This window comes from Oreochromis niloticus, linkage group LG9 (genome assembly GCF_001858045.2).
Source record: "Oreochromis niloticus isolate F11D_XX linkage group LG9, O_niloticus_UMD_NMBU, whole genome shotgun sequence".
Taxonomy (NCBI): Eukaryota; Metazoa; Chordata; class Actinopteri; order Cichliformes; family Cichlidae; genus Oreochromis; species Oreochromis niloticus.
Genome location: NC_031974.2, coordinates 7,702,395 through 7,824,894, shown reverse-complemented (window position 1 = coordinate 7,824,894; position 122,500 = coordinate 7,702,395). Strand labels below are relative to the sequence as shown.

The window sequence follows — 122,500 nt, the reverse complement described above, 5'->3', positions numbered from 1 at the left end:
AGCACTAGGTGCGGTGACTCCCAAGCTAGGCGAGTGGCTCCAGCAGATCCCGGGAACAACATCGGAGATCTCTGTCCAGAAGAGCGCAGTCCTGGGAACAGCTAAGATACTGCGCAGGACCCTCAAGCTCCCAGGCCTCTGGTAGAGGACCCGAGCTTGAAGGATAAACCGCCCGCAGGGGCGTGCTGGGTGTTTTTTTTTTATGTGTATATATATATATATATATATATGTGTATATATGTATATATATATATATATATGTGTATATATGTGTATATATATATATGTGTATATATGTGTATATATATATGTGTATATATGTGTATATATATATATATATATATATGTGTGTGTGTATGTGTATGTGTGTGTGTGTGTGTGTATGTATGTGTATATAATGTGTGTATAATGTGTATATATATATAGAGAGAGAAATCCTACCAGTGGCTGGACAAAGCTGGACTGAAAGACAGCACAGGGGCACTAATCATGGCAGCACAAGAACAAGCTCTGAATACAAGATCCATAGAGGCTGGGGTCTATCACACCAGGCAAGACCCCAGGTGCAGGCTGTGTAAAGATGCCCCAGAGACAATCCAGCACATAACAGCAAGGTGCAAGATGCTAGCAGGCAAGGCATACATGGAACGCCATAACCAAGTGGCCGGCATAGTGTACAGGAACATCTGTGCCGAGTATAACCTGGAAGTCCCGAGGTCAAAATGGGAGATGCCCCCAAGGGTGATGGAGAATGACCGAGCTAAGATCCTGTGGGACTTCCAGATGCAGACGGACAAAATGGTGGTGGCTAACCAACCGGACATAGTGGTGGTAGACAAACAGAAGAAGACGGCTGTAGTGATCGATGTAGCGGTTCCGAATGACAGCAATATCAGAAAGAAGGAACACGAGAAGCTGGAGAAATACCAAGGGCTCAGAGAAGAGCTCGAGAGGATGTGGAGGGTGAAGGTAACGGTGGTCCCCGTGGTAATTGGAGCACTAGGTGCGGTGACTCCCAAGCTAGGCGAGTGGCTCCAGCAGATCCCGGGAACAACATAGGAGAGATCTCTGTCCAGAAGAGCGCAGTCCTGGGAACAGCTAAGATACTGCGCAGGACCCTCAAGCTCCCAGGCCTCTGGTAGAGGACCCGAGCTTGAAGGATAAACCGCCCGCAGGTCATGTATTGACCCATGTGCCTGTTCATCTTAGCCGATATGATGCCTGACAGGAGCTTCCATGTAGTACTGAGGCAGGTAATTGGTCGGTAGTTGGATGGGACCGGTCCCTTCTTGGGGTCCTTGGGGATCAGGACCGTCCGACCTTCGGTTAGCCATTCCGGGTGTCTCTCGTTAACTAGCAGCTGGTTCATTTGTGCTGCCAGACGCTCGTGGAGTGCAGTCAGCTTCTTCAGCCAGTAGGCGTGAACCATGTCGGGCCCTGGTGCTGTCCAACTCTTCATACTGGAGACCCTTTCTTGGATATCTGCCACTGTGATGGTTACTGGACCCTGTTCAGGGAGGTCGCTATGGTCTGCCCTCAGATCCACTAGCCACTGAGCATTGCCTTCTGGTAGTTCAATCCCCTCAGTTCTGACTACCTTTCCTCTACTTACTTACTTACTTACTTACTTACTTACTATCTGACTGTCTGTCTGTCACAACAATAGGAAATATAAAAAAAACTATAGACCTGCTACATATTTATATATGTATACATTTTTATATATCTGTGTACAATCAGGAGGGATGGGCATGATTTTAGTGTTTGAACAGTCATACAATTATTTTTAACACCAGGTTGGATGTAATGTGTTAGAACTACCAGCAGGTGGGGATAAGAGACCTTTAAGGTGATTGGTCCCACACTCCACCTTCAGGTTTAAAACTAGTGTTAATGGAGGGAGTTTGAAGGTTGAGTTTGTTCCACGACTGCATTTCACTCACTGCCTCTGTTTGTATCTCTGTCACTGCAGGACCAACATGGACCGAGAAGTCAGCGCTCTCAGGAGGCCGACAAACCTCACAGAAGAAAGAGAGAGAAAACATACACCTGTGACGAGTGTGGGAAGGGTTTTACTGGGAACGCTTCACTAAAACATCATCAGGTCATCCACACTGGAGAGAGACCGTTCAGCTGTGACTTGTGTGGAAAGACTTTTTCCAGGAAGAGTTCCCTAAAACAACACCAACTCATCCACAGTGGAGTTAAACCGTACAGCTGTGATCAGTGTGGCAGAGCTTTTACTCACAGTAGCTACTTACAGAATCATCTAGTTACCCACTCTGGAATTAAGGCATACAGCTGTGACATTTTTGGAAAAACTTTCAGCCGGCAAGAGAACCGAAATACACACCAACGCATTCACACCAGACATTATGTGTACTGCTGTGAACAGTGTGGCAAATACTTTTCTACAGTTGCACATTTACAACAACACGTGTTTACCCACACTGAGGAGAGACCTTATAAATGTGACCTGTGTGAGAAGACTTTTAAATCTCCACGCAACCTGAGAGAACACCAACAGATCCACACCAGAAAGAGACTCTACAAGTGCAGTTACTGTGAGGTATGTATTTATATTGTTATCTTGTCATTTTAGCCTGACTGTTTGGAACAACTCTGCTCATTAAACTGTGTTAGCATGTTAGCAATTCTACTGCATGGAAAAGCAGCTCTGAGTGATTATTCAGATTTTCATGTCAGTTATGATTTTAGTATTACTGTAGTATTATGGTGGTAGTATTGTAGTTATTGCAGCCCAGTAAACTGAGTGTGTTAACTGAAACAGTAAAATGTAATTGGACGTCTGCAGAGATGCTCTTTATTTCAGGCGACGTTCAGGATAAAAGTGTTGAAGGACTGACTTACACTGTCTTTGTGTCTTTGTTTAGAAGCAGAGCGACACAGATGGATCCAGTTCTCAACCCTGTCATCACTGTGGTGGTGGGAAAGACTTTCGTTGTGACCTCTGTGGAAAAACTTTCAGTCAGCAAAAGACCCTAAAAAGACATCAACGTAGACACACTGGAGAAGAACTGAAATACTGCAAAGAATGTGGGAGAAGCTTCACCACACCAACTGAGTTAAAACGACATGAACTGATTCACAGTGGGGTCAAAAAGCACCTCTGTGATCAGTGTGGGTCAGCCTTCACCTCTGCAAGTAAGCTTAAATCACACAAACGAGTCCACACAGGAGAGAAACCATACAAGTGCAGAAACTGTGACAAAAGCTTCTCACATTCAGGTAATCGTAACAAGCATGAACATACACACATGGAAGGAAACTACAGCTGTGACCAGTGTGACAAGAGCTTCAGGAATCTCAGTTCATACTCCGAACACAAACGATCCCACGTTACTAATAAACTGTTTCACTGTTACCAATGTGCCGAAACATTCACTTCATTGTCTGCTCTGTGCAAACATCAGCGTGATCACTCAGGGCTGAAATCACTCCCATCGCAGTGAATCTGAAGAGACAGAAAGATCCTCTGGTTTCAGTGTCAGACTCAAAAAGCTTGAGATCAGGCTCCACAGAGTTCAGATAGAATCATTTAAACTTGTGTTGAACTGAACTGGTTGCTGGGCTGAACTTCTACATAATACAGATTTACATGGGATCTTATTTTCTGTCGTTTTACTGAGTCAGTTTTCTCCTTTTTTCTCTGTCCTGGTTTTGCTCGTCTGTAAATAATTGAAACTCAGTCAAATAGTTCATTGTTCTCCAGCAAAACGTTTTGGAAACTCATGTTTAACCTTTAAAACTCTGACATGTTTTAGCACACAAGGCTTCATCGGGGAGTTCACTCATGATTGGACCATGAGAATAAAGGTTTTAGTTCTTTCAAAGAGAGTCTTGGAGCTGTTTGATATTTTTGTTTTTTCTGAAACCACCTGAAAGAAAAACTATTTTTCTTGCTTTATGTAGTGTGGAAGTTTTTAATGTTTCTTTCATCTGTGATGTTCTTGAATGTGTTGACATGAAGATGGTACAAATACACTGGCCTTTTCGCTCTTATTTTATTCATTATTTATGGATGTCGCACAGAAGCAGTTTCTTGATTAACACATGGAGGGCTCGGGATCTGATGGTAAATAATGTTTTGTGTCCTTGTACACATCATACAGCTCAGCTGTTCCACAGATGTCAGGTTTACACAGTGGGATGGTTTGTAAGAACTAGGACAGCCACAAACAATTATTTTGATAGTCGATTAGTCACGGATTATTTTTGCAATTAATCGACTAATCAGATCATGCATCCATTGGATGTAAAACGTACAGTTTATTGCACCAGCATGCATCTGTTCTTATTTAACTATCATTAGCTTACAACTTGAAGTGTTTAAGGAAGCTCACAAGGAATATATTTACACAGTTCACCGGGTGTATATAAAAAGGTGCAGAGATAGTGCTATGTACAAAAGTGGGGGACAGGGCTCCAGGGAAATCCAGGGAAAAGGCACTCGCTCATCAAACAATCCACACACAAGGTCAGACTCTCTCTCTCTGACACTCACCACAGGGAAAGATTTGTTAGTTCAAAGCTCAGGAACATGAGGGAAAACTTGCAGGTAACTTGATGGCACTGACACGAGTCATACACAACGATCCAGCAAAGAACAGCAGTCACTCCCTGGCTTAAATGCTGGCCACACTAATGAGGCTCAGGCGTTTGCTCCTCTGAGGGGTGTGGGCCGAGGGCGTGAACCCCGCGCGAGAAAGAGTACGAGAGCGAGAGAAAGGCAGAAACAGCTGAACAGCACCCTGCTGATACTCCTGGCCGTGACAGGTCCTCTGGTGATGTCACCATGAAAGGCAGAGAGCCCCGCCTACCTCAGGACCTCCCCTGTCATGTATTGATCAGGATCATCCTGACAGGATGATTATGAAGATGACAGCGAGTGCTTTCTTTTCTTTCCTGACGTTTGTTACTAACAAAGACAGTTTACGCTCTGTATTTGTTTCCATCTTTACCAGCCACACTCTAACTGCAATTAAGAAAACAAACTTTAGAAATTGTCGACTCAGTGACTTCATAAAATATTTAAGTGCTTCAGGTAGAGCCAGTTTTTAAATGACCATGAACACTTACCTTATTGTGTCTGTACAGCATGTTTTCTATTAGATTTGTAACAGAGGCCTTGCGCTCAGTAAGTTTTTCAGTGTGTAGTTATTTTTTTTTATAGCCGTTTGAATTCTCTGTATGTTTGATCCTGTAGACTGTTTAATGGACTGCTTGTCTTCCTGTTTGTAACCACTGCCTGTTTAGGACTAAAGATTTGGATTTTTGACTTTAATACAGCCTCTGTGTGTCGTCCCTCTGTTACCTCGTCCTCTGTGAATGTGTCACAGATGTTTTCATTATAATAACACAGCTTTCCCACACTGGCTTGCAGCAGCAAAGCTTCAGATGAACTCAATGATTTTATATTCAGAATTATTCTGACAGTGGGCCACTGTGAATTATGATCTTTCATGAGGTCAATTTTAAAGTTCAGTATTTCAAAGCAGAAGCTATGAACAGTCATCATGTCGGCATTAGAATTATTGTTATTATTAATAATGCTGTTACTCATGTATAACTTTTATTGTGTTTTGTATGTTAATTATATTTAAATAGAGATGTTGACCCTAACTGTACAGCAGCATACTAAAACAAGCATCAATGTAACATACATTAATGCAGTGGTTCCCAAACTTTTTTTGCCAGGCCCCCTTTATTTTACAAGAAAAATGTTCGTGCCCCCAACCACCTAACACCCCCCCCCCCCCCCCCCCCCCAAACACACACACCCATATTTTGTTTACAAACTCCATTGCGGTTATTTCACACCTCAAACATTTAGTAAACGATTAAGCAAATACAAGTAAACGGCAATAAATTACAGGTAGTAATAAAATATACTACTAACTCTTTTACGCTACGTCCACACCTACATTGGTATTTTTGAAAACTCAGCTGTTTCTATGCGTTTGGGCTTTTCGTCAACACATAAACGGCGTTGCGATTCACCGAAAACGGAGATTATTTAAAACTCCTTTATTGCGTTTACGTGTGGACGAGGAATACAGAGTTCGTCACGCAACGTCAAAGGTATGTGCCTCTTTTCACGTCACGCTGTGCGCCACGTTATTGTTTACATGAGATGAATTGCAGAGTGGCAGATAGAGACAAAATACTGTTAATCTGACTATCTTCAGGTTTTACACGCTTACATACACATGCAGTTACTGTCCCTCCATTCAGAAAGGCAGAGGCTTCACGGTGTAATTATTTTACCTGTAGTTGTTTTTTTTTCCTGTGTAATAATATTCAACATTGCTGTCAATACATTTTTCAAAAAATGTCTCTCTGTGCAAAATGGGTTTAAACACATAAACAGCTGTGGGATACTGTTTGTCCGTGATTTGAACAGGGGGAACAAATTACGGCAGGATCAGCCTGATATTATTTGTATCCCACTGTAACTTTACTGCATAAAGAGCTAACATGTCCAAAATGTCAGGAGTAGTTAGGCATTACAAGAAGTGTTTGAGAACTAAAAATCAAGAATGTGGGATACTGTTTGTCCGTGATTTGGAGAGCCCAGCGCTGCTCCCGACGCAGGGAAACTAATTCTGCAGGGGAGACCTACCTTGGCACTTGTGCAGGTGAAGCCAAAGGGAAGATATGCTTCACCATATTTTCCTGTCTTTGGCTTGGAAGGAAGTTGGTTTGGAAACATATTTGGCGATGCTTCATCTCCTGCTTTGCGTTTATGTGGGAGCCCAGTCAAAAACCTGTCCACAGTGTCCAAGCGCTATTTTTTTTTTTTCTTTTCATACCGCCCCCCCCCGCAATGGCTCTGCCCCCCCAGGCGGCGGGCCCCACACTTTGGGAACCTCTGCATTAATGGTCCAAGTTGTCATAAATGGGGAGCCTGATCCTTTATTATGAAAATATGACGAGTATTTTTCTTATCAATTGGGAAGAAGTTGGTCTTTTTTTCCCCCTTCTTTGCTTCTTTTTGCTCAGTTTGTCTTTTCCTTTTCTTTTATAATTGAAACTCTGATCAAACCTCATGTTCACAGCATGTAAAAGCAATTGACAGTCCATGGCATTGTTGTCTGTAGATGTGCAGTGTAGTGGGAGCATAAATCAAAATAAAATAAAACCGTAACATTTATGTAATAAATAATTTTAATGAAAATGAACAGGCCCTTTATAAACTTTAAAAGGATCTGAAAACAACTTGATGCATTCTCAATCATCGAGGTAAGTAAATCTCCAAAAGTTGAATCTGTTCATCTGGATGTAGCGTTTTCTCCCACAAAACGCTACGTCCAGATGAACAGATTCAACTTTTGGAGATCTGAAAACAACTTTTTAAAACAGTATCTTGGGGTGTAGGTGGTCAAAATAGAAAACTGAGCTGAACATTTAAGTTCAATCCATTCATTCATTTAACTTAGGAGGAAGAAATGTCAGGCTGGTGCAGGCTGGTTAGGTGCATGTGCTCCCCTGTTATCTTTACCTAAATGAGTTCACTTTGTGGCTGTCAGGTTGGGCAGCAGTACCTGTCCACTGTTAGGCGTAGTAAGGTTCTCCAAGAGTTTCTCCATGAGTAGAGCTTCTAGCTCTTCCAGCACATCTGTGGCCATGTAGGCTGCAAGTTTCTTGGTTGCTCTTTTTTACCCCACTGGTTGTGAGTGTCTAAATACCCCCACTAGCTCGCTTTGGCTGCAGTTAACTTGGGAGGAAGGGTGGGTGTCCCATGACTAGATGAAAAACAATTATCTGGGATACATAAATATAATGTATGTATATATCTTATCAATTAAATCTGGCATGAGGTCTGATATTTTTAATTCACTACTAAGTTTTAAAATTACTCTTACTAATCTTTATGGGTCACAAAATAAACTTTTAACATATTTTCAGGTGAGAAAGTAGCTGTGTAAACATCAAATATCTGCTCGGTTTATCAAGATATTGCATATTTGCAACAGTGCTTCGACGTTTTCGGAGACGTCTGCTACCCACCAGTTCGATAGCTAGCCGGGAGCTCGAGGGTCACTGAAGCTGCTGAGAACGGCACATCATTTTCAGATCACAGCAGACTTTCTCTACTCAGGTTAAACGTAATATATAAGTCACTTAGACAACCTAAAAATGTTATTGTTGGGCTTTTTTCAGTGTTTTATTTGTTTGTGAGTAAATTGGTTTGGCTGAGATTAAAGTATTTAGATTAGATTAGATAAAATAAAACTTTAATAATCCCCCAGGTGGGTTCCTCCTTGGTTTTTACACAGCTGAATAAACGTCAAACAGAAAACTGATTAAACAGAAGTGTTAGATGGTCGAAAATTTACTCCAGTGTCCTGTTATATTTTAGATAGCAAGGAGCAGACGGCCGAGTTTATTAAACTCCACCGAGACAGCGGTGATGCTAATCAGAAGGCTAGACCATCCAATTTCCCCAACCATTTACTTCCGGCCTACCCGACCTTCTGAGGACCTGGCCCACGTAGACCGCGAAGGCTGGGTCCTCAGGAGGATGCAGCCCATGAATTTGGACACGACCCTATGAACCATCCTAGACTTATGTAAAGTAAGGAGTAGGTGATCACTTGATCGAAAGGCTCTAGAGGGCATATACAGCTGCACAAGGTCAGACAAATAGTCCGGTGCCTGGCCATTTAGCACTTTATAAGTTAAAAGTAAGATTTTGAATTTAATTCTAAAATGCACTGGAAGCCAATGAAGGGAAGCAAGCACCGGAGTAATATGTTGGTGTTTCTTCACACGAGTCAAAAGGCGAGCTGCAGCATTCTGTACAAGTTGGAGCCGGGCCAAGCTGGACTGACTAACACCCACATAAAGTGAATTGCAGTAATCCAGTTGAGATAAAACAAACGTATGACTTGCTCGTTCCATGTTTCTAAAGGATAGAAAAGATCTCACTTTGGATAGGAGCCTTAATTTAAAAAAGGACCACTGGACAACTGAATTAATTTGTTTCTCAAATGTAAGTTTGCTATCCAAGAAAACCCCCAGGTTTTTTACATGCGTTTTAACAGCACATGTTAGGTTACATAAGTCCAAATCTGGGGCATTGAAATTACAACTTGGTCCAAAAATAATTACCTCTGTTTTATCGTCGTTGAAGGTAAGAAAATTTGAGGCCATCCAGGTTTTAACTTTGTCGAGACATTTGACTAGAGATTCCAAGGGCGTAGAGGTGTTTTTATTAAACCGAAGATAAATCTGGGTGTCATCTGCATATGAGTGAAAGCAGATGTTATGCTTCCTAAAGATTAGGCCTAGAGGCAACATATAGATTGAAAAAAAGAATTGCGCCTAATACGGAGCCCTGCGGGACACCACAAGTAAAAGGAGCTGGGGAAGAAATACGATCATCAAGGCTCACGGAGAAAGTCCTCTTGGAGAGGTACGACCTAAACCATTCCAAAGGGATGCCTTTGATACCACATTGCTCCAATCGGGAGATCAGAATGCTGTGGTCAACAGTATCAAAAGTTCCAGCAGGATTCACGTCTCAAACAAGATAATCTTAAATCTAAAAGCGTTTGGAGATCATAAACACACAGAGAGTTAGCATCTTTTGCAGCGAGTAAAACAAAGACAAACAATAACACTGGGAGGGACAGACGGCTGGCCGTGAACACTGGCGCCATCTTGGCCAAAAGTTCAATCAGAGACATTCGATGTTAGTCGAAGAGGAAATGGATGAGTTCCTACTAGGGATGCACCGATACCGATACAGGTATCTGGTATCAGCCTCGATACCACATTTTCTAAAGTACTCGTACTCGTTAAAAGTCCCCCGATACCGGGGACCAATACCACGGCCTGAGACCTGTGTATGTTTGAGTCGCATGTAAGGGGTTAATCACAGGCGCCGAGTGCCCATCCCCAGGCTGCAGCTCGGAGCTGGGAGAAGACAGGCGAGACATGTCAGCTGTGTGGAACTATTTCAAAGTGAACAAAGACGCGAAAACAAAGTCGGACTGAAAATTGTGCTCAGTGAAATTGTCCAGAGGAGGCTCAAAAGGTAGCGCATTTAACACAAGTAATTTAATCAAGCACCTAAAATCCCAACACGACAATGAGTACAAAGAGTTTACCCACGCTTATTTACCCATGCTTATTAGCACAGAGGAGCATAGCTGATGCTATAGCAGTTGGGCATTTTAAACATTCCGCCTTAGCCTACTCCCGCCTCGAGGACATTCAGGGACAGCTCAACCAGCCAATAAAAAGACTGCAGCAGGACGTACAGACCTGCTGGAACAGCACAAATTACATGCTCCAGTCCCTCATTGAGCAAAAGCGAGTGGTGGATGTTGTTAGTTTATTCAAATATTGTGCACTAAATAGCAAAGATGTTTATTAATGCCCCTTGTGTTGTTCAAAGCGGCAGAGTTTACAATAAACTGAAAAAAATACTTAAGTTGCACTAACATTGTTTAAATTTTTTTTTCATAATTATTTATTCTGTAATTTGTTGCATACAACATGCTTCTCATTTTAAATAAATGTTCTTAATTCCAAACCAGTCCCTTGTTGTTGTTGGGGTTTTTTTGTTAAATTATAGGACTAAAGCTGTTACCTGTAAATTTAAATCATGTTTTTATTAAGTACTCGGTATCGGCGAGTACGGAAATGCAAGTACTCGTACTCGTACTCGTTTTCCAAAAAAGTGGTATCGGTGCATCCCTAGTTCCCACCTCTCCCTGTTACACCTCTTAAATCACCAGCTCCGAAGAAGATGATGTACGAACGCAGCTCTGACCCAGTTGATGTAAACCAGATAATTTCTAGTTTATCGGCACGAATAAACACCAGGTCTGATAACATCGAGAGCATGGTGAGAGAGAACTCGAACATGGTGAGAGAGAATACGCTCAAAATTGAGGGTCTCAAACAGACGATTGATTTTGTGTGCGCGGAAATGAAAGACATGAAGGGGAAAGTTTGCGACCTGGAAAAAAAACGTAACTAAGGAGGAAGGCCGGGTGGACAACGGCCATCAGAGAATATCTGAGCTGGAAAGATATTCCAGGAGGTAGAATCTCAGACTACATGGAGTCAAGGAGACTGAGAAAGAAGACATAAGGGGAAAGGTGATAGAGATATGCCGATCTGTTCTGGCAGAACAAAATCACAGGCTGCCTGACGCCATCGACAATGTTCCCTCTAATTTTTCATGTGTCTGACCGAACACACAAACTCCCTGAGCGATCCCTTGGACCACTGTGAGCGACATCAGACGTGTGCACTGTGGTCACGCCAGCATCTAATCCATCCAAGTTACATGGTTTATTAAAATAATCAAATTACAGCATTTACATTTATGTTAGACTACTTTTAATTAACTGCTTTAGCCCACTTACAATGAAAATGTAAAAAAATCTTGTTCATGACTTGTGTAGTATGTTAACACTATTGGAAGTAAAAATAACTTGAACTCCAATTTTAAAAACACAACTTTCTTTCTTTCTTTTTCATAAAGCTCTGACTTGTACTATGAGTATGAGTCTGTGGTCTGGGAGAGAGTCTGTAACTCTCTGTCTGCAAAATACAGTATATAATGACCAATGCTGGGCAATTAATTATATAGTTACTTCTTCAAAAAAAGTAACTCAGTTTGGCAAACAAAGTTTTTTGCAGCTTTTTTTTAATGCAGCCAAGGCGTTTTTAAATAAACATTTCAAACTATTTACAGAACAATCAGCTGTTCTGCATCAAATCTGATGCCACACAAATTATTTGTGCCACTCCAAAAAATCATTTCTGTCCACTATGAGATAAAGGAGAACAACAGCCTGATACCTGCAGGCCTGACAACAGGAGATGTATCACTCCTGTAACACTTGTAACATTCAGCAGCCGCCTCATTGTTCTGACACACACAACAAAACTATTGACTACACTACAGAGGAAAATACCGCCGAGTAATCCATTTTTTTCAACAAAGTAACTGTATTTTAAATACCACCTATATATATATATATATATATATATATATATATATATATATATATATACATATATACATATATATATATATATAGGTGATGCAAACCGATATCATGACCAGCAGCTTTACAGCTGTGGCTCCAGCAAACATCAGCTGATACTAGAAATTAATATCCAATAAATTCTAACAACAGCTGATCAAGCTTAAACATACTGCTGTTGTTTAGCGCGACATCCGCTGGTTTCTTCTTTCTGGCACAAAGTGGGCGATGAACAAACGAGAGAAAAGACGATCAGCTGATCACTGATCAGTTTCATGATTGAAGTAGAAACAGGAGAGGGAAGGGAGAGAATGAGAGAAGAAGAGGCAGCTGTGCAGCAAAGACAGAATAACTCCTGCTTGTCCACAACCACGCTCAGTTTTGCAAATAAACAAAAAGCTTGCACCAGCCATAGTGTTCATAGACACAGGAGGGAAAACTGAAAACTTCCCAGAAACTGAAATTGTAATAAATTAATCAAGCTAAAGCCGCCTCTACATCATTTTGAAAGGTCCAGAGACTTTACACACAGCATATGCCAAGCAGACTCAGTGCGAGATAAATAATATGTAGCCTTAGAATTTTACATTTACAGTTTGAAGAGACACACGGTTCAGTACCTTTGCTATTGTCTCTAAAAACATTAAGATCCATAAAAAAATCAGTTTTATCAGTGGAGGACCCATGAAATGAGCAAAGCTGACAGTTCTGAAGAGCGGTGCACGTTCTCATTTCACAAGTTGGACTACCTTTTGCGGAAAAGACAGAAAGACCACACAGTTAAAACCTGTAAAAATGCTGAATTAAGAAAAAAGTTTCACACTATGTTTCACCAAGTGTGAAACTCAATGTGTATTTTGTCTAAATAATATGAAATTTAACTATGAATTTGAAATTTAACTGTGAATTTATGTGAACTAACGAAAATGTGCGTAGGTGTCAGGCTTAACCCCAAGGAAAGAGTTCGCTGGCTTTTATCAGCCTTTATGCCTCTTCCCCCACCCCCCAAAGCGCAGTTGTTAAAACAATTCTGCAATGCAACACAATCTTGGTGGTGTTTGTTTATTTATTTGTTTGGGAAGACCTCAAACTCGACTTAACTATCCCCCTCCCCAAAGCGCAGTTGTTAAAACAAAATTTGCCGTTTCAGTTCGAGTGTCTAAAAACCACCATTAAAAAATGTGATCCTGCATTTACAAAAGTAACTCCTGTTTGTATAAATTCACACTGAAAACCAAAATGCACACAGCGGTTGATAAACAAAATTCAATAATGTATTGCCCACCTGTGTTTTAAAGAAGGCATGGGAAGTCGATGCGTATTTTGTTTTAATAATTTTAAATTTAACTGGAAATTTACGCGAACTAACGACACTGTTGTTAGGTGAAAGGCTTTTTGGGGATGCAAATATTTGATGAAAGGGATATCATGAAGTTTGATATCTAAGCACTCCATCTACCTATTCACCATTTCTTGACATACACGGCATCTTAAAGTCTGAAACAGTCAACAATGCGCAGTTGTCAGAAACAATGTGACAATGCAACACGGTTGGGCAGTCGCTTAACTAACCGTAGAAAATCTGCTTGTAAAACACATACACAAACAATTTGTATAAATTTACCCTGAAAAACCAAAATGCACACAGCGCACGATGAACCTAATTAAAACGCGCCCCCCGCTAAGAGAAGACAGCGTGCATAGTGGGGGCTGATGTCTGCAGGTGCCACTGTTTCGGATGAGTGAACGCGCATACATGAGTGTACACGTGCTCGTAAGTGCGAAAGGTGACCTTGCTGGCGGTAAATGATGGGGGTGTGGGGGTCATATCCCCCTCCTCCCCCACATAGGTGCCCTATATATTCTTCTATCAAGAAACTGCTGCTGTGCTACATCCATAAATAATGAATAGATTAAGAGCTAAAGATAAAAGGATTTAAAAGATTTAAAAGGGTTTTAATTAAGTAAAGAACAATAACTGACAGGAAATGTGAGTCAGTTTTGTCATATTCATCAACCTAAACATCACATGGCTTCAGGTTCATGTTAGTTTATTTCTACCATCTTCATGTGAACACATTCAAGAACATCACAGATGAAAGAAACATTAAAAACTTCCACACTACATAAAGCAAGAAAAATAGTTTCTTCCTTTATGTAGAAAAAACAAAAACATCAAACAGCTCCAAGACTCTCTTTGAAAGAACTAAAAACCTTTATTCTCATGGTCCAATCATGAGTGAACTCCCCGATGAAGCCTTGTGTGCTAAAACATGTCAGAGTTTTAAAGGTTAAACATGAGTTTCCAAAACGTTTTGCTGGAGAACAATGAACTATTTGACTGAGTTTCAATTATTTACAGACGAGCAAAACCAGGACAGAGAAAAAAGGAGAAAACTGACTCAGTAAAACGACAGAAAATAAGATCCCATGTAAATCTGTATTATGTAGAAGTTCAGCCCAGCAACCAGTTCAGTTCAACACAAGTTTAAATGATTCTATCTGAACTCTGTGGAGCCTGATCTCAAGCTTTTTGAGTCTGACACTGAAACCAGAGGATCTTTCTGTCTCTTCAGATTCACTGTGATCCAGTGATGGGAGTGATTTCAGCCCTGAGTGATCACGCTGATGTTTGCACAGAGCAGACAATGAGGTGAATGTTTGGGCACATTGGTAACAGTGAAACAGTTTATTAGTAACGTGGGATTGTTTGTGTTTGGAGAATGAACTGAGATTCCTGAAGCTCTTGTCACACTGGTCACAGCTGTAGTTTCCTTCCATGTGTGTACGTTCATGCCTGTTACAACTACTTGAATGTGAGAAGCTCCTGTCACAGTGTCTGCACTTGTATGGTTTCTCTCCTGTGTGGACTCGTTTGTGTCTTTTAAGCTGACCTGCAGTGGTGAAGGATGACCCACACTGATCACAGAGGTGCTTTGTAACCCCACTGCGAAACAGTTCGTGTTGTTTTAACTCACTTGATGTGGTGAAGCTTCTCCCACATTCTTTGCAGTATTTCAGTTTGTCTCCAGTGTGTTTACGTTGATGTCTTTGTAGGTTGCCTTGCCAACTGAAAGTTTTTCCACAGAGGTCACAACGAAAGTCTTTCCCACCACCACAGTGATGACAGGGTTGAGAACTGGATCCATCTGTGTCGCTCTGCTTCGAAACAAAGACACAAAGACAGTGTAAGTCAGTCCTTCAACATTTTTATCCTGAACGTTGCCTGAAATAAAGAGCATCTCTGCAGACGTCCAATTACATTTTACTGTTTCAGTTAACACACTCAGTTTACTGCGCTGCAATAACTACAATACTACCACCATAATACTACAGTAATACTAAAATCATAACTGACATGAAAATCTGAATAATCACTCAGAGCTGCTTTTCCATGCAGTAGAATTGCTAACATGCTAACACAGTTTAATGAGCAGAGTTGTTCCAAACAAGATAAAAATATAAATACATACCTCACAGTAACTGCACTTGTAGAGTCTCTTTCTGGTGTGGATCTGTTGGTGTAGTCTCAGGTAATATGGAGATTTAAAAGTCTTCTCACACAGGTCACATTTATAAGGTCGTCCCTCAGCGTGGGTAAACGTGTGTCGTTGTAACTGTGTGTCTGTAGCAAAGTATTTGCCACACTGTTCACAGCAGTACACATCATGTCTGGCGTGAATGCGTTGGTGTGTATTTCGGTTCTCTTGCCGGCTGAAAGTTTTTCCACAAATGTCACAGCTGTATGCCTTAATTCCAGAGTGGGTAACTAGATGACTCTGTAAGTGGCTACTGTGAGTAAAAGCTCTGCCACACTGATCACAGCTGTACGCTTTAACTCCACTGTGGATGAGTTGGTGTCTTTTTAGGGAACCCTTCCTGGAAAAAGACTTTCCACACAAGTCACAGCTGAACGGTCTCTCTCCAGTGTGGATGACCTGATGACGTTTTAGTGAAGTCTTCTCAGTAAACTCCTTCCCACACTCGTCACAGGTGTATGTTTTCTCTCTCTTTCTTCTGTGAGGTTTGTCGGCCTCCTGAGAGCGCTGACTTCTCGGTCCATGTTGGTCCTGCAGTGACAGAAATACAAACAGAGGCAGTGAGTGAAATGCAGTCGTGGAACAAACTGAATCTTCAAACTCCCTCCATTAACACTAGTTTTAAACCTGAAGTTGGAGTGTGGCACCAAACACCTTAAAGGTCTCTTATCCCCACCTACTGGTAGTTCTAACACATTACATCCAACCTGGTGTTAAAAATAATTCATGACTGTTTACATTATATTCTTGTTTCCTATTACATATTTCTATAATTTTTATAGATCTATATATAATCATTTACTGATAATAAATCATAAAGTTTGTTTATTTGTTTATTCAAAAGGAACCCCATTAGCTTCCACATCAGAGATTCCTCGTCTTCCTGGGGCCCAAGCCGTCAAATACAATCACATAAAATATCATACCCTCTCTGTGAATCACTACGTTATCGTGGTGGAGGGGTTTGTGTGTCCCAGGGATCCCAGGGGCTATGTTGTCTGGGGGCTTTTGCCCCTGCTGGTAGGGTTTCCCATGGCAAATTGGTCCTAGGTGAGGGACCAGACAAAGAGTGATTCAGAAGACCCTTATGAAGAGAACATCGAGGGAACAGTTTACTCTAATTGGGATAGGGTTATCGGTGCTTCGCCCTGGACCCAGGCCTGGGGAGGGTGCCTGAGGGCGAGCGTCTGGTGGCCAGGCCTTTGTCCATGGGGCCCAGCCTGGCACAGCCCGAAAAGGGGACATGGGCACATCCTCCCGCAAGCCCACCCGCAGGAGGCGCCATAGGGGTTGGGTGCGTCGTGTGCCGGGCGGCAGCCAGGAGCCGAGGCCCTGGCGGACTGATCCCCGGCTGCCAAGACTGGCAATTGAGACATGGAATGTCACCTCTCTGGTGGGGAAGGAGCCTGAGTTAGTGCATGGGGTTGAGAGGTACCGGCTAGACATAGTTGGGCTCACCTCTATGCATGGCTTGGGCTCTGGAACCAGTCTCCTGGAGAGGGGCTGGACTCTGTCTCAGTCTAGAGTTGCCCCTGGTGAGAGGCGGTGGGCTGGGGTGGGTATTTTAATATCCCCTGGGCTTGCTGCCGGTACGTTGGGGTTTTTCCCGGTGGACGAGACTGTTTGTTCCCTGCGCCTTAGGATCGGGGAACGGGTCCTTACCGGGTCCTGACTTCTTAGAGTCCCTGGGTGGGGTGCTGGAAGATGCTCCACCTGGAGACTCTGTTGTCCTGCTGGGAGACTTCAATGCTCACGTGGTTAACAACAGCGAGACCTGGAGGGCATGACTGGGAGGAACGGCCTCCCTGATCTGAACCTAAGCGGTGTTTTGTTATTGGACGTCTGTGCAAATCACAGTTTGGCCATAACGAACACCTTGTTCGAACATAATGCTGTCCATAAGTGCACGTGGCACCAGCACGCTCTAGGCCGCAGGTCTATGATCAATTTTGTAATTGTATCACCAGACCTGCGACCATATGTTCTGGACACTCGGGTAAAGAGAGTGGCTGAGCTGTCAGCTGATCTCCACCTGGTGGTGAGTTGGATCAGGTGGCGGGGGAGGACGCTGGACAGGCCCGGTGCACCTAAACGCGTAGCGAGGGTGTGCTGGGAATGTCTAGCAAAGGCCCTAGTCTGCGAGATCTTCAACGCACACCTCGGGCAGAGCTTCAACAGCATTCTGAGGGAGACTGGGGACATTGAGTCCGAATGGACCATGTTCAGCGTTGCCGAAGCTGCTGCATTGAGCTGTGGCCACAAGGTGGTTGGTGTCTGCCATGGTGGTAATCCCCGAACCAAATGGTGGACACCAGAGGTGAAGGGAGCCACCAGGCTGAAGAAGGAGTCCTATTGGGCTTGGTTAGCCTGTGGGACTCCGGAGGCAGCCGACAGGTATCGACAGGCCAAGCGGAATGCAGCTCGGGCAGTGGCTGAAGCAAAAACTTGGGTGTGGGAGGAGTTCGGAGAGGCCATGGAAAAAGACTTTCGGCTGAGGATCACACTCCTCAGCCTCCCTGGGAAAGTCTATGCCAGGGTGCTGGAAAGGAGAGTTCGTCCGCTAGTTGAACCTTGGGTACAGGAGGAACAATGCGGTTTTCGTCCTGGTCGCGGAACACTGGACCAGCTCTTTATCCTCTCATGGATACTTGAGGGTGCATGGCACTTTGCCCAACCAGTCTACATGTGTTTTGTGGACGTGTAGAAGGCATTCGACCTTGTCCCTCGGGGGGTCCTGTGGGAGGTGCTGCGGGAGTATGGGGTGTCTGGCCCATTGCTACGGGCCATTTGATCCCTATGCAAACGTTGCAAGAGCTTGGTTCCCATTGCCGGTAATAAGTCGAACTCGTTCCCGGTGGGTGATGGGCTCCGCCAGGGCTGCCCTTTGTCACTGATTCTGTTCATAATTTTTATGGACAGGATTTCTAGGTGTAGCTAAGTGGCGGAGGGCTTTCACTTCGGTGGCCTCAGAATCTCATCTCTGCTTTTCGCAGATGATGTGGTTCTGTTGGCTTCGTCGGGTGATGGCCTCCAGCTCGCACTGGAACGGTTCGCAGCCGAGTGTGAAGCAGCGGGAATGAGGATCAGCACCTCCAAATCTGAGGCCATGGTTCTCAGCCGGAAAAGGGTGGAGTGCCCACTCCGGGTCGGGGATGAGTTCCTGCCCCAAGTGGAGGAGTTTAAGTATCTCGGGGTCTTGTTCGCGAGTGATGGGAGAAGGGAGCCGGAGATCGACAGACGGATTGGTGCTGCGGCTGCAGTGATGCGGACGCTGCACCGGTCCGTCGTGGTGAAGAGGGAGCTGAGTCTAAAAGCGAAGCTCTCAATTTACCGGTCGATCTACGTCCCGACCCTCACCTATGGCCACGAGCTGTGGGTAGTGACCGAAAGAACGAGATCGCGGATACAAGCGGCAGAAATGAGCTTCCTCCGAAGGGTGGCTGGCCTCTCCCTTAGAGATAGGGTGAGAAGTTCGGCCATCCGGGAGGGGCTCAGAGTAGAGCCGCTGCTCCTCCACATCGAAAGGAGCCAGTTGAGGTGGTTCGGGCATCTGACAAGGATGCCCCCTGGGCGCCTCCTGGGTGAGGTGTTCCGGGCATGTCCCACCGGGAGGAGGCCCCGGGGCAGACCCAGGACGCGCTGGAGAGATTATATCTCTCGGCTGGCCTGGGAACGCCTTGGTGTTCCCCCGGATGAGCTGGAGGAGGTGGCTGGGGAGAGGGAGGTCTGGGCTTCTCTGCTTAGGCTGCTGCCCCCGCGACCCGACTTCGGATAAAGCGGATGAGGATGGATGGATGGATGGATGGATGGATGGATGGAGGTGGAGAGTGTTTTGAGCATTTTCCTTATAAAACGCCGTTTTTACCATTTCTTCCCGCAGTGAATATAAACAACGATAGTATTCATTGTATATATTTTTATCATAACTCTGGTTTTACATGGCCTATCAACACAATTTAAAAACTGCTATAAAGTCCACACTTTTTGCGCCAACTGCTCCATCTGTCCTGCTCACATCTCCAATGGTTGTACACGTTGTCATTAACGTGGCTTCACTCCATGTCAGCCACACCGCTTTGCTAGCTAAAACTCCGGTGTCGGCACATAAGGATGCTGTCATTGCCTGTCAACGACATTGATTAGCTGTGTATATACGAATGTGAATCGCATTATTGGCTGGACTATGGGATAAGGTGGCATCGTTCTAATCCCATTCAATTACTGACTAACACTGCAAAACAGAATTGTCAAAGTATTAATTTTAATTTCAATTCAGGTTAATTTTTTTTGTGCACAACGCAGATTTTCTGTGCGCAGAGACCGTGCCAGCAGTGCACAATTGCGCACGCGTGCAGCATAGAGGGAAGATTGCTTCAGTGGTGTGAAACTGGTTTAGCTTTCGTCCGTCAGATACACAACAAAGCACTATTTTTGGTAGAGCATGCTAGCAGGCTGTTGTTATTACTGTGTTTTTTGGAAAATATGGCACACTTAAAATCAATCCTTAGATTTTTCTGAAAATCGATGGTGCCTGTTGGATTTGTATTGTGATTGTTATTTATGCTTAGAAATATATACTTATATATGCTTAGAGTTTTATAATTAGTTGTAGATTGGTAGAGGTTTGATCCTTAGTAGTCTGTGGAGAATCTGTGTGCCTCCGAGAGCACTCTGGCATGCACACACAACTTAAGGTCAGGAGAGAGGTTATACCTGCTCTTACTGATTTATGGTATAGAAGGACACCCACTCTGTATCTGGTTAAGTATAAGAGCCTTTTGTTTAGATGGACCGCTAGACTCCTGGCACCAGCTTTGGGGAGTCTTCACGGGGTCACATCTTGACCACACACACACACACACTTACAAATACAAAATTATTCATGTAACCTCAATAAAAGAGCAGTGTTATGGGGGAGCAGACGAGAGCAACTAGGGTCAAGCGAAGGAACGGCGCTTGTCCGGTTCTCTCCCGTGCACGAGAAACATGAAGAACGTTGCCTACTTGTGTCTTGCTTTGCTGTATAATTACATTGTCTTCAACGTTCCAGCGAATAGGTTTAAGCTACAAACCTATCAGTGCCCCTGATAATCCTGTGTGCCTTAAGTAGGAATTGTTGTTTACCAAACTGTTGTTGGATTGTTGGAAGAAGTTGCTGTTGGAGGGTGTTTTGGTACCATTCTTTATTCATGGCTGTGTTTTTCGGCAAAATTTGTGAGTGAGGCCACTCGGATGAGAAGCAACCCCACACATGAATGGTCTCAGGATGCTTTACTGTTGGCATGGCACAGGACTGATGGCACAGGACCTTTTCTTCTCCGGACAAGCCTTTTTCCAGATGCCCCAAACAATCGGAAAGAGGCTTCATCCGAGGATATGACTTTGCCCCAGTCCTCAGCAATCCATTCACCATTCTTTCTGCAGAAGAGCAATCTGCCCCTGATGGGGGGTTTTTTGAGAGAAGGGGCTTCTTTGCTGCCCTTCTTGACACCAGGCCATCTTCCAAAAGTCTTCGCCTCACTGTGCGTGCAGATGCGCTCACACCTGCCTGCTGCCATTCCTGAGCACGCTCTGCACTGGTGGCACTCCGATCCCACAGCTGAATCCTCTTTAGGACACAATCCTGGCGCTTGTTGGACTTTCTTGGATGCCCTGAAGCCTTCTTAACAAGAATTGAACCTCTTTCCTTGAAGTTCGTGATGATCCTATAAATTGTTGATTTAGGTGCAATCTTAGTAGCCACAATATTCTTGCCTGTGAAGCCATTTTTATGCAACACAATGATGGCTGCACGCGTTTCTTTGCAGGTCACCATGGTTAACAATGGAAGAACAATGGTTTCAAGCACCACCCTCCTTTTAACATGTCAGGTCTACCATTCTAACCCAATCAGCCTGACATAGGCTGTATCCCAATTCAGGGTCTGCAGCCTTAAAGGCTGCATTTTAAGGCCGATTACCTCACAGCGACGTGACGAAGGCTGTCCCAATTCAAAGGCTGCTCGAAATGCAGCCTCAAATGCGTCCTTAATTTCCCTGAATTTTAAGGATGGGTCTGTGTAGCTTTCATGGCCCAACATATCCCAGACTTCATAACGCGGCGGTGGATGTGGATAATTTTGCCGAAAAAAAAAAAAACAGCTGGAGCAGAGCGGCCGAAGAGTAAACTTTTAAAAGTAAGTACTGAATAATATGTCACTTGTGCAAATGTTGAATAATGAAGAACATTAAAACATTACTGTTGGCCACTTGTCGGCAGAGTTATGTGACATTAGCGATGTTTGTACTCAGTGTTTACTTTGTTTTAAAGCCTTTACTTTAAAATATACACTGTTAAATAGTTGACCTTAATCTTACAGAGATGTGATGATTTTATGGATAACTAAAGTCAGTCATATATCCACAAACACAACAAGCTGAAAGTCAGTGATGCTGCTCGGTTTGCAGTCCTGAACATCACGGCACAAGCAGGATTCACTGCACTGTTAATGTTAGCTATGTTATATTGCTGCCTCTGTTCAGTGGTGTCGAGCCAAACGGACTTTAACGTGTGTTTGAACGAGCTGACGGTTCACTCGTTAAGCTGAAAGAAAGATGCTTTAATCACAGGAGTCACACATGTGTCCACTGGACCATCTGGAACTCTTCTTGTTTAGCACTCGTAATAACACAGTCTGATCTTCATTCTATCAGAAACAGTTATCACAGCTTGTACATTTGCTTTTTACACATATATGTAAGCATTGAGCCAAATTTAGTAATGCCAACATATTAAACGAACAATGTTTGACTCATATATGATACATCTATATATACACTGTCAAAGATCCTTGTCGTTGAGTGAAGATTTAAGGTGATAGGACATATAAATAACTGCAATTTGAATCTTTACTGAAGCTCAGTATTTGACACGGAGTTCATGTTCACTGCTGTAATAACTAATAATGATAAATATAATAACTATAATATTGGCCATATTATATTTACATTACCAAAGTTAGATGACTTTAGTCTCATGAACAGCATTAACTAATTGTTATTTACTAGCTAATCTTAAAACTGTTCAGTACAGAAATGAAGCCCAACAATCATGTTTTACAGTCCTGTGGTCTCAGCCTCAGATACTTATTAACTCACACAGAGCTCATGTAGAAACAAATGAACAAAATATGTTCTCCTTCATTTCTGTCAAACAAAGCTGTATGAAACGTTTCCAGCTGTTAGTATCATGGTTGCTAGGCAACCTGGGCAGTGCTACGGTGGCTAGACCGTCCCATTTCACAAGCCTACAAGCCTCGCACTTCTGGCCTTAGTGGTCTTTGAGTACGTGGCCCTTGAGGACCGTTGAGGCTGCGTAGTTTAAAGCTGCAGAACCTGAATTGGGATACAGCCCTGATGATCTCCAGCCTTGTGCTCGTCAACATTCTCACCTGAGTTAAGAAGACGATTACTGAAATGGTCTCAGCAGGTCCTTTAATGACAGCAATGAAATGCAGTGGTAAGGGTTTTTGGGGATTAAGTTTATTTTCATGGCAAAGACGGACGATGCAATTCATCTGATCACTCTTCATAACATTCTGGAGTGTATGCAAATTGCCATTATAAAAACTTAAGCAGCAACTTTTTCAATTTCCAGGATTTATGCAATTCTCAAAACTTTTGGCCACGACTGTATAACCTCTTTTTAAGTTTGTGGATATTATACATGGTTATGCTCAGGATATGTCGGCCAATTTCCACTGGAAATGCCTTTTGGTTAAACTGTCAGCAAGGAATTTGCATTTGCACTGTTAAATTTTTATATAACTTTAATGCACATAAAAAACAGCTGCTTGTTTAAGTGAAAATAGATTGATGGGTTTTTTTGCACTAATAAAGTTGTGGAGTTGTAAAGTATTTTGTCTAGTGTCAATTATATCGTCAGTTATATCGTTATCGCAAATTTTCAAATGTATATCGTGATAAATATTTTTGGTCATATCGCCCTGCTCTGTCTGTCACCTTCTGTGTTGAGCTCATTGTTTTCTCTGTAGTGGCTGAGCTGAGTCCAAGTAGCTGAAAATGTTCCTCTGCTGCTCCGTCAGACTCTTCTCCTCCTGCTGATCAGCTGGGACACAAAACAGATCTTTGTTAGGCTCCACACTGCACTGAAGAGTCAAAGTGTCTCATATGTTCATCTCACAAGACAAAGAACACATTTTTGTTTCCCGAGGTGGGCAACTTATTGGAAACAAACACAAAAGGTTTGACTTTTGAACAGCATCGGCGTGAGAATATCACCAGGTAAACTCGCAACATTTTTAAACATTTTGTTGTTCAAGACGAACAAGACTGACGGAGTGTGTTTGAGGTAACCTCACAAATGTCACAGATGACACATTTGGTGTTTATTTGCTGTTTTGTCGGTAGCGGCTCCTGAAAAGCAAGTCTGCCACACATCTGTTCAACCAACTCCAGTTAATCTGCAACACTAGGCCACACGTATACACACACTCACACACGCACATGCACACACACACACACACACACACACACAGAGCCCTTTAGAATGTTGGCAAGTATGTGTATGTGGTGTTAAATAGGCCTATACTACTGTGCTGTGATGTCGCTCGTAAGGGTGAAACTCATTGTGAAACGTTTGAGAACCACTGCTACAGAACAATGGAGATTTCCGTTATATGGTAACACCTGCAACTCACGTGACGCCCAGAATTGTACAATACTGATGCTTGAGAGCGCGCGTGTGATGCAAGTATGTGTAGAGTGTTTAGCGCGTGATCAGTGGTGAGAAAAACAACTCACGAAACTTGACCTTTCTATACTCGTGGCTCACTTGCACTTCTAATCTACTCGTTTGCACACTCACACACACAGCTGTGGTTTCCTGTTTTGCTACACTCTGGAGAGCCTCGCCTTTAACGGTCTTCTCTCACAGAGAGCAACAGAAAACTTCATTCAGAAAACTTCGAAAAACTCGAGATTGACTGAACTCAGTTCAAAGTTACCTTGGCACTTACCTTTAAATGTGAGAGGTAGTGATGGTCCGCTTGAAGCTGACGCTCCGGTGCGTGTGTCAAAAAGATCAACACGCTGCTTCAGAAGTAGTGATGTGTCGGGCGCGAACAAAACGGTCTTAGAGCCGGTGTTCTGAGAAACCATCCTACTCCGACAAAACGTCCTACCCGTATTATAATTTGACGGTGACATGCGACTAAACCTAACCCAACCCCTAACCATAACCCTAACCATAACCATAACCTTAAGAAGTATTCCGGATGGGTGAGAGAAAAAGAAGTTAATTCGGCGTTGGTTTTGTGCGCATGCGCGGCGTCTGCGCAGAAACATTGGGTAGGATGTTTTGTCGGGTAGGATGGATTCCCAGAACACCTGATCTTTGACGTGAACGACGCGAACCGACTCCTTATTGCAAGCCGTGTTTTTTTTCCCCCCCTTCTCTCACCCCCTCTCTCTGGCACTTTTTTCGCTACACTCCGCATGCGAGCCTTGTGCTTTGCTCTGGGCAGAGGGGGGAGGGGCGGTAGTTACACTCTCAGTAGCACAGGAACAGAGCAGGAGGGAGAGAGAGAGAAAGAGAGCCAGGGACAACAATGTCACATTAGAAAGGTATAGTAATAATCCACAGCTATTTTCAGTTGCGGATGATAAAGGATTCAGAAAGTTTCTTCATGCAGGCGTATATGACAGAGAATGTGCATCTTCTTTTTGTTTTCATATTTTAATTAATATTTAATTGTGTCGTGGTTTGCAGCGTTTTGTGCTGTTTCATTTTAAATTTGTTTAAAAGGAAAAAGCTGAAAATTTCAATAGTTAAAAGTTGAACTGTGACTAGTTGGTTTTTGTATTATATGATTTATTTATTACATTTTATGTGGAGTGAATAAATAAAAGTATATTTACTGTAGAGACAAAGCACGTACAAACCCTGAAGTTCTTACAAACTCCAAAACACGTAAAAACTCTATGATCTAGGTAGCTCTGTTTTGAAGTTCAGTCAATGCTAGAAATGTGTTTTGGAGTTTGTACGTGCTTTTTGGAGTTTGTATGTGTTTTGTCTCTAGGGGCCACTGTATATATTTATATATAAACATATATAAATAAAACCACTTTTTTACATTAATAATTCCTTTTGTGCATAATTTTATATTATTGTTAATAATAAATTAATTAATGCAACAAAACAACCTGAAGAGCTGGTTCGGAGCTGAAAGAGCCGGCTCTTTTTAGTGAGTCGAGCTGAAAGAGCCGGTTCTCTAAAAAGAGCCGGAAATCCCATCACCAGTTGTATACTCATTGTGTGTTCAATAAAGTTCATTTAAAAAAAAGGTACGTTCTAAATGAAGCTTCGGATGTCACTAATCTCATGACTCTGGCCAAACGAATCAAGCCTCGACAAAGTGGCCCTTTCTCAATTCTAAGTACGCAAGTACGTACCCGCGTTCTCGGCGAGACTGGACTTGCCGAGACCTCACGAGAGTACGGGCTTGCCGCGAACGCGAGCACGGACACGCGATTTGTATAATTGGAACACCAGTGTACTTGATGATGTCACAGGTCCGGAGTTTTTACTGCCGTCCCCTCTTAATTTAACTGTGAGTAATATGTTATGAAGCTTAACTTTAATCACAGCCAAACCGATTTACTCAGGAACAAATAAAACACTGAAATAAACCAAAAATTAACATTTAGAAGTGATCTAAGTGACTTATATATCATGTTTAACCTCAGTAGTGAAATCTCTACTAATAAAAATAGTGTACATGTATGTCTTAATAAAAACAAGCAGGTGAGATGTTAGAATGCCTTTATTTTTATTTTAGTGGACACACAATACAATAGACAGCTGCTGGTGTTTGTTTAACCTGAGTAGCGAAAAGACCGCAGGGGGGTTAAAAAGAATGTGCCGCGAGTCTGCTGTTCTCGCCGGCTCTAGTGATCCTCGACCTCCCTGTCTGCTATGGAGCTGGCGGGTCACAGACGTCTCCGAAAACGTCGGAGCACGTTTGGAAATCGATATCTTGATAAATCGAGCAGATATTTGAAGTTCACACAGCTACATTCTCGCTTGAAAATAACTTAAAAGTTTATTTTGTGACCCAGAAATAGAGCTGGGCGATAAAACGATAACGATATGTATTGCGAAATAACTTTTTCTCGATAGAAAAATTAAACTATTGCGATAGGCCTCATCTCTCTTGTCCTCTTAAAAAAACCAAAAACAACAGCCAATCCAAATTAAGTAGCGCAGAGCCGAACCAATCACAGCCGCAGCGTCACGTCACGTGACTTGTTACGTACAGCACAAGCGCCAAGGCGCACATGTGTATTTGTTGTTGCAGCCGTGCAGCCCAGGTAATGAAGGAAATGAGTTTGCCGACTAGAGAAAAATCAACCGAGAGCGTGAGCGAAGGTTACCAAAGAAAAAACAGATGATGGTTCCAATGCCGGAGAGCTTGTCGAACGGAAGGGCCACAGAAGTTCCGTAGTGTGGATCTCTAAATCCCAACAGAAGGTATTTCAGCTATTTCAAGTCTGACAAGAAACAGAGTAGCGCGCACTGTAAATTGTGCCGAAAGAAAGTCTGGAAATACAATAAACCGGTGCATGCTCAATGTCTGACTGAAAGCGCTAATTCGTCATTCGGCTTTTGTCAGACTAAAGTAACTGTTAAAACTGTTTGAAAAGCTAAGCTATACAACAAGGAGAGATTGAGAATTTCCTTTTAGTTCTCAGTTTATTTGATATTGACAAAAGTTAGTCAATTTTGTCTGTTCTTCTGTAAAACGACCTAAGATTTATTTTTAGAATTAATATTTTGTTTCTAAGTGGAATTGACAATTTAGTTTTGTCTGTTTTGTTTGTTCTATTTTGAAACTTAAACGCTTTAGCGGCTGCCTTTTGTGTAGTTTGCAATATTTGCCTTTATTTATCTGAAACTGAAGTCTCATGTTCCTTAAGTACATCTACCCTGTTGAACTTATTATGGGAAATAAATATTTTAATTAAAACAAGCTGCTAATTATTTCACATTTTACTTGCGAGCAACGGCACATTTAAATCTTACAAATATAGTTATTTGGCTTATATCGTGATATATATCGTTATCGCCTGAAATGAAAAAAACATATCGTGATATGAAAAAATCTTATATCGCCCAGCTCTACCCAGAAAGAGTAATATTTAAAAGTTCTTAGTCCCGCTCGTCCGCCATTTCCTGGTTTGAGTTTTGGACGAAATGCATTCTGGGATATTTAGCTGTACCAAGTCCACACAAGTTACCACCAATGCATGCTCGATAAAACAGGCGGAGCGAGAACACATCCAGGACTTTTTCGCATTCTCGGCTTGATGCGTACTCTGACTGATGACGTATCACGAGTACACAAGAACGCAAATATGCACAAGTACGCATATTGAGAAAGGGCCAGAGCTTCTGAAGCAGTGTGTTGATCTTTTTGACACATGCACCGGAGTGTCAGCTTCAAGCGGACCATCACTACCTCTCACATCTAAAGGGAAGTGCCAAGGTAACTTTGAACTGAGTTCAGTCAATCTCGAGTTTTTTGAAGTTTTCTGAATGAAGTTTTCTGTTGCTCTCTGTGAGAGAAGACTGTTAAAGGCGAGGCTCTCTAGCAAGGGCGTAGATTTGGCATGGACGGAAGGAAGGGACATGTCCTCACCAATATCCAGCGATTATTGAATTGTCCCCACCAATAATTTGATCTCTTCGAGCAAAGAAAAACAAACCCAATAGAAAGAAAAAAAAAAGATCTGTCAACGTCTCATTCATCCAGCGGTGCAGAAGGAGTTAAATTACATTCTCTACTGAAGTCCTACGTCATGTGACAAATATGGCCAATGTGATTGGCTGTGCCTTTCAGGGAGCTTTGTTTAGTTTTAGCAGCGGCAACCCTGTGGTGCAAAGACCTGCAAGGAGGAGTGGAGGATGGAAGCAAAAAGGAAGTTAACTCATAAAATGTGTCCATCATAATAACGTTACAGGCTATGCTAGGCTTTGGCCCACATCAGTCTAAAATTGTATGTAACCATGAATAACGTGTTTTGGAAACTAAATGCACAAGATGCAGCACTATTGGGCTACGTTCACACTGCAGGTCTTAATGCTCAATTCCGATTTTTTGATCAAATCCGATTTTTTTTGTGTGCTTGTTCACACTACAAATAAAATGCGACAGCAAACGCGCTCTAGTGTGAACGCTCAAAGCGGACTGCATGCGCAAAAGAAGATGTCACACACAATGCGCTCTGTTTAGACCCAGAGCAAACAATATTGTTTGACTGATGGCCCTTAATATAAAGACTTCGAACTTTACATTTCCCAATTTTTGCTTTAAGTTATTTTGTTATTTACATAATAATGTAAATAACCTAATAATGATCCTTATTGCTGTTTTAGAGGAGTGGTGCTTCAAAGGATAGTTGCAGATTTCTGTCAGAATCTGCAGATTATACAGTACAAATAAAATGTTCACGTTGTCTTCCCAACAGTTTCACTGACATCTACACTGGATGGCCAGGAGGCGTTTGCGATGTCTTCTCCGGCGCTGATAATTGGCGTCTGTCTTGTGTCAGTGCAACACGTTCTCACTCCCAACTCGTCAAATGTGTGACGCATGGTCAGGCTCCCTCTGCTTCACTTATCAACGCGCAGGGTACCCCCCTCGCGTCGAGAATTGATGTGCAGGGTCCTCCTATTGAATACTATAGAGCTCCCTAAACGTTGTTTATTGACGGCAAGAGATTTCCGCGGAAGAGCCTGTTGCATATATTTCCGAAATCACACTGTAGTGACATATAATGAACACAATATACTATATAATGTAAGCAACTACCTGAGAAACAGCAGATAAATTAATTATAGGCCATTGCTTTTGTATCGTTTATTGCATTTACGGAGGGAGAGGTGTATGCTGGGTAATGGCACAGCTAGTGACTGGGTGACTTTATTCAGCCGGTTCGGATGTTATCAGTCCATACAATGGGCGTTATTAGCAGACATCAGTCCCATAGATATGGGCCATCTCCACCTGCTAGATTGTTCAGAAGCTTGTTATCATCCATCCATTTGGAGGATCACTAACAGGAGCGTGGAAGACTCCAGAATCCACTCTGGCAGGAATCCGGTGGATACAGCAGTGTTACAGGTAAGACCATTTAAACCATCAGTCAGCAAGTCAAGGTGGTGAGATGGACTGGTGTCCTTTGTGACCCTGCTGGTTCTTCTGAGAAAACACCACCGTCTCTCCACACCGTCACCATCTGTGAGCACAAACTGCTGCTCTGCTCTGCCAGCATGCAGGAAATCACATATCACACACACATTGTGAAGAAACATTAGAGCTCGAGTTAGGATACTTTAGATCTAAACAGATCAAACTAGCTCTTAGTTTCAGCAATCAGACAAACAATGATACCAAACTGATTCTGTATGAATACAATATGGTATTTTCAATACAGGTGTCAAATTAATTTATTAAAACTAATACAGATATATGTATATTTTTGATGAATTAGTTTGTTAAATTATAAGTGTGTGTGTGTGTGTGTGTGTGTGTGCATATACATATATATATATATATATACACACACACATACACTTATAATTTAACAAACTAATTACTAATTAGGGAAACATATGTTAAAAAAAAATCAATATCATGGACTAATTAGTTTCTATTCTATAATTACAAACTAATTACATATATTACTAATTACATATATACATATATATACATATACACATATACAAATATATATATATATATATATATGTATGTATATTCTTATAATTTAACAAACTAATTCATCAAAAATATACATATTATATATACATATTATTTTATTTTTTTCATTTAACAATTGCAACTGAATGAAATTAAATACTGAACAAAAATATCACATTCTGAGCATGTTCAGCATGCTGACAGACCAGACTTGAAATTGCTATAGATTTTAAAAAGTGATAATTATAGGAAAGAAACTTCTTTTTTTCATCCGTTTAATCAAACATTTGATGCCTCAGCTGTCTCAGTCCTATAGCATTCTGCAACTACAACTAACCTGAGGAGGCTTGGATTTGGCTGCAGGTGCCCCTGTACATCCTTCTCAGCAGCACACATGTGGGCACTATTTAATCACACTTCTTCCTGAGCTTTGCTTCATCACAAGACAAAAGGTGGCATCCCGTGTCACAGTCTTATCATCATCCAACTGGAGAAGAAACATTTACAGGCCTCCTGGTTTTGTTTTCTGATCCTGCAAACAGACTGAGGACAACAAATCCCAGAGAACACGAGATACACAGCATCCAACATTCAGATTCCATAAATGAAGAGTACCACGTTGGTCCAGTTATACTAGATATAAGCATACTTCACATTACTGTGTATGAATAATAATCAAGAGACAAACTTTGAAGATCCAGAGCATGATGTCCCATAATCAGACTGTAAACAAACATCCACCAGGCTTCTTTGTTGCCAGAGGTGATGATTCTCCCATTAGGGATCAGTAGCATGTATTAACCTGTGGTATAAGCAACAGTCACTGAAATATTACTGTTTCAGATAAGAAATCTGCCACATAAAGCCAGGGTGGGAGGGATCTCTACAAACTGACTTACCTCTGCAAGTGTGAGGCTGTTCCTCCAGCCTCAACAAAAATCTGACTGTGCTGTGCTGGTTTTCCAGTGTGTGCGTCTGATGGCCCAAAGCTGACTCAGAGCCGTAACACCATCCATGGCTGCAGTATGGTACAGGTATGGGTGTGTCCTCATCTCCCAGAGGAGTCCAAATCGTCATCAAACAGCCCTACAGACACAAAAACGTGAAAATATAAACAACCAGACTATCAGCAGTGATTTAACAACTTTAAGACCTCTGTGAAAATCATTTACAGTATATGTCACAGAATTTAAGACCTTTACAATCACGGAGCATACAGAGAAAAGTACTAAACTGAATCAATTTCAGCTTTCGTTTTTCATGATGTATATTGTATTAATAATTAAATTTCATTATCTGTGTCTTTACCACACATTTGCCACACAGGTGTAGATACTGTAGGTTCAGTGAATGCTTAGATTGCACTGATTAGAATATACTGGACATTCAAAGCTAATATTCAGCGCACTGTGTTAGTACGGAAGAAATATAGTATCATCAGAATTCAACTATTTTTAGACATTGAATTTATAACACTGAATTTTTATCCTCCAAATTTCCCTGCAAAAATATTCACCTGCAAAAATTCACCTGCAAAATTTCACCTGCAAAAATTGTTGTGATGAACTTAAATGACCCAAGCCAGAGCAATCAGCACTAGATCGAGTGGAGCGGCTCTCAGCCAATTAAATTACGCTGTTTGATCACATGACATCGTTAGCCAGCAGTGTGTCTCCTAGAAGAGAGCTGTTTAGAGGTGAGTGATTAAGTTTTTCTCCTAAATAGAGATCATTACATAACGCCTAGTCCTACTTAAAATCCCATTCATTTTTATTTTATTTTATCATCTAGTCGAACTGAGGAAAACGTTTGACTAACTCAAAGACAATTTCCGTGCCTCCCCTGCCTGTCTGCAGAGGCAGTTTTCAATTTAGGAGCGGCAAGATGGCAGCGGCAAACCCTGGCGGTTCTCCGGTAAGTATATTGTTTTTTATCTTCAAGTTTGTCTTTTGAAACGTTAATTTTATTTAAATCCGTTGCTCACATATAAAGTACACAGACGGGGTATTTGCTTAACTCGTCTGAGGCGCTACATGTTAGCATCCTGCTAACCGAGCTAACCTTTACATGCTATGCTTTAGAAAATAGGATACTCGGTACTAGTGATGGTAAATTTGATTCTTTTTACTGAATCGAGTTTTAATGAGTCACTCACCAAAGTGAATCGGGTTTTTTGAGTCATTTGAGTCACTGAGTCAGTTGACCAGAGAGTGCAAAAAATGTACATTTTCACTCAAACTTAATTTGTTTCTCTTTTAATATAAATCCTACTGCTAAGATGAGTGATTCTTAAAGAAAACAACTATTTTATATAGCAAAAAAGAGCAAAATAATTTCTAAAGGGAACATTTCTTTTGTTTATTTTTATTTTATTAGTATTTTCCTTACATGTTTCAAATATATATTTTCTCATCTAAATGTCCACTGAGCTGTGAGCCAGGGGGCGGTAGTGCGCCTTAACATTGGTTGCCAACGAAGAAGAAGAAGAAGTAGCTGCGAGCCAGGAGGGAGGGGGTGAGTGAGTGAGTGAGTGAGTGATTCGTTTGCTCTATGATTCAGCGCAGGAGGGAGGGGGTGAGCGAGTCATGAGTGATTCGCTCGCTCAATGATTCAGCACAGGAGGGAGGGGGTGAGCGAGTCATGAGTGATTCGCGCGCTCTATGATTCAGCACAGGAGGGAGGGGGTTAGTGAGTCCTGAGTGATTTGCTTACGCTACGATTCAGCACAGGAGGGAGGGGGTTAGTGAGTCATGAGTGATTTGCTTCCCCTACGATTCAGCGCAGGAAGGGAGGGGGTGAGTAGCTCAAATGTGCTGTTAGCATGTTAGCAGAGCGTTGCTACTGTGAACCGAGGAGCTATTGTCTTGATGTGAGCTTCTACTCAGGGTTTTTTCTTCCAGTTCAGAGCAGAAATGTTTTTGTTAAGATACTGGATGTTGTGTTTTTCTTCACAATTTGAATTATAAGCTAGATATATTTCTACTAATGAAATTAGTTTGCTAACAGCAACAGGGATGACTCAGTGAGTCAGTTGCGCTTGTGAATCATGATTCACGAGTCAGTAAAGTGATTCTCGAGTATTGAATGATTCGTTCATGATTCGCGCATCACTACTCGGTACAAAACCATACTCCGCAGATATTGATAGATAGACGAACACTGCAAATATAATGTTGGAAACGAGAACGACATTTGGTGAAGGGGTAAAATACACCATGAGTAAAGCCATAGAGTGAATGGCTGCCATGGTTGCAGAACGGCCTGATTTAATGACAAGAATGGGGATGAGTGAGGTGAAGTGAACCAAAGCCACAAAACACGGTCAGACAAGGCGGGAATAGGGCAGTGATATGTCCGTCAGTATGAAGTTGGTGTGTGCTTTGGTGAACAAAAACTCGAGACCGGTAGCAGGAAGATGGGAGACTTGTGTTTCACTGGAATAGTGGTGAATTAAAACATCCTTTTTTGGGGAAATTTAGGTGTAAATGCATCCATACAGGCGAGACAGGCAGACCAGGCAGTGAAGAAAACAAGGTAAACATTAGAAATATTAAAACGGAAATATAGGATTAATATAACATACAATTAGGGAAAATTGAAGGACCACAATGTAAATTATACTGTAAAGCCATTAAAACAGCATAACCTGATTAAAAGAAACATGTAATTGGGTAGGATGATGATGATGATCATAATAATAATAATGATATTGAAAAACATGTACAAGATGAGTATGTATACTTGTACCCAGAATTTAATAACTATAAAGTTGTGGCATGCCAGTACCTTACCCTATTCTGCCCCTCTGTTGTTGCTTTATTGGGTTTCTTTGGCTGGGGCATTTCTCAGTTTTCCCACCAGTGGGCAGTATTACCCCTTGAGTTTTGTGGCTTCTTCTTTGGTTGTTTGGTGTGCGCTACACTGCCCCCTTTGGTGATGTGTTGTAAGCAGCAGGAGAAGTTCACGCTAGTGATGGTAAATTTGATTCTTTTTACTGAATTGAGTTTTAATGAGTCACTCACCAAAGTGAATCGGGTTTTTTGAGTCATTTGAGTCACTGAGTCAGTTGACCAGAGAGTGCAAAAAATGTACATTTTCACTCAAACTTAATTTGTTTCTCTTTTAATGTAAATCCTACTGCTAAGATGAGTGATTCTTAAAGAAAACAACTATTTTATATAGCAAAAAAGAGCAAAATAATTTCTAAAGGGAACATTTCTTTTGTTTTATTTTATTAGTATTTTCCTTACATGTGTCAAATATATATTTTCTCATCTAAATGTCCACTGGCGCTGTGAGCCAGGGGGTGGTAGTGCTCCTTAACATTGGTTGCCAACGAAGAAGAAGAAGAAGTAGCTGCGAGCCAGGAGGGAGGGGGTGAGTGAGTGATTCGTTTGCTCTATGATTCAGCACAGGAGAGAGGGGGTGAGCGAGTCATGAGTGATTCGCTCGCTCTATGATTCAGCACAGGAGGGAGGGGGTGAGTGAGTCCTAAGTGATTTGCTTACACTACGATTCAGCTCAGGAAGGGAGGGGGTGAGTAGCTCAAATGTGCTGTTAGCATGTTAGCAGAGCGATGCTACTGTGAACCGAGGAGCTATTGTCTTGATGTGAGCTTCTACTCAGGGTTTTTTCTTCCAGTTCAGAGCAGAAATGTTTTTGTTAAGATACTGGATGTTGTGTTTTTCTTCACAATTTGAATTATAAGCTAGATATATTTCTACTAATGAAATTAGTTTGCTAACAGCAACAGGGATGAGTCAGTGAGTCAGTTGCGCTTGTGAATCATGATTCATGAGTCAGTAAAGTGATTCTCGAGTATTGAACGATTCGTTCATGATTCGCACATCACTAGTTCACGCAGGCAGTGTGAGAAAATGCCTGGAGCAGATAACAAGCTGCACAACTTTAAGCCCAGTTTACATCGTTGGGGAGTTTGTTGAACCATAATCTGTAAGTAAGCACTGTCTAGCTTTATTTTCTGTAAGATTTGTTACTTTCATGTTACTTAAAAGCTTATTTGAATGTATAAGGAAAGATATTTATGGTGAATGTAAAGCATAAGAAAAGCTATGTTGCTAACTTGTTTTTGGTTACAAAATATGTAAATACTGATGCTTACATATTATTTTACTGTATGTTCACAGTCTTACAAATTAAAAGAGGAAAAAAACGGTCTTCAGTTAAAGACACAAAGACAAAGTGATGTGTCCTGTCGTTCCTGGAACCATCTCCTCTTATGTTAAGCTCGCTGCATAGGGTGAATAGCCATACATTCACCTGAGGGCAGCAGATACCCCATCCATTATATCCACACTTTCAGAAAAGGATATGGTCAATATCTTTACAAATACTATCTAAACTTAAACAGATAGCACAAGTTAAACGGGATATTCCCTCTGCGTTCTCCTAGAGAGAATACATCAAATTAAACAAATAAGTAGTCTATGGCATTTAAAAGTGGTTACCTACAATTCTGAAATGATAATACTAATTTTTATTGATGATGATATTGTATTTGAAATCCTGGTGTAACACTGAACCCGACATCATAAAATGATTACCCTTGTAATGTCAGGGAGCTACAACCAAGGAGGGAAAATATTATTCTCACACCCCTTGTATCCAATTACATAACAACACTGCTTGGTAAAGGTGTTGAATTAGCTGGGTCGCTCAGTTTGGGGAAAATTGTGGGTAGCCTGCAAGGGCCTCAACTTCTCCATTCCCACAATAAGATAAGATAAGATAAGATAAGATAAGATAACCTTTATTAGTCCCACATGTGGGAAATTTGTTTTGTCACAGCAGGAAGTGGACAGTGCAAAAGTTATGAAGCAAAAATTAGAATAAAATAAAATAAGAATAAATACAGTACACAACTGTACAGAATAGAATAAAATAAAATACTATATACAGTAGAATAAAATAGAATAAAATATACAATAAGATAAAAATAGAATACAAATGCTATATACAACTGAGTAAAAATACAACGATGCCAGGAAGATTATTGCACTTAGTGTTATTGCACATGTGTGTGTTTGATCAGTTAAAGTCTTTGTTGTGGAGTCTGATAGCAGTGGGGAGGAAAGACCTGCGAAATCTCTCCGTCCCACACCGTGGGTGCCGCAGTCTCCCACTGAAGGAGCTGCTCAGTGCTGTCACAGTCTCATGCATGGGGTGGGAGATGTTGTCCAACAGGGATGTGCAACAAATGGGCACAGCTGATCTTCAAGAGTGGAACATCGGCCAATTACTTCCAACTTTAACGTATTTTTGCAAAAATATTCTTAAAATTGTCTCTTTACACAGATCATAATGATACAAGATGGCACTTGTGTAATTTCCTACAAATTCAATAAATCTAAATAATTGTTACGATCCTGTTAAATCCTGAAAAATGTTTTAACAGCTGTGTTAAATTAAACTTCATACTGACACATGCTGGAAAGTGCATTCATGAGACATTTTTTTTTTTATGCCTTCTAGAGCAGTAGCAATCAAAGAATTTAAGGATTCTTTTACATTAAAAAAAAAAACACTTTGATTAAGGCATATGTTGTTCTTTATTATCAGATCTAAGTTTGTGTAAAGCTTTGAATGTTTTGGGGTACTTTTCTTTGTTTTCAGGGTTCGTGGCAACCACGGATGGGAAAATGTGGAGGTTGCACAGCTGATGTTTACTGTTCGTGGCACAGGAAGAGGCAGTTTCATTTCAGGAATGAGTGTGCACAATCAAAGGTTTGTTCTCATAAAATACTGTCAACCTCAAATGTTTCTGACATAAGATGGAAGGTGTTGCAGCTTTATTTCCATTATTTAAAAATACATAAACATTTAAAGGGTATAGTTTTATGAAAAAGTTTTATAGTAAAATGTCTGTAGAGAACAGTGCCCTATCCAGCAGGATATAGTGTCTGATATGTGTCAGGTGTTTTGTTGTTGTTGTTGTTGTTGTTTTTTCTTTCAATTTCCATTATTTACCCCTCAAGGAAGAAAATATTGGACAGGTCCTACAAACCCCAAAGAGCCTTCAGGACTCTGCCCTATTTTTAGTTATTCACACACCTTTTCCAGTCTGTTCCTTCCTTCCCTGAATGTTCATTCTGTGTTAATGGTCTGGTTGTCATCTCATGTGTTGCCACTGATCATTACAACCCTTTTGGCACCTTTTAAGTGATATACCTGGGTCCTTCCTACATGCCCCGATAATGTATTATTACTGTTGTCATGCACACATTTCATGTAGGGTTAGAAACAAGCAGGGAATTTCTCATACACACCAAAAAAAGGCCATACCTAATTAAATATTTTTTATATATTATTTCAGAATAGAGCAACTGTGGAGAGACCTCTGGGTGGCCATTACATGCATTTACTACGATGTTCTTCACAACCTTGAGGAAGAAGGTCTTCTTGACATTTCAAATGCTGCACACCTCTTTTGCTGCCATTACGTCTTTCTTCCTCGACTGGAGGATGATTTTAATACATTTTGCAGTGGATGGGACAACCATCCACTGCGAACAGAAAACAACATGAGTCCCAACCAGCTGTGGGAGTTGGGTCACAGATATCACCCTGTTCCTGTTCCAGAAAACACACAGGTAAAGGTGCACATCTTTAGTACTCATTGATTCTCTTACAGAGAATGTGATGATTTTATGGATAATTAAAGTCAGTCATAAATCCACAAACACAACAAGCTGAAAGCCAGTGATGCTGCTCGGTTTGCAGTCCTGAATATGACGGCACAAGCAGGATTCACTGCACTGTTAATGTTAGCTATGTTATATTGCTGCCTCTGTTCGGTGGTGTCGAGCCAAACGGACTTTAACATTTCTTTGAACGAGCTGACGGTTCACTCGTTAAGCTGAAAGAAAGATGCTTTAATCACAGGAGTCACACATGTGTCCACTGGACCATCTGGGAACTCTTCTTGTTTAGCACTCGTAATAACACAATTCAATTCAATTCAATTCAATTTTATTTATATAGCGCCAAATCACAACAAAAGTCGCCTCAAGGCGCTTTATATTGTACAGTAGATAGCACAATAATAAATACAGAGAAAAACCCAACAATCATATGACCCCCTATGAGCAAGCACTTTGGCGACAGTGGGAAGGAAAAACTCCCTTTTAACAGGAAGAAACCTCCGGCAGAACCAGGCTCAGGGAGGGGCGGCCATCTGCTGCGACCGGTTGGGGTGAAAGAAGGAAAACAGGATGAAAGACATGCTGTGGAAGAGAGACAGAGATTAATAACAGATATGATTCGATGCAGAGAGGTCTATTAGCACATAGTGAGTGAGAAAGGTGACTGGAAGGGAAAAACTCAATGCATCATGGGAATCCCCGGCAGCCTACGTCTATTGCAGCATAACTAAGGGAGGATTCAGGGTCACCTGGTCCAGCCCTAACTATATGCTTTAGCAAAAAGGAAAGTTTTAAGCCTAATCTTGAAAGTAGAGATAGTGTCTGTCTCCCGAATCCAAACTGGAAGTTGGTTCCACAGAAGAGGGGCCTGAAAACTGAAGGCTCTGCCTCCCATTCTACTTTTAAATACTCTAGGAACAACAAGTAGGCCTGCAGTGCAAGAGCGAAGTGCTCTAATAGGGTGATATGGTACTACAAGGTCATTAAGATAAGATGGGGCCTGATTATTTAAGACCTTGTATGTGAGGAGCAGGATTTTGAATTCAATTCTGGATTTAACAGGAAGCCAATGAAGGGAAGCCAAAACAGGAGAAATATGCTCTCTCTTTCTAGTCCCTGTCAGGACTCTTGCTGCAGCATTTTGGATTAGCTGAAGGCTTCTCAGCGAGTTTTTAGGACTTCCTGATAATAGTGAATTACAGTAGTCCAGCCTGGAAGTAATAAATGCATGAACTAGTTTTTCAGCATCACTCTGAGACAGGATATTTCTAATTTTAGAGATGTTGCGCAAATGGAAGAAAGCAGTCTTACATATTTGTTTAATATGTGCATTGAAGGACATGTCCTGGTCAAAAATGACTCCAAGGTTTCTCACAGTGTTACTGGAGGCCAAGGTAATGCCATCCAGAGTAAGAATCTGCTTAGATACCATATTTCTAAGATTTTCAGGGCCGAGTACAATAACCTCAGTTTTATCTGAATTAAGAAGCAGAAAGTTAGCGGCCATCCAGGTCTTTATGTCTTTAAGACATTCCTGCAGTTTAACTAATTGGTGTGTGTTACCTGGCTTCATGGATAGATAGAGCTGCGTGTCATCTGCATAGCAGTGAAAATTTATGCTATGTCTTCTAATGATGTTGCCTAGGGGAAGCATGTATAATGTAAATAGAATTGGTCCTAGCACTGAACCCTGTGGAACACCATAATTGACCTTAGTGTCTGAAGAGGACTCTCCATTTACATGTACAAACTGGAGTCTATTAGATAGATATGATACAAACCACTGCAGTGCAGTACCTGTAATACCTACAGCATGTTCTAATCGCTCTAATAGGATATTATGGTCAACAGTATCGAACGCAGCACTGAGGTCTAGCAGGACAAGCACAGAGATGAGTCCACTGTCAGAGGCCATAAGAAGATCATTTGTAACCTTCACTAAAGCTGTTTCTGTGCTGTGATGAGCTCTGAAACCTGACTGAAACGCTTCAAATAAGCCATTCCTCTGCAGATGATCAGTTAGCTGTTTGACAACTACTCTTTCAAGGATTTTTGATATGAAAGGAAGGTTGGAGATTGGCCTATAATTAGCTAAGACAGCTGGGTCTAGAGATGGCTTTTTAAGTAAAGGTTTAACTACAGCCACCTTGAAGGCCTGTGGTACATAGCCGATTATTAGAGATAGGTTGATCATATTTAAGATCGAAGAATTAATTAATGGCAGGACTTCTTTGAGCAGTTTTGTAGGAATGGGGTCTAAAAGACACGTTGATGGTTTGGAGGAATTAATTATTGAAGTTAACTCAGAAAGATCAATTGGAGAAAAAGAGTCTAACTTAACATTGATGGTACTAAGAGTAGCTGTAGATAATATTACATCTGTGGGATGATTATTGGTAATTTTTTCTCTAATGATAAAAATTTTATTTGTGAAGAAGTTCATGAAGTCATTACTAGTTAACGTTAAAGGGATGGTTGGCTCAGTAGAGCTCTGACTTTTTGTCAGCCTGGCTACAGTGCTGAAGAGAAACCTGGGGTTGTTCTTATTTTCTTCAATCAGTGACGAATAGTAAGATGTTCTGGCTTTGCGGAGGGCTTTCTTATAAAGTAGCAAACTATTTCTCCAGGCTAAATGATGATCCTCTAAATTTGTGACACGCCATTTCCTCTCCAGCTTACGAGTTATCTGCTTTAGGCTACGTGTTTGAGAATTATACCACGGAGTCAGGGACTTTGGATTTGAGGCCTTAGTTTTCACAGGAGCTACAGTATCCAGAGTCGTACGTAGTGAGGAGGTAAAATTATTAACAAGATAATCGACCTCTGTTGGAGTAGCGTTCAGATAGCTGCTCTGCTCTATGTTGGTACAGGGCATTGAAGATGATAACAGTGGGTGGATTATATTCTTAAACTTAGTTACAGCACTTTCAGAAAGACATCTACTTTGATAAAGTCTACTCTCCACTGCTGTGTAATCAATTATTGTAAATGTAAATGTTATCAGGAAATGATCAGACAGCAGAGGGTTTTCAGGAAACACTGTTAAATATTCAGTTTCTATGCCATATGTTAAAACAAGATCTAGAGTGTGATTAAAGTGGTGGGTGGGTTCCTCCTTCTCTGTGCTGTTTTGTAGCAGTGTATACACCTGAGACTGTCACCTGTCTGTCTGTCCTGCACTCTCTCTCTGTTTCTTTCTCTCTGATTGTGGAATAAAAGTATGAACATGTATTTATAAGTTACACTTGTGTTTGAATCCTGCAGCTTATCACACATTTGATTTCCATGTGTGACAACTGCAAGTGTCCAGAGTGAGGACAGACTGAGGGACCCACTGCTACACATCATCTGTGAGGCTTTGCACCCCTGATGATCCACCAGGACAAACTCAGCAGTGTGTGAGGAAGAGGAGGAGGAAGAGTCAGCAGCAGCTGACAGATGGAGAGAATAGACAGACTGTTCCCTGTTTGTGAAGGACTGCTAGGAAAGTTTAACATAACTAATTGTCTGTCCTGAATCAGTCTTATTAGGTAATGTTCAAATAATTTTATCATTCCAGTGTTTTCAGTGTGGGAGAAAGTACTCAGAGCCTTCAAGTTACACACTATGAAAGGCAGCAACAAGTTTAATATTCAGAAACCTAAAGTATGTATCAGCAGCAGAATGGAGCTAAAAATAAATGTTTGTTTCAGTTCTATGAAGCTTTGAGTATTTTGGATTAGTAGTACTGCTGTGTTTGTTGTATCATATTGCTGTAATTGTTTATATGCTTTATATATTCTGAGGTAAGTTGATCTATAGTGTTACATCATATTCTATAAGGATGTTATGTGTTTGTGTACTTTCTGCCCAGTTTGACCCATTTAGCAGAAGTCAGCCTGTTTATGGCTATGTCCACACGTACACGGGTATTTTTGAAAACGGAGATTTTCCGTTTTCGTTTTAAAAAATAATCCCGTCCACACGTAAAGGCAGAAATGAAGGAAAACGCTGCTAGGAACATGCCAAAGCAGCAGGTGGCGATATATTCCTAACCGTGTAGAAATGTTGGCCAATCAGAAGTCTAGAAGCCTCGGTGGGAAATAGTAAACAAAGCTGGGGCATAGAAGCAGAACCGAGTCGTATGTGTGGAGGGACAGTAACTGTGTGTGTATATGTAAGCATTTAAACACTGCAGAGAGTACAATTAACAGTAACAGTATTGTAGAAATTCATTTCACCGAAACAACAACGTGGCGCACACTGTGACGTCAAAAAAGGCGCACACCTTTGACACTGCGTTTTCTCCGTTTTTCTCGTCCACACGTAAATGCAAAAACGGAGTTTTAGAAAATATCCACCCTGGCCGGAGTTTTTAGAAATCTCCGTTTTCAGTGACCGAAAACGCCGTTTACGTGTGGACGAAAGGTGCAAACGCATAGAAAAATCTGCGTTTTCAAAAATACCCGGGTACGTGTGGACATAGCCTAAGGCTCTGATATCTATTCTGTGTGACTTAAAGCAGTTATGACATGGTCTGATTTTCTCACCCAATAAAGGAATATTTAATATATCAGTCTACTCTTCATTCTATCAGAAACAGTTATCACAGCTTGTACATTATGTTTTTACACATACATGTAAGCATTGAGCCAAATGTAATAATGCCAACATATTAAACGAACAATATTTGTCTCTTATGTATAATACATCTATAAATACACTGTCAAAGGTACTTTGAGTGAAGATTTAAGGTGATGGAAAATATAAATAGGTCACTGCTGTTTTTTATATTTACATATATACATATACATATATGTATATATATGTGTATATACATATATACACATATATATATGTGTATATATGCAGGCGGTATATATGCGGCGCCCCTGTGGGGGGTTTATCCTTCAAGCTCGGGTCCTCTACCAGAGGCCTGGGAGCTTGAGGGTCCTGCGCAGTATCTTAGCTGTTCCCAGGACTGCGCTCTTCTGGACAGAGATCTCTCCTATGTTGTTCCCGGGATCTGCTGGAGCCACTCGCCTAGCTTGGGAGTCACCGCACCTAGTGCTCCGATTACCATGGGGACCACCGTTACCTTCACCCTCCACATCCTCTCGAGCTCTTCTCTGAGCCCTTGGTATTTCTCCAGCTTCTCATGTTCCTTCTTCCTGATGTTGCTGTCATTCGGAACCGCTACATCAATCACTACGGCCGTCTTCTCCTGTTTGTCTACCACCACTATGTCCGGTTGGTTAGCCACCACCATTTTGTCTGTCTGTATCTGGAAGTCCCACAGGATCTTAGCTCGGTCATTCTCCACCACCCTTGGGGGCATCTCCCATTTTGACCTTGGGACTTCCAGGTTATACTTGGCACAGATGTTCCTGTACACTATGCCGGCCACTTGGTTATGGCGTTCCATGTATGCCTTGCCTGCTAGCATCTTGCACCCTGCTGTTATGTGCTGGATTGTCTCTGGGGCATCTTTACACAGCCTGCACCTGGGGTCTTGCCTGGTGTGATAGACCCCAGCCTCTATGGATCTTGTACTCAGAGCTTGTTCTTGTGCTGCCATGATTAGTGCCTCTGTGCTGTCTTTCAGTCCAGCTTTGTCCAGCCACTGGTAGGATTTCTGGATATCAGCCACCTCCTCTATCTGCCGGTGGTACATACCGTGCAGGGGCCTGTCCTTCCATGATGGTTCCTCGTCTCCCTCCTCTTTCTTGGGTTTCTGCTGCCTGAGGTATTCACTGAGCACTCGGTCAGTTGGGGCCATCTTCCCAATGTATTCTTGGATGTTCGTTGTCTCATCCTGGACTGTGGTGCTGACACTCACCAGTCCCCGGCCCCCTTCCTTCCGCTTAGCGTACAGCCTCAGGGTGCTGGACTTGGGGTGAAACCCTCCATGCATGGTCAGGAGCTTTCTTGTCTTTATGTCAGTGGCTTCTATCTCCTCCTTTGGCCAGCCTATTACCCCAGCAGGGTACCTGATCACGGGCAGAGCGTAGGTGTTGATAGCCCGGATCTTGTTCTTACCGTTCAGCTGAGTCCTCAGGACTTGCCTGACCCTCTGCAGGTACTTGGTGGTTGCAGCCTTTCTAGCGGCCTCTTCATGGTTCCCATTCGCCTGCGGGATCCCCAGGTACTTGTAACTGTCCTCTATGTCTGCAATGTTGCCTTCTGGTAGTTCAATTCCCTCAGTTCTGACTACCTTCCCTCTCTTTGTTACCATCCGACTACACTTCTCCAGTCCGAACAACATTCCAATGTCATTGCTCTATAGCCTGGTAGTGTGGATCAGTGAATCGATGTCTTGTTCACTCTTGGCATACAGCTTGATGTCATCCATGTACAGGAGGTGGCTGACAACCGCTCTGTTTCGTAGTCGGTATCCGTAGCCAGTCTTGTTAATGATCTCACTGAGGGGGTTCAGGCCTATGCAGAACAGCAGTGGGGGCAGAGCATCTCCTTGGTAGATCCCGCACTTGATGGTGACTTGTGCTATGGGCTTGGAGTTGGCCTCTAGTGTTGTACGCCACATCCCCATTGAGTTCCTGATGAAGACTCTTAGGGTCCTGTTGATCTTGTACAATTCTAGGCATCCCAGTATCCAGCTGTGGGGCATTGAGTCATAGGCCTTCTTGTAATCAATCCAGGCAGTGCACAGGTTGGTCAGTCTGGTCTTGCAGTCTCGGCTGACTGTTCTGTCTACCAGTAGCTGGTGTTTTGCGCCTCTGGTATTCTTGCCAATCCCTTTCTGTGCCCCGCTCATGTATTGACCCATGTGCCTGTTCATCTTAGCCGATATGATGCCTGACAGGAGCTTCCATGTAGTACTGAGGCAGGTAATTGGTCGGTAGTTGGATGGGACCGGTCCCTTCTTGGGGTCCTTGGGGATCAGGTCAGTCTGGTCTTGCAGTCTCGGCTTACTGTTCTGTCTACCAGTAGCTGGTGTTTTGCGCCTCTGGTATTCTTGCCAATCCCTTTCTGTGCCCCGCTCATGTATTGACCCATGTGCCTGTTCATCTTAGCCGATATGATGCCTGACAGGAGCTTCCATGTAGTACTGAGGCAGGTAATTGGTCGGTAGTTGGATGGGACTGGTCCCTTCTTGGGGTCCTTGGGGATCAGGACCGTCCAACCTTCGGTTAGCCATTCCGGGTGTCTCTCGTTAACTAGCAGCTGGTTCATTTGTGCAGCCAGACGCTCGTGGAGTGCAGTCAGCTTCTTCAGCCAGTAGGCGTGAACCATGTCGGGCCCTGGTGCTGTCCAACTCTTCATACTGGAGACCCTTTCTTGGATATCTGCCACTGTGATGGTTACTGGACCCTGTTCAGGGAGGTCGCTATGGTCTGCCCTCAGATCCACTAGCCACTGAGCATTGCCGTTATGGGTTGCGTCCTTCTCCCATATGCTCTTCCAGCCTTGGTGGTGCTGTTCTCTTATTGTTCCCTTGTCACTGAGAGTACACCCTTGCTGGTTCTGTGGAGAACAGCTGGTTTGTTCTCCTGCCTTCTATCTCTCTGGTGTACCTCCTCAAGTGGCTGGCCAAGGCTGTGAGTCTTTGCTTGGCAGTTTCCAAGGCCTCAGGTATGGAAAGCTTGCTGTATTTCTTATGCACCTTCTTTGTCGCGCCTTTCTGCAACTCCGTTAGTTGGCTAACCTCCCTCTGTGCTACTTTGATCTTGCCCTCTAGCCTCCTTCTCCATGGAGGGTACTGCCCCTTGTGGCTGTTCAACTTGTAGCCAAGCATCTCACTGATCACTGCTGCCGTAGTGTAGATCAGCTTGTTAGTGTCGGTAATCGTGGTTGCAGGTATCGTCCATAATGCTGCATTAACATCATCTAGCAGACCTTCTGAGGATACTTCACGTAATCTTGGTAACCGGCTACGGGGGATCCAGGTTTCAAGCTTGGCCATGATCCTATCTTTCAGGTCAGTTCCTCTCGCATTCAACGATCCTTCTCCTATCGCACTTGGGGCTGTGTACCCAAGGTTTTGAAATTTAAGCTCAAGTGTGGATTTGGTGCTTTATTCAAATGCAGCTGAGAACAGGTGAGTCTTCAACCTGGATTTAAATAAACTGAGTGTTTCAGCTGATCTGAGGCTTTCTGGGAGTTTGTTCCAGATATAAGGAGCATAAAAGCTGAATGCAGCTTCTCCGTGTCTGGTTCTGACTCTGGGGACTGATAACAGACCGGATCCAGATGACCTGAGGGATCTGGAAGGTTCATACTGGGTCAGGAGGTCACTGATGTATTTTGGTCCTAAACCATTCAGAGCTTTAAAGACCAGCATCAGAACTTTAAAGTCTATCCTCTGACGGACAGGGAGCCAGTGTAGAGACCTCAGAGCTGGACTGATGTGGTCCACTTTTTTGGTCTTAGTGAGGACTCGAGCAGCAAAGTTCTGAATGAGCTGTAGTTGTCTGACTAATTTTTTAGGTAGACCTGTAAAGATGCTGTTACAGTAGTCAAGCCTGCTAAAGATGAATGCATGGACTAGTTTTTCCAGGTCCTGTTGAGACATCAGATCTTTTATCCTTGAAATATTCTTGAGGTGATAGTAAGCTGATTTTGTTATTGTCTTAATGTGTTTTTCTAAGTTTAGGTCTGCATCCATCACTACACCCAAATTTCTCGCCTGGTTTGTGGTTTTTAGGTATATAGATTGAAGTTGTCTGGTGACCTGTAATCGTTTTTCTTTGGCACCAAAGACTTTTACCTCGGTTTTGTTTTTGTTTAGCTGGAGAAAATTGTGGCACAACCAGTCATTAATTTCCTCAATGCATTTACCAAGAGCCTGTACAGGGCCTCGGTCTCCTGGTGACATTGTGATATAAATGTGTGTGTCATCTGCATAGCTGTGATAGTTTATTTTGTTGTTCTTTATAATCTGTGCCAGTGGGAGCATGTAAATGTTAAACAGAAGGGGTCCCAAGATGGAACCTTGGGGAACTCCACATGTGATACTTGTCTGCTCAGATGTGAAGTTGCCTATTGATACAAAGTATTTCCTGTTTTCTAAATATGTTTTGAACCAGTTTAGTACAGTTCCTGAAAGACCTGCCCAATTCTCCAGTCGTTTGAGTAATATGTTGTGGTCAACTGTATGAAATGCTGCACTGAGATCCAGTATAACTAAGACTGACATTTTTCCACTGTCTGTATTCAGACATATGTCATTAAACACTTTGGTCAGAGCGGTTTCAGTGCTGTGGTTCTGTCTAAAACCTGACTGGAAGGCATCATAGCAGTTATTCTGTTTTAAGAAGTAATTGAGCTGTTGAGAAACTGCTTTTTCAATAATCTTACTTAAAAATGGCAGATTTGAGATTGGCCTGTAGTTGTTCATTTGTGTCTTGTCAAGATTGTCCTTTTTCAGTATAGGTTTTATTACAGCAGTTTTTAGTGATTCTGGAAACACACCTGACATTAAAGAAAAGTTGATGATCTGTAACAGGTGTGACTCCAAAGTCTTTGTGACCTTTTTGAAAAAACTTGTTGGCAGGACATCTAAACAGCAAGAGGAGTTCAGTTGACCTAAGATGTCCTCCAGGTCTTTGCTGTTAATAGGGTGAAACTGTTTGATGGTGTTTAAACAGTTTTTGGTGGACACAGTACATATCCTGGATCTGCTGTTGAAGTACTAATTGCTTGTCTAATCGTTTGGATTTTTTCTGTGAAGAATTTGGCAAAGTCATTGCAGGCCATGGTTGAGTGAAGTTCAGCTGCCACTAACACAGGAGGGTTTGTTAGCCTGTCAACTGTAGAAAATAAGACCCGAGCATTATGACTGTTTTTAGTGATGATGTCAGAGAAGTAGGACCTCCTTGCACTCCTCAGTTGTAAATTATAATTGTGAAGTTTCTCTTTATAGATGTTATAATGAACCTGGAGGTTTGTTTTTCTCCATCTGCGCTCAGCTTTCCTACACTCTCTTTTTTCATTTTTCACCAGTGTGGAGTTTCTCCATGGAGACTTTTTCCTTCCAGGGATAACCTTCACCTTAATGGGAGCAATAGTGTCCATTACATTTGACATTTTAGCATTGAAGCTATTGACGAGCTCATTGACTGAACCTCTGGACAGGTCAGGTGTTAATGGGAAGACCTGGTTAAAGATCTCACTACTGTGTTCAGTTATACACCGTTTTGTGATCACTGCTGTTGATATATTTGTGTGGGCTGAAATTTTACTTTCAAAGAAAACACAGTAATGGTCAGACAGGCCCACATCAGACACAGTAACCTTTGAAATGCTCAGGCCCTTGGAGATCAGTAGGTCAAGAGTGTGTCCTCTATTATGTGTGGCCTCTGTTACATGCTGAGTCAGCCCAAAGTTGCCCAGAGTGTTACTCAGGTCTTTACTCCCTTTGTCCTGAGGGTTGTCTACATGGATGTTAAAATCCCCAACAATAATTACACAGTCGAAATCAACACAGATCACAGACAGCAGTTCACTGAGGTCATTAAAAAAGTCTGTGCAGTATTTGGAAGGCCTGTAAACATTAAGAAACACAGCTTTGGATGGGGCCTTCAGCTGTAAAGCCACATATTCAAAAGACTGAAAACTTCCAAGAGATAGCTGCTTACATTGAAATGATTCATTAAATAAGACAGCAACCCCTCCTCCTCTCCTGCTCACCCTGGCCTCACTGATAAAACTGTAGTTAGGAGGGGTCGTCTCGATGAGAACAGCTCCACTGTTACCTTGGTCCAACCAAGTTTCAGTTAAAAACATAAAATCAAAGCTGTGCTCAGTGATTAAATCATTAATTAAAAATGTTTTCCCAGCTAAAGATCTAACGTTTAATAAGGCCAGCTTAAGTGTTTTAGAGGTATTATTTGCCCCCTCGTGTTTGGGAGCAGTCTGTGGCACACAAGGTATGTTTACTATATTTAAAGATCTTTTAGAGTGCAGCTCTCTGTGTTTTGACCAGGCCACATGTCTCCTTCTGTCACCTAAAAGTACAGAAATTTTAAAACTTTCTAGTAAACAGGGTCCCAGCTTCTCCTGGGAAAAGTCACCACTGCCATAATTCTCGCAGCCCGGACCCTCCACACGTCACACATCAGACTGCGGAGACAGAGCATGAAGGTGGTAAGGAGGAACTAAGGGGGGGCGAGGCTGGGCAGTGGAACTTCGATTGCTCTGAGGGCAGGGCTCGATGGCGAACCTTTGGCTGCTCTGGTGGGGGGTTTATGGGGGACAAAAAGGGATTGGGCCGGGGGGTAGATCTGAGCCCAACATAATAATCCATGAGCGAACAGGAAAGGGAAATGGATTTTGAAATCCAGTTTATTAAAGTGCAATTCGAAAAAGATTTTTGAAATGAAGACTTAAAAACCATTTTAAAAATCTATTTATTAAATTGGAATTCAAAAATGAATTTATAAATGCAGATTTTATTCTACAATTCATTAATTAAGCACAGAATTTTTTATTTCGATGCGCGTGGCTCTTGTGGTCTTCCATATTATATTAGCACTCACTGTATTACTAACATAACCACATTAACATTTTTGAAACTCGCTGACTTTTAATAGTCATTCTGTCCATTTTGTTGGAGCTATTTGTTCTTTATTTTTTATTATTTTGAGATTAGTTAAAGTTTGTTGTTAGTTTACTTATATTTTGGGGTTTATTTACAAGTTTATTTGTCGGTTAATATTTTGTGTCAGTGTTTTGTTTGTTTGTTGTTACTTTGTTAAATTAGTCAGTAAGAGCTGTAGAGCCATTTTGTTTCTATAAATAAAGAGACTGGAATAGGACCAGCATGCACAGGGGTGGGCCTATGGTTTTTTACCAGAGCAGGAGAAGCGGCAGGAAGGATCTTGTTATTTCTTGCCAAACTGGATAAATAAACCATAAAAAACTCAACTTTCAAGTTTGGACAGTGGACTTCTTTTGCCTGCGTACGAAACATTATCTCAGCGCAGCAGTGGCTTGTGGACTTCAAATTGTGGGACGTTTGGTTTGTCAAAAGTAAAGGAATTGCCACTACACGTTTAAATGGTCTTACCTGTAAACACTGCTGTATCCACCGGATTCCAGCCAGAGTGGATTCTGGAGTCTTCCACCCTCCTGTTAGTGATCCTCCAAATGGATGGACGACAAAAAGCTTCTGAACAATCTAGCGGGAGATGGCCCATATCTATGGGACTGATTTCTGCTAATAACGCCTGATGGACTGATAACATCTGAAGCAGGTGAATAAAGTCACCCAGTCGCTAGCTGTGCCATTACCCGGCATACACCTCTCCCTCCGTAAATGCAATAAACGATACAAAAGTAATAGCCTATAATTAATTTATCTGCTGTATCTGCTGTTTCTCAGGTAGTTGCTTACATTATATAGTATATTGTGTTCATTATATGTCACTACAGTGTGATTTCGGAAATATATGCAACAGGCTCTTCCGCGGAAATCTCTTGCCGTCAATAAACAACGTTTAGGGAGCTCTATAGTATTCAATAGGAGGACCCTGCACGTCAGTTCTCGACGCGAGGGGGGTACCCTGCGCGTCGATAAGTGAAGCAGAGGGAGCCTGACCATGCGTCACACATTTGACGAGTTTGGAGTGAGAACGTGTTGCAATAGAACGATCTGTGGTTTGCTATCTCTCACCATCAGAACACTCCACAAATCCTTCGAATTATTCACTTCCTTATAAACAGTATTGGCAAGTCATTTTTAAAAAAGTAATTAATTATAGTTACTAGATACTTCTTCAAATAAGTCACTTAGTAACTGAGTTACAAAATTCTAAAAGTAATTAAATACTTGAAAAGTAACTATTGTGTTACTTTTAAAAAAAAACATTTAACTCTCTGGGCTCGAGGGGATAATTGGCCATTTTTAACTACTTTTGATTTTCCCTTTAAAAATGATTTACTTTGCCTTCTTTGGCATCATTCTTTTCAGCACAACCTAAAGTGGCTGAATTTACAGTCATGTTTTCATTTTGACATTCTGTGCTAACAAAATTGATCTAAAATCAGACAAAAACATAAATTCCGGATAGAAAATGTTATACATTTTACTGTAACAACCACAAACATATTTAATGAATCATACTTCATAATTTTAAATGCAAATATAAAATGACAATTTTAAAATTATATGAAAAAGTTTTGCAAACAACAAAGTTATTTGCAGCAATTTACCTTTTACCCCTTTTTTATAACCATTTCAAACTATTTACAGACCAATCAGCTGTTCTGCATTCAATAAGATGCCACACAAATTATTTGTGTCACTCCAAATATTTCTGTCCACTATAAAGGAGAACATCACAGCCTGATACCTGCAGGTCTGACAGCAGCAGGTGTATCACTCCTGTTTCTACCTGGAGACAGCAGTCGCCTCATTGTTCTGACACACAACACAAAACTATCCACAACACTACACACTAACTACACAAGACAACACATTAACTACACACTCCAAACACGCTAAATGTCACAAATCTCTCACATCTCAAAACTGTCTCTCTCTCGCCGTCATTCCTAAAACTTCACTTTTTCTTTTTTTGCTCATAAGCAGAGAGGTCTCGCTGCGCTGTCGTTAGACAGTAAACGTGACAAAACTATTGAGGAAAAAACGCCGCGTATATCTTGTTTATCACAACTCTGGTTTTACGTGGCCTATCAACACAATTTAAAACTGGTATATATCACTTTGTTGCTTTGTCTTTAAGTGGTCATGTGATTGACTTACCACGACTACTTTATTCTTCCTCAGTCAAACAGCAGCACTCATGCGATTGTTTTGCCCCCTGAGCTCCAGGTGTTGTGCTAGACAGTGATCGTGATTACCGTCCGCGGGAGCGCGCAGCTGCTTAAAGCTGTAGCGTTCAGATTACTTACAGCTACTTCCGTGCAACTGATATAAGATGCGGTAAGCTGAACACAGCTTCAACCATCTGTTTGTTGAAAAATAGTAACGGACCGCATTTTCTTGTTAGTAACTGTAACGGCGTAGTAACGATAGGAATAGTAAGTAGTTAGATTACTCGTTACTTAAAAAAAGTAACGCCGTTAGTAACGCCGTTACTTGTAACCCCGTTATTCCCATCACTGGAGATAATACGATAAAGACTGAGGGTCTCAAAAAGATGATTGATTTCGTGTGCGCGGAAATGAAAGACATGAAGGGGAAAATTTTGTGACCTGGAAAAAAAACTAACTAAAGAGGAAGGCTGGGTGGACAATGGCCATCAGGGAATATCTGAGCTGGAAAGATATTCCAGGAGTTGGAATCTCAGACTACATGGAGTCAAGGAGACTGAGAAAGAAGACGTAAGGGGAAAGGTGATAGAGATATGCCGATCTGTTCTGGCAGAACAAAATCACAGGCTGCCTGACGCCATCGACACCGTACACCGACTCGGAGCCAAGCGCCAAAATAGCACCAGACCCAGAGGCATCGTTGTGCAGTTCACCTCCCAAGTCTACAGGGATGCAAAACATCCCCCTACCTGCAGGACAATCACTACCTTTGTTCAATAATTAGACACAATAACAGTACTTTCATTACAGTTGTTGCGACTCCTCCAACCTACGGCCGTGGCAGGCTAAACATGAGGACACAGATGACGTGCAACAATAAACGCATAAAATACACGTCTGTACCATTTGCTCCTTTTATTCCGCATGCAACTGTCCAATATACAAATCAGCACATGGGATTAACAATTACACAAATGCACAGACTGCACAAACAAATAACTGCAACTCACCACCAATTACCAATTGGCACCAATTAGTATGCCAAATAACAACTTGGCCTATGGCATCAATTAGTGCACAAATATACAAAAAACCATCAAGTTACAGTCAAAATACTTCAAAATAGTGATGGGTCCAGCAACACTGACGCACCGACGCATGTATCAAGCTCACAGAGCGAAACCTGTATCGGTGCGTGCGTCGCTTTAAGAAAAAGTCACGTGATCGATACAGCTGCTGTATCGCTCATTGCCAACGTGCCAAACTGTGTTTAAAAGGTACCGCATCCGCATCTGCCAACAGAATGAGTCGCCACCAAAAAACACAAAGTTACCCTCGCAAAGATAAAAAAAAAAAAAAATACACATCTCTCCATAACAAAATGGAGCCCGAAAGAAAAAGAAATGTTTCTGCTGTGTGGGATCATTTTGATCTTTTAACTGCACATAAGGGAATAGTTTGCCTGTCTTTGTTTCAGTGTAATCTATCAGAATAGGAAAAACAGCAATGTGACTTGCAGTGTAAATTATTTATTTCATTTTATGCAGGTTAAATGTCGCATCTGTTCTGCTTTCTTACACAAACAAAAGCACCTCCTCAGTGTTTAGGCAGCCAAACATGAAAATGAGGAGACAAACACACCGAGAATGAACACAGGTCGGCCCATATTGACACTGAACAGCTTTATCATGACTTTTTTAATAATATGTGTTTTATTATTTATTTATTTATTATTTATTTAGACTGTTCTGGACCAGGTAGTCCTGAATTTTATTATAAGGGACTGCCAACCCCTTAGTATTGTGGAGAGTGTCGGAGAGAAACATTCCAAGATCAGAGGATCCTTTAACGTACTGGGGGAATAGGAAGACATCTTATCTGAACCTTTTCCACCTGGCTTTACAGTTTTTGTGTACCCCAGCTTCATCTGTGCCCTGTGAGCGTGTGTTTTCCAAAGCTGGGGAAATGGTGTCAAAATAACGCAATAGACTGAATGCAAAAACATTGGATAAACTTATTTTTCTGAATAGAAATTTATAATAAACTCTGAGTCAATAACATTTAAATGGGTAATATTACATTCACAATACTTTCATTTTAATTTTCACTTAATGTCATTCACAATATATTATATAAGATGTCTACAATATTTGCAATGTAAAAGATATAAAATGATTCCATGGAAAGTACCTTACAGTGTATACAAGTATGACTAGGTCATTGATTCAGTGTCTGTTGTGAGTCTAAAGTAAGTTGCCTGCAATGATAATTAAGGTCCAGCAGGTGTCAGTATGGAGCAAAACAGCAACACTGTGTCGACACAGTATCGATACAGTTTGGGGAATGTGCTGTTAAGGGTTCAGAAATTGAGGAGGAAGACCAAAAATAATGACCACAGATCCTGCCGTGTGCAATTAGACGACATTTTAATGAATACACATGTGGAGTCCAACACTGTGCAGATTCAGTGTTGAACTGTCTTATAATAGTCAGAACAAAGACTTTATAGGGTTTCTGTTGCCAAGCAGACTCAATACAGCATACGTCAATCCAAAACCACAACCGTTCAGTCAACCCTTGACACAGTTTAAAGAACACCGTCTTCGGCTCGAACCCAGGTGCTTCCTGTCACCATCCTGCCCAGGCTTATCTGTCTGGAACATCAGGTCCACGTTCTGCACAAACTGTCACTCATGCAGGCACAACTTTGCAGTTGCAAGCAAAACATGATTAAACTCTTACCTATATAAATGATATGTGTGTGTGTGTATGTGGGTGTCAGCTTCTGCTGCCCTTTGTTTCACCCTTCACTTCATCAGCTAAACCTTGTAACCTTTCCACCAGACAGAAGGCCAGCCCGTCCACAACTGAAACTATGTGTGTGTATGTCTGTACATGTGTGATCCTCACGCTGCACTTTGATTGACCTCAGCTTAGGCACCCAGGCTAAGGCCATCCTGTGTGTACTGATCTTGACTTATATGTAAAATATATAAAACAAATGTTCCAATCTAATACAACTACTTAAAGCTTAATCAAAGCTTAATCAAAAATATAAATGCATAATAAAATGACAAACCAACTCAGACTGCTTTCAGTTTCACTTCAGCAAGCCTTGCAGAAGTGTTTCCTGTCTCATTTTGGCACAGAGTATATTTCCTGTCCCTGCAGCTCAGTTTCTCACCCACTGAAGACTTCAGTGTAAGAATATAAAAACATTCAAAAGCCTTTAGAATTATAGATTCAACTCAACAGTTTAAAGTGGTTCTTCTTGGACCTGTAATAAAAGCTTAATTGGGTGCCAATATGTTTAAACATCCAAATACAATATCAATATTAATAATTAATGGAATAGTAATAATGATCATAAAAATGGCAGCAGAAATGGCAGCAAAATATCCTTTTAATCTCTACAGTGCTGAAACGCTTCACGATGCCTCATCTACCCATCACTACTTCAAAATCATTCAAGCTGCGCTCAAGCTGCAGTCAACAGAAAGTTTTGCCTCATGCTCACCCTACCTTTCTGCTCATCAACATCAGGTGTGGTGAACAGGTGAGTGCAACCACATTTATCCTCTACCACACCCATGAGACACGCCCCACACCCGTGCACCAATACAGTGAGTCCATTTAAACCAACCCACTTAGTCAAAAAAGAGCAACTCATGGCTCCTACAACAGTAAATATATGTGGTTACATTAATAAAACTGAAAATGGTAAATTACTTGACTCCTTAGAAGAAAGAATTAATTTCTGTCTCAGATGGCACAGATGGTTTAAATGCAGAGTTTTATAAATCATTTTCTAATCTCCTGGCTCCGTTCTTACTGCAGGTTTTCATAGAAAGTATAGAGAATAACACCCTCCCTCCTACTCTTACTCAGGGTCTCATAACACTTATTCTAAAGCCAAACAAAGACTTCCTTCTTATTGATAATTGGAGACCCATCTGTCTGCTCAATAATGACTATGAGATTATGGCTTTAGTACTTGATAACAGAATTAAAGAGTTCTTGGATACAATTATCGATGAGACACAATCAGGCTTTATGAGAAATAGACACATTTCTAATAACATTAGACTGGTTTTAGATCTACTTGATTACTCTGATTTGGTATCTGATAATAGCTTCATTCTCTTCCTGGATTTTTAAAAGGCTTTTGATACAATTGAACATCAATTTATTTTTCACACGAATGGCAATAGCTCAATTAAAATGATTAACGGCTCCACGCCGAGATTTGACCTGTTATACAAGGAATCACCATAGCTGATAAGGAGCTCATCATCAGCCAGCTAGCTGATGACACCACACTCTTCTTGAAGAATGCAAATCAAATCCGTCCAGCCCTTAGTGTTATTAGTGATTTCTCTGAGGCATCTGGTTTATGTCTAAATCTAAAAAAATATGAATTACTAGCAATTAAAGGCTGCACTGCAAATGCTATCTGTAACATTTCTGTTAAACAAGAAGTCACATACCCAGGACTGTTAATATCCAAAGACCAAAAGTCAAGATGCTCGTCAAACTTCACTCTGATTATACAAAAAACATGACAAAACTTCAACCAGTGGCTGCAAAGGGATTTATCTCTGACAGGTACAGTGTTAATTACTAAAGCTGAAGGGATATCCCGACTGGCACATGCTGCTCTCTCCTTACATCTGGATAAGAAGATTAGTAAAGTCATTGACCGCATGCTCTTTAATTTTATATGGAAAAACCATAAGCAACCATAAGCAGGCCCTCTTAGCGTGGACCCTCATTTATAAACACAACTTCTCACCACACAAATACCTCATCTGGAACAACAGAGATATTTTATTTAAAAATAAAAGATTTTCCTGGAAACTTGGGTCCAAAATGGGATCCTATTGGTGGCTCAGCTGGTTAATAAAGAGGGAGTACTGCTTACTTACAATGAATTCCTTACACTATATAATTTTCCCATCAGTGTTTGGGAATTCTCAGTGGTGCTTGGTGCCATACCCTCAGGTACTTTAATGTTATTTAAAAACACTGACAGTTCAATATCTACCTCAGTCACTCTCCCTGATCCAGCTGAGTCAGCAGTGGGAACAATCTGCTTTTTACAAGAACTGGCTAACAGCGATAAGAGAATACGTAGTTTATTCCAAGAAGATATCGTGTCTCTCCCATATATATACTATCTTAGTGGAACCGACATGTTCCAGATATCACCTGGAAGATAGTCTGGATGATCCCATAAATATATAATTATAAACAAGGTGAAGGAAATCTCATATAAAATTCTTCATAAATGTTACCCAGCCAGTCACTATATGGTAACATTTAAAAGAGACATAAATACTAATTGTACTTTCTGTGGGGATCATCCAGAAACTGTGGCACATCTTTTTTGGTACTGTTCCTCTACACAGAGATTCTGGAAGGAATTTAGCAGTTTTGTTATTGTCCATATTTTAAGGGAGTTTTCTTGATGATGGGAAAATGTTTTATTCTGTTTCTTTAAGTTCTCCAGGAAGAATGATAAATGGGTTTTTAGAATAAATTTGTTAATACTTTTAGCTAAAATTTTTATCCATAAATGCAAGTTTATTAATAAAACACCATATTTCTGCGTTTTTATAAGGATTTGGAATTGTACATACAATCAATGTCAGACTCAACCAACAAAAAGCCTCTCAGAACAATATATATATGTTGATTTTTTTCGCGTACTCATATGATAATTTTTTTTACTCCTGGTTTTGTATGTTCATGTTCTGTTCTTTCGTAAACTTCATCTGTTTGTATGTTCTACACTCATTGTGTTTCAATAAAGTTCAATAAAAAAGTACGTTCTAAATGAAGCTTCAGACGTCACTAATCACGTGACTCTTGCCAAACGAATCAAGCCTCGACACAGTGTTTCTGAAGCAGTGTGTTGATCTTTCTGACACACGCACCGGAACGTCAGCTTCAAGCGGACCATCACTACCTCTCACATCTAAAGGTAAGTGTCAAGGTAACTTTGAACTGAGTTCAGTCAATCTTGAGTTTTTCGAAGTTTTCTGAATGAAGTTTTCTGTTGCTCTCTGTGAGAGAAGACCGTTAAAGGCGAGGCTCTCCAGAGTGTAGCAAAACAGGAAACCACAGCTGTGTGTGCGTAAGTGTGCAAACGAATAGATTAGAAGTGCAAGTGAGCCACGAGTATAGAAAGGTCAAGTTTTGTGAGTTGTTTTTCTCACCACTGATCACGCGCTCAACACTCTACACATACTTACATCACGCGCGCGCTCTCAAGCATCAGTATTGTACAATTCTGGGCGTCACGTGATTTGCAGGTGTTACCATATAACGGAAATCTCCATTGTTCTGTAGCAGTGGTTCTCAAACGTTTCACAATGAGTTTCACCCTTACGAGCGACATCAAAGCACAGCAGTAAAGGCAGCACAACTAAAGCGTGCAATTTACTTTGTGTGCACTCAAATGGAGTTGAGTCAACCAGCGCCACCTGTGGTCAAGTGCCATAGCCTACAGCCAGATTAACTTGTGACACACACAGTAGCGGTTTTTGATACGGGCGACACCGGCAGTTGCCCGTATCAAAAATTTACTTCAACTAACCCTGACTTTCTCCGCCTCTTTGTCGGAAACCTGACTGTAGGAAGTGTCAGACATGGCGTGCCCCTGCCTTGAAGAGCCAGTAGATGTTGAAGCCCAAATTCTCCGCAGAGCTCTCCACCGGGAGAGAGTGATTAGAGCGCGTTTGGACATTTTATCATTTCCTGATGATTTTCTGTGTGAACGTTACCGTTTTTCAGCACAATCTATAATTTATTTGAATAACATCCTCAGGCCTTATATTGCTCATGTGACACATCGCGGACATTCTCTCAGTTCTGTACATAATATTTGTATTGCACTTCGTTTTTTTGCAAACGGGAGCTTTCTGTATAATATTGGTGACGCTGAGCACGTTTCCAAGGCTACCGTCTGTCGGGCAGTCAGGAATGTTACAGTTGCACTGAAACGTCTCCTGTACTCGTTTGTGGTGTTCCCCGGTCATAGACCCACAAGATTTATCAAAGAGGGATTCCACAAAATTGCAGGTATCAGGATGAACAAAACCTAATTCATGATGTGGTGATACTTGAACTACTACTTAAATTTTACATTTATTTTCAGGGTTCCCAGGCGTGATTGGCTGTGTAGATGGCACTCACATTCCAATCATTGCTCCTTCAGTAAATGAAGGAGACTATGTGAACAGGAAGTCTTTCCACAGCATTAATGTACAGGTACATAGTTCCCTGTAGCATTTCAAACTAACACATTATTTCATTATAGTAATGGAGTATAGTAATTTACCTCTTATGTAGACACTTGTGTCTTGCGGGGTTATTGACTCAGAAGATGTCCCCGCAGAGATGCCTTCAGCCACAGGGCACCCACTGTTTTGGCTGAGGGCCAACTGCTCAGCCTCTGTGAGTGGTGGTGGTGGAGGACCCCCACCTGTTTTTCGGGCCTCCGCTTTTTCTGTTGGCTCTAACGGGTCACATTTGAGCATAGCAAATATGTACTTGTAATGTGCTCAGATAATTTCAATATGTCTGTGAAGGTTCTCAGTCATCCAGGTCATCGTAGTCAAAGGAGTTTGCAAATAAGTGCTTACAGAAAGAAAATTAATGTAGCCTCTAACTGCAATTGATTTACATAGGACAAACAGACCAAGCACTATGGCTCATACTACAATTCCACCTTACCTGTTTGGACTATATTTTTATATTTCATTTTTACTTGCTGCCAGGAACGTTTGGGGCCTTTTGGGTTGCACCTGCGCTCACATCACATCACAAAATAAAATGTATAAAATATAAAATAAAATTAAATATAATAAAATAACGTGTTAAATGGGTAGAAATCCCTAGATCAATGTTTAAATTAACACTCACGCATTGACTCTGTCGGCTATGTTTTGCCATGCATGCTCCCTTTCTTTTGCAGCTGAGGCTGTGTTACTTTTTTCCCGCAAAATTTGCATGTTATCTGCATATGCTGCCATCAGAATTTCGGCCTCAAGCGCTGTAAAATACATTGACCGCGCCTTCTTTCCCTCCGTCTCCATGGTGACTCGCTTAATCTGTGCTCCACTAATCAGGGCTTTATGTATCCTCGTGCGCGCGCTTAACTTGGGGTTAAAGCAACTCCGCGTTGATTGAACTAATTGTTATCAGCCTTTCTGAAACCGAATATTCCGAGTTGGACAGTTTGGGGTTACTCAACCCTGAGTATCATTTTTAACTCTGAGTTTTCTAAACCCGCTTTCTGAAACAGGGCCCAGGGGTCCATTCTTCGTACCTGGCTAAGTAAGTTAGCCGGATTTGATTGTTGACGATTTCGCGTGATCTTGGATCGTTCGGTTCTCCGAAGCTCATCTGGGACTTGCTGTCATAGCAACAGATCCGTAAGCGTAAACCTGCTCGGGAGCAGGCTTACTTTATGTAAACAGGATTAGATCGCGGCCACTCAGGTATGTCCGCTTCATTTATACAAAAGCAACAGCGATATTTCGCCACTGTTTTTCCATAAATAAATATTATCAATGTAACTAAAGATAATGCAGTATGTGATTCTTTTATTGATTCCATACAGATACATACAGGTCATTTCCTTAAAAAAGGGAAATGTACTAGTAATCATTCTATTACATGTATTTGATTATTTCAGATGTAATTCATATTTTAGAGTAGTAATAGTAAATTACTTCGTGTAATCAAGATGAGAGACCACGGCTATAAAAGCGAAGGTGGATTTGGAAAGTCTGTTGCAGCCATGTCCTGTCCGTTTGTACGCGAGCAAGGAAGGTGCAAGACTGATAAGGAGAGTTTACAGAATTCAGCGTATATTGCGGGATAGACAGGATCCTTTAGCTCAGCACGACGGTGTGCTCATAGAGAGATATCGATTCGCCCGTGAGGGTATTATTTACTTTCTTTCTTTCTCTCTCTCTCTCTATAGATATATAGATATATATATATATATATATCTCCCAATTTACTGTGCATGCTACAGTCACCTCTTGCATGGGAACAGGTAAAAGTGATGGAGTGTTATGTAAACCTATACACAAAAAACCCACAATGTCAATAAATGTCACAGTACAAAAAGGGGTGTGACGAGGGGGTGCAGGACCACCACCTGTCTTTATTTGCTCTGCCCTTTTCTTGGTTGCTGTTATAAACAAACAAACAGATTATTCCAGGGTCTCTTTTCAAGAGACTAAAAGCAATATAAGTGATAAATATTACCATTCTGTGGAATATTCTTATATTTCACTTTTACTTGTTCCCATGTTCTAGTGGGTCCTGTTGTGGCTCTAATGTGAAAGAGGATATGATGTAATATAATATAATGTGGTATGATATAATATCACATGATATAATGTAATATCATGGATCACTTACGAGTTTAATTTGTCAGCAACTTTCTGCCAGCCCTCTCTCCTTGCTTTTGCAGCCTTTGCAGTGTTCCCCTGCGTTTTAATTAAACTCTGAAACTCCTGAAATCCCTCAATCAAGAGTTCTTGGTCTGCTGCCGTGAAATACTGAGCGCGCTCCTTCGACATCTTCGCCGACCAATCACAGGGTTGCCGATCAATGTTTCTACTATCGATGCGTAGCCCCTTTTAAGCCACCCAGTGATCTCAGATTACTTCATCCAGCTATACTAATCGTCAACAACAGGTGTGTTCGGAGAACCGGATTAGCGAGCTCAAAGTTAGCGCGATGATTTGATCTTGGATGTGTCATTTGATCTTGGATGTAGTAAGCGAGGTACGAAGAACGGACCCCAGGGCTGCCCAGGTAATGAAGGAAATGAGTTTGCCGACTAGAGAAAAATCAACCGAGAGCGTGAGCCAAGGTTACCGAAGAAAAAACCGATGATGGTTCCAATTTCGGAGAGATTGTCGAACAGAAGGGCCATAGAAGTTCCGTAGTGTGAAGGTATTTCGGCTATTTCAAGTCTGACAAACAACAGAGTAGCGCGCACTGTAAATTGTGCCGAAAGAAAGTCTGGAAATACAATAAAGCGGTGCATGCTCAATCTCTGACTGAAAGCGCTAATTCGTCATTCGGCTTTTATCAGACTAAAGTAACTGTTAAAACTGTTTGAAAAGCTAAGCTTTACAACAAGGAGAGATTGAGAATTTCCTTTTAGTTCTCAGTTTATTTGATATTGACAAAAGTTAGTCAGTTTTGTCTGTTCTTCTGTTATTTATTTATTTTTAGAATTAATATTTTGTTTCTAAGTGGAATTGACAATTTAGTTTTGTCTGTTTTGTTTGTTCTATTTTGAAACTTAAACGCTTTAGCGGCTGCCTTTTGTGTAGTTTGCAATATTTGCCTTTATTTATCTGAAACTGAAGTCTCATTTTCCTTAAGTACATCTACCCTGTTGAACTTATTATGGGAAATAAATATTTTAATTAAAACAAGCTGCTAATTATTTCACATTTTACTTGTGAGCAACGGCACATTTAAATTATTATTATCATTATTATTATTATTATAGTTATTTGGCTTATATCATGATATATATCGTTATCGCCTGAAATGAAGAAAATATCGTGATATGAAAAAATATTATATCGCCCAGCTCTAGGTGGGGGTTAGTTGTCTTTGCTTAATGATTGGTTTTAGTCTTGACAATCCAAATTGCTGGCATTGCATCTTTCAATGCCAGCAATGCCAGGTTTCAGTGCTCAAACCTTTTGTGTTTGTTTCCAATAAGTTGCCCACCTCGGGAAACAAAAATGTGTTCTTTTACTTGTCAGATGAACATATGAGACACTTTGACTCTTCAGTGCAGTGTGGAGCCTAACAAAGATCTGTTTTGTGTCCCAGCTGATCAGCAGGAGGAGAAGAGTCTGACGGAGCAGCAGAGGAACATTTTCAGCTACTTGGACTCAGCTCAGCCACTACAGAGAAAACAATGAGCTCAACACAGAAGGTGACAGACAGAGCAGGGCGATATGACCAAACACATTTAAAATTTGTGATAACAATATAACTGATGATATAATTGACATTAGACAAAATACTTTACAACTCCACAACTTTATTAAAAAACCCGTCAATGTATTTTCACTTAAACAAGCAGCTGTTTTTTATGTGCATTAAAGTTATATAAAAATTTAACAGTGCAAATGCAAATTCCTTGCTGACAGTTTAACCAAAAGGCATTTTCAGTGGAAATTGGCCGACATATCCTGAGCATAACCATGTATAATATCCACAAAACTTAAAAAGAGGTTATACAGTCGTGGCCAAAAGTTTTGAGAATTGCATAAATCCTGGAAATTGGAAAAGTTGCTGCTTAAGTTTTTATAATAGCAATTTGCATACACTCCAGAATGTTATGAAGAGTGATCAGATGAATTGCATCGTCCGTCTTTGCCATGAAAATGAACTTAATCCCCAAAAACCCTTACCACTGCATTTCATTGCTGTCATTAAAGGACCTGCTGAGACCATTTCAGTAATCGTCTTCTTAACTCAGGTGAGAATGTTGACGAGCACAAGGCTGGAGATCATCATGGCTGTATCCCAATTCAGGTTCTGCAGCTTTAAAGTACGCAGCCTCAATGGTCCTCAAGGGCCACGTACTCAAAGACCGTTAAGGTCAGAAGTGCGAGGCTTGTAGGCTTGTGAAATGGGACGGTCTAGCCTCCATCATGCTACCCAGGTTGCCTAGCAACCATGATACTAACAGCTGGAAACGTTTCATACAGCTTTGTTTGACAGAAATGAAGGAGAACATATTTTGTTCACTTGTTTCTACATGAGCTCTGTGTGATTTAATAAGTATCTGAGGCTGAGACCACAAGACTGTAAAACATGATTGTTGGGCTTCATTTCTGTACTGAACAGTTTTAAGATTAGCTAGTAAATAACAATTAGTTAATGTTGTTCATGAGACTAAAGTCATCTCACTTTGGTAATGTAACTATAATATGGCCAGTATTATAGTTATTATACTAATCACTTCACTTAAAGACAAGTATCTTTGACAGTGTATATACAGATGTATTATATATAAGAGACAAATATTGTTCTTTCAATATGTTGGCATTACTAAATTTGGCTCAGTGCTTACATACATGTGTAAAAAGGAAAATGTACGAGCTGTGATAACTGTTTCTGATAGAATGAAGAGTAGACTGATACATTAAATATCCCTTTTTTGGGTGAGAAAATCAGACCATGTCATAACTGCTTTAAGTCATACAGAATAGATATCAGAGCCTTAAACAGGCTGACTTCTGCTAAATGGGTCAAACTGGGCAGAAAGTCTACAAACACATAACATCCTTATAGAATATGATGTAACACTATAGATCAACGTACCTCAGAATATATAAAGCATATAAACAATTACAGCAATATGATACAACAAACACAGCAGTGCTACTAATCCAAAATACTCAAAGCTTCATAGAACTGAAACAGACATTTATTTTTAGCTCCATTCTGCTGCTGATACATACTTTAGGTTTCTGAACATTAAACTTGTTGCTGCCTTTCATAGTGTGTAACTTGAAGGCCCTGAGTACTTTCTCCCACACTGAAAACACTGGAATGATCACATTATTTGAACATTACCTAATAAGACTGATTCAGGACAGACAATTAGTTATGTTAAACTTTCCTAGCAGTGCTTCACAAACAGGGAACAGTCTGTCTATTCTCTCCATCTGTCAGCTGCTGCTGGCTCTTCCTCCTCCTCTTCCTCACACACTGCTCAGTTTGTCCTGGTGGATCATCAGGGGTGCAAAGCCTCACAGATGATGTGCAGCAGTGGGTCCCTCAGTCTGTCCTCACTCTGGACACTTGCAGTTGTCACACATGGAAATCAAATGTGTGATAAGCTGCAGGATTCAAACACAAGTGTAACTTATAAATACATGTTCATACTTTTATTACACAATCAGAGAGAAAGAAACAGAGAGAGAGTGCAGGACAGACAGACAGGTGACAGTCTCAGGTGTACACACTGCTACAAAACAGCACAAGAGAAGGAGGATTTAGTGTTTGTGTTATTACGAGTGCTAAACAAGAAGAGTTCCCAGATGGTGCAGTGGACACATGTGACTCCTGTGATTAAAGCATCTTTCTTTCAGTTTAACGAGTGAACCGTCAGCTCGTTCAAACACACGTTAAAGTCCGTTTGGCTCGACACCACCGAACAGAGGCAGCAATATAACATAGCTAACATTAACAGTGCAGTGAATCCTGCTTGTGCCGTCATATTCAGGACTGCAAACCGAGCAGCATCACTGACTTTCAGCTTGTTGTGTTTTTGGATATATGACTGACTTTAATCCATAAAATCATCACATCTCTGTAAGATTAAGGTCGACCAGCTGGATCCTGACCAGCTATTCTATGGCTTACTTGTAGTTATAAAGAAAGCAATTCTTCACATTTATTTCTCCTCAGCTGCAGTATCCAGATGAAATACATAATGATATTACACGATTTTCAACAAACTGTAATTTAGTAAATCCTCGAGTTAAAAGTAACTTTTTGTAAAACTGTTATATTTAGAGCAACTTTTAAGTGGAATAAATTGCCTTATAAGATTAGAGAATTAGCAACTATTCAAAACTTCAGTGAACATTTAAAAGCCGATTTACAGAGTTTTTAGTTGTTGTAAATATTGTAAGAGAGGATTTGTTTTTGAAATTTGTATAATGTGTCTCAATGTTATTGATATTATTTTTATTATTATTATTATTATTATTATTATTATTATTATTATTATTATTGATTGCTTATATTTTAACAATTGTGAAACCTCACTGTGGATGTAAGAGCCAAATTATGTGGATATCTTGAATCCACTTTATTGTGTAATATTTTATGTGATTGTATTTGACGGAAGATGAGCAACATCTGTTGTGGAAGCTAATGAGGTTCCTTTTGAATAAACAAACATAGGATTTATTATCAGTAAATGATAATATATAAATCTATAAAAAAATTATAGAAACAGGAAAACACAAAATAATGTAAATTATAAAATAATATAACTGTGTGTGTGTGTGTGTGTGTACAATCAGGAGGGATGGGCATGATTTTATTGTTTGAACAGTCATGAATTATTTTTAACACCAGGTTGGATGTAATGTGTTAGAACTACCAGCAGGTGGGGATAAGAGACCTTTAAGGTGTTTGGTGCCACACTCCACCTTCAGGTTTAAAACTAGTGTTAATGGAGGGAGTTTGAAGGTTCAGTGTGTTCCACGACTGCATTTCACTCACTGCCTCTGTTTGTATCTCTGTCACTGCAGGACCAACATGGAGCGAGAAGTCAGCGCTCTCAGGAGGCCGACAAACCTCACAGAAGAAAGAGAGAGAAAACATACACCTGTGACGAGTGTGGGAAGGAGTTTACTGAGAAGACTTCACTAAAACGTCATCAGGTCATCCACACTGGAGAGAGACCGTTCAGCTGTGACTTGTGTGGAAAGTCTTTTTCCTGGAAGGAATCCCTAAAAAGACACCAACTCATCCACAGTGGAGTTAAACCGTACAGCTGTGATCAGTGTGACAGAGCTTTTACTCGCAGTAGCAGCTTACAGAGGCATCTAGTTACCCACTCTGGAATTAAGGCATACAGCTGTGATCAGTGTGACAGAGCTTTTACTCGCAGTAGCAGCTTACAGAGGCATCTAGTTACCCACTCTGGAATTAAGGCATACAGCTGTGACATCTGTGGAAAAACTTTCAGCCAGAGAGGGCACCGAAATATACACCTACGCATTCACACCAGACATGATGTGTACAGCTGTGAACAGTGTGGCAAATACTTTGCTACAGACACACAGTTACAACAACACATGTTTACCCACGCTGAGGAGAGACCTTATAAATGTGACCTGTGTGAGAAGACTTTTAAATCTCCACGTTACCTGAGACAACACCAACAGATCCACACCAGAAAGAGACTCTACAAGTGCAGTTACTGTGAGGTATGTATTTATATTGTTATCTTGTCATTTTAGCCTGACTGTTTGGAACAACTCTGCTCATTAAACTGTGTTAGCATGTTAGCAATTCTACTGCATGGAAAAGCAGCGCTTAGGCTACGTTCACACTGCAGGTCTTAATGCTCAATTCCGATTTTTCGATCAAATCCGATTTTTTTTTGTCTGCTTGTTCACACTACAAATAAAATGTGACAGCAAACGCACTCTAGTGTGAACGCTCAAAGCGGCCCGCATGCGCAAAAGAAGACGTCACACACAACTCGCTCTGTTTAGACACAGAGCAAACAATATTGTTTGACTGATGGCCCTTAATATAAAGACTTCGGACTTTACGTTTCCCAATTTTTGCTTTAAGTTATTTTGTTATTTACATAATAATGTAAATAACCTAATAATGATCCTTATTGCTGTTTTAGAGGAGCGGTGCTTCAAAGGATAGTTGCAGATTTCTGTCAGAATCTGCAGAAAATACAGTACAAATAAAATGTTCACGTTTCTCCAACGTTGTCTTCCCAACAGTTTCACTGACATCTACACTGGATGGCCAGGAAGCGTTCGCGATGTCGTCTCGGGCGCTGATAATTGGCGTCTGTCTCGTGTCAGTGACGTAAAAGACGGATTTAATGCGACTTGACCTTTCAAACAGCAGTCGCTTTCTAAAACATAGGATATGTATCGGATTCAGTATCACATACGAAAGTGACCCAGATCGGATTTGTGCCGTTCACACTGTCATACCATGATCGGATATGGGTCGCATTGGGTCAAAAATATCGGATTTGATGTGCTTTCGCCTGCAGTGTGAACGTAGCCTTAGTGATTATTCAGATTTTCATGTCAGTTATGATTTTAGTATTACTGTAGTATTATGGTGGTAGTATTGTAGTTATTGCAGCGCAGTAAACTGAGTGTGTTAACTGAAACAGTAAAATGTAATTGGACGTCTGCAGAGATGCTCTTTATTTCAGGCGACGTTCAGGATGAAAGTGTTGAAGGACTGACTTACACTGTCTTTGTGTCTTTGTTTAGAAGCAGAGCGACACAGATGGATCCAGTTCTCAACCCTGTCATCACCGTGGTGGTGGGAAAGAGTTTCATTGTGACCTCTGTGGAAAAACTTTCAGTTGGAAAGTTACCCTAAAAATACATCAACGTAGACACACTGGAGACAAACTGAAATACTGCAAAGAATGTGGGAGAAGCTTCACCACATCAGGTGACTTAAAACAACATGAACTGATTCACAGTGGGGTTAAAAAGCACCTCTGTGATCAGTGTGGGTCATCCTTCACCACTGCAGGTGAGCTTAAATCACACAAACGAGTCCACACAGGAGAGAAACCATACAAGTGCAGACACTGTGACAAAAGTTTCTCATGTTCAAGTCATCGTAACAGGCATGAACGTACACACATGGAAGGAAACTACAGCTGTGACCAGTGTGACAAGAGCTTCAGGAATCTCAGTTCATACTCCAAACACAAACGATCCCACGTTACTAATAAACTGTTTCACTGTTACCAATGTGCCCAAACATTCACCTCATTGTCTGCTCTGTGCAAACATCAGCGTGATCACTCAGGGCTGAAATCACTCCCATCACTGGATCACAGTGAATCTGAAGAGACAGAAAGATCCTCTGGTTTCAGTGTCAGACTCAAAAAGCTTGAGATCAGGCTCCACAGAGTTCAGATAGAATCATTTAAACTTGTGTTGAACTGAACTGGTTGCTGGGCTGAACTTCTACATAATACAGATTTACATGGGATCTTATTTTCTGTCGTTTTACTGAGTCAGTTTTGTCCTTTTTTCTCTGTCCTGGGGCCCGTTCTTCGTACCTCGCTAAGTAAGTTAGCCGGATTTGAATGTTGACGATTTCGCGTGATCTTGGATCGTTCGGTTCCCCGAAGCTCATCTGGGACTTGCTGTCATAGCAACAGATCCGTAAGCGTAAACCTGCTCGGGAGCAGGTTTACTTTATGTAAACAGGATTAGATCGCGGCCACTCAGGTATGTCCGCTGCAGTTATGAAAGCAACAGCGACATTTCTCCACTGTTTAACCATAAATAAATATTATCAATGTAACTAAAGATAATGCAGTATTTGATTCTTTTATTGATTTCATACAGATACATACAGGTCATTTCCCAAAAAAAGGGAAATGTACTATTAATCATTCTATTACATGTAGTAGATCATGTCAGATGTAATTCATATTTTAGAGTAGTAATAGTAAATTACTACGTGCAATCAAGATGAGAGACCACGGCTATAAAAGCGAAGGTGGATTTGGGAAGTCTGTCGCAGCCATGTCCTGTCCGTTTGTACGCGAGCAAGGAAGGTGCAAGATTGATAAGGAGGGTTTACAGAATTTAGCGTATATTGCGGGATAGACAGGATCCTTTAGCTCAGCGCGACGGTGTGCTCATAGAGAGATATCGATTCTCCCGTGAGGGTATTATTTTCTTTCTTTCTTCCTCTCTCTCTCTCTCTCTCTCTCTAGATATATATATATATCTCCCGACTTACTGTGCATGCTTCAGTCACCCCTTGCATGGGAACAGGTAGAAGTGATGGAGTGTTATGTCAAACTACACACAAAAAACCCCACAATGTCAATAAATGTCACAGTACAAAAAGGGGTGTGACGAGGGGGTGCAGGACCACCACCTGTCTTTATTTGCTCTGCCCTTTTCTTGGTTGCTGTTATAAACAAACAAACAGATTGTTCCAGGGTCTCTTGTCATAGACTAAAAGCAATATAAGTGATAAATATTACCATTCTGTGGAATATTCTTATATTTCACTTTTACTTGTTCCCATGTTCTAGTGGGTCCTGTTGTGGCTCTAATGTGAAAGAGGATATGATGTAATATAATATAATGTGGTATAATATAATATCACATGATATAATGTAATATCATGGATCACTTACGAGTTTAATTTGTCAGCAACTTTCTGCCAGCCCTCTCTCCTTGCTTTTGCAGCCTTTGCAGTGTTCCCCTGCGTTTTACTCTGAAACTCCTGATATCCCTCAATCAGGAGTTCTTGGTCTGCTGCCGTGAAATACTGAGCGCGCTCCTTCGACATCTTCGCCGACCAATCACAGGGTTGCCGATCAATGTTTCTACTATCGATGCGTAGCCCCTTTTAAGCCACCCAGTGATCTCAGATTACTTCATCCAGCTATACTGATCGTCAACAACAGGTGTGTTCGGAGAACCGGATTAGCGAGCTCAAAGTTAGCGCGATGATTTGATCTTGGATGTGTCATTTGATCTTGGATGTAGTAAGCGAGGTACGAAGAACGGGCCCCAGGTGGAAACTGAGGGTTTAAATACACTGGCTAATGATAACGATTAGGGACCGGTGAGAACACAGCTGAACATAATAGAACTAATAACACACAGGAAGCAAACATGAAAACGGGAAATGTGAACAGGTGAATAAACTGAACATGAAACAACTGAAAACACTGGGTGAGCACCCAGGAACCCTGACAATACTTTAAAAGAGAAGTTTCAATCCCCAACCAGATAGATTGTGAGTTATTTGTGATATGTTCTAATATTTGGTAAATCTAAACCCCCTACTGAACCTGGGAGCTGTCCTGGTCGTTGTGTCCTTGGGCAAGACACTTTACCCTACCGCCTACTGGTGTTGGCCAGAGGGGCCGATGGCGCGATATGGCAGCCTCGCTTCTGTCAGTCTGCCCCAGGGCAGCTGTGGCTACAACCGTAGCTTGCCTCCACCAGTGTGTGAATGTGAGCGTGAATGAATAATGTCATTGTAAAGCGCTTTGGGTGCCTTGAAAAGCGCTATATAAATCCAATGCATTATTATTATTATTATTATTATTATTATTATAAAAGACCTTAGCCAGCCATTCAAATCCTTCATCACCATATTTGAAAATATAACTGGAATCATTTGAACAGGACATAACAGCGAGGCAAAATATTCATCTTAACCAAAGCTATACATCCTAGCCAGGAAACGGGTAGGGAATTCCATCTCTCCAAATCCTGCTTTACCTTCCCGAACAGAGGGAGAAAATTTGCTTTATACATTTGTTTAAATTTTGGAGTAATAAATATCCCTAAGTATACAAAACCTGTGGGCGACCACTTGAAGGGGAAAGAAAACAGTCCAGTTGGCACTGAATTAAGGCTGCCAATTGGCATAGCCTTCGACTTAGTCAAATTTACTTTATAACCAGAAAATTGACTAAATGGTAAATGGCTTGCATTTGCGCTTTACACTACATTCAGTCATTCACCCATATATTCACACGCTGGTGATGGTAAGCTACATTGTAGCCACAGCTGCCCTGGGGCGCACTGACAGGGTGCGAGGCTGCCGGACACTGGCGCCACCGGGCCCTCTGATCACCACCAGTAGGCAAACATGGGGTTAGTATCTTGCCCAGGGATATTTGGCATGCAGCCAGGAAGCAGCCTGGGATCGAACCACCGACCTTCTGATTGGTGGCGGACCTGCTCTACCACCTGAGCTACAGCCACCCCATATATCAATAATGTTAAGTAAAGCCGGTATTGATGTCTCTGGATCAGAAATAAATATTAAAACATTATCTGCATATAAACTGATCTTATGCTCATTATGTTACGCCCCAGTCTAGGTGTACAGGAACTAAGGAAGTGACCCTGCCCTGGTCCCCAAAACCATACACAGAAAAAACAATTTCGGTGGTTTATTTGTCTACACTGAAAACTAAGCTCCGGGGTGAACAAAGGCAAAAATAACAAACAAAACAAGCTAAGTCAGGAGAAGAGGTGCCATCTAAAACCCTATGTGAAACAAAAAGCAGACAAATGCTACACCTAACTCCCTAACTGAAATAAACAGGAGAAAACAGTAGTGATGTGTCTTATGTGTCAAAGCTTCGAAGCGTGTCGGGTAATCTCGGGGGAGTTTTTGTGAAGTGCGTATCGAGGCTCGCTTTTATTACGTATGCAGTGATGTTCGAGGCCTCGCGGGCAGTCCGTACCATGTGACTGATTCAGGGACTGATTCAGGGACTGGTTCACCGGTTTGCGCCAGATTCAAATAAAATGGGCAGCCAAACACAGCTGATTTCCCATCACACTGTGTTGTAGAATTGGATTACTTACGTGCTACATAGTTACTTCAGCATTTCTTCTTTGATGGAACCGGCAAGGAAGAGATTTTCTTTTTATCTCATCTCTCCTAATATAGTGTGCACACAGTAATAAATATCACAATTGATAAGTACCATAATATAAATAAACAACACTACAGATCCTATACTCTGATTTCTGTCTTTTAGTTCATTAAAAAGTGAAGCGCCACACAGTTCGTGTCATTATCCTGATGTACATGAGCATGATTACACAGTTACACAATCATACCAAAACTTTCAAAAGTTTTTGAAATGACCATTTTTTAATGGTCTGTGTGATTAATTACCATTTGCTGTAGGTGTTATAATTGACAACAAAATACTTGCCTCCACCAGTGTGTGAATGTGAGAGTGAGTGAATAGTGGAATTGTAAAGCGCTTTGGGTGCCTTGAAAAGCGCTATATATTCTGTGTATTTTATACATGTGGTTTTATAACTACAGCATATTTATGGCAGGTTTGAAATAAACTTCTGCATTAAAACAACATAATAGGAAACCACCAGGAATCTCAAATATTTACTAGTAATGGTTATTGGAAGTATGACTAATGTTCTCTGAGTTCCTTCCATTTTTATAATGTTGCTGACTAACAGAGGAGCTAATCATGATGAGTAATCTCATTGCTGACCTCTTCTTTTCTCTCTTTGTGACCAGCTGTGCAGCCTGTTCCTTCACTCATAGTTTGGGTTTGACCTGCTGTCATAAGGTCATCACCCAGGAAATAAAGACAATCAGACGTTACATTCAACAAAAAATATATTATGAGTGCAGGCAGCACGATTTCCTGTGAGCAAGCTGCGATTTAAAGGGAAGTCAAAGATTTTCCATGTGTAATGGTGACTCCCTCTCTTTGTGGCCTTTGCAGTGGAATTATGTCTTCACAGATAATGTATCACCACATCATCTGAAACCATAGAGGTGGTGAATAACTCTTAGCTGTTATTTGATAACAACAAGGGGGGAAACTTAATATCTCAGGATAAGATAAATACCATGTCCTAATATTTAGTATTTATATGATAAAATGTATTGTGTCTCTGCTTTTAGGATAACAAACAGGCGTGATTCGGAATTTTGAATCACTGAAAGATGAAATAGAAAATGTAATTACTGTAATTACCTCCCTGCTAATTAATCTTGCTGTAGTTTTGTCCTTCAGCTGCCTCAAATCTCTCGTCTCTTTGAACGGACTCAAACTCCATCATCTTGACCTAGAGCCACTCTAACCACTGTGCTCATGCAGCTGCAGACTGACACCAACTGTAGTCCAGGACAGTGGATCTGAGACTTATTAGTGAGGCAGCACAGTCTAGAATTATTCTCTTTATACTGATAGAACAAAAATCCATTTTTGTAAACTGTGTAAATGCTCAGAGTCAGAAAGGACCATTATCCACGTGTCACAGTCTTCAGTGCAGAACGAGTGAAGGTGTGTGTGGACCCAGGAGCAGGCACAGGTGAGGAGACGCTTCAGGGTGACAGACTGAAGACGAGCCTTTATTTGGAGCGATTACAAGAGTGCAAAAATAAAAACACTACAAGAATGGTGACGAGGGCTAAACTAAAACCTAAACTGGCAAATACTAGAAGTGACTATGAGAACTGACTATAGGAAAATAACTGTGACGACTATGAACTAAACTTTGTGCTGGTACATGAACTAAAAACATGAACAGCGCAAAATTCTGAAAGGAACTTGACATGTGGGAGGGACCACAGACGTAGCGACGCTGAACACGAGGAGACTGAGGACTTAAATACACACATGAGGTGATCAGGAGAAGTGCAGACACATGAGGACACAGCTGACTCCAATGAACCATAATGACAACACAGGGGAGAGTAACACTCGACACACTAACATGAGACACGGACCTTCAAAGTAAAACAGGAAATATGACAGGCACAGACTAGACAGTAAAGTAAACCTAAGAACAAAACTCTTAACCAGAATAAAACTGAAACTTAGGAATATAATATTCAAAACAGGAAAACTAAAGAATCAGAAAAAACACCAAAATACAAGAAACAGAAAATGCCTGATCAAAATGACCCAGAACCGTGACACCACAATATGCTTACTGGTTAACGACTTCACCCATCGAAACACCGCGATGGCTTAGGGCTGTTCGATATAACGATATATATTGGATGACAATATGAAAACGTCTATCATTTCATTTTACACTATCGTTCGTTTCGTGGTGTCGCAAAATAAAACTTCATGCAAATCGAGTTGCCTGAGATTCACAGAATTTACAGAAAATGTAAAAGAAAATTGTGATATATATCGTTGTCGGGATGATAACTGTCTTATATCGAGACATGAGGTTTTAGTCATATCGCACAGCCCTACGATGGCTGTAATGACATTTGATAATGAAAGTCAAAACCAGCGGATGACATCATGGTCATGGCCTCTATCTTCCTCTCTTTATGACCCTTCCACCTGCTTTTTAAACATACATTTTCCCCTGAGTTCAAACGACCTATTAATAAAGTTTAGAAATGGATCATCATGTATTTTGTACATGATCAGTGGAGTATTAAAGATTACTGAAAAAAACGTAATTGTAAGCATGTAAATTATGGTGTATATTTGTTGAAAATTACAAAGAATAGAGGTGGTTTTTGTGGTGGCCACTCATTAAAAGCTGTTAAAAACAAAAGTCATAGAGGAAAGTACTTTCAGACTTGACCACAGAACTGGGTCACCCATTAATTGCAGATGGCTGTTGAAAGGAAACCCCCATAAAGTTACATGTAGGAGGTGCAAACCACTAATAAAATCAACACCCGCAGGTTAACATGAACGAAACTGATCACGTCACAGAGAGTCCCTGTGCTCGGTCTGTGGAAAGCCCTTCCACAGACCAAGGGAACATCTCTCTCTCTCTCTCTCTATATATATATATATATATGCGGAGTTTTTAATGGGAGTTAGTTTCTAATGCGGAGTTTTTAATGGTCAAATGCAGACCTTATTATCTCCCCAGAGAACTCACTTCGATCATACTCACTGCAGTATATTTCCCCCCCGACGCTAATGCTAGGTTGTCCATGAAAGAACTTTCTGCAGCCATTAACAAACACCAGGATAAACACCCCGAGGCTGCTTTTATTGTTGCTGGCGACTTCAACCACACCAACTTAAAGACAGTCCTCCCCAGATTCCACCAACATGTCTCCTGCCACACCAGAGGAGACAAGACTTTAGACCATGTTTATTCCAACTTGGCTGGAGCCTACAAAGCAACACCCCTCCCCCACATTGGACAATCAGACCATCTCTCCCTGTTCCTCACACCTAGGTATTCACCACTCATCCAACGTGTGAAACCTACTGTGAGGACAATTAAAGTGTGGCCAGAGGGGACAGACGCAGTGCTCCAGGACAGATTTAAAAACACAGACTGGAATATGTTCACCAACACAGACCTGGACCAGTACGCCTCATCTGTACTGGATTACATCTCCGAAACCACAGACAGTGTCACCACCCAGAAACGGATCACCATGTACCCCAACCAGAAGCCTTGGATGAACCGGGATGTTCGTCTCCTCCTGAAGGCCCGCAACACTGCTTTTAGGTCAGGAGATGCACACGCCTACAGTACAGCCAGGGCTAATCTAAAGAAGGGCATCAAAAAAGCCAAACACCACTACAAAAAGAAGGTAGAAGAACACTTCTCCAACTCCAACCCCCGACGCATGTGGCAAGGACTCCAGACCATTACAGACTACAGGACCATCAAACCCTCCCCCGCATCCTCTGATGTCTCCTTCCTCAACGAGCTCAACAACTTTTATGCTCGTTTTGAGCGAGGGAACCCCACGACCACAACCAAAACAGACACGACGCCAGACCACCAACCTCTGACTCTCTCCCCCACCGATGTAGGAGCGGTGCTGAGCAGGATCAATGTCCACAAGGCTGCAGGTCCTGATGGTATCCCCGGGCGTGTTCTCAGAGCGTGTTCTGGGGAGCTTGCAGGAGTGCTCACAGACATATTCAACCTGTCCTTGGCCCACGCTGTGGTACCGGCCTGCTTCAAAACCACCTCCATCGTCCCGATACCCAAAAACTCCAACCCATCTAGCCTCAATGACTACCGCCCAGTAGCACTCACCCCCATCATCACTAAGTGCTTAGAGCAGCTGGTCTTAGCACACTTCAAATCCTGTCTCCCCCCCACCCTGGACCCCCACCAATTTGCATACCGCCAGAACAGGAGCACAGAGGATGCAGTCTCCAACGCACTGCACTCTGTCCTCTCACACCTGGACAACAACAACACCTACGCCAGAATGCTGTTTATAGACTTCAGTTCAGCATTCAACACAATCCACCCCTCACAACTCATCAGGAAACTGACAGTACTGGGCATCAGTTCCCTCATCTGCAAATGGTTACTGGACTTCCTGACCAACCGCCCTCAACATGTCCGACTGGATAACCGCTGCTCATCAACAATCACAATGAACACCGGGGTACCACAAGGCTGTGTGATGAGCCCTTTCCTCTACTCCCTCTTCACCCACGACTGCAGACCTGCTGATGGTTCCAACACCATCATTAAGTTTGCAGATGACACCACGGTGATTGGCCTCATCAGTGACAACGATGAGACCGCCTACAGGGAGGAGGTGGATCATCTGGCTGAGTGGTGCGACACAAACAACCTGCTGCTTAACACCGAGAAGACCAAGGAGCTCATCGTGGACTACAGGAGGAATGCTGACCCACATCCACCCATCCACATTAAGGGGACGGCTGTGGAGCGTGTGAGCAGCTTCAAGTTCCTGGGAGTCCACATCTCCGAGGATCTCACCTGGACAACCAACTGCTCCAAGCTGGTCAAGAAGGCTCACCAGCGCCTCTTCTTCTTGAGGACTCTGAGGAAGAACCACCTGTCCTCAGACATCCTGGTGAACTTCTACCGCTGCACCATCGAGAGCATCCTGACCAACTGTATAACAGTCTGGTACGGGAACTGCTCCGCCTCGGACCGGAAGGCGTTGCAGAGGGTCGTGAAAACTGCCCAGCGCATCGCCGGAGCACCACTTCCTGCCATAAAGGACATCTACAGGAAGCGGTGTCTGAAAAGGGCTGGGAAAATCATCAGAGACCCCAGTCACCCATCACATGGACTCTTCACCCTCCTGCCCTCTGGGAGGCGCTACAGGAGCCTCCGGACTAAGACCACCAGGTACCGGAACAGCTTCTTCCCCACAGCTGTCAGACTCCTGAACTCTGCCTCCTGACATCTGACCCACGTTAACACATGGACTGAACATACACACACCCACAACCACTAGCACTTTATCACTATCACAATTATCCTAACTGCACTACTGTATAGTTCTGTGTGAATATCATTCTGTACATATGATAATTTTTCAATCCTACAACTGTTTATAACTTGCATAGTTCACATTTCTGTATAACTGTATATCTCAGATTTCTGTATAGTTTTTATTTCATATTTATATCCTGTTCATAGCCTGTACATAGCTTGTACTCACTACAGCCTGTACATACTTATAGTTATAGAATATTCATAACATACTTCACACCGTGTACATTATAACATACCATAATAGACCCATTTCTGTAATATACTTACACATCTATATTATTGCTAATATATATTGTAATATATCTATATCGCGGCTAAAGCACTTCTGGATGGATGCAAACTGCATTTCGTTGCCCTGTACCTGTGACATGTGCAATGACAATAAAGTTGAATTCTATTCTATTCTATTCTATTCTATTCTATTCTATTCTATATATATATTATATTAACCAGCTGAATTAAAATGCTTGAACAGTATATCACATGGTTAAGTGTCAATATTTACATGAGGGATTAAAAATATGAATGAAAAATGAATGTGTTGTGCTGGAAAAACAGATGATTAAATTTATTGCATAGATGCTAATTTTCATAATTAATGTGCAGGCTGGACTCAAACACAGGGCTCATGAAGGTCAGTTTAAGTGATTTTACTTACAGTGAACTATTTATCTTAATTTATGAGTTAGTGAAGATCTGAGCTCAAATGCTAACAGGAGCGGGTCAGAAAGCTCCTCCACAGATCCTATTTCAGATCACTGCAACTCAGGGAAAACAAAACAGGACTTCTGCTCAGAGGAGAAAACAAGTAAGCTGCAGGCAACGCTTCATAGACGTGGTTAGGTCAAAGGTCAGCTGGCAACTTAAGAATCATGCATTTAAAAATATTACTAAACATTTAAATACATCATCCAGCCGCTGGACTTGGACTTATTTGACATACAGTTGATGAAAGGGTGTAAAATTCCCTTTAGGGTGCAGAACTTTCCTCTACACCAGTTTCAGTAAATAAATAAATCTTTTAATTCTTACTTTTAGTGCTGCTTGGTATTGCAATAATCATGAATCATGCAGACCAGAGCTTGCTTCACAGCAGCTTAACTCGGCTACAACTGCTAATATTGCTGCTACTGCTATAAAATGTCACTGCTTGTTGGATGACTATTCATATTTGGGTTTATAGTGCATATTATCAGGCTTCAACCCATTACAGAAAATATTAGCTTGGAACAAACTAAACAACAACCCTCAGCACTGGAGGAAGAAAGCTACCAACCACACCAGTCTGTGGTTGTCGTGTTTCCATTGTGTGTAACTACATCACCAAACAGCCCCTAATTCAGTGACAAGCTTCAGTATATAAGATGACTCACTCACACACTCTGACCAGTTCATCAACTGGTAACAAACAAACCTCAGATCCAGACTCAGATTTGGTGCTTTCAGCGTCTGAAGATGTGTTCGAGTCTCTCCACCAGCCGCCTGATCCTTCTGCTCTCCCTCGGTGTGGTGATGCTCATCATCGTATCAGAAGGTAGAGTTTTTGTGTATTTCTGGAGTTTCCTCTGTTGTGACAGTTCAGTATCATCAGCTAAAAATCTGTTCATCAAAGTGGTTATGAATCTATCTGACCTTAATGCAACTCAACAACTGTCATTAGGAACTGAAACTACTGTAGATTGTAACAGAGCAGGTGTTTGTTGACACATTGCAGCTGACTACATTCAGGATGTTTTTTTAGCTACTTGGAGAAACTCTGGACAAATTTAAAGCACAACTTGAAGATTTTCATGATTGATTACAACCACTTATATGTTTTTACACAACTGAATTTCCTATTATACATAATAACTAGTAAAACAAATTAATGAAGCTTTATAAATCATCTGTGAACACAGTTCATTTTATCCCAATGACAGTGTGTGTGATGGTGTGTTGCAGGGGCTGGCCACGTGGAGAGTTCCTGCTATCATGCTGCTGAGTACTCTAAAACTAGGAAAAACAGCCATGTCGCACCTAACTGGACAAAAAACATCATCAGCTGCTTTAAACAAGACCAACAGGGCTGTGCACCTGGCTACCTGTAAGCAGAACTTCATTTGAATGTAAATAAAATGCAGGGCTGTATCCAAATATTAGCCTTTTTACATCTACATACGAGGAGTGAGCCTTTTATTTGCCTTTCTCTCTTCCTCTCTCTATGCTTATTCCTTTCTTTTCTTATTCCAGGGTTAAAACAAGAGGAGGAAAGACATTTTTTCTCAAACCAGACACAAAGTGGATGAAAAAGAAAATAAACGAGGTCAGAAACAAACTATAAATAAAACTGTGGGCACAAAGTCTAGAAAAACCTACATTAACTTTCCAACTGAAGTATTCAGATTATAAATGAATTAACAAAGACTCTGGACTTTTCTAATGTTGCTCCTTCTTCTCTTCTTTTCATGTCACCTTCTCTCTTTCCACACCACAGAAAACTCTGCAGTGTCCTCCAGTGATTTCTAAAAGAAGCTGATGTGGGAACAAACAAAGTTGAAGCAAAGCAGCCACAGAAGCATTTTCCAGTTCAAACCTTGACAGAAACATCTGCTGAGAAACGTTTTATTATTTCTGTAAATTATTTGTAGAGCTTAAAAATCTGATTTTATGGAATTGTTTAGTTAAGATGTTTATAAATATGAACGTTTCAAATGACCTTATTCTGTCTTCAAGATGAGATTCATGTTAAATCATATTAAAATATTTAAAATCTGATTTGTTTTATTAGTTTGTGTGAGATTATTTATTATTTGCTGTCAGGATTTAAAGTGACAACACAACACTAACTGTCATAGTTGATGTGGGGAGGTACCCAAACACAGACATCAGAGGCCTGTACAAAGCAGGATGATTCAGGCTTATTTAGTTAACCCTGCGTTCTCTGTGCAACCAAAGTGGAAGTGTCTTAGTCAGCTGCTCAAACAACCTCAGTTCTTTCTGTTTGATGTGGGCACTATCAGTTTTGCTGTGAACACCTCCTGAAGGATCTGAGGATGAGTCCAGACACTTATTAGACAAAGCTCGTTTCTTCTGCTTTAAACTATGATCTTACTCTTTCTAGTCCTCCTTGTCCTCCAGGTGCTGATCTCTACCATCCCTCTCTATCAAGTGTGTCTGTGTGTGATTAACTCTGCTACCCTTCTGAAAAGTGCTGTCCATTCACATTTAAGCTGGCATACCCGTCCCTCATCATCCTCACCTGCAGAATTTAAGCCTGGCTCTCCTCTTTATTCTGTGTTGGATTGTTGTACTGCACTGCTGTAGTATTGTTCTGGCTTTTTAACTTGTGTTTCCTGCATTTACCTGTAGCTTGCCCTAGGATGTTTCTTTACAAAGGAGCTTTGGATGAGCTTATCTTGGAGACCTGGGAAAAGTATGCAGTTGAATAAATGAACCATCTGTCTGTGAGTCCTTGCATCAGGACACAACAAATCTGTCTCCTGAGGGACAATCCTTTAGGTTCACTTTGCATTATCTCAGTTTCATTAGTTACAATAAGACTAATTGACATTTAACCGTTTTATTTTGTCAGTTCTGAGTCTCTTGGAAACCCCCGAATAACAGATCTCACACTCAATCACTACCCACAACCTGTGGGCAAAAGTGAGGGTAGGAACATAAATCAACCAGTAAATTAATAGCTTTGCTTTCAGACTCTGCTCTGTTCACCACAGAGTAGCACACACAGTCTAACTCAGCACTTCCTTCTTTCTTGCTCTCTCTTCTCTTGCAGAGTCTGATTTGTGATGTTAACACTTTAAGGCTGAAATTGATTTTTAGAAGCTGTGACACACTGTCCTCTCACATGAAGTCAGGAAGACTGCTCTCAGACCCACCTCTTCTACAGTACACATAAACCAAGTAGACCTTAGTGGTTCAGATCAAACAGATGATGTGAGTTAACCTAATTTGTTTTTTCTTCAAATCTTGGTTATGTTCCAGGTGAATGTCTTCAGAAGAAAGAGCCAATTTGGTAAGAATATTTTAGAGGATTTATTTTCCATATTTTGTTTTTCTTACTTTAATATAAGCAGTCAGAGTAAGCGGTCACATGCTGGTGGTTATCAAACTGAAAAGTCAATCCACAGTTTATCAATCTGGCTATGAGTGTGATGACATGTAGGAGGTAATGTTGGCAGCGTGTGAAACACGGCTGAGTTTAAATTTGATGCAACAAACCTGAACATGGTGTAAATGGGACCCAGGGGATTTTAGGGAGGGTATAAAGCAGAGGTGGTAGTGGGCGCTCACTGTTTCTCCCTACAGAAGTGACACACATGTGGTTTGTGGGGACGCTACAAAGTTTTTGGTAACAATATGGAAATTAAAGAATAGAGTTTGTATCATCATGTGAGAAAATAGTGTGAGTATTGCTCACACTGTGTGTACTTATCCCAGGAGTGCTAAAGTAAGGACCATGCTCCCATTCAGCAGAGAAACAATATACAACCAAATGTTTTGGCTCACGCAGCTCTTACTGAAAGAGTACATTAAAATAATTGTGTTGTTTATTGCATTTTGTTTTCCTGTCAGTACTGACAAGAAACTAACCACACTGTGTAGCAGGTGAATCATTCAGCTTCAGCTATGACATTTCAGTCTGAGCTCTAAAAAAACACCTGTTGTAAATACTGGTACAGGTATTTTCTTCCATTTTCTCCCTTTTTGCCTCTCTTGTATTTACTCTCATCAAAAAAGGGACATTTTTTACCAATTGTGTATTTGATTTTCTCTTTTCTGGTGTTCTGTAAACTGGGCATGGTGCACTACGACAGCCGGGCACAGTGCAGTCCCTGAGTGGAAGCTTGAGCCCTGTGTTCATGTCTGCTGGACTCATTTTCAATGTTTACCAAAAGAAAAATGATGTAATTTATCATCATTTCAGCCTCAGACTCCTCGTCTTTGACTCATTTTTATGCAAAGGAGACTTCGCATTGTAACCCCTGCATACATTTATGTTACACCTGTCTGTTGATAGGTTCATGCACATTTAATCTTCTTTCCTGTGGGAGCCAGACTCTATTTGCAAATTAAGGGGGGGATAAATAGCTTTGCCTGTCTGTGTCACTGGGCTGGGTCTGTGACCCAGTGTTTTTGTGTTTCTTCTAGTTATTTTCTTTCATTATTGTAATTCATGGGTTTTGTTTCTGCTTGTGTTATATTCTTAGTTTCTGTTGGTTTGCCTTTCTTGTTTCTTATCTTGTCATGCTTGTCTTTATGTTCCCGCTGTCTTTCCAGTCAGTCGTGTCTCGGTCTCAGTGTCACGTCTGCACCTCTGTGTTATACTTCCTGCTTTATTTTGACAGTCTCTCATTTGTTAATGTATTCTGCTTTGCTTCCTTTGTCTTGTAGGTCTGATTACCGCGTTACTATGTATATTTAAGCCCTGTGTTTCTCTGTCAGTTGTCTTGTTGTGACCACAGCAATTTTTAGACAAGAGAGAAGATTAATTTTATTTCGATGAGGAGCAGATGGAGTGAGTTCCTCCTGAATGATCTCTGAGCCTGAGCCCAGAAAACCTTTAGAGAAATCTCTTTTCAGCTGCTTGAATTCATGATCTTACTCCTTCAGTCAATACTCAATACTATGGCCCTGTTACGTCCCCACAAAGAGGTCTAGGGCTGTGAGTGTGGGGACCAGAAAGGAATAAAAAGGAAAACAGACAGTTGTTCTATAATAATATAGTTTTATTACAAATAATCAGTGTTGGGACTAACGCGTTATTAAGTAACGCGTTACAGTAACTATGTTATTATTGTGGTAACGAGCACGGTAACTAGTTATTATGCCAAAACCAGGAACGCGTTACTCGTTACTGGGATTTAGATAGGCTCGTTACTCGTTACTTCGTGTGGTGGGTATCGCGGAGCTTCCACAGATTCAGTAACATTAGCAAGTGGTGGAGGCCAGCAGGTGGATGAAGGAAAAGGGAGGCAAGAGGAGAGACCCGAAGCAGCCGCCGGTCCGCGTGTCAGGTGAACTGAACTTCAGGTAAGAAGTTATGACCTGCAGTCTATCTGGGTCAGATATAAACCAAGTTTAGGTGGAGTTTATTTTCGGTATGCTGACATTTTCAGACGTACTGCGTGCTAGCTAGCATGACGGAGTTTCTATACAGCTGGGTGGGTGCTATGTTACTGATGTTGAACTTTATTTTGTTCATACGGTTAATTATTAGAGTTGCCAACCGTCCAGTAAAAAACAGAATCGTCTCGTATTCAGAGAAAATATTACACGTTTCGTACTGAGGTGAAAAGGAACACAGTTTGTCCCGGACTTCAGCTACAATGAAAAAGACACAAAGCTGAAGCTGCACAGCTGCCTCTTCTTCTCTCATTCTCTCCTCTCCTGTTTCTACTTCGATCATGAAACTGATCAATGATCAGCTGATCGGCTTTTCTCTCTTGTTTATTTATCGCCCACTTTGCGCCAGAAAGAGGAAACCAGCGGATGTCGCGCTAAACAAGAGCAGCACATTTAAGCTTGATCAGCAGTTGTTAGAATTTATTTAATATTAATTTCTAGTATCAGCTGATGTTAGTTGGAGCCACAGCTGTAAAGCTGCTGGTCATGATATTGGTTTGTATATCCGGTGAGAGGGAAACATGCAGATGAAACCAGGAGATGTCCTTACTGAATCATCAGAGCTGAACAGGTGATGGAGAAACGGGTTTACCTTTTAGGTGACATGAATGAGTTGAAGGGAAGTTATGAGCTGTTTCTGAGAGACAAATAACACCAGGATCCTTTTCTACGTAGCTGACAGCTGGTAACTGTGCAGGGGCGGATCTAGCAAAGTGTTGCCAGGGGTCCATGTAGGGCATTAACAGGGAAAGGGGGGCACAAGGAAATAGTTTTCTTTATTATTCTCATTTAAAATGTCTCGCTTTTAAAAAAAAATAATTATCTGAGTCTTACAACAAACAATTGATAGATTGATACATATATACCATCAGAACAGTGTACATCACTGTCACAACAGTGTTTGTTTTCATTCAAAGGCTTTATGATTTTTCCTATAATGGTGGGCCGGTCTCTAGTCAAAATGCCCGGGACGATTTTTTTGTCCCAGTCCAGCTCTGTATGCAGCTCATCTGCAGTCTGGTGTTACCTACATCTTCCTATTCAGAAGGCAGAATTTCCAAGTTCTGAGTACAATCAAAAGCACCACGACTGCAGTTTTTGTGTTGGATGTAAAAAGCAGGCTAGAATCATGGCGGCGGTCAACGACGGTCCAGGCGTGGGATTTCTCTCGTGGAAATGTGCACATTATTTTTTCCTTTCTATTGGTAGGTGGCACAGTGCACTTGTGGCAAGTAAGCAAGCTAGAAGACTGGCAATCTTGCTGGGTATCCAGTTACGGAAGCAACACATTAACAAGAGAATTGTGAGTAAAACCAAAGCTACTTTCCCTAGTAACTAGTTACTCTGAAAGTAACGAGTAACTTGAAGTAACTGAGTTACTTTTGATAGAAGTAACTAGTAATGTAACTAAGTTACTAATTTAAAGTAACTTACCCAACACTGCAAATAATATATCCTTATTACAAATGACCTTAACTTAAAGAGCCAGCAACGCCGTTCTACCAATAACGCCAAAGGAACAAAGGAACAATCACAGCAACAAAAGAAAAATGACCAAACAAATAAGGGAGCCATTTCCCACTTCTCACACTTCATATTTCACTTCCCACCACGGGGAGACACTTCCAGGGCCCACAAGCCCATCTACTCACTACTCAAATGAGGCTGCGTGTCTAAAACCTAGCAGAAACCCATGTAGAGCCACAGAGGGGAAAAACCACCTCACTCACAGCGCATCCCCAGCTTAAATAGCCTCAGAGGTGATTGCTGACTGGGCCCAGGTGGGAAACGAGGCTAATCAAAAGCATCTATCCTGGGGAGAGAGAGGAGAGTGAGAGAGACAGAGGGGGTAGGAGTGGCAAGAGAGGAGGAGGCAGACAGAGCGGGCAAACACCCCACCCACACACTCCCACAGCCCCAACCTATGGCCCCAACTTGTGGCCATAGGTTAGGGTAGCAACATAGAACTCAGCTCTCTCCTTTGGATCAATTGGATCCCAGCTACACTTCACTTTCTTCTCTCCCTATCTTGCTCTTTTTTTCTCTTGTAGTGTGCACTCTGGTAAATGATTTTATGTTTTAAGGCTTTAATTGGCTTTTAGACGGCATGACACACTGTGCTCTTACATGCCTTATAGATTTTTTAATTCATTTTAAACAGCAGTTTTCATGGCGTCTCTGTGTAGTTAGTGTTGTCTCCAAACTGAAACTGTCTGTAGTCACAAAGTTAAATGTCCATTGGACATATAACTTTAACTGTAGGGTGGTGTACTGAAAGGGACAAACCTAAAAAAAGAATAGACAATAAGAAAATCCCTTTCATTGGAGGTTTTGCTACAACCACACAGTCAAGCTTTGAATTACGCTGTTCAAAGCTAAAAATGTGGATCTGAAAAACCCTTCGATGATAACTCCTATTTGGTGAAGAAATAGGTCAAAGTTCAAGGTCCGGCCTACTTTGAACAACATGTAGTCATTGAGCTAAAATGAGTACATGCATGGATTGCACATCAGCCACAATTTATCAATCTAGCCGAGAGCGTGATAACACGTAAGAGGTGATGATGGCAGCATGTGGCCAGTCCGAAGAAAGGAGAAGAAAACAACAAAGTGAACATATAAAGACATGAAGAACACATCATGGGCGTGTTTGTGTCACTGTACATCATTTCCTCAGAATAGCCTGCTCAATTTCCACATTTCCTCTTTTTGTGACAAACTACAGTATATAAGATCACACAAGTGTCAGACTAACAAACTTGCTTAGAGCACTGATCCAGAGTCAGATTTGGCGCCTTTCAGCTCGTGAAGATGTGTCCGACTCTCTCCATCAGCCGCTGGATTTTCCTGCTCTGTCTGCCTGTCGTGATGCTCGTCGCTGTGCAGAAAGGTACAGCTCTTCTTTTAATGGGGTTTGCAGCGTTTTCGGTATCAAGAAAGAAACACTATCAATATTCTAGTTCAAACTTAAATCCAACCAGAGAGATGTTTAATGTTTTGTTTCGACAGTTTTATTATGAGTGCAAACATCCTCAACAGAGCAATTCAATCTGTAAATGTACTTTTAGAGGTTAAATCTCACGTTTTTCAGCGAGTGAGATCCTCTTAAGAGAAACCTGATGCCTGTTTGCTTAGTTGTAATAATTTTTCATTGGATAACGGAAGCTAGGGGTCATGTAAAGGATCTGGAGCCCACTTTCTTTTTCTTTTAAGCAAATTTCTTGAATGAAGTGAATCATTTAATGTCAAAATTAATAGAAAATTATCAGTGTCTTTCAGTAACATATAACACTTATGTCATGTCATGTTGATTAAGCTCATTGTGGTTCTCTTTTCGTGCAGCCCGTTCCTCACCTGAAAGTTTGGGTTTGCCGTGCTGCCACAAGGTCATCACCCAGGAAGTGAAGACAATCCAAAGCTGCTTTGAACAAAAACCACGCTATGGCTGCAGGCAACACGCCTTCCTGTGAGCAAGCCTAGATTTAAACACAACTCTGAAATGTTCCATGTTAATAATGAGTACATCATGCATGTCGCACTGAGACACTGATGTAACAACATGTTTCCCTTGTTTGTGTTTCTGCTTTTAGGATCATCAACAAGCGGCATAAAAATAACATATGGTGCATTGATCCAAATTCTGAGTGGCTCAAAGACAAAATAGAGAAGGTGAGTCAAACGTGACATCGCTCAAAGTGACTCTACTGCAAACAAGTAAGATTATTGGATTGAGTTCCACTAAATGAAACACCTGACTAATCTAAGTTGCCAAACGTCCATCTTCCATCATAGTCAGCACGATACGTTGACTACAGCGAATTTATCACTGGAAAATCCCCTCCCGTCTAGTTTAGTCACTGCGTCTTTCAGCTGCCTCAAATCTCTTGTCTCGTGGTTGAATGAACTCCAGCTCCATCATCTCAAACTGTGCCTGGTGACAGCAGACTTTCTTTTCTGGAAATCCACTGTGAGCGACTGGTTTGGGCCGCTCTAACCAGAACCTGCAGGAGAGCTGGTGTCACTATGCACACGAGGTTGGCAACTGTCACCAACTGTATCCCAGGATGATGGAGGTGGAGTTCGTCCATGGGATTAGGAACTAACTAACAAGGCAGCTGATTACTGCTGTTACCTCTTGTCACAAAATGTGTACAACATTATTGGTTAATTTATAAGAGGATTTTTAATATTAAAGCACATATTTTCAATTTAAAGCTTTTATTACCCACTTGACTGTGGGTCAGTAAAAGCACTCCACTCATGTAAAAGAGTAAGTAGTGACTGTTGTGCTGAGCAATCATCGGGTGTCATTAGCTGCAGCCATTTCTTAATAAATCTGCACACACACGCTTTCCAACACACTGCTTTTCCCTCTAAGACAAACCAGTTATTTTTAGATTTGGCCACAGCTGCAGAGGCTCATCCAGTGAAGTCAGTGTTTTATAAAGAGACATGGGATGAGAGGAAACCTCCTCTAAAAATGTAGGAGGGGGAAGTCACTCATTAGCCTCTGCTGGTGTGAAACTGATGGATGATAATGTCAGACTCCCTAAAGACAAAGCTATAGATCAGCCTAACAGACAGTAATAATAAAATATTTCTAACTGTGAATATTTTTCTGTTTTCTTCTCCACAGGGAGAACTGAAATGTCCTCCAGTGATAAGTGTATGAAGCAACAATGAGACCACAAAAACATCAGAGCAAAGAAGCTGCTGACAACATTTTGTACTTATTTAATTTTAATTCTTTGTACAGATCTATTTATTTATTATGTAAGTTATTATTTTAACCTTTAAGCCATCAACATCATTACTAATTTGTTGTAGATGACAGTAATAAAAGTTGTTCTTTGTGACTCTAAATAAATATGGATCATGTTTAAAGTAAAATCTAATGCAGTTTGGTGAGTTTGTTTTCACATGTATGATGTCGTGTTCTGGGCGGCAGTGCAGAGAAACTTCTGTTCTGACTCAGTGTCACATTTCTTTCAGATTGTTAACATGTAAAATATAACAGGTAGAAATCAATAAATAACAGAGCTAAAACAATGCATTATTTTTATTAATCCTAACAAAGAATATTAGCAAAAAACTGATAATGAAGGAAAACTTGCACGTAAGAGGAAAATAAGGAAAATTATTGCTTTGGATCATGTATCATGATGTGCATTTAATTCATTATTAAAATTATAGCGCACCATGTGGCCAAACGTATGAGTACCATGAAACCTGTATCTGTATAGGGTGACCTGATGTCCCTCTTTAAGTGCAGCTGCACAACGTTTTATGTCCCCTTGTCCCACATTTTGACCGACTCTGCAGGACATGCACTTTCATAAGGTCTGACTTTAGTCAGTGCAACTGAATGGAAAAGTTTCTTATACTTAAATGAAGTTTAGCCTGTCTAATTCTATACACACAGAGACTCACAGGGAAAGTCATGAAAGTCACACACAGTGCAGATTTAGGTAAATATGATGGAAATGAACACAAAGAAAATGATGCAGCAATATACTCTGAGAAACTGAGGGAATATATGAAGTGATGTGACATAATTTGTAAGTCATACTTGGCTAAAAATTGCTAAAATTGGCAGAAATGGCTAAAAAATGCATGCTGATCTATGGATACATCATTACTGAAACCCAAAGACTGTTACCAGGCAGAACAGCTGAATAAAATACAGCCTATTGTGTGAGATCATATCAGCAAAGTTTAGTGTCCTTTTCTTCCTGTTGTATTGAGTTAGCAAGAGAATTTAAAACATTGCATTCAAATATAAGATATTTGACTGCCTCCCTGCTTTGGTAATGTGTTGCTGTCCCACACAAACACTGTGTTTGTCTCACATTTAGTTCATTCATCATAATCTGAAGGCTGAACATAGAAATCCAACAGAGTCAAAATGAAACCTTATGAAGGATTCATTTTACATGCCTTCATTAAATTGTACATAAAATAAGTCAATAACTAACTTTAAAGAGGTCAGATGGGAACCTGTTGTCAGATTTATCCGGTTTGATGTTGAATGATGGAGGCTTCATGATACCAGAGGTGTCTGTGGCTCTGAAGCTGAGGTAACATCCCGTCTTGCCAAAACGAGTCTAACACATAATGAAAATATGTGATTTTACAGTGACATCACAACAGAAGCTACATTTTCTTGCTGATCCATCAGGTTATGGTTCATGGTTAGTTTTAATCTGTGTTATGCTGCTGACAAAATACACCAACATGTGACGTCCATAACTCGCATTAGAAATTAAATTTGTTTCTCCGCTCGTTTATATGTTTTTCATCACCACTACCGTTGCCATGGCGCTCATTGTTGACTGTGTAAAGTCATTTCTTGTGGAAATTCTGACACATTTGGTCTTGTGTGTATTCAAGCTGTGTCATGAGATGTTTCAGAGGTGAAACATGCAAAGCTTTAAGAGCTCAGATCTGCAATGACTCTATTTACAGCATGTGTATTAGTAAAACGACTGTCAGTCGCACACCTCTGATGTCAGAGCTGACATGGTCTCTGAGGTCAGTGAACTAGCTGATCAGTTATTTATAACTCCGGTGTTTCTGTCACTGCTGCAGACAGTAAGCATAGAAATACAGTGAATCATCAATACAAAGGAAAAAGAGAGTCACCTTTTTAAATTGATCATTTATTCTCAGTAACAACTTTTGACATGAGCCTGTGGAAGCTGTGAGAAGAAAATCAGCATTTTTTATTTTATTGATGCTTCTCTATGGTCACAGTTTGCTATTCATCTTCATCCAGGAATTCATATCTGTGTTTGTAGGAGATGCTTTTAGGACACTGTAGTTCTCCCTGTGGTGTAGAGAGTGAGAGAGGAAAGCAAAAGTGGGGAGAGAAGAGAATTTGCAGTTAGATCAACTGAAGCACTTGGTTCATTTATTCCAAGCAAACACTGTTATCTGCCTGCACTATTTCTTGGTCTGTTTTTCTTACAGACCAAGAAATTTTATATATTTTAATTCTATCACAACTTGTTTTTAACAGTAAAAGAAGAACTTCACTATGTTGGAAAGCGAGGTAACATTTCGCAGATGTGCACAGCTTTTAATAACTACTTCTCTACAGTGCTTGATGTCAGTAAGGGTCTTGCAGTGGCGTGGTGGTTAGTACTGTTGCTTTATAGCAAGAAGGTCCTGGCCTCAGATCCAGGACTGTCTTTCTGTGTGGAGTTTGCATGATCCTGGTACTCCAGCATCCTCCCAACAACATATATATGGTGCATGTTTCTGGTGATTGTAAATTGCCAATAAGTATTGATATCAGTGTGAATAGTTGTTTGTCTCTCCTGTGTTGTTAAATAATAAATCTGCTGCATTGCTGTGGGTTTTTGATCAATTTACCTCTTAAAGCTCACTCTTTTCTTTCTGAACAATAGTTAAACTCTTACTGAACCTGTTACTGAACAACACAGGCAGAATCAACGCTCGACGTCAGTCTTGTAATCAGAGATACGGTGATAATACACTGTGTTGGTCCTCACCGTCTCAGTCAGCTTCTTGAGCCATTTGGTATTTGGGCTGACACAAAGGCTCTTTCTTTCAGTCACAATCCTAGAAGCAAGAAAGAGAGAAGTAAATCAAACAGTCAGACATTTTGGACACAAGCACAGTGACAGTGTCACCCTGATCATTAAAGTCCTGTTATTAAACCACATGCAAAGCATTTTCACCATCATATATGTGTTTTAAAACAGGATGTGTTGAGCAACGAGTCAAAGTTACTGAAAGACCAAAGGGCTTCAGATACTTACACATTAAACATGTAAGACTGAGTGAGCAAAAGATACAAAATAAACCCGACAGGAAGTGTTTACTGAGGTCAGAGAGCAAATAATAAATAGAGTCATTTTCCTCTCAGCCGACCATTAGAAAGAATCCAGACTGAAGGCACGTCTGTGTGGGCTTCACTTTTCAGGCTGGGAAGTGAGTACAAGCACAATTTCAAGAGAAAGTGTGAATGCACTCTCTGCTTTTTTAAATTTTATTTTTGTTTATATTTTTTTTATTTCATTCTCTTTTTCTATGGAATAACAAAGTGACTTGAGCTACATGCCCTGCCAATGAATGTTGGTCACCTGTCCAGTTCATGTCCTCTGGCATTGATCCTGCAATTCACATCAGACCCTGACCAAATGTAGTAATAATAGAAATGTGTCTAAATGTGAAATGACTAAAAACAACAAAAATTGTGCAGCCATGTTGTTGCTAAGGTTGTAGCTTAATTCTAAAAGCAAACATTTCGTGATCTGTGGGCCATATTTCAGGGCAGAAACATGGACAAAAATAGGTGAAAAAACACAAATCAAAGAAACACATGTAAATTTCTTATTTTGTCTGAACGTCAGTAAAAAGTCTTACTTAATTTACCTTGTGGCAATGAAATGCATATTTTGGCTTCTTCTGGCTGAAGATATTATATTATAGAAAGTCTTAAGTAGGACCCTGTTACAGGCATTTATAAAAGATGATGTACTTACACAAAGGCATGGTGATGGCAGCTGTGTCGTTTTATCTGTTCAAAGCACTCCTGGATCCCCTCGGGCTTCTTCAATATGGCTCTCTTATGACAGCAGCGTAGGCCTACTGATGCAGAACCAGCTGTACAAGACACAGAGATAGAGAAACTGTTAGTAAGTCATTGTTTTTATTCATCAGGATAATGAAGCACAAACTGATATTTCAGTCATTTTACTTCATGCAAACATGTTTTCACTTTTCTTTCAGACACCAAAGAAAAAATTAATGCAAGTGGGAATTTAATAAAAATGTGAAATATTGTGTTTTATAGATATAGCAATAATCTCAGATCCATAAATATGTTAAGGAACATCTTAAATTCAATTAAATAAGAGATTTATACCTTCAGGTGCAGATAAGAGCATCACAAGGGCTACAGCGATGACACTAATCCAACAGCAGGTAGAGAGAGCTGTCCGCATCTTGAAATGTAGCGAGGCAACAAACTTATGACTTTGTTTTTTTATTGGTTACTTGGTGCTTTGAAGATGAGCTACTCAGAGAGGGATGGCCTTATATTGCAGTGTCACACTGAAAGAGGAACCTTTTTAATTCATTTGCAATGTATGTGTAGAGAAGGAGAGCCCCAAAGAAAGTAATAAAGTTGCACTGCTCAGTTGTGTAACTTTGTCTGCTAGTGTTGGAAATTCATGAGAAAAATGAAAGTTCCTTTAACTCTTTTTCTGAATTCCAAAGACATGAACTGATGAAATAGTGGTTTCCCCTTTTTTCATTCTTCATGACTTTTTAACAATGTTGATTTGTTGCTTCATTCCAGGTTAAAATGAACAGTTACAGTCATTCTGGAGGTGCAAATATTCCACAGAGACCACACACACACACACACACACACACACACACACACACACACATATATATACTTTTTTATTTTTGAGGTGTGGTTTTGCTTGATTTGATGATGCTGCTCCCCCGTGTTTCCCTGTGTGTACCTGACTCTGTCTCGCCTCTGAGTCATCCTCCTTTGTCTCTTGTGGTTTTACTTCTTGTTTTTAATAATTCCTGGATTCCCTGATGTCTTTTCATGTGCTGTTTATTATTTCTGCTTCTAAGTCAGTCTTCAGGTGAAACTCAAAAAATTTGAATATCTTGCAAAAATTCATTTATTTCAGTAATTCATCTTAAAAGGTGAAACTAATATATGATATAGACTCATTACATGCAAAGCGAGATATTTCAAGCCTTTATTTGTTATAATTTTGATGATCATGGCTTACAGCTTATGGAAGTCCCAAATCCAAGAGCTTAGCAAATTTAGTAAAATTTGGTTTTGGTACATTTGGCAGTGGCAGTGTGGGCAGGTGCCAAGTCCTGCTGGAAGATGAACTCAGCAGCTCCATAAAGCTCATCTGTGGAAGGAAGCATGAAGTGCTCCATAATATCCTGGTAAACTGCTGCGCTGACTCTGGACTTAATAAAGCACAGTGGACCATCACCAGCAGATGACATGGCTCCCCAAATCAACACAGGCTGTGGAAACTTCACACTGGACTTCAAGCGTCTTCGATTGTGTGCCTCTCCATTCTTCCTCCAGACCTCGGGAACATCCAGCTTCCTTTGCAGTTACCTTTTGATGCTTTCCCTCCTTATGGAAGGTGTCAATGATGGTTTCCTGCACAACTGTCAGGTCAGCTTCACAATGATTATGATCATGGGAGACCATTGGGAGACTGAGAGACCATTTAAAGGCTCAGGAACCTTTTGCCCAGTAGACTCTTTTTCTTATTTGACTCTTTTTCTTTGCTTACCCAGCCCCAGAGGAATTTGTCTCCTGGCAGGAGGTAGGTACCTCGTTTCTGCAGAGCAGTTTCACCTTCTGGATTAAGTTTTAAACTAGTCAGTTTTGCCAAATATATCTTTCTACAGTAATCATAAATAACACCTTTGTGGTTAATTTTGTCTCTCACCCATCCGTCAATGATTACAATTAGATAAATAAACCCTTTTCTAGCATTATACAGAAAACTCTTGATTAAAGTCCACCCAGGGCACTACCACAGGAAGTCAGCACAAACTTCCTGTGATGACAGATGTAGCGCATCACTGTGCTTACTAAACTGCCAGCAAAAATACAGAAGGAGTGTGTGAGTGCGCTGAATACCATTTTTGGGTGTTTTATTGTTACTAGTGAAGAGCGAGCATTCAAAGATAGAGGCAGGGCTGAGTGACGTATGTAAAGTAGTTAGATATAAGCAATGATATGACTTGATTTTTTTTTTTGGCACACTGTGCCTCATCACACTCTCTCACGGTAAAGTGACGCAAGAAACATGACAGCAAGACAGAAAGCACAAACCATTGTTCATAGATTTAGCTAAATCAAGCTGAAGCCCACATTTACACTTGAAGGTAAACTTTGAAATTGTTGCTACTTTGGTAACAAAGTACACAAAAAAAAATCACTAGAAATGCTGGATTAAATTGCATAAAATGGTTAATGGAAATACACCTCAATTAAACTTAAAAACATGAAAACATTGTTGAAAAATTGATTGCCACTGGAGGAGCTGAGCTGTAAACAAAGGAACTCCGTGAACACAGTCGAAGACGTACAGTGGCTCTTGGACGTTCTTTGTTGGGAAGAGTCTATCAAGCTCCCCGCCTCTGTCATGACAGCTCTGCTTTCTCCTTGTTTACCCTAACAGCACACTGTCCCACAGACGTCCACAGAACCCTGCAAACTCCAGTACCTTACCATGCTAAGCTTATTAGACCGTCCTTCAGTCAGTAGTACGACCTTGAACGGTGCAGGTGACATTTGTTTTCTCGCTGGGCTCTGGGCACAAAACAAAGAAATCTTATAACTCAGTACACAGAGTACTTAATTTAGGTGGATATTCATATCTGAATATAGTGATCAGTTCTGCTCAGATCACCCTATATGTCGTGAGATAAAATTAAACATTTCCAATATTAGACAATCTACTGATATTTTTGTTTTAACAGCACAACTTGTCACATTTGCTCAAACGTATGAAAGTTGAAAGAAAATAGCAAAGCAAAAACCAAAATCAATTTTAAAAATTAAATGTGTATCAGTGTAGTCACATATTTGGCTACAGCCCTGAAATTAATTTGTATGAAATTGCAGTCAGCCCAGTTGTTTTTGTTTGTCGTAGTTCTTGATGGGCTCTTGTATGTGTGGTGGTGTGAAGGAGGAAAACTGGTAAAGGTAACTAAATGGTGTTGAGGGTGCCACCTGGGGAGGGAGAACACCCCAGGAGAGATTACAACAGCCAGTGCAAATGTAACAGTGTCAAAAGGCACACAGGCTCGTTATTGACAAGCAGAGGTTTGGCAAATCAATTTCATAGAAGACAATTTATTAGAGAAACAACTACCAATATAGAGCCGCAGATAAGAAAACGACTTAAATAGCAGGATTAGCAATACCAAACCTTAGATTAAGACACAAACATCACTTCAATGAACAAGGTTCACTGCCACGTGCTGCCCTAGTTAAAAATAGCAGCTCAATAAAATAGTTAATCACAATGGTGGAGAGCGGCCACTCGTGGAGGCAACCTACAGGTAGGAGTGCCCAAGGGTGCCACCAATTACTCTACCGTGCAGTCTCTCTGTAACTTAAATTGTGCGTTATACTTGTTTCCCAGCGTGTACACTCATATGCATCAGAGGGAATTCCACCACACGTCCCTAACCAGCCTCTGATTAAGAGCTAAGGTGGGGGTGAAGGTTCATGCTGCGATCACAGACACCATGCATGAATCAAACATCTACGAAATCTAATCCACTACATGTATGCATGGCTGGCCTAAGTGTAGCTGCACCTTGCCACAAAGGAACGCCCTGCAGCAGATCATCATGCATGCAGGGAAAGAGGAACTATCATTTCTTTTAAGATCCTTGCAGATGGCACGAAGAGCAAAATTAGTCCGTGATTTATACTTAGTGAATTTTTACAAGCAATAGGAATAGTCAGATGGACTATAATACAGCTCCAGTTTAATAATAAAACATCTGTCATGTTTTGAGATTGTGGAGAGGTTTTCCAACAAACTGACATAGTGCAGCTTTAATTTGTCAAAGCTGAAATATATAAAAGCTTTTCCATGACAATCAACACTAGCTTCAAATAATAGTTTTGCAATTAATAGACAATTAGGAAAAAATTATGCAGAGCTACAGCCATAAACACTTTGAGAACCTTACAGAGCTTTCATAACAATGCAGTCTCCACACATTAGTAACTTCTGATTCAGAGAGCATTGCAACAGCCAGGGTGAGCTGGAAAATCAAGCTGCAGTTCAAAAGCTGTGCAGGACAAACTGTGACTCAGAATCAGGTACAAGTTCTTTACCATCTGCTCAGCTCGCTCAAGTCTCAAGTCAGCTCAAGTCTAAAATGCAATGGTAAACGTGATCGTGTGTAAAGAGGAACCATTGTTTTCATGCAGTTCTTGTATTTAGTAATTCTGAGGTCATGACTGTGCACAAAGAAATGGACACACCATAAACACAAGCCCACAAGGTTACTGAATATATTGCTAATATCCTTTTATGGTTTATATTATTATTTATCTCTACTAGTTATCTCACATACATAAAGACCTGGATGGCCTAATTTTCTGCTATTATTTAGAAATATGGTATCTAACCAGATTCTTACTCTGGATGGCATTACCTTGGCCTCCAGTAACACTTTGAGGAGTCATTTTTGACCAGGATATGTTAAAATAAATATGTAGGACTGCATTCTTCCATTTCCACAACATCTCTAAAATTAGAAATATCCTGTCTCAGAGTGACGCTGAAAAACTAGTTCATGCATTTATTACTTCCAGGCTGGACTACTGTAATTCACTATTATCAGGATGTCCTAAAAACTCACTGAAAAGCCTTCAGCTGATCCAAAATGCTGCAGCAAGAGTACTGACAGGGACTAGAAAGAGAGAGCATATTTCTCCTGTTTTGGCTTCCCTTCATTGGCTTCCTGTTAAATCCAGAATTGAATTCAAAATCCTGCTCCTCACATACAAGGTCTTAAATAATCAGGCCCCATCTTATCTTAATGACCTTGTAGTACCATATCACCCTATTAGAGCACTTCGCTCTCGCTCTGCAGGCTTACTTGTTGTTCCTAGAGTATTTAAAAGTAGAATGGGAGGGAGAGCCTTCAGTTTTCAGGCCCCTCTTCTGTGGAACCAGCTTCCAGTTTGGATTCGGGAGACAGACACTATCTCTACTTTCAAGATTAGGCTTAAAACTTTCCTTTTTGCTAAAGCATATAGTTAGGGCTGGACCAGGTGACCCTGAATCCTCCCTTAGTTATGCTGCAATAGACGTAGGCTGCCGGGGATTCCCATGATGCATTGATTATTACTTCTTTAGTCACCTTTCACACTCACTTTGTGTTAATAGACCTCTCTGCAATGAATTGTACTTTTTATTAATCTCTGTCTCTCTTCCACAGCATGTCTTTAACCACAGCTTGTCTTTTATCCTATGGAGCTCTTGGAAATTAAATACAAGGGCATAATGCATAGACTCAAGGATGTGGTTAGTGCCTGCTGCATGCATCCTTTAACTTTAGGGATAGATTAGCCTGGATTTGATAAATCAATGGGGCAATGTTTGGAGATGTGGTAGGAAATGTGATGTCTGTGGTGCACTCAGTGGTCATCCAACACTGATTCTTGGGAGGAGGAAACAGTTTATCTCCAGAACAGTCCGGGTCTTCTGAGAAGGCCCCACCAGGTCTGGTGATTCAATCCACAAAAGTTTTTCCACTGGAGCAGTCTTCAGACATTAATCCTTGCTCAGTCTTTGATGAACAATGAAGACTGATGGTCAAATAGTGCACCCTGACGTAGCACTGATGTTTCCACACTTTGTAATTATTAAGGACGGACTGTACCAAATGAGTTGTGATGCTCATGTAGTGGAACGACACACCCAAACGCTGGTGGTGCCCAAAATTTGAGGAGAAATGTCCAAATTGTGAACCTGAGAGCAAAGCTATACCTGCAGTTCCTGTAGAATAGAAAGGCTAGACTCAGAAAATTTTCACTGGGAGATAAAGTGCTTGCATTTCTCCCTTTAACCAGTTCAGTTACTCTCCAAGTGGTACGGACCCGTAATGGTCGTACAGTGAGTAGGAGGAGGTTGATTAGGAAGTGGTGTAGTTGGACAGGCGAGGAGCCACACAGAAATCTCACCTCCAAATCTCACCATCCTTCTAAGAGCATGAAGAGATGCTGAAATCACTTCTCCGTTGAGCTTGGTTAAGGATCAAGATGAAATGTGCCAAAAAGTAACCATTCCAACCTCCCACCTTTGCTTGAGCAATGACTCTGAAAGCAATCTTATCACAGACAAACAGATGAAAATGATACTGAGGTGAAAAGGAACACGATTTGTCCCGTACTTCAGCTAGAATGAACAAAGACACAAAGCTGGAGTTATTCTGTGTCTTTACGCTGCGTAGTTGCGTCTTCTTCTCTCTTTTCTCCCCTCCCTCTCCTGTTAATTCAATCATGAAACTGATCAATCATCAGCTGATCGGCTTTTCTCTCTTGTTGGTTTATCATCCACTTTACCCCAGAAAGAGGAAACCAGCGGATGTCGCGCTAAACAACAGCAGCACGTTTAAGCTTGATCAGCTCTTGTTAGAATTGATTTATCATTATTTTCTAGTGTCAGCTGATGTTTGCTGGAGCCACAGCTGTAAAAGCTGCTGGTCATGATATCGTGTCACCTTTTAGGTGACATGAATGAGTTGAAGGGAAGTTATGAACTGTTTCTGAGAGACAAATAACACCAGGATCCTTTTCTAAGTAGCTGCCCAACTTTTTTGTCCCAGGCCAGCCCTGACCACCTTCGCCACCACCTGGTTCGTTCCTGCCTCTATCGTTACATAAAAGAACATAAAACCCAAATAGCTCAAAAGGAATTGGCGGGTGTGCTGGAGGGTGAGAGAAGAATTTCACAGCACATGGTGTAGTTCTTGTTGTGAAGAAAGATGAGTCTATCAGTTCTGTGTGGATTGGTGCAAGATGAATGAAGTGTCACGAGTTGATCTTTAACCTACACCCCGGGTCAACAAGCTCCTGAACCAGTTAGATACTGCTCACTGGGTTTTTTTTTTGCATAAGAAGGACTATAGCAAACATTCATAGCACATCCCCTGATCTGTGTAAAGACGTTATCCTGGAATTTAAAAATAGTTTGACTCAATGGGCAAAAAACTGGGACATCAGATAAACCCACATCAGATACAGGTCTCGTCTTCCTATGTGCTCATACTTTTGCCCACATAGTGTGCTGTGCTGCAAATTTAATTATCATTGGCTGAATTAGATGTAATTATGCCTCATGTTACATGAACTATATAAAAAACTATCCCTAGTTTCTTCTTACATGCAAGTTTCCCTTCATTATCAGCATTCTGTGTTTTGATAAATAATGCTTTTACTTTACAAGAGTTGGGAGTTCGCCTTGTAATCGGAAGGTTGCCGGTTCGAGCCCCAGCTTGGACAGTCTCGATCGTTGTGTCCTTGGGCAAGACACTTCACCCGTTGCCTACTGGTGGTAGTCAGAGGGCCCGGTGGCGCCAGTGTCCGGCAGCCTCGCCTCTGTCAGTGCGCCCCAGGGTGGCTGTGGCTACAATGTAGCTTGCCATCACCAGTGTGTGAATGTGTGTGTGAATGGGTGGATGTCTGGATATGTAAAGCGCTTTGGGGTCCTTAGGGACTAGTAAAGCGCTATATAAATACAGGCCATTTACCATTTTTACCATTTAACTCTTTTATTTATTTATTTCTGCCTGTAATGCTTTGCAATCCTTACAATTTGAAAGAAATGTGACACTGAATCAGAACAAAAATCCCCGCTGCACTGCCACCCATCATGCATGTGAAAGAAATTACAAAAACCACTAGATTTTAACATGCTCCATATTTATTTATTGTCCAATATTATTTATGTTATTTATAGTCACAAAGAACTTTTTATTACTGTAATCACAGAAAATTAAAAATAACATCAATTGCCCAATGGGGAAAAAACATTGTGAATAAATATGTATAAATATATATAAAATTAATTAATTGTTTAAAAAAACATAAGTGTTGTCTGCAGCTTCTTTACGCTGATGTTTTTTGGTCTCATTGTTACTTTATTTACTAATCACCGGAGGACAGTTCAATTCTTCCTGCAAGAGAAGAAAAAGAGAAAGAGTCAAAACAGACGTTCAAAACAGAAGAGGGCTTGTAATGTTTTATTGGTACAGTTTCTTTCAGATAGATCGATTATAGGCGGTCTTTCCACTGAAACAGACTGTCTGTTATCTGAAGGAATTTTGGTTGAAAAGGTTTTTAATACTAATCGTTCCAGTGGTAGCTAGGAGTAAAGATGACAGTAAGAATTCAACAATCTATAACGTGTTATAAAATGATTTAAGAGTGAAGAATGAGGCGGTCTTTGGAAATTTTCATGACTACATTGAGATTTGAGGCAGCTGAAGACTTGGCACTACAGCAAGTAGCTCAACTATGAGGGAAACTATTGTCCATTAATAAATGTTAAATAACAAATGCAAGTAAGAAAGTATGGCTCTTCTGATTAGTCAGATTAGTACAACATGATCCAGTAATATACATTTCATTTGTTTGAAGAAGATTAACTTTGTGTAACGCCATGCTTTACTCACCTTCTCTATTTTGTCTTTGAGCCACTCAGAATTTGGATCAATGCACCATGTTTTATTGTTATTGTCGTTTATCCTAAAAACAGAAATGTGAAAGAGTTAAACATTTTTACATATATGCCTTGAGACACTAAGTCTTAGTTTTCCTCTCTCATTCTTATCAAAATCATGCATCATCTGTTATTTTACAGATTATCTGGTAATACATCATCTATGAATACATGTATTCACCACAAAGCCTTTAAAGAGAGCTAATCATGATTATATATGGAAAATATTTGACTTTGTTTAAATCACATCTTGCTCACAGGAATGCGTGTTGCCTGCAGCCATGACGTGGTTGTTGTTCCAAACAACTTGTGATCATCGTTATTTCCTGGGTGATCACCGTACGGCAGCACGGCAAACCCACACTTTGAAGTGAGAAATGGGCTTTATAGTCTGGGACAAAGAGAAAAAAAAGGACACGTATGAGATTAAACAGCATGATAAAACTTGGAATAAACTTACAGCAAACTAATTAGGCCTATGCTTTAATTTAATGTAAATTAGTCCGTAAAAATATATATTGTAACTAAAATATAATGGGGAAAAAATAACCTCTATCAACTCTACATCCTTTATATGTCCGCTAATTTCTATTAGCCACCTTCAAAAAGAAAAAAACAAACACACAACTGAGCAAACAAGAGCAAGGCTTCTCCTCAGAGAACTTCAACCTTTTCAAAGTTTTAAAACCTTCAGCCCCTTATTTATCTCTTATCTATTTATTTTATTGCTATTTATTGAATTGCTGTGTTGAGGATGTTTTTAGTCACTATAAAATAAAATATTAAACATTTTTCTGGTTGGATTACCATCTGTACTACAATAATGATAGTGTTTTGTTCTCGATACTTAAAACACTGCAAACCCCATTAAAAGAAGAGCTGTACCTTTCTCCACAGGGACGACCATCACGACAGGCAGACAGAACAGAAAAATCCAGCGGCTGATGGAGAGAGTGGGACTCATCTTCACGAGCTGAAAGGCGTCAGATCTGACTCTGGATCAGTGCTCTAAGCGAGTTTGTTAGTCTGACACTTGTGTGATCTTATATACTGTAGTTTGTCACAAAAAGAGGAAATGTTGAAATTAAACAGGCTATTCTGAGGAAATGATGTACTAAGAAACACAACCACAGACAAACACTCCCACATGGTGTCTTTCATGTCTTATATGGAATTTATTTTGGGAAAGTAGTGGTTTAGTAGTTGTGTGTAGTTACTCAAAGAGTAAGATTGTGGATTGTGAGTGAAACAAGGAGCAGGAAGCAGCTTCCTCTGAAGAACGTCTGGGCTCAGCCTTAGAGGTCATTCACAGGGTTTCATAGAGAATATTCATAGCTCTTCACTTGTTTTGTCATCTTGTTTACTTGAAATTTCCAAGAATTTAAAGTACACTTTTCTGCCTCCAATTTGTCATAATGGGGTACTGGATGCTTTTAGAGAACTTTTGGAATGCTCCTTGATGCATGCTGAATCATCCAGGTAAGTAAATCAGTGGTCGTTGATCAATGGTCATGAGAATTTGGGGCTGGTTCCAGTCATTATGCAAATGTACTTTTTATAAGATTGGGGAAACCTGCAGTCAGCTGAGACTGAAGAAGTCACTTGGATGAGTGACTAAATGTTTCTCCTACAAAACACTATGTCCAGATGAACAGAATCAACTTTTGGAGATTTTGGAATGCTCTGTTACAAAGTTACAGTTGTTAGTCTAATGATTGCCTGAACTCGATTTTCAGTGTTCAGAGGGCCATGCCGATTAACTAAAGTGGCATTTATCATGTCAGCCACCCTCGGTGGGTATTTAACTGATTTGTGTTATCCGTCTTCAAATCCCCAACTTTGCAGTTTTTCAGAGCCAAAACTGATAGATTGGACAAATTTAAACAGGGGTGGATTTAGTCCCAGGGCCTTGATTATATATTATATATATATATATGTCTATAGTGTGATATTTTGTGTCTATCTTAGAAACAAACAAACAAAAAAGACGTGGATTAAACTGCCATATCACATGTAGTTGTGCAGGGAAGTAGAAGATACATGCATGGCAGGATCTAACCAGTTTGTGATATTTATATCCATCCTCCACAAATTAAATCCAGCGTCCACAGCAGACAACACAAAGCAGATTATTTTACCAAACACTGTTCTGAATTTAGATGACCTGATCTTGATTTATTTAACCTGTGTTTAAGAATATCCTGCATAATGAAAGAAGTGCAGTTTCCCACTTTGTCCACTTTGTTGTGCTGTATGCAGTCAGTAAAGACAGCTGGTTGATTCAAGGTTTTCTTTTCTCCACTAGATGGCAGAAAAACTGTGAGAAACACTGACCACTGAACACTAACCTCACCATGACTGCTGCAGTGTGTCGTTATCTCAGTCTGATGCCGTATACTGTGTGGACGGCCTTTGTGTGGTCTTACTTTCAAAGATTTTCATCTTCATGGTTTTAGTGCAGAGTTTCAGATTTACTGCCACTTCAGTCTCTGAGAGGCTAAACGGACTGCAACTGAAGAAAACACCAACAATAAGAAAAATGCTTCAAAAGTGCACAAAACACAATGGAAATAGGAAAAACGACAACGGAAATAGGAAAAAACAGATTTCCAAAAGCACAAGGGAAGTGTTTCTGGGGAGACAGTAACCGGACGGACCAGTTGCAGGAACCAAAGGCTGTGTCCCAATCCAGCGACCGCACCCGTCGTAGTACGCGCAGTTCACGTGCTACGTACTGTCTCTCGCGTACCGTCATACAGTTTTATAGTTTTAACCGTATTTAATAAAGTAAAGCTTTTAATTGTTTTAGGTACTACTGGTACATGTTTAATTTTATTTTGTATTAACATGAAACCCTTTTAACTGACTGCTCCGTACTATTGAAATAGGTACCTCCTGCGGGTTACAAACACCTTTTACACCGATTTTCATAATGAAAACTACTTTTGAGGAATCATCACAGTCCTTTGACTGTGTGCGGTTTAGTGTTGTCTCACAAACTGTAGCTGAAGGCCTGATTTTCTCTAAAAATACTTATTGAAAGATCATATCCCACAAACTTAGTTTAGAGAGACCACACTGTCTACACTGTATATAGTGAAGTCTGCAAGTGTTTCAACATTGAAATTTGTTTTGTACCTAAATTATTCTGCAGATCATTAGAATGAAAAAGTTATTGGCCATGATTGCATAGCCCCTTTTAAAACTATGCTTCCATGACATTATTGTGTGTCAGGTGGTGGTCAGGTCTATTCAGACTGACAAGTGGGACATTCAATGTCACCTCTCCGGTGGGGAGGGAGCCTGAAATTGTCTAAATTGGGGTCTGTGCTATAGCAAATGCAGAAAAAAAGGTTTTAAGACAGCAAATAAGTTGGTGCTCTAAAAAAATAAGATTGTTTGCTTGCAGGACAGCAGCAGAGATGAGTCCTCTGTCACAGATGGTTGGTCAGTGAAGATGGTTGATGGGTTTAGATTTTATTATTGTCATTTGTATTAAGAAATATTTAACCATATATGCTTAGAGGTGTATAATCGATTGTGTAGTGATAGGAGGTTTGATCCTTAATAGTCTGCAACGGCATTGTGTGCATTCCAGAGTGTTCTGGTTTTCACACCCACACTCTGGGAGCATGGGAGAGGTCGTACCTTGTCTTATTGTTTTATGGTAGGATAAATGTATCTATATCTGTTTTAGGCTAAGTGCCTTTTGTTTAGACGGACGGCTCTGGGGAGTCTTCCTGGGGTCACAGTTTGACCCCCCACACACATACACACACACACACACACACACAAGGTATTCTTTGTTCACATGTATACCTATGTAAGATGTCATATGCATATGCATATTCATGTAACCACAATAAAAGGAGTGCTATGGGGAACCTGGCTGAGAGTCTGACGGTGGTCAAGTGGGTGGAACGACACTTGGCTCCAGACAGGCCTCCTCATGCATGAGTAACACAAAGAACGTTGCCTACTTGTGTCTTGTTTTTTGCTGTGTAGCAAATTGTCCTGAACGTTCCAGTGAATAGGTTTATGCTACAAACCTATCAATGTTCACCTGCAGGTTCGAGCTCATTGCATCTCCAACCCACATCCACTGTCACTGCACTTAAGGGAAGTTATTGTTGGGTTTATCTAAGTACAAACCCTGCTGGAACAATTAGACAACCAACTGCAGCAGCAAAACAAAACACAGCTCTTTGTGTGATCACACGCGAGGGAGGCCAACTGAGGTCAAGCGCTGTTCCTTCCACTCGAACCACGTCAGACTCTCGGCCGGACTCCCCATAGTGCTCCTTTTATTGCAATTACATGAATATGCATAGTCTCATTAACATGTGACAGTTTCAAACGGGCATGTGTGTGTAAACAGAGTATATGCCTGTATGTGTGGGTCAAAATATGACCCCGTGAAACCTGCTCAGACAGGCCTAACCATATTTTACTATGTTGTCTGCAAAGAAATGCAACTCCCAATATGCCCGGTGCCAGGAGCCTCGCTTGCAGCAGCCCAACTAAGACAAAAGACTGTTGTAACTAGGCAGATATACAGTGGCTTGCAAAAGTATTCGGCCCCCTTGAACTTTTCCACATTTTTTCGCATTACAGCCACAAACATGAATCAATGTTATTGGAATTCCACGTGAAAGACCAATACAAAGTGGTGTACACGTGAGAAGTGGAACGAAAATCATACATGATTCCAAACATTTTTTACAAATAAATAACTGAAAAGTGGGGTGTGCGTAATTATTCAGCCCCCTGAGTCAATACTTTGTAGAACCACCTTTTGTTACAATTACAGCTGCCAGTCTTTTAGGGTATGTCTCTACCAGCTTTGCACATCTACAGACTGAAATCCTTGCCCATTCTTCTTTGCAAAACAGCTCCAGCTCAGTCAGATTAGATGGACAGCGTTTGTGAACAGCAGTTTTCAGATCTTGCCACAGATTCTGGATTGGATTTAGATCTGGACTTTGACTGGGCCATTCTAACACATGGATATGTTTTGTTTTAAACCATTCCATTGTTGCCCTGGCTTTATGTTTAGGGTCGCTGTCCTGCTGGAAGGTGAACCTCCGCCCCAGTCTCAAGTCTTTTGCAGACTCCAAGAGGTTTTCTTCCAAGATTGCCCTGTATTTGGCTCCATCCATCTTCCCATCAACTCTGACCAGCTTCCCTGTCCCTGCTGAAGAGAAGCACCCCCAGAGGATGATGCTGCCACCATCATATTTGACAGTGGGGATGGTGTGTTCAGAGTGATGTGCAGTGTTAGTTTTCCGCCACACATAGCGTTTTGCATTTTGGCCAAAAAGTTCCATTTTGGTCTCATCTGACCAGAGCACCTTCTTCCACATGTTTGCTGTGTCCCCCACATGGCTTGTGGCAAACTGCAAACAGGACTTCTTATGGTTTTCTGTTAACAATGGCTTTCTTCTTGCCACTCTTCCATAAAGGCCAACTTTGTGCAGTGCACGACTAATAGTTGTCCTATAGACAGATTCCGCCACCTGAGCTGTAGATCTCTGCAGCTCGTCCAGAGTCACCATGGGCCTCTTGGCTGCATTTCTGCATTTCAGCGCTCTCCTTGTTCGGCCTGTGAGTTTAGGTGGACGGCCTTGTCTTGGTAGGTTTACAGTTGTGCCATACTCCTTCCATTTCTGAATGATGGCTTGAACAGTGCTCCGTGGGATGTTCAAGGCTTGGGAAATCTTTTTGTAGCCTAAGCCTGCTTTAAATTTCTCAATAACTTTATCCCTGACCTGTCTGGTGTGTTCTTTGGACTTCATGGTGTTGTTGCTCCCAATATTCTCTTAGACAACCTCTGAGGCTGTCACAGGGCAGTTGTGGAGCTGTTTTGCAAAGAAGAATGGGCAAGGATTTCAGTCTCTAGATGTGCAAAGCTGGTAGAGACACACCCTAAAAGACTGGCAGCTGTAATTGCAGCAAAAGGTGGTTCTACAAAGTATTGACTCAGGGGGCTGAATAATTACGCACACCCCACTTTTCAGTTATTTATTTGTAAAAAATGTTTGGAATCATGTATGATTTTCGTTCCACTTCTCACATGTACACCACTTTGTATTGGTCTTTCACGTGGAATTCCAATAAAATTGATTCATGTTTGTGGCTGTAATGTGACAAAATGTGGAAAAGTTCAAGGGGGCCGAATACTTTTGCAAGCCACTGTAGGTCATGTCCAAATTCATGGGCTGCATCCTCCTGAGGACCCGGCCTTCGCGGTCTACGTGGGCCGGCTCCTCAGAAGGTCGGGTAGGCCAGAAGTAAACAGCCGTGGAATTGGACGGTCTAGTCTTCTGATCAGCGTCACCGCTGTCTCGATGGAGGTTAATAAACTCGGCCGTCTGCTCCTTGCTATCTAAAATATAACAGGACACTGGCGTAAATTCTTGACCATCTCACACTTCTGTTTAATCAGTTTTCTGTTTGACGTTTATTCAGCTGTGTGAAAGCCACCCGGGGGATTAATAAAGTTTTATTTTATCTAATCTAATCTAATAACTTTAATCTCAGCCAAAGCGATTTACTTACGAACAAATAAAACACTGAAACAAGGCAAACAATATCATTTTTAGGTTGTCTAAGTGACTTATATATTACGTTTAACCAGAGTAGCGAAAGTCCGCGGTGATCTGAAAATGATGTGCCGGGAGTTGTACCGTTCTCGGCGGCTTCAGTGACCCTCGAGCTCCCGGCTAGCTATCGAGCTGGTGGGTAACAGACGTCTCCGAAAACGTCGAAGCACTTTTGCAAATATGCGATATCTTGATAAACCGAGCAGATATTTGAAGTTTACACACCCACACTCTCGCCTGAAAATATATTAAAAGTTTATTTTGTGACCCAGAAAGATTAATAAGAGTAATTTTAAAACTTAGTAGCGGCCGCCATTGCCGGAAACTGGAGTTTGGCTGGGCCGCGCTATGAATTCTGGGATATGGTGGGCCACGAAGGACACACCCGACCCATCCTTCAAATTCGGGGAAAAGGAGGACGCATTTGTCGGCTGCATTCAGAGGAGTCTACGAATTTGGACAGCCTTCAGCGCGTCGCTGTGACGTAATCGGTCTACAAATGCGGCCTCAGGAGGATGCAGCCCGTGAATTTGGACACGACCAAAGAGTGTTTGTTCCGCCATACCATATATCACAAAACAAGATGCGACCTTCCCGTGAACTTAAGAATGTGTATGAAGTATGGCAGATAAACAGAAGGGAGTGAACGTCCTCCCCCCTCATGGTGCACCCAGACCCTTAGCAGACCTAAATAAGGAAAAGACATTTCATCAACATACAAACGATTATATATCTCTAAGCATAAATGATTATATGTTTCCAAATACAAATGACAATCCTAAATTATCACTCTGACAGTTATGTTCTGTTAAAGACTTTCTTCTGCACTTACATTTGGATCACCTAAATCCATGACAGTCATTTGAGCAGTAATGCCACGACTGGAAACAAGCAATCCCTAAAATATTACAACATACCAAGCTTCTGTGTTTGAATATAAAACAAATGTGTTGTTTGATCTAGAGACTGCACTTGTGGCTGAACCGTAAATACATTTTATTTTGATTTTATCAGTAATGTAACTTGCAAAACAAAGTTGCGTAAAGCCTTAACTTAGTTTCAGGATAATTAAATATGAGCCTTTGTTTCAGATTCTAACAATGATGGCAATACAACTGTTTATTGTTCAGCAGAACAGTGTCCAGCATGTTGGCTGATAGACTTTTTTACATAAAAGTTGGGCTGATTTTAACAACATTACAAGATTTCTTAGTTTTTTGAGGCATAATATAAGTTCTGGTAACTAATGAGGTTGTACAATGTAGTGATCATTTTGAAGCAAATGGTGATACTGATGTTCAAGAGCCGCAGGTCATTTTGACATTTGATGATCTTCTAGCATCTTCTAGTGATCATTTTGAATCAGTTGACAATGCTGATAATGTGATTGAAGTTGACACTGTGCAGAGGGGTGGTTGGGTTAGGACTAAGGATAAACCTGATTTTAATGTCAGAGAACTGCAGCAGCGTGTTGATTTTAGAGAGATTGCTGTAGATAATGTAGACCATGTTCCTGCCAGGGTAAGAGGGAGTTTGTGTAATTTAATTGATGAAGCCTTAGATAATGGATTGCATTTATATAGCGCTTTTCCAGGCACCCAAAGCGCTTTACAATTCCACTATTCATTCACTCTCACATTCACACACTGATGCAAGCAAACCACAGTTGTAGCCACAGCTGCCCTGGGGCAGACTGACAGAAGCGAGGCTGCCATATGGTGCCATCGGCCCCTCTGGCCAACACCAGTAGGCGGTAGGGTAAAGTGTCTTGCCCAAGGACACAACGACCAGGACAGAGAGAGCTGGGGGATCGAACTGGCAACCTTCCGGTTACAGATGAGCTTCCCGATCAAGTGAAAATGATGCTTCACCCGATACTTTGTTGAATGTTGTGTTGAGAGGACCGTCTCTAGCCAGCGATGTACAGAACGTGTTAGAAGCAGATGATGATTATAATACAGATTTATTTCTGGAAGAAATCATGTAAGTGCTTCAGAGTAATGATGCATCAATATCTTGGGATGAGTTGGAATTTATTGTCACTGTTGCCCATAACAGGAGTGGAGGAGGCATTTGTTTGAGACTGGGCAACATGTTGTATGATGACGTTTTGTCGAGAAAAGGGAAACATCTATATAATCTCCAAAGTAACGATAGTAACTTGTGCTTTTGTGCCTCGTACACTCTGTCAATGGTAGCGTGTCTGAGGATGAAAACTACTCTATGCAAAACAGCTACACAGCAATGCAGGACTCGAACTGACCTCATGTCCCATTGTTAATCAGTGGTGCTGGTTTCAGTCATTATGTAAGTGTGCTGTTTATTAGGTTTGGAAATTTTCATCAGCTGAGACTGACAAATTCACTTGGATGAGTGAAAAAATGTTTCTCCCACTGAAAACGCTACATCCAGATGAACAGAATCATTGTTTTGAGATTTTACCAGAAAGGCTTTAGGACCCAGGGGATTGAAGGGAGCGTGTAAAGCAGTGGGTGATCACTCTTTCTCCCCGGTTCTATCACAGATGCGTCCCTATCGTTACAACGCCGTTACCGTTACTAACAAGAAAATGCGGTCCATTACTATTTTTCAACAAACACACGGTTGCAGCTGTGTTCAGTTTACCGCATTTTATATCAGTTGCACGGAAGTAGCTGTAAGTAATCTGGACGCTACAGCTTTAAGCAGCTGCGCGCTCCCGCGGACGGTAATCACGATCACTTTTTGGCACAACAGCTGGAGCTCAGGGGGCAAAACAATCGCATGAGTGCTGCTGTTTGACTGAGGAAGAATAAAGTAGTCGTGGTAAGTTAATCACATGACCACTTAACGGCAAAGCAACAAGGTGACATATACCAGTTTATAAATTGTGTTGATAGGCCACGTAAAACCAGAGTTGTGATAAACAATATATACGCGGCGTTTTTTCCTCAATAGTTTCGCCACGTTGCGAGACCTCTCTGCTTATGAGAGCAAAACAAAAAACGGTTAGTTTTAGGAGTGACGGCGAGAGAGAGAGAGAGAGAGCAGAAAGAGAGAGAGAGAGAGAGAGCGAGTTTTGAGATGTGAGATTTGTGACGTTTAGCGTGTTTGGAGTGTATGTGTCGTCTTGTGTAGTTAGTGTGTAGTGTTGTGGATAGTTTTGTGTTGTGTGTCAGAACAATGAGGCGACTGCTGTCTCCAGGTAGAAACAGGAGTGATACACCTGCTGCTGTCAGGCCTGCAGGTATCAGGCTGTGATGTTCTCCTTTATAGTGGACAGAAATTATTTTTTTGGAGTGGCACAAATAATTTGTGTGGCATCTTATTTAAGAACAGCTGATTGTTCTTTAAATAGTTTGAAATGTTTTTTTAAAGGGTAAAAGGTAAATGGATGCAAATAACTTTGTTGTTTGCAAAACTTGTTCATAGGATTTTAACATTGACAATTTATATTTGCATTTAAAGTTATGAAATATGATTGATTAAACATGTTTGTGGTTGTTGTGGGGGTGATTGTGGCTCAAGAGTTGGGAGTTCGCCTTGTAATTGGAAGGTTGCCGGTTGGACAGTCTCGGTCATTGTGTCCTTGGGGAAGACGCTTCACCCGTTGCCTACTGGTGGTGGTCAGAGGGCCCGGTGGCGCCAGTGTCCGGCAGCCTCGCCTCTGTCAGTGCGCCCCAGGGTGGCTGTGGCTACAATCTAGCTGCCATCACCAGTGTGTAAATGGGTGGATGACTGGATGTGTAAAGTAGTAGTCTACTAGTAAAGCGCTATACAAATACAGGCCATTTACCATTTTGTTACAGTAAAAAATATAACTTTTTCTACTCTGATTTTATGTTTTTTGTATGATTTTAGATCAATTGTGTCAAAAATATATGTCAAAATGAAAACAACTGTAAATTCAGACACATGAGGTTGTGCTGAAAAGGATGATACCAAACAAGGCAAAATGGTGTAATGTGGTTAAAAATGGCCAATTACACCCTGGACCCCAGAGAGTTAAACGTTTTTTTAAAGTAACTCAATAGTTACTTTTCAAGTAATTAATTACTTTTAGAATATTGTAATTCAGTTACTAACTCAGTTTTTGAAGAAGTAACTAGTAACTATAATTAATTATTTTTTCAAAGTAACTTGTCCAACACTGGTTCTGACTAACAAGAAACGACCCATGCTGTGTAGCAGGTGAGTCATTCAGCTTAAGGTGTGAAATGTCCTGTAAAACCTGTGAAGTGTAAATATATACTGGTACAGGTGTGCAGCCTAAACTGTAGGATGGTCTCTGTGTGATATTGTCATTGTTTTTCCACTTTTCTCCCTTCTTACTTCTTTCCATTCTACTTATTTGAGTCAGGTCAATGGTCTCGGGTTTACAGTCGTGTTTTCAGTTATTTTGTTTGGCATGGTGCAATACGACAGCCGGGCAAAGTACAATCCCTGAGTGGAGGCTTAATACCTCATTGAAGTTTGCCCCTGTGTTCATGAAATGATGACAGGATGCTCTGAGTTTCATTTTAACTCTAATTTTATTACAAATGATTTAATAAATAAAGTTCTGTATATATTTTCTGATATTGACCTCTTGTCTCCTTTATTCTGAATTTATTCCTGCATGATTTGAGATTGGATCCTGTATGAATAACATAAAGGGCTTAATGAGTACAATATGAAAGGACACACTAAATAACCCTGTGGATGTGGAAATGATGGGTGTTTGTTGGTCTCTTAGTAAATGATGACCTCAGAGTAGTCTACTTAAATGATACAGTTCTTCTTTCTGTGACAAACTACAGGTCAGAATATCATAAAGTGTCACACTTTGACAGGTTCATCAGCTGGTAACAAACCTGTTCACAGCTCAGATCCAGACTCAGATTTGGTGCCTTTCAGCGTCTGAAGATGTGTTCGAGTCTCTCCACCAGCCGCCTGATTCTTCTGATCTCCCTGAGTGTGGTGATGCTCATCTCTGTATCAGGTACAGTTTTTATTTCTGGAGTTTGCTCTGTTGTTAAAGTTCAATAACACCAGCTAAAAGTCTGTTTCTCAACACAGTTATAAATCTATCTGTCCTTAATGCAACTTTCTAACTGTGAACTAACTGTGTGAAAAGACACTAAAACTACCACAGACTGTAACAGAGCAGCTGTTTCTGGATATATTTAAAATGCAACTATACATTTTATATTACTGATTAAATCCAGCTGTATTTTTGTCAGTTATATAATTTTTCATATTACACATAGTAACTGGATCAGTAAATTATTTATACAACTTCTGAGAGTTCAGTTTATTTCATTCTCCATGATATCTGAAAGGCTCTGAAGAATAATGACAATGTGTGTGATGATGTGCTGCAGGGGCTGACCACGTGGGGAAAGCCTGCTATAAAACATATTCTAACAGTGGTGTAATAAACACGTCTACACCTAAATGGGCCAAAAACATCATCAGCTGCTTTAAAGACGACAGACGTGACTGCCTTCATGGCTATGAGTAAGTAGAACTTCTAAATACATTGAAACCAAATAAAATGTAGAAATTCATGTTTGATTAAAACTCCACAAACACAACAATGAAAATGAGATTTGCACTGAAACCTTGATGTAGCAGATAAATGTTCCCCTCTCTAACATACAGCACTACTGTTTGCTCTGTGATTGTTTCTAATTTGGTGACGTTGGGGAATCTGTGAGTTTGTGCTTACGAGCTTGGAGGAAACCTGAGCTGTTCTCTCACAGTGTAATGCAAAATGGAGACTGCACATGTTCAGTTAACAATAAAATGAAAATGTCGAATCCTTTAATTTATTTCTTCCTCTCTCCAAACATCTTTCTTTATTCTTCTGTTTTTTTCTTCCAGGGTCAAAACAAGCAGAGGAAGAACATTGTTCCTCAGACCAAACACCGAGTGGCTTAAAAGGAAAATAAACGAGGTGAGAAACAAAATATTTATAAAAATGTGGACACAAAGTTTAGAAAAACCAACAGTGACTTTCTAGCAAAAGTGTGAAGATTATAGTAATAAAAAGACACTGTGTATATCTGTCTAATGGTGCTTCTTCTTTTTCTTTTCATGTCACCTTCTTTCTTTCACCACCACAGGGAACTCTGCTGTGTCCTCCAAAGATTTCTGAATGATGATGATGGAAACGATGAAACAAAAGCTGTAGGACACAAGACCCTAGTGTTTTTGCTCATTATTCATTATTAATTCTTTTCTTCTTTTTTCTTTTGTCTTCTTCTTCTTCTTTCACCACCACAGGGAACTCTGCTGTGTCCTCCAGTGTTTTCAAATAAACATGTATAAGCTATTAATCTTTAACTAGAAAGCGAAAATTTCAGAAGAAATTTTATGTGTGCCTATGCCGCTGCTAATCACTGTAGTTGCCATTCATACGGCTACAGACAGCAAAACTCAGAAGAGCAGCCATTCTCCACCATGAACTATGGTAAAAACAAACACCGCTCACGCTTCACAGATGACAGCTTACAGTTTTGTGTAAAGATGAAGTTACTTCGTACAGCGCCGATTTGCAGACGCTGTGCACACAGGTTCATGAGCAGAAGTCCCATTGTACCACGGCAGACCCGACAATGTTTGCATGAACACGCTTTGAAGCATTACATTATAGACCACTTTTCACACATGCATTCACTTTTTGTTTTTTGTTATTTCTACACAGTGTTCTGAATTATGAACAATGGTCTACAGCCAATCCTGTGTATTATTATACAAACTTTGGTTGTGAGATTCAGATAACTATTTAATAAAAGCTAAATATTTTATATGAGAGTAAGAAAGAAAAGTATATCTTTGTGTCCACCTTTCTCTGTTAATGCCCTAGCTCCCCCCCCGCCCTAAAAGCTTTGCTAGATCCGCCCCTGCACAGTTACCAGCTGTCAGCTACACAAAAAAGGAGCTTGGTCTTTGTCTCTCAGAAACAACTCATAACTTCCCTTCAACTCATTCATGTCACCTAAAGTGTAAACCTGTTTCTCCATCACCAGTTCAGCTCTGATGATTCAGTAAGGACATCTCCTGATTTCATCTTCATGCTCCAGCAAACATCAGCTGATACTAGAAATTAAAATCAAAAGAATTCTAACAACAGCTGATCAAGCTTAAACGTGCTGCTGTTGTTTAGCGCGATAAATAAGAGCGAACAGAGGATCATTGATCAGTTTCATGATTGACGTTTCAACACGCGAGAGAATGACAGGGGAGGCTTCGTAACGACAGAATAAATCATAATGTTTTCTCTGAATGTGGGACGATTCCGTTTGTACGGCACGGCAACTCTATGAACTAACCCTAATGAATAAAATAAAGTCCAACGTCAGTAACTTAGTGCACACACAGCTATATATAAACTCCTGTGGCATTACGATTGTAAAACGTCAACGAAAATAAATTACACCTAAACTCGGTTTATATCTGACCCAAATAGAGTGCAGTTCATAACTTCTTACCTGAAATTCAGTTCACCTCACGCTCCTGCCTTCGGTTTCCAGCATCATCGGCCCATATAAACGAAAAATAAGTCCAGCTAAAACACATACTGTCGGCGAGCGACCGGGTGCTGACACGAGTTTCACCCGCGTCAATATAAGCCAAGCCTGGGTGCTTTTTCACGAAGGGTCGCTAGCGGCGCTAGCTAGCCGGCTATCAGCAACACATAAGAGAATTGTCGCTAATATGGGATGTCCTGATAAAACGAGCAGATATTTGAAGTTTACACACCTACATTCTCGCCTGAAAATATCTTAAAAGTTTATTTTGTGACCTAGAAACACGAAAAAAAGCATTATAGAATCCAAGTGGTGTCCGCCATTGTTTCACTGGCAGAGGCTAGCAGCGCTAGCTAGCTAGCCGGCTATCAACAACACGTAAGAGAATATGGGATGTCTTGATAAAACGAGCAGATATTTGAAGTTTACACACCTACATTCTCGCCTGAAAATGTCGTAAAAGATTATTTTGTGACCTAGAAACACCAAAAAAAGCATTATAGAATCCAAGTGGTGTCCGCCATTGTTTCACTGGCAGAGGCGTGCTATGAATTGTGGGATATGGAGTTTTCCGACAAGAATAAAAGTTTTAGCCCGTACTACTCCCGGTATACCACTAGAGAGAGCCAACACACCACAAATAAAGTCTGTTTCTATGGGGCCAAAAGTCATTTCTTTCTCAGGAGCCTAGAAATTGGCCCAAATTTGCACTAAAATCTAAATATTTCAAAAACTATAAACGTTATAAACACCAAAAGTCATACCATACTAGCCCAGCTCCAGCCGCACAAAATGATGTAACATATGTAACCCTATTGTCAAAACTGTTTGGCAGAGGAGCGCGGGAAAATTTTCACTAAAATATTAATATTTAAAAAACTATAATATTCATAAACACCAAAAGTCATAGCACACCATTCCAGATCCAGCCGCACAAAATGAGGTAACATATATGAACCTTCTCTGAAAACTGCGGGTCGAGATACGCTGCAAAATTTCAGGCGGAAAAAGGAAAATAATAACTAGAAAGCGAAAATTTCAGAAGAAATTTTATGTGTGCCTATGCCGCTGCTAATCTGTGTAGTTTTCCATTCATACGGCTACAGACAGCAAAACTCAGAAGAGCAGCCATTCTCCACCATGAATTATGGTAAAAACAAACACCGCTCGCGCCTCACAGATGACAGCTTACAGTTTTGGGTAAAGATGAGGTCACTTTGTACAGCCCCGATTTGCAGACGCTGTGCACACAGGTTCATAAGCAGAAGTCCCTCTGTACCACGGCAGACCCCGACAATGTTTGCACGAACACACTTTGAACCAGTACGTTATGGACCACTTTTCACACATGGTTGGTGTACCCTCCCAGCCAGCTGTAGCTTTTCAACTCACAGCCCGACACACACCCAAAAAACAGCCGAGAGAGCACAGACTACGCCCGAGAGGTGTGATTGCAGATGCCCCTCAGGTGGGTCCACGTCCCCTGCAGCGGCACTGCAGACCACGCCCCGCCACACATATCAAACACGTAAAATAAATATTTATGCACTTTTGCATTCACTTTTTGTTTTTTGTTATTTTTACACAGTGTTCTGAATGATGAACAATGGTCTACAGCCAATCTTGTGTATTATTATACAAACTTTGGTTGTAAGATTCAGATAACTATTTAATAAAAGCTAAATATTTTATACAGGGAGTGCAGAATTATTAGGCAAATGAGTATTTTGTTTACATCATCCTCTTCATGCATGTTGTCTTACTCCAAGCTGTATAGGCTCGAAAGCCTACTACCAATTAAGCATATTAGGTGATGTGCATCTCTGTAATGAGAAGGGGTGTGGTCTAATGACATCAACACCCTATATCAGGTGTGCATAATTATTAGGCAACTTCCTTTCCTTTGGCAAAATGGGTCAAAAGAAGGACTTGACAGGCTCAGAAAAGTCAAAAATAGTGAGATATCTTGCAGAGGGATGCAGCAGTCTTAAAATTGCAAAGCTTCTGAAGCGTGATCATCGAACAATCAAGCGTTTCATTCAAGATAGTCAACAGGGTCGCAAGAAGCGTGTGGAAAAACCAAGGCGCAAAATAACTGCCCATGAACTGAGAAAAGTCAAGCGTGCAGCTGCCAAGATGCCACTTGCCACCAGTTTGGCCATATTTCAGTGCTGCAACATCACTGGAGTGCCCAAAAGCACAAGGTGTGCAATACTCAGAGACATGGCCAAGGTAAGAAAGGCTGAAAGACGACCACCACTGAACAAGACACACAAGCTGAAACGTCAAGACTGGGCCAAGAAATATCTCAAGACTGAATTTTCTAAGGTTTTATGGACTGATGAAATGAGAGTGAGTCTTGATGGGCCAGATGGATGGGCCCGTGGCTGGATTGGTAAAAGGCAGAGAGCTCCAGTCCCACTCAGACGCCAGCAAGGTGGAGGTGGAGTACTGGTTTGGGCTGGTATCATCAAAGATGAGCTTGTGGGGCCTTTTCGGGTTGAGGATGGAGTCAAGCTCAACTCCCAGTCCTACTGCCAGTTTCTGGAAGACACCTTCTTCAAGCAGTGGTACAGGAAGAAGTCTGTATCCTTCAAGAAAAACATGATTTTCATGCAGGACAATGCTCCATCACACTCGTCCAAGTACTCCACAGCGTGGCTGGCAAGAAAGGGTATAAAAGAAGAAAAACTAATGACATGGCCTCCTTGTTCACCTGATCTGAACCCCATTGAGAACCTGTGGTCCATCATCAAATGTGAGATTTACAAGGAGGCAAAACAGTACACCTCTCTGAACAGTGTCTGGGAGGCTGTGGTTGCTGCTGCACGCAATGTTGATGGTGAACAGATCAAAACACTGACAGAATCCATGGATGGCAGGCTTTTGAGTGTCCTTGCAAAGAAAGGTGGCTATATTGGTCGCTGACTTGTTTTTGTTTTGTTTTTGAATGTCAGAAATGTATATTTGTGAATGTGGAGATGTTATATTGGTTTCACTGGTAATAAATAATTGAAATGGGTATATATTTGTTTTTTGTTAAGTTGCCTAATAATTATGCACAGTAATAGTCACCTGCACACACAGATATCCCCCTAAAATAGCTAAAACTAAACACAAACTAAAAACTACTTCCAAAACATTCAGCTTTGATATTAATGTGTTTTTTGGGTTCATTGAGAACATGGTTGTTGTTCAATAATAAAATTATTCCTCAAAATACAACTTGCCTAATAATTCTGCACTCCCTGTATGAGAGTAAGAAAGAAAGGTATATCTTTGTGTCCACCTTTCTCTGTTAACGCCCTACCTGGCCCCCTGGCAAAAGCTTTGCTAGATCCGCCCCTGCACAGTTACCAGCTGTCAGCTAAATAAAAAAAGGAGCTTGGTGTTTATTTCTCTCAGAAACAGTTCATAACTTCCCTTCAACTCATTCATGTCACCTAAAAAAAAGGTAAACCTGTTTCTCCATCACCAGTTCAGCTCTGATGATTCAGTAAGGTCATCTCCTGGTTTTGACCAGCCGCTTCTACAGCTGTGGCTCCAGCAAACATCAGCTGATACTAGAAATTAAAAGCAAATGAATTCTAACAACAGCTGATCAAGCTTAAACATGCTGCTGTGTTTAGCGCGATAAACAAGAGCGAAAAGCCGATCGTTGATCAGTTTCATGATTGAAGTTGCAACAGGCAGAGAATGACAGGGGAGGCTTCGTAACGACAGAATAAATCGTAATATTTTCTCTGAATGTGGCACGATTCCGTTTGTACGGCAACTCTACGAACTAACCATTATGAATAAAATAAAGTCCAACATCAGTAACTTAGCGCGCACACAGCTGTATATAAACTCCCGTCGTGCTAGCTAGCACGCAGTACGATTGTAAAAAGTCAGCACAACGAAAATAAACTACACCTAAACTCTGTTTATATCTGACCCAAATAGAGTGCAGTTCATAACTTCTTACCTGAAATTCAGTTCACCTCACGCTCCTGCCTTCGCTTTCCCTGATCCACGATTGACCTCCCCGTTAGCAAACACCGGTCGCCTGCCTCGTATGTCTCATTCGCGGCATGTCCTTTCTGTCATACACCGGTGGATAGCTGCCCAGTGTTATAGCTCCGCGTTATAGCACCACCAAACAACTCAGTTATTTTTTCCACATCCAGCTGTAACTCCGATTCTATGCGAGCATTTGCGAGAGACCAGGGAGGTGAAACGACAGAGAGAGTCCCCTCGCTATCCATTTGCAGCCAAGTGCGGCAGCTAGCTAGATAGCCGGCTAGCTGTCAGGCAGGACCGACGTAGTCAGAGCACTGTCGCTAAATATGGGATGTCTTGATAAAACAAGCAGATATTTGAAGTTTACACACCTACATTCTCGCCTGAAAATATCTTAAAAGTTTATTTTGTGACCTAGAAACACTAATAAAAGACATATAAAACGAAGTGGTGGCCGCCATTGTTTAACTCGGCAGAGGTGTGCTATGAATTGTGGGATATGGAGTTTTCCACCAAGCATAGAAGCCATTGTGTTTACCGTAACTATTCAATGGTTCGCGCAACCTTAAAATCTCCAATGGTTCCTGAAAGCAGCGAGGCTGTGCGCGCCATTGATATTGTCATCATTACGGTATCCAAATAAGGGTAGACAGGCTGTACCACTCCCGGCATACCACTAGAGAGAACCAACACACCACAAATGAAGTTTGAAATTTGTTTCAATGGGACCAAAAGATGGCGCCAACACACCACAAATGAAGTCTGTTTATTTGGCGCCAAAAGATGAATTGGCCTAAATTTGCACTAAAATATTAATATTTAAAAAACTATAAAAGTTATGAACACCAAAAGTCATGACATAATAGTCCAGCTCCAGCCGCACAAAATGATCTAACATATGTAACCCTAATGTCAAAACTGTTCGGCAGAGGAGCGCGGGAAAATTTTCACTAAAATATTAATATTTAAAAAACTATAAAATTCATAAAGACCAAAAGTCATAGCACACCATTCCAGATCCGGCCGCACAAAATGAGGTAACATATATGAAGCTTGTCTCAAAACTGCGGGGCGAGATTCGCTGCAAAATTTCAGGCGGAAACTGGAGAATAATAATCTTTAACTAGAAAGCGAAAATTTCAGAAGAAATTTTATGTGTGCCTATGCCGCTGCTAATCACTGTAGTTGCCATTCATACGGCTACAGAGAGCAAAACTCAGAAGAGCAGCCATTCTCCACCATGAACTATGGTAAAACAAACACCGCTCACGCTTCACAGATGACAGCTTACAGTTTTGTGTAAAGATGAAGTTACTTCGTACAGCGCCGATTTGCAGACGCTGTGCACACAGGTTCATGAGCAGAAGTCCCATTGTACCACGGCAGACCCGACAATGTTTGCATGAACACGCTTTGAAGCATTACATTATGGACCACTTTTCACACATGCATTCACTTTTTGTTTTTTGTTATTTTTACACAGTGTTCTGAATGATGAACAATGGTCTACAGCCAATCTTGTGTATTATTATACAAACTTTGGTTGTGAGATTCAGATAACTATTTAATAAAAGCTAAATATTTTATATGAGAGTAAGAAAGAAAAGTATATCTTTGTGTCCACCTTTCTCTGTTAATGCCCTAGCTGCCCCCCCCTGGTAAAAACTTTGCTAGATCCGCCCCTGTACAGTTACCAGCTGTCAGCTACACAAAAAAGGAGCTTGGTCTTTGTCTCTCAGAAACAACTCATAACTTCCCTTCAACTCATTCATGTCACCTAAAGTGTAAACCTGTTTCTCCATCACCAGTTCAGCTCTGATGATTCAGTAAGGACATCTCCTGATTTCATCTTCATGCTCCAGCAAACATCAGCTGATACTAGAAATTAAAATCAAAAGAATTCTAACAACAGCTGATCAAGCTTAAACGTGCTGCTGTTGTTTAGTGCGATAATAAGAGCGAACAGCCGATCATTGATCAGTTTCATGATTGACGTTTCAACACGCGAGAGAATGACAGGGGAGGCTTCGTAATGACAGAATAAATCATAATGTTTTCTCTGAATGTGGGACGATTCCGTTTGTACGGCACGGCAACTCTATGAACTAACCCTAATGAATAAAATAAAGTCCAACGTCAGTAACTTAGTGCGCACACAGCTGTATATAAACTCCCGTGGCAGTACGATTGTAAAAGGTCAACGAAAATAAATTACACCTAAACTCGGTTTATATCTGACCCAAATAGAGTGCAGTTCATAACTTCTTACCTGAAATTCAGTTCACCTCACGCTCCTGCCTTCGGTTTCCAGCATCATCGGCCCATATAAACGAAAAATAAGTCCAGCTAAAACACATACTGTCGGCGAGCGACCGGATGTTGACACGAGTTTCACCCGCCTCAATATAAGCCAACCCTGGGTGCTTTTTCACGAAGGGTCGCTAGCGGTGCTAGCTAACTATGCTAGCGGCGCTAGCTAGCTAGCCGGCTATCAGCAACACATAAGAGAACTGCTGCTAAATAAACTACACCTAAACTCGGTTTATATCTGACCCAAATAGAGTGCAGGTCATAACTTCTTACCTGAAATTCAGTTCACCTCACGCTCCTGCCTTCGCTTTCCCTGATCCACGATTGACCTCCGCGTTAGCAAACACCGGTCGATCGGCGGTCGCGGCATGTCCTTTCTGTCATACACCGGTGGATAGCTTTGCTAGATCCGCCCACTGTTGTAGCTCCGCATTATAGCACCACCAAACAACTCAGTTATTTTTTCCACATCCAGCTGTAACTCCGATTCTGTGCGAGCATTTGCGAGAGACCGGGGAGGTGAAAGGAGAGAGAGAGTCCCCTCGCTGTCCATTTGCAGCCAAGTGCGGCAGCTAGCTAGGTAGCCGGCTAGCTGTCAGGCAGGACCGAGGTCGTCAGAGCACTGTCGCTAATAATGGGATGTCTTGATAAAACAAGCAGATATTTGAAGTTTACACACCTACATTCTCGCCTGAAAATATCTTAAAAGTTTATTTTGTGACCTAGAAACACTAATAAAAAACATATAAAACGAAGTGGTGGCCGCCATTGTTTAACTCGGCAGAGGTGTGCTATGAATTGTGGGATATGGAGTTTTCCACCAAGCATAGAAGCCATTGTGTTTACCGTAACTATTCAATGGTTCGCGCAACCTTAAAGCCTCCAATGGTTCCTGAAAGCAGCGAGGCTGTGCGCGCCATTGATATTGTCATCATTACGGTATCCAAATAAGGGTAGACAGGCTGTACCACTCCCGGCATACCACTAGAGAGAACCAACACACCACAAATGAAGTTTGAAATTTGTTTCAATGGGACCAAAAGATGGCGCCAACACACCACAAATGAAGTCTGTTTATTTGGCGCCAAAAGATGAATTGGCCTAAATTTGCACTAAAATATTAATATTAAAAAACTATAAAAGTCATAAACACCAAAAGTCATGACATAATAGTCCAGCTCCAGCCGCACAAAATGATCTAACATATGTAACCCTAATGTCAAAACTGTTCGGCAGAGGAGCGCGGGAAAATTTTCACTAAAATATTAATATTTAAAAAACTATAAAATTCATAAAGACCAAAAGTCATAGCACACCATTCCAGATCCGGCCGCACAAAATGAGGTAACATATATGAAGCTTGTCTCAAAACTGCGGGGCGAGATTCGCTGCAAAATTTCAGGCGGAACTGGAGAATAATAAT

The 122,500-nt window shown here is 41.1% G+C and overlaps 2 protein-coding genes and 1 long non-coding RNA gene across 4 annotated transcripts; all 3 read left to right on the top strand.

Moving 5' to 3' along the window:
• The first annotated feature begins 57,590 nt into the window (after window positions 1–57,590).
• Window positions 57,591–62,627, top strand: LOC112847891 (putative nuclease HARBI1). Of its 2 annotated transcripts, none has more exons than XR_003221720.1 (3): window positions 57,591–58,792; window positions 58,869–58,981; window positions 59,375–59,397. XR_003221720.1 is itself a non-coding variant. In XM_025910506.1 (3 exons), the coding sequence occupies exons 1-3, from the start codon at window positions 58,360–58,362 to the stop codon at window positions 62,612–62,614; spliced, it is 573 nt and encodes a 190-aa protein (XP_025766291.1). In that variant the 5' UTR covers window positions 57,596–58,359; the 3' UTR covers window positions 62,615–62,627. The 2 variants fall into 2 exon arrangements, 1 of the variants encoding a protein (XP_025766291.1); XM_025910506.1 differs by lacking the exon at window positions 59,375–59,397 and adding an exon at window positions 62,588–62,627 and having other exon boundaries at window positions 57,596–58,792.
• A 45-nt stretch (window positions 62,628–62,672) lies between these two features.
• LOC112847955 (zinc finger protein 271-like) lies at window positions 62,673–79,349 on the top strand. The gene is made up of 4 exons (XM_025910602.1): window positions 62,673–62,693; window positions 66,037–66,717; window positions 67,765–68,260; window positions 79,204–79,349. The coding sequence occupies exons 1-4, from the start codon at window positions 62,676–62,678 to the stop codon at window positions 79,347–79,349; spliced, it is 1,341 nt and encodes a 446-aa protein (XP_025766387.1). The 5' UTR covers window positions 62,673–62,675.
• A 5,422-nt stretch (window positions 79,350–84,771) lies between these two features.
• Window positions 84,772–88,291, top strand: LOC112847902 (uncharacterized). Its single transcript, XR_003221736.1, has 3 exons — window positions 84,772–86,851; window positions 86,976–87,054; window positions 88,022–88,291. It is a non-coding gene; the product is annotated as an uncharacterized LOC112847902 (long non-coding RNA).
• The last annotated feature ends 34,209 nt before the right edge of the window (window positions 88,292–122,500 follow it).

Coding starts and splice junctions, on each gene's coding strand:
- LOC112847891 (XM_025910506.1), top strand. CDS start 58,360: ATGGCGTGCCCCTGCCTTGAAGAGCCAGTAGATGTTGAAGCCCAAATT. Junction 58,793..58,868: donor GGGATTCCACAAAATTGCAG/GTATCAGGATGA, acceptor ATTTATTTTCAG/GGTTCCCAGGCGTGATTGGC. Junction 58,982..62,587: donor TCCACAGCATTAATGTACAG/GTACATAGTTCC, acceptor TTTGTGTCCCAG/CTGATCAGCAGGAGGAGAAG.
- LOC112847955 (XM_025910602.1), top strand. Junction 66,718..67,764: donor ACAAGTGCAGTTACTGTGAG/GTATGTATTTAT, acceptor GTCTTTGTTTAG/AAGCAGAGCGACACAGATGG. Junction 68,261..79,203: donor ACTGTTTCACTGTTACCAAT/GTGCCCAAACAT, acceptor GGTGTGTTGCAG/GGGCTGGCCACGTGGAGAGT.